We start from the raw sequence: 144,179 nt of genomic DNA, 5'->3' as shown, positions 1-144,179 counted from the left end.
GTTGGCCGTGGGTTCCTCCTAATGCAAGACCTCATCTGGCTGGAGTGTGTCAGCAGTTCCTGCAAGACGAAGGCATTGATGCTATGGACTGACCCGCCCGTTCCCCAGACCTGAATCCAATTGAGCACATCTGGGACATCATGTCTCGCTCTATCCACCAACGTCACGTTGCACCACAGACTGTCCAGGAGATGGCAGATGCTTTAGTCCAGGTCTGGGAGGAGATCCCTCAGGAGACCGTCCGCCACCTCATCAGGAGCATGCACAGGCATTGTAGGGAGGTCATACAGTCACGTGGAGGCCACACACACTACTGAGCCTCATTTTGACTTGTTTTAAGGACATTACATCAAAGTTGGATCAGCCTGTAGTGTGTTTTTCCACTTTAATTTTGAGTGTGACTCCAAATCCAGACCTCCATGGGTTGAAAAATTTGATTTGCATTTTTTTTTATTTTTGTGTGATTTTGTTGTCAGCACATTCAACTATGTAAAGAACAAAGTATTTCAGAAGAATATTTAATTAATTCAGATCTATGTATTATTTTTGTGTTTCCTTTATTTTTTTGAGCAGTGTATATTAGATATATAAAATATGACTCCAAAAAGTTCCAAAAAATGTTCCAATAAATGCAAAGTCACTCTTTAGTAGTATGTTCCAAAAGTGACCATTATGTGTTGATTAAAGTATATATGCAAATGTCCCGTTCGAATATTTGATTATTTGGATGATGATCAGGACTTATATTTAAGTAATTGTGGAATACAATGTTACTTTCATTTAGGACACAATGTTGCAAAATAGTTGATCATAAAATAATGATGTGGACTTGTATATATAGGTAGTCTCCTTCCAAGAAGTTATGGAAATAAGATTCTATTCCAAGAATGTAATGATAAAATAATAGAATTATTCAGTTCATTTGTAGGCGAGCTGTTGCTTAATGCGCTGTTTGATCTTTTAATACCAAAGTCTTAGAATATCTTATCACTGTGATATTTCCCTTGATAATGTAGCAGATTGTAATGTTGTAAATCATACTGTAACGGACCGTTTCAGCAGACAAGTATTAAAATCCGTTTAGGCGATATGCCCCTTTCTGAGAGACAGGCACAGCTACTGCAGAACACCAAACTCCCGAACTGGATACAAAATAGCACTCCAAACTGGGACCTCACGAATAGCTGCTAGCAGACGAACAGGAATCAGCTTACACTCCTGGCAATCAGTCTCTAACAGCATACAGTGGATCCCCCCAATAACGAGACAAGGCTCCGTGTTGAGGGTCAAGCAGTGGTCTGAGGTGCTGGCACACCCAGCCTGGTTTTTATTACAGTCTTTTCAAATACAGGACCGCCCACAGGGAGGTATAAAACAACCAAGCCCATCTGGTGTACACGCCCCTAGGGGACCAGAAGGAAGACTGGGACACAAGACAGATATGCAGCACTGCAGGATACACAGAGATAATACATCCCCACAATGCATCATGGTTTCTTCCTCTCTGCCCTGGAGACACCTGAGGAGTAATCCAATTATCTCTCAAGACAAAGGGAAATCACCAATACACATGTGGGGACAACAGAACAGAAATCAACATTTAAACATACAATGTCACAACCCTTTTTAATACACAGACATTTAACATCCCACAATGCCACGAATTAGACCAGGAGTCATAAGTTAGTTCAAGTCCTTTGTGAACAAATGAGGCCTGGCTGATGAGAGGGCCCATAGTCCTGGGGCAAGAGGCCAGCAGCCAGGCCCCTCCAAAACCCAGTGGCGAGGTTGGTTTCGCCACACATCTCCCCCTCCCAGGGAAGACTAACCAGGTACCTGACCTCACGGTCTGTACCTGAGTTAGTCTGGCAGTCCACCCACAACCCAATACTGGACCTGTTGGATTTGGTAGCCTGTCTCTGTCCAGTGAGTCCACCAAGGTTATGTTGGTAGCTGGTATTCCGGTCTCTGTGTTGCTCCCTGGCTTGGAGTGGAGGTTGCTTTGTGGGCAGGTATCAGCGGTACTCTGCCCTGGTGCCAGCGTTACCATGGAAGAAGCCTGGTTGGAGCCTGGTTGTTGGAGGGGGAGACCGACTGTCTCTACCCCCTGTGCTGTAAGTGCAAAGACCACGGTCCCATCTGCACTGTGGTGGGGCTTACTGTCTCCCCCTGGTGCGTTAAGCTGCCACTGGGGAGAGGGGGTAACGAGCTCCTCTCCCATACATACTTCCAGCCGCTGTGGAGGGCGACCGACCGTCTCCGCTCCCAATACAGTGTCCTGCTGCTGGGGAAAGGAGACTGGGCTCTCTATTCCCTGCTGGACACTCTGCCGCTGGGGGACAGGACCGACTGTCTCTGCCCCCTGTAACTCCGCCTGCCGCTGGGGAATGGAGACTGGGCTCCCAATTCCCAATAAATCACACGGCCACTGGGGAATGGAGACTGGGCTCCCAATTCCCTGTACATCACTCGGCCGCTGGGGAATGGAGACTGGGCTCCCAATTTCCAAAAAATCATGCTGCTGCTGGGGGGCAGGAACAACTACCTCTGCCCCCTGTAACTCAGCCTGGCCCTGGGGAGGGAGGACGCTGCTCTCCTCTCCCTGCATTTCACACTGCCTTCCCGGCTTATAACCCTGCTGCTGGGGGGCAGGAACAACTACCTCTGCCCCCTGTAACTCAGCCTGCCGCTGGGGAGGGAGGACGCTGCTCTCCTCTCCCTGTACTTCACACTGCCTTCCCGGCATATCACTCTGTTGCTGGGGGGCAGGAACAACTACCTCTGCCCCCTGTAACTCAGCCTGCCGCTGGGGAATGGAGACTGGGCTCCCAATTCCCTGCAATTGACACTGCCGCTGGGGAATGGAGACTGGGCTCCCAATTCCCTGCTGGATACTCTGCCGCTGGGGAGAGGAGACTGAGCTCTCTCTGTCCCGCAACTGTAACTTCCGATGGAGGTCCACCCAACGTGGCAGCTGACCGTCACCTTCTGCCCGGTATAGTAGGGTCTTGAACACTAGACCTCTCACGAACTTCACGGATTTCTCAGCTGGATTGGGTCCGAAGAAGTTCAGCCGCAACCACATCATACGGTCAAATTCCTCAACAGAGTATCTGTACTCCACTGCTGGTTCCATCCTGGTGCTTTTAGGGTCGCTGTACTGAGACATGCGTTGCCCTTAAGTTGTAAAATCCAAAGAAATGGTGTCTCCTGTAGCTGTCCTTCTGGCTGTAGGAACGATCCCGCTGCTTGCCACCAATGTAACGGACTGTTTCAGCAGACAAGGGGTTAAAATCCGTTTAGGCAATATGCCCCTTTCTGAGAGACAGGCACAGCTACTGCAGAACACCAAACTCCCGAACTGGATACAAAATAGCACTCCAAACTGGGACCTCACGAATAGCTGCTAGCAGACGAACAGGAATCAGCTTACACTCCTGGCAATCAGTCTCTAACAGCATACAGTGGATCCCCCCAATAACGAGACAAGGCTCCGTGTTGAGGGTCAAGCAGTGGTCTGAGGTGCTGGCACACCCAGCCTGATTTTTATTACAGTCTTTTCAAATACAGGACCGCCCACAGAGAGGTATAAAACAACCAAGCCCATCTGGTGTACACGCCCCTAGGGGACCAGAAGGAGGACTGGGACACAAGACAGATATGCAGCACTGCAGGATACACAGAGACAATACATCCCCACAATGCATCATGGTTTCCTCCTCTCTGCCCTGGAGACACCCGAGGAGTAATCCAATTATCTCTCAAGACAAAGGGAAATCACCAATACACATGTGGGGACAACAGAACAGAAATCAACATTTAAACATACAATGTCACAACCCTTTTCAATACACAGACATTTAAATCCCACAATGCCACGAATTAGACCAGGAGTTCAAGTTAGTTCAAGTCCTTTGTGAACAAATGAGGCCTGGCTGATGAGAGGGCCCATAGTCCTGGGGCAAGAGGCCAGCAGCCAGGCCCCTCCAAAACCCAGTGGCGAGGTTGGTTTCGCCACACATACGTTATCATTCCACGATATGTTTGTAATCACCAGTGATTATATGTGGGATTTTCAATCTTTATTTTTAATCCTGTACTTTTTTTTTTCTTGTAACACACGGTGTGAATAAATTTGTTTATAACTCCTCATTCTAATGTAGTCCATGCGACACCAGATATTAGTGTGCCATCCATTATTTTTACTTTTATTATTTAGATTTATATCAAGCTGGCAACTCAGGGGAGTGTCTTTCCTGTTGAAGCTCAGGAGGCGTGTCCTTTCTGCTGGAGCTCTCTCCATATCACAGGATAAAACTGAGCATGTGCGTCCATCTCAGTGAGCCGGACAAAGAAATAATAAAAAGAACAATAAGTAAGTGGCGCTATACAGATATATTTCATTTAATAACTCTGTGGATTTTTAATTTCGTACAATTACAAAAGTATTCAGATCGAGGTGCTGATTTGAAAACGGCTAAAAAAAATTTGGGACAACCTCTTTAAAGAATTGTCTGCTCATGAAACCATCAGCTTGCTTGACACCATATCTACTGGCATGGTATCCTCATGACTGCTGCTTATTCTTTGTTTTCCTGCACTTTCCCAGCACTTGGGAAGATTCTGGAGATTTGGGGCTGGAAAGTGCTAGTTTGGATTCAAGCCTGCAAGATCACTCAGTATCCTTGCAGTTATATGCCACTTCTGAAAGTGGAAGCTGTCTCCATTTAACCACTTCAGCCCCCATAGCTTAAACACCCTTAATGACCAGGCCACTTTTTACACTTCTGACCTACACTACTTTGACCGTTTATTGCTCGTTCATGCAACTTACCACCCAAATGAATTTTACCTCCTTTTCTTCTCACTAATAGAGCTTTCATTTGGTGGCATTTCATTGCTGCTGACATTTTTACTTTTTTTGTTATTAATTGAAATTTAAAGATTTTTTTTGCAAAAAAATGACATTTTTCACTTTCAGTTGTAAAATTTTGCAAAAAAAAAAACGAGATCCATATATAAATTTTTCTCTAAAATTATTGTTCTACATGTCTTTGATAAAAAAAAATGTTTGGGTAAAAAAAAATGGTTTGGGTAAAAGTTATAGCGTTTACAAACTATGGTACAAAAATGTGAATTTCCGCTTTTTGAAGCAGCTCTGACTTTCTGAGCACCTGTCATGTTTCCTGAGGTTCTACAATGCCCAGACAGTACAAACACCCCACAAATGACCCCATTTCGGAAAGTAGACACCCTAAGGTATTCGCTGATGGGCATAGTGAGTTCATAGAACTTTTTATTTTTTGTCACAAGTTAGTGGAAAATGATGATTTTTTTTCTTACAAAGTCTCATATTCCACTAACTTGTGACAAAAAATAAAAACTTCTATGAACTCACTATGCCCATCAGCGAATACCTTGGGGTGTCTTCTTTCCAAAATGGGGTCACTTGTGGGGTAGTTATACTGCCCTGGCATTCTAGGGGCCCAAATGTGTGGTAAGAAGTTTGAAATCAAAATGTGTAAAAAATGACCGGTGAAATCCGAAAGGTGCTCTTTGGAATGTGGGCCCCTTTGCCCACCTAGACTGCAAAAAAGTGTCACACATCTGGTATCTCCGTACTCAGGAGAAGTTGGGCAATGTGTTTTGGGGTGTCATTTTACATATACCCATGCTGGGTGAGATAAATATCTTGGTCAAATGCCAACTTTGTATAAAAAAATGGGAAAAGTTGTCTTTTGCCAAGATATTTCTCTCACCCAGCATGGGTATATGTAAAATGACACCCCAAAGCACATTGCCCAACTTCTCCTGAGTACGGAGATACCAGATGTGTGACACTTTTTTGCAGTCTAGGTGGGCAAAGGGGCCCACATTCCAAAGAGCACCTTTCGGATTTCACCGGTCATTTTTTACACATTTTGATTTCAAACTTCTTACCACACATTTGGGCCCCTAGAATGCCAGGGCAGTATAACTACCCCACAAGTGACCCCATTTTGGAAAGAAGACACCCCAAGGTATTCCGTGAGGCGCATGGCGAGTTCCTAGAATTTTTTATTTTTTGTCACAAGTTAGCGGAATATGATGATTTTTTTTTTTCTTACAAAGTCTCATATTCCACTAACTTGTGACAAAAAATAAAAACTTCTATGAACTCACTATGCCCATCAGCGAATACCTTGGGGTGTCTTCTTTCCAAAATGGGGTCACTTGTGGGGTAGTTATACTGCCCTGGCATTTTGGGGGCCCAAATGTGTGGTAAGTAGTTTGAAATCAAAATCTGTAAAAAATGGCCGGTGAAATCCGAAAGGTGCTCTTTGGAATATGGGCCCCTTTGCCCACCTAGGCTGCAAAAAAGTGTCACACATCTGGTATCTCCGTACTCAGGAGAAGTTGGGCAATGTGTTTTGGGGTGTCATTTTACATATAACGATCGCCGCTGGCAGGCTGGAGATCCACTCTCTTACCTTCCGTTCCTGTGAGCGCGCGCGCCTGTGTGCGCGCGTTCACAGGAAATCTCGGCTCACGCGAGATGACGCGTATATGCGTGACTCTGCGCAGGGCTGCCACCTCCGGAACGCGAATCTGCGTTAGGCGGTCCGGAGGTGGTTAATGATAACCACCAGTTCCCCCAGTAATGATCCAGACTGAAACTGCCTATATAAAATAAAGCTACTGATAACCATCTTGAAGGTGAATTAATCACTCATGAGTTTTAAGGGTAGGACCCAGTAGGCTTTTATTCTGCCAGTTTATTCCTTTAAAAAAACTAAATATGGGGTAAGAATTTGCAAGCTGTGTGGGACCACTATAGGATACACCTTTGTCTTTAGAGTCTATTAAGGGGGGAAAAAATTACATTGAATTCCTAAGATTTGTCAGTGAAATTGCAACCATTGGCAAAATAGTCTAGGACTTTAAGTGGCCTCTACTGAATACTTATTAGTTGTACACTCATTACTATGCAAGTGTTCCATTGTATAAGCAATTACATGGACTGATATGGGGGCTTTTACAACAAAATTTCAGTGACTGCAAGGACAAGTTTAGGTTGATACCTGTCCACACAAACACAAAAGCGAGAGAACATGGTGGTCCCACCTCTGATATCAAATGGACGGTCTGCATCACAGTCTACAATAAATTCATTGGAGTAAATGAGTATAAAAAGATGTTCATCCACCTGATACACATAGCAACATATAATGCCTTTGTGTTTTACAAATAATCAAATTGGCTACATTACTTTCTCCAGTTCCTAGAGAACATTATTGAAAAGCTTTAATTTCAGTCCCCTGACTCTAGACTAAGCCATGAGGCAGAAGATGTCTGAAAGTTTGTGTAACATCATTTTGTAAATACTATGCCTGCTAGTGAAAACAGAAAAATACCTCCAAAAGTATGCAAAGCAGAGGTATATACAGATCTCAGAGGACCCCATTACATAATTGAGAATTGGCCCCCTTCCCAGTGAGATTTTGAACAAATATATGATTTTTTTAATTAAGTAGAGGAAATTTTTAATAAAAAGATGGACTCGCCTTACCTCCTAGGGGAGGGGATTTTTGGGCTTGGTTGGTTCGATTTCCTCCGTAAAACTGCAGTATCAGTGAATTTTTCGCTAAAATATTTTATTTTACTGAGATAGGAAGATGAGAGGAAGGCTATCTTAGGCTGTCAACATCTCCTTAAAGTAATCTGTTAGTCTGTTCTGGTAGAACTCCTTCTATGTTATACCCTATAGTGGATAGATACACAAGACAGGACATACATATCTGCTGTATCTCCAGAAGTAGCAGAATGTAAACTGGTGACAATTCTACTGGTGTGTCATCCAGGGTTTCAAAAAGGCTTGAGAAAAATGACATAACTTCTGTATGAAAAAACACAGTTATGTTTATTTCTTGGGGGGGGGAGTTAGTTCAGTTAAATACTGTAAAAATGAGAAGGGAAAAGAAACATATTGAAAACTTACAAAAAACTTTGGGGTGTCTAGTTTTCAGAACACAATGGGGGTCATTTACTAACCTCACTCCAGTTTTAGGCATAAAAAGTCACAATTTGTAACTTTTTAATATCCATGCAACAAAGTTTATCACACTGCCCTCGACACTGAGAGAGGTGGCATGGCAGGGGCCAAGCTATGAGCCCAGGCAAATTCACAAACATTTACACCAGGAAACTGGCATAATTAATGCTTTAAATCTATGGTTAGTCATGGCTAACCTCCGGCACTCCAGCTGTGGTAAAACTACGCTTCCCAGCATGCTCCAAAAAGCCAAGCAAGTTTACATCTTGGAAGTCGTAGTTTTACCACAGCTGGAGTGCCGGAGGTTAGCCATCACAGGGCTAGAGAATATCTCACTTAACGCTTCAGGAGTGGTGGAGGACACACCTAATTTATGATGAGGCCTGTACATCCCCCGAGCAGGGGCGTAACTACCATAGCGGCAGACCATGCGACTGCTATGAAGCCCAGGGCAAGAGGGGGCTCCATAGAGTCTTAGTTGGGATTATCTCCATTTCTACTGAGGGTGAAAACTTGGTCAGGACTCTACCCTCTAAAGGAACAATTTTTAGCAAATGAAGCAGTGGAAAAATGGCCCAAGGGTCATTAAAAAGGGTTTAGGCAGAATCCCTTCTGTCCTGTGTGGGGGGCCTGGTTTGATCCTTGCTATGTGACCCTTACTTCGCTATGTACACTACTGCCCCCAAAATAGCATGGGAAATCAAAGACTAGAGGAAATTTATGTCACCTAGCACTCCAAAATTCTGGTTATAAAAATTGCAAAATAGTGTCTCCTACACAAACATGTTGCGACTTTTTACGCCACTCGCTCTAGTTTTGTAAAGTGTGTGGAAATATGGTTGTTTTTAGATATGTTGATGAGTTTCAATCTGGATTTATCACTGAGACTTTTTAAAAAGTCAAAAAGGTCGCAAACTTACTCCTGTAAAATGGTGGCATAGGAAAACTGGAGTAGCTTCAGGTGACATTTGATAAATTTGGTGCAAAGTACTCCAATACAGACTCAAGGAAAGCTGACTTCAAATATTACTCTCATAATAAATTCCCCCCTATGAGACAGATTTATAAAGCCCTTAGACGGTAAAAACTTTGATGGCTTGTCTAGACATTCACTACATTTTTGACAGAGCCTCACGATGCATAACTCATCCGGTGTGGGCGCAGGCCTCTCCATAATTTTGGCGTATCCAGCACCAGTTCTAAATGTAAGACAACTTAAATTTGCTGTTGTATGAATCGTCATGGCAAGTGCCATAAACAACAACAACAACAACAAGCATTGACCAATAGAAACGCAGGATTTGATTAAAAATAGAAAAGAAAAAAAAAGTCAGTTGGTGCCAGTCTGCGATTGCTCTTTATAGAGAAAGGACCCGTTCATTTTTTCGCTTTTGAAGAGATTTCTGGAATTTGTTTTTCGACTGCGATCCGGATCTACATCAGCGCGTTGGGAGATTCATCGCCAACTGTGAGTCAAGAGAGGTAAAATACCTAAATCTGATGGATGGAATTACTGACTTGTGTCACCCCCACCAGTGACAGCTGCTCACTCTGTATTAGTGGGAAGCTGAGATTGATCCCTGGTTTCACCAAAATAGCCAAAATATGGGAAAACCTGGGTAATTTTGTCTGTATGATATTTAAATGATGGATTTTTATAAACTTTCTCTCTATTTCTTCTCTTCTGTTTAGACTCAACATGAGCTCCAGGTAATCCATGCTTCTTACTATTCAGGGAGGGGCAGGACACGTACTGTACATATAATGCCAGGGCCCATACTGACCTGACGGGTACATCTTATCACATAGACACCTGCAATTCACTTATACTGGACAAGAAACCTAGAAAGTTTGTGTCCTAGCTGAATAATCCCTATACATATCCCCTATTTACACTACTGGGCGCAATAGAAGACTTATTAGGAGAACGTAAAAGTATAAATTAATTTATCTGTATTTAATTTTTGCCACATAAAGTCTACAATTTAGTAAAATATATATTCTGTTTAGTTTTGGGTATTCGGGATCGATCTGGGGTTCATAGTCAGTTAGCGGTAGATTTAGTATGATATATATCTTCTTCTGAAGGTACCATATCCTCACATATTAATATTTCTTTCTCTAATGTAAGATTCCCAGAAGGTGGAGGAAGTAACATCAGGAAGAGGAAGAGAGAGCCATCTTTATGAGGCAGAGATGTAAGTATAGTTAATTGAATGAAGTGGCTCACTGCTGTTAGCGGGTGGTACGGTGCTACAAACTAAAAATTGAGGACACCCCACCTCAATGTATGAAATTAGTAACAAGAGTAAGGAAGCGAGCACTCACTCTATGGCAATTACTCAGATTTAATGGTTAAAATAAATCAAAATATTACACTTCAATAAATTTATAAAATACAATGGTTATAAAATACAAAAATATGTATGACTAAATGGTCGACCATGTATAAGACACTATTCGGAAAGTCGCAAATTTAATTAATGAAGGAAATGATAGCTAAGCATAAATGGTTCTCCAATGGTATCCTGGTGAAAAAAGTGATTAAAACAATTGTGTGACAACAAAATTCCTAGTGATGGAAAACAATTGTTCTTCCTGAAATCAGGATAATAAGCTAATAATAGTGTCCATATAGTGCAAAAATATGTAAATAAAGGCGTGATTGCCTGTAAAAAATAGTTCAAACAAGGGACACCTGTTGGAGCCCTGCACAGTCGTGCACGCTAATATGCTTGTAATCCTTCCTATGATGGATAGAAACGTCCGGATCAATGTATCAGTACATGCACTCAACCGCATCAAACATTTTAGCCGTTATCTATATTCAGCTGTTCAATAATTAGTTCGTCTAGACCAGGGATGCCCAACCTGCGGCCCTCCAGCTGTTGCAAAACTACAACTCCCAGCATGCCCGGACAGCTTACAGCCATCAGCCTACAGCAGGGCATGATGGGAGTTGTAGTTTTGCAACAGCTGGAGGGCCGCAGGTTGAGCATGCCTGGTCTAGACAGTCTATGATATCGGCTCGACTCTTCCCTCTGAATAGAGGGTGGTCCTTGCTAAGGAGTAAGTGGTCTTACCTCCTATGACACTATGTTTGAAAATCTCTTCCTTGGTGCGCTGCAGGAAATGTGCTGGAGACGCCGCTCCGACTCCACAGCTGGCAAGCTCTGACAATCTAGCCCGATCTCGCGATGTTACGAGTAGGACTTCCGTCCGGTCTCTGTACTCACTCAGATGTTTGGGGCGATTCAATTGTCACAGAGTTGCATTCTTTGATTTAGTAATTTCTCTTTGTAGCATGGCCATGCAAAAGTTCTTTCAATGGAGGTTTCAGCAGAGTGTCTGATATACCAGACGCGTTTCGGGATGATTCCAATCCCTTCCTCAGTGGTCATATCCGGCGCTCCTAACCTCCTCCTTTTTAAACGTTTATCAGGTCCTCTATAAGTCCCGGTTGTGTAATCCTGGATTGGGATGTTATTGGCATTTCTTCGCCATGATGCGGTTGTGTTGCGTTTTTGTTGCGTTTTTTTTCTTGTTGATGCGTTTTTGCTTGTTTTTTATTCTATTCATTGCGATCAATCTCCGTATGACATTAAAACTCATAAAAAGTAATGCATTGTTACTAATGAAAAAATTGATGAAAACCATTAAAATCAGATTAAGCAGCATGCAATAATGTAAAAACTATTATAGGGATCCAATATAATCAATACAGGTGACTGACAGAATTGCTATGTAGACATGGAGAAGGTCAGATTAGGCGAGGGTCCCAAACCAGAGGGCGGGTCCCAGAGCCGATAAACGGCCAAGCTTGGGACCCGTCATCGGGGATGGGGCCCAGACCTTATATAAAAGACAAATGGTCAAAGATGGCTCTTTACAAAATACTCAGATTGATTTTATTTTCAAGGCTATTAAATATATTTTGCAGCATAACTATTTTTATTTTGAGGGAGACTACTATCTGCAGCAACAGGGCACCGCCATGGGTACTAGGTTCGCCCCCAGTTATGCTAATTTGTTTTTGGCTGACTGGGAGATGGGCACAGTAGACCACAAACTGGGGGGTGACCTAGTCCTATGGCGGCGCTATATTGACAATGTCATTTTCATTTGGAGAGAAGACAGGACAACATTGGAAGAATTTCTGAAGTGTTTGAATACAAACAATAATGGCTTAATCTTCACCTCAAATATTAAAAGTAAGACGGAATACTTAGATTTATTGATAGAGGTATCAGATGGGAGGTATAAGTGCAGTACCTTTCAAAAACCTACAGCGACCAATAATTTTATTCCTTTTTCTAGCTGTCACCTCCCAAGGTGGTTGATTAATGTCCCCATCGGACAGTTTAGACGTATTAGACGCAACTGCACGGAAGACACGAAATTCGAAGAGGAGGCTACAAAAATGAAATCTTATTTTGTGGATAAACATTACCCCATAGGAGCAATCAATGAAGCCTTAGACACTGTGAGACAACTAGATAGACAGGAATTATTCAAAGAAAAACAACAGCTGCAGATAGATGACTCATTTTTGGACATCAGACTTGTACTCCCTTTTAATAATAATTATAAGAGGATCCAAAAAATGATCAGGTCTCATTGGCCATATTTACTAAGTGACAAGACAATAGGTCACCTCCTACCACATGTACGGAAAATAACTTTCACCAAAGCCCCTAATTTGGGTTTAAAGGTAGCTCCATCTGTCCCAAATAAAATTCAAAAAGATGTAACTCTAGGTTCTTTTATGAAGATGAAAGGATTCTATAAATGTGGAAGGTGCATAGGGTGCAAATGTAACAATATGCCACGGAAGACCCTGGAGGTTCATTCAACCCAGAATAAATATATATGGGAAATTGACGATTGTATTTCTTGTAACACATCAGGAGTGATTTATTTAATTCAATGCCCCTGCAATCACCAATATATAGGTCGGACGAAACGACCCTTAAAAACAAGAATTAGGGAACATATCTCCAATATCAAAAAAGGGTATGATAAGCACTCATTGTCAAAACATTATAAAGACATACATAATAGCAATCCAGGTAACCTAAAATTTGTGGGACTAGAGAAGATTAACCAACATTGGAGAGGAGGTGACTATATTCAGAAAATGTCTAGAGCAGAGTCCAGGCAGATATATGAATTCGGATCCTTATTACCATTCGGATTGAATTCTGATATGGAGCTGTTTGGTTTTATATAAGGTCTGGGCCCAATCCCCGATGACGGGTCCCAAGCTTGGCCGTTTATCGGCTCTGGGACCCGCCCTCTGGTTTGGGACCCTCGCCTAATCTGACCTTCTCCATGTCTACATAGCAATTCTGCCAGTCACCTGTATTGATTATATTGGATCCCTTTAATATTTTTTACATTATTGCATGCTGCTTAATCTGATTTGAATGGTTTTCATAAATTTTTTATTAAATTAGTAACAATGCATTACTTTTTATGAGTTTTAATGTCATACGGAGATTGATCGCAATGAATAGAATAAAAAACAAGCAAAAACGCATCAACAAGAAAAAAAACGCAACAAAAACGCAACACAACCGCATCATGGTGAAGAAATGCCAATAACATCCCAATCCGGGATTACACAACCGGGATTTATAGAGGACCTGATAAACGTTTAAAAAGGAGGAGGTTAGGAGTGCCGGATATGACCACTGAGGAAGGGATTGGAATCATCCCGAAACGCGTCTGGTATATCAGACACTCTGCTGAAACCTCCATTGAAAGAACTTTTGCATGGCCATGCTACAAAGAGAAATTACTAAATCAAAGAATGCAACTCTGTGACAATTGAATCGCCCCAAACATCTGAGTGAGTACAGAGACCGGACGGAAGTCCTACTCGTAACATCGCGAGATCGGGCTAGATTGTCAGAGCCTGCCAGCTGTGGAGTCGGAGCGGCGTCTCCAGCACATTTCCTGCAGCGCACCAAGGAAGAGATTTTCAAACATAGCATCATAGGAGGTAAGACCACTTACTCCTTAGCAAGGACCACCCTCTATTCAGAGGGAAGAGTCGAGCCGATATCATAGACTGTCTAGACGAACTAATTATTGAACAGCTGAATATAGATAACGGCTAAAATGTTTGATGCGGTTGAGTGCATGTACTGATACATTGATCCGGACGTTTCTATCCATCATAGGAAGGATTACAAGCATATTAGCGTGCGCGACGGTGCAGGGCTCCAACAGGTGTCCCTTGTTTGAACTATTTTTTACAGGCAATCACGCCTTTATTTACATATTTTTGCACTATATGGACACTATTATTAGCTTATTATCCTGATTTCAGGAAGAACAATTGTTTTCCATCACTAGGAATTTTGTTGTCACACAATTGTTTTAATCACTTTTTTCACCAGGATACCATTGGAGAACCATTTATGCTTAGCTATCATTTCCTTCATTAATTAAATTTGCGACTTTCCGAATAGTGTCTTATACATGGTCGACCATTTAGTCATACATATTATTGTATTTTATAACCATTGTATTCTATAAATTTATTGAAGTGTAATATTTTGATTTATTTTAACCATTAAATCCGAGTAATTGCCATAGAGTGAGTGCTCGCTTCCTTACTCTTGTTAGAGATGTAAGTATAACAATGCATTACATGGTCTGCCATTCACTGACATGAAGCCTATCACTAGGGTGGGTTTAGATGAAGAGGACAATCCCTTTAAAGGACATATGGACATCATAGAGGGGGTGCTTGGTGCTCCCCTCTGTGCTCCAGAACTGAGGCCGCTCTGTCCATATATTACATGGTTGGCCATTCATCTGAATCACCGGCATATAATGATGTGAGGGAAATGTTTGACCAGACAAGGTTTCCCTGCCAATAACATCTGGGGTTAGAACAGATATACCTACAATGATCAGTTATTCACCATGTGAGCTTCTGTTTAGTAAGGGGCAGATTTCACAGTAATAACATTATAATGGTGTTATTAGGGTTTTATATTTGACAGTGATCACTAAGAAGAGAAGTCCAGTGGCAGTGATATGACTACCACAGAAGCAGACCACGGCTATGAGAACTGCTTTTCCCATTTCTGACATAGTTTCAGTGTATTTTCCAACAGTCACCAATATGGGGAGCTCAGAGTGCATATAAAGTCTTATGTACTGAGCCCCCCCTAGTGGTGGCTTCAGGCAGACACTTTCATAATACACTGTGTAAAGAGAAGTAGGAGATTTATCAATGTATTGAGGTCAGTTGTTTGGTATAAATATATTGAGAAATATGTTGTTCAGAATATATACCATGGGGGTCATTTGTCAAACTGGGGAAAAGTAGAATTGACTTAGTTGCCCACAGCAACCAGAGTCCACCTTTAATTTTGGAAAGCTCCTTGGGAAAATGAAAGGATGAATCAGATTGGTTGCTATGGGCAACTAAGCCGGTTCTAATTTACACTAGTTTGATATATTTATAAAGTAAAGTCATTTTTTACAATCTTTTAATGAAATTTTCTCCCACTGAATAAAATTTGTTAAGCTTTGTATTTTATATTTCTTTGGAGTGTTTGATGCACGAGTTCTGGGAAATATGGGTGGGGTCCATATTAAGTGTTACTATGGAGCTCGATGAGATTTGTGAATGCCCCTGTCCAGTAGTGAAAACCTCTTTCAACTATCAGGGGCGAAGCAAATATTAAACTTTTTGTATAACATTTTGATAGGTGTTTCTAGAATTGTTTTAACTATAAAATGTAAAACCGTACTGTATTCTAATAAATCTGAGTTTATGATACTGCACACATGCCTCTATTATACCAGGGCGGTTCTGTAATATCCCAAACTTCTCCTATAGTTCACTATCTGCCGGTCAAGAAGATACTGCAAAGAAGAGGAAGGATGACCCGACCCAGCAGCCAAAGGACATGGCTGCTTTCTTTAGTCTCCTTGGTAAGGCTCATTGTTCAAACCATTGGTTCCAGTATTAAATTGGGTGTACAGTAACTTAATCACATGGAGACGAATGCCACCATTATGTACATAATCACATGGATCTGTCCTCCTCCATCATGTATATAATCATGTGGAGCCATCTTCCATCATGTACATAATCATGTGGAGCTGTCCTCCTCTGTCATGTACATAATCACAAATGGGCCATGCTCTTCCATCAAGTTGATAATCACACTGAGCTATATTCCTCAATTTCACACATAATATTTAATCTAAAATAACACTATATAAAATCAGTTCTCTGCAGTCTCCGGCTCTGGAACAAGCACTTTGAATGACAGGGAGTAGAGCTCCGCTCAATGTGTAGTGGCCGTGTCAGGTTACTGCAGCTCATCTCCCGTTCACTTCAATGGGAGCTTAGCCTCCTAACCCAGCACGGAGATAGCACTTTGAACAGATCTTTGCTTCCTGCTCTGAGTTGATAACATTAAAATACTGATATTTCTACTGTCTTCCTAGAGGATGAAAACATCAGTCTGTTCCTGGCCAGGGACAGCTGCAGGAGGATTTCAGACAAGGTAATATACTATGATATTAGGAATGCAATAAAACGTCTTTCAGATTACAGATTATCCACTATATCTAAATTAGGGGGCTTATGCTCATGTGATCGGCTTGGAGACATGCTGCAATCTATAACTTGCAGTGTGGATACATTGTTGTCTTTGTGGTCAGCGGGAGATATTGACCACATAAATAATAAGATATTAGTTATTTATAAGGATCTAATAACTGCCTCTATCTGTCCTCATCCCACTAGTTCTCCTGGCGATGGTCTTCATCTACTTTAGGAGAGCAAGACTACATCCTGACAAATATAGAAAGAACTTCTTTCCAGCTCTGTGAGTTTTCTTTATTATAACTGATGTGTGTATATATGCAGATGAAAAAATATAAAAAATGACCACTAAAATACATAGTGTAACAGGAATGTCCAAGTGACGTGCAGATCATACCATATCATGTATTTATACCTTATTTATTTCTGCCAGGTTCTTAGCCAACCAATTTGAGGAGGAAGAAGGCAGATTTCGACGAGAGATCTACCCCTGTGCCTTAGGACGATCTTGTATCTGTTCCATCGACGCAACCTGCTGTTCCTCCGGATGGGATTCAAGGCTTGGGTAGACAAGGAATCCTGTGATCTGGTTAGTTAAAATAAAATACTCTGGTATTCGATGAATAGTGTCTGTATATTATATTAATTTAATGCATCTACTCTTTAATTCCAGATCATGGCACAAGACCCTCTGCACTGGGCATGGACAAGAGAGCGGCAGATCCATCATGGTGCGGCTGTTCGCTCATTCAGGAGAAATGATAAGGAGTTCAACATCCACGGCCCATGGAGTGTCCCTCCATCCTGCCCTATTTGTGAGACCATCCTTCTCCATTCATGTGAGGTGAAAGAGGCTGAAAACATCATGTGCCAGGCAGACACAGAGGAGGAACCTGGAACCTCACAGTCATAGTCATCTCTGGTAATAAAAAAGGCTGGTGTGGAACACGAGATTTAAATGGAGACTGTCCCCTCTGCCTAAGTTGTCACTAGTCCCTGTTTTCCTTTTGTCTACTTTGTTATACAACTGCCACATCCAAATACTGTACACTGAAGACCTTAGCGGTGCGGCATTTGCCCTGTACACACTGGGAGGCTGATGTATATACTGCAATTTTACAGAACAAGTGCGGACCTATTCGTTTCAATGGGGCCGCAAAAGATGCAGACAGCTGTAATGACCGGCGTCACACACAGGAAGGGAAAAGGGAAAGCCCTGCCCAAGGGAAAGGGTAAGGTGGTGACCCCTGACTCACCTTGCAGCTGGCACCTGACTGCCCTGACGTCCCTAAACGGGTTCCTCACCCGTGCGGCGATCACGTGCCTAAACCCTGGCTTTCCCTGAAATGAGCCCTAGATAGTGAACAGGCCGGTGGGATCGCTAGTCCGCACCACTGAACTAAGAGGGAAACACCAGGGAGAGGACAGACAATACATACAAACACATACACCCAGGTGGGCGACCACAGCAGTCCACAAAGGTCCAACAGGGATCCGGAGGGTAGCGTTCTGGACCAACTACCAGAGAACGCAGCAACACAGCTCCAGAGGGTCAGTATAGATGTCCAGGCAGGAAGCTCTATATCTGGCAACCAGAGAAGTGTGAGAGGGGAATATAAGGAGGTTTGGGAGTGCTGGACAAGAAACAGCTGAGGAGAAGGAGCTACGGATCCCGGAGTGAGCCAAAAGGGTTTGCAAAGCAAACCCAGAAAGCTACCACAAGGAAACAGCCCTATATTACATAGAACGCGCAGCCAACCGCTGTGACTTCCTGACCCCGGGTACAACGGAGTCAGGCGTGGCTCTTGACACCCTCGTGACAACAGCACACCGTCTGCTGTCTGCATCCATTGCTCCGTTCCATGGCACTGCAAAAGAGTAGAACATGTCCTATTCTTGTCCATTTTGAGGTCAAGAATAGGCATTTCTACAATTTGCAGACCGCAAGACATAGCACGGTCATCTGAATGAGCCCTAATGCACAGGTGCAGGCAGATTTATAGTCTGCACAAACATAACATTTGGATTAGGATTTGATTTTCTTATTTTACATGTAGTATCACATCTATCACCTCTCTCTTGGTTTGGTAATATTCATGTTCTGGTGCTTAGAATAAACTTTTTCATCCAATTTCTTTATCTCTCTATTTATTACCAAGCTATACTGCTGCCAAGATGGAAGACAACAACTTGACCATCGAAGAAGAGATCTCCAAGACCAGATGGATGAAGACCACCAATATATCCTTTTATTGGTCACATACATGCACATAGACGTCACACGCTCATGAAACATACTCATATAGGAACATCCACTCATCGTTACACACACAGTCCCAGCACATAATGACAGACACAATCACTGTAGGTAGACACATGCAGACACTAGAGGAAGTCACACACACCTGCACTACACACATTTGTATAGCGGTCACCTCCCTTAGTATGCCTGGAGGAAGGGCAGCACAGTGGCCATGGCTTCCCACAGGTTTCCTCCACAGGGGTTTTCCTGTCCTGAGTGTCTTCGTGAGTGATGGGAGGTAACAACAAATACACACACATATAATAGATATACATATATTGAAGGCTGCTTGCAGCCTGTAATTGTGGGAGGAGCGCACTTACCCTATTTAAACCCCCTCCTACAAGCAGGGGGGCGCCCGGTTCTTGCATGGTTCTCACCTCGGCAGATCCGTGACGTCACTTCCGGTTCCCGTGTCTTCCGTGTTTTCCTGCAGAGCGGCGCCAGCGGTAAGTACTTAGGCACATCCATGCGGCCGCGGCCTCCCACCAGCACCAGGCGCTTCTCCCCCTGCCCCGTCTGCCTTCCGCCCGACACGCCCTGCAACCGGGATGGGCCTCCAGGCATCGCTCGGGGTTCCGGTCGGCGTCCACGGACGTTGCGGCCAGACGGCTTCCCCTCCAGGTACTTTGGCACTCAGCCAGCACAGACGTCGCGGCCGGCGGGCGGGTCTGTCCGTCACGGGGGCGGAGTTCAGCAGCCGCGCCCACTATCTTAGGCTGGCTGGGCTCAGGCAGCAAACGGGACTCCATGCAGTCATGACCTGGGTCCAACGGGGTCTCTGGCACCGCCTGGGCTTCCAGTGGGGGGGGAGAGGCTTCACAGCCGGTCGATCCTGCGGCAGTCACTCTCTCCCTCTGGGGTTCGTGCGGGGGTCGTGATGGTCCAGGGATCCCGAGGGAGGCGGGGCTGGCGGCTGCAGACAGCCAATACCTCTGTTCCAGCAGGCTCATGCAGTGTGTGCCGCGTTCTCCAGCCACTGCAGGTCAGCAGCTGGTGTTGTCTGTCTGTCAGTTGCTGCCCCTTAACCCCTGCACTGCCAAAAAAAGAAAAGGAAATGGCAGTCATCTGATGGCATCCTGTTGTTCAATACCAGGCTGAGCGCCTGCCAACCACATCAATACATTGGCCAATCAACCCCTGGGGGACTGAGGGCAGTCGTTCCTTGAGGTCAGGGGTCTGTTGCCTGGCCCTCGAGGTGCGGCTGTCCTTAGGTCACCCAGGGGTCCCGCTCCCCAAATCACTCAGGGTAACGTCATTCCGTGGTACCGCCCTAGCATCACGTGTTTCCGATCCGCACGGTCGTCTTATCGTCTGCAACAACCAGGTGTCATTTGTCCCCTGAATCGCTCAGGTTCAATGTCATCCCCGATTCGCTCAGGTATACTCCCTGATTCGCTCTATGGGATGAGGCCCCCAAACCGCTCTGTTACAATATTCCCTGTACCACCCAGGTGTCATGTCTTCCCTGGATCGCTCAGGTGCAATTTCTTCCCTGAACTCGCTCAGGTGTAATGTCTCCCTGAATCGCTCAGGTATAATGTTGCCCTGAATCGCTCAGGTGTAATGTCTCCCTGAATCACTCAGGTGTAATGTCTCCCTGAATCGCTCAGGTGTAATGTCTCCCTGAATGGCTCAGGTGTAATGTCTCCCTGAATCGCTCAGGTGTAATGTCTCCCTGAATCGCTCAGGTGTAATGTCTCCCTGAATCGCTCAGGTGTAATGTCTCCCTGAATCGCTCAGGTGTAATGTCTCCCCGGATCGCTCAGGTGTAATGTCTCCCCGGATCGCTCAGGTGTAATGTCTCCCCGGATCGCTCAGGTGTAATGTCTCCCCTGATCGCTCAGGTGTAATGTCTCCCCTGAATCGCTCGGGTATAATGTCTCCCCTGAATCGCTCGGGTATAATGTCTCCCCTGAATCTCTCAAGTGTTATGTCTCCCCTGAATCTCTTAAGTGTTATGTCTCCCCTGAATCTCTCAAGTGTTATGTAAGGGTTATGTTTTCTCCAATTCACAGATGTCATGTTCCCAAAATCGCGTGTGCCATGTCTTCCCTGGGTGACTCGGGGGTCAGGTCCCCTGAATTGCTCTGGTGTTGCCTCCCCTTAGTCACTTAGGGGTGATGTTCCCTGAATCGCTCAGGTCTGGTGTGTTCCCTGAATCGCTCAGGTCTGGTGTGTTCCCTGAATCGCTCGGTCTGGTGTGTTTCCTGAGTCGCTCAGGTTTCATGTTTTCCCTGATTCGCTCAGGTGCCATGTTCTCCCTCATTCGGGTTTTGTTTTTCCTTCCTCTTCCAGGTCGGTTGTTCCCAGATTGCACATTTGTCTGAACAGTCTGGTTATGTATTCCCCTGATTCACTCAGGTCAGGTGGGCTTCTGTTTCCCTGGTCTCCCAGTGGGTAGGTAGTGGCCAGGTCCAACCAGGTTCAAGGTACTGCCCGACCCACCCAGGTGTCCGTCATCTTCAGGAAGGTGTATTTCAGTGCCCAAGTCACTCAGGTTTACGTTTTCCCCGAATCACTCAGGTCAGGTGTTTCCCTGAATCGCTCAGGTGTAGGTATTTCCCTGAATCGCTCAGGTTTTGTATTTTTTCCTGTCTCTTTCAGGTTGCCGGTATTTCCAGGTCGTATGTTTTCCTGATTTCCCCAGGTTACGTATTTCCCTGAATCACTCAGGTTCTGTATTTTCCTGTCTCTTTCAGGTTGGCGGTATTTCCAGGTCGTATGTTTTCCTGATTCACCCAGGTTACGTATTCCCTGAATCGCTCAGGTCTTTTTGCCCACAGGTTGTTCGCATTTGCATGATTCTCTCAGCTCTTTTTCCCGCAGGTTGTTCGCATTTGCCTGATTCGCTCAGGTCTTTTTCCCACAGGTTGTTCGCATTTGCCTGAATCACTCAGGTCTCTTCCCGCTGGTGGTACACATTTGCCTGAATCATTCGGGATCCGATATATTTGCCTGAAACACTCTGGGTTTTCCAGCAGTATCCAGTGGTTCCTGTTATCCGGTTCGGGTTCCGCATGTTTGAATCCCTGATTGCATTGGATCCGGGTCATCACGGGGGTTTGGACATGGTCATCCATTATCTCGACAACTGTGGTTACATCAGGTATTGTACTCTGCTCCCTCTCAAGCGGCATTCTTGTGTTCTTTGCTACATCATGGTTTTGCTCAATCTCACCTGGGCGGTCTGCACCCTGATTCCTGATCAGGGGACCTCAGGGCGTCCCCTCGGGCTGGGCTAGTTGTTCCAGCTTTTCGCCAGGCTTGAGGCATCAAAGCCCCTCAGCGTTAGCACGGCGGTCCGGGTGCGTAGGCAACCAGTGTCAGGCGAGTTTCCGCAGATTGTAGGCCTAGACGGTCTCCCCTTTGGGCACTCAGCGAGCATCATCGCCAAGCAACCATGTACCTAGGGTCTCTGGGTTCTTAGACCCGGGGAGTCCACCTGCGGCACGGTCAACCGAGCGACCCGGCTCAGGCGACATCTCGCTTGGCATTCGGTCCACTTCATACTGTCCATCCCAGCCACCAAGTCCATCAGGCTGGTCCTCCCACCGAGGTAGAGTTCTTCCCCACGGCCTACTGGTGTCCCGTCAAGGTCTTCCTTTTGGCCAATCAGCAAGCATCATTACAAGCGGCGATGTACCTCGGGTTCTATGGGTTCCTCAGACCCGAGGAGTTCACCTGCAGCGCCATCTCCTGGACAACCCTGCTCAGGCGACATCTCGCCTGGCACGCCGACCACTTCATCCTGTCCATTCCGTCCTCCAAGACCAATCAGCCGGTCCTCCCATGGAGGTGGAATTTTACCCTACGGCCAACTGTTGGTGTCCTATCAAGGTGCTCCAGGAGCTCCTGGCCTCCCTCCAATCTCCCACTTTAGACGACCCGTTGCTCCCGGTCAACGGTAAGCCCCTGTCTTCAACCCTGTTCATCTCCAACATCCGCACCCTGGCCGCAGGGTTGGGTTACAACCCTAGCGCAATATCCGGGCACTCCTTTCGTATAGGGGCCGCGTCCGCAGCTTCTAGTCACCAGGTACCGGCGCACATCATCCGCAAGATGGGCCATTGGAGGTCGTCCTGCTTCGCAAGGTACATTCCGAATCCACGGGCTGAGATATCCAGAGCCTTTTGTTCCTTGGCATTTGTAGGCCACAATGCTTCGATAAATATTCCATACCCTGCAACGTGCCGGTTCTCTTTTTGCCCACTTATTCAGGCCTTACCTCGTCACTGGCGTCGGGCACACTCCAGCCAGTTGGGTCAGGACGGTACGTAGGCATGCCTATTCTGTTCCTCACTCAGCTCCTCCCACAAATATTGAAGGCTGCTTGCAGCCTGTAATTGTGGGAGGAGCGCACTTACCCTATTTAAACCCCCTCCTACAAGCAGGGGGGGGCCCAGTTCTTGCCCCTCCCTCCCATCCCCTTCTTCATACTCTCCTCTTGGGTGGCCCACTTATTCAGGCCTTACCTCGTCACTGGCGTCGGGCACACTCCAGCCAGTTGGGTCAGGACGGTACGTAGGCATGCCTATTCTGTTCCTCGCTCAGCTCCTCCCACAAATAATAAATGTCACATTATTTTACACCTTATACTGTGTCTGACTCATTTCTTCTGTTTCTGTGTGTGAAAGCCAAAGGTCATTTAAAGGGATTCTCTGCAAATACTAATCAGTGGCATATATCTAGGATATGTCATCAATATGGTGTAGGTCTGGATACTAGGGCCACCACTGGTCAGGAGAATGCAGGGTCTGCTGCACTTAGTGGACCATTGCAGTCCTTTCTCTTGCTTTATATCTTATTATATCTCAGTTTCAGCTCAGTCCCATTCACTTGAATGAATGAAGATGTCACAGTTCAGACCCAACCTGATCATATACTAATAACATATCCTATTGATCTGTCGTCAATTTGCATTAGTCTAGCACTGATTCATTAGTCTAGCACTGATTCTGGTAAAATATGATTTTTCATGTGTGGTTTATATTTCCCCTTCAAAGGCTCCATTCACACATCCGCAATTCCATTCCGCATTTTGCGGAACGGAATTGCGGACCTATTCATTTCTATGGGGCCAAACGATGTGCTGTCCGGATCCGGAAATGCGGATCCACACTTCCGGGTCCGCAATTCCGTTCACGAAAAAAATAGAACATGTCCTATTCTTGTCCGAATTTTCTCTTATAGTGCCAGCAATGTACGGTCCGCAAAATGCGGAACGCACATTGCTGGTGTCTGTGTTTTGCTGATCCGCGGATCTGTGGATCTGCAAAACACATACGGATGTGTGAATGGACCTTTAATCTCCTAGTCCTACCAGTACATGGCACACTACTCCATGGCGAGACCTGTATGTAATACAGAAGAAGACAGGACTGTAGGAAGAAGATCTCATAATCTGTCATTCTGCCACTTATCTCCAATCACAAGGTCATCAGTCATGGGGACATTTTACTGGGGGACTGATCAGCTTTGTTCCAAGAGCTGTGACCAGGGATGTGGCTGGATATCTGAGGTCTCTTCCTTGTCTTTGTATCCGCCATATTCATCTACCACTTTGTAGGGATCGACCGATATTGATTTTTTAGAGCCGATAGTGATAACGATAATCTGCGAACTTTCAGGCCGATAGCCGATAATTTATACCGATATTCTGTGCATTTTCATTTTTGAAAAAACTAAAAATTCCTACACAAATCTGCTGAACATGTTTATTGTTAACGTGTAGCTTTTTTTTTTGTAAATCTTTCTTTTTCAATTATACTTAATATTTTGGTGTTTGTTTTTTTACTAACTATTAGCCCCCTTAGGGGCTAGAACCCTTGTCCTATTCACCCTGAAAGATCTCTATTAGGGTGAATAGGACTTCACACTCTCCTTGCTGCCCTGTGCATAGTACACACAGCAGCAGGGAGCTGACTATGACAGCCAGGGCTTCAATAGCATCCTGGCTGCCATGGTAAAGATCGGAGACCCAAGCTTACACTGCTGGGGCTCCGATCAGAAGCTTTCACTGCCACCAATGAGGAAGAGGAGACCTATGGCCACTGCCACCAATGATTAATAATGGGTGGCTTGGGTGGGGGGGCACACTGCGCCACCAATGTTTTTAATACTGGGCTTGGGGGGGGAGGGCGCACTGCGCCACCAATGAAGATAACTCGCCCATTAATTCCTATACAGGAGGCGGGTGCTGGCTGCATAATTATATAGTCGCACCCAACCTCTATGAGCAGTAGCTAGGATCTGCGGCAGTTAACCCCTCAGGTGCGGCAGGGGTTAACTGTCGGAGATGGCAGCTACTTGTCATAGAGGTCGGGTGCAGCTATATGATTCTGCAGCCAGCTCCCGCCTCCTGTTGAATTTGAATGAATGAGTGAGTTAACTTCATTGGTGGCGCTGTCACGGCTGTGTCATGGTCTGGTGTATGGACCATGACATTTTTGCCGTGCATGCTTGTTGCTGGTGGCAACATGTTGTTTTGCATGTTTTAACACTTCCCCTTTAAGTTGTGTGTCCCTTCCCATCCTGGTGTGTTCGGGGTTAAGATGTGTGCTTGGTGGAGCTGTGTGTGGCCTCTGGCTCTTCTTATACTGTGTTGTGAGCCTGAAGGTCAGTTGGTTGTTTGCCTATATATGTGTAGGAGCTCTGCTCCTTTCTGGATGTGTAATCTTTCCAGTGTGAGGGCATCCTAGTTGGACATCGTTTGTCTCCCTTTGTCTCCTTTCCCCTCCTCACCTGTTATGTTGTTTGGTGTGGTTTATGTCATGTCTGGTGTTCCATGTCAGGTCGGTTTGGTGTTGTGATCTGCATGGATGATTGATATTTTCCACAGTCTGTTGTTGAACCATTAGCCTGTATGCAGCATTGCCTGGAGCTTCCAGGCATCTGGTGTTTGCACGTCTTTCCATCTCTGCTGTGGCAGGTAAGTGTTGGTTGTTGCTAGTGTTCTGTTGTTACACTGTGTACTTACCTGCCGTCCAGTTGCTGCATATGGTCTTTTCCCTTCTGTTACTAGGCCGCTGGAGACTCCGGTTTGTCTGTTTCCTTGAGAAACCGGTTGTCTCCTATTCCTGCCCCCTATGCAAGGGACTGTTAGGGTCAGTAGGATGCAGGTTCCAGTGTATGAGCCCTCCCACCTTCAGGGGGCGCTCATACGGTCAGGAGATCAGGGTCAGGATTAGGGAGGCTATAGGAGGTGACCTGCTCCCTATCCTTGTTTTAGGGGCTTAGTAACAGCTCTAATTATACGGTGGGGGTTTCCCCCACTCCCCACCGTGACAGGCGCAGTGACCACAGCCCCTCCCCTCCTCTTCTCCTCTCTACTCTCATTGGCGGCAGTGGCAGCAGCGGCACAGAGGGAGGGAGACACTGCTTCCTTCTCCCCTGTGCTGCGGAAGAAGCACGCGATCGCGCTGACAGCAGCGCGATCCTTGTTCCCGATTCGTTATCGGCATATCGGCAAAATAGATGCCGATACCGATAACTTTGAAAATCCTGAATATCGGCCGATAATATCGGTAAAACCGATAATTGGTCGATCCCTACCACTTTATGTGTATATATGCATATATTAAGACAATTGTGGATATGTCAGCCCCTTTAAGCAGTTTACAGGTTGGGTGATGTTATAAATCTAGAGCGGCCAGGTACCATTTAACCTCAACATTATTAAATGCTCTTAGTTAAATAAAATATACATATTCCTTGTTCTTACAAGTGTGGTAGTGTCACTGAGTGTTTTCTAGTGATATTCTAATAGAAACAGTTAATATGTACTAGTATAAAACGACTGAAATATTAAACTTTTTTTTTCTATGATACCGAAAAATCTATATGAAATAAGATCACAAACCAATCAGAATCTTAAAGAAAAATAAATAAACAACAGAAAAAAGACATAATGAAAAGCCAACATAACTCATAAATGTTGACGTATAAGATTTGATCATCTTTAGTAATATATGCAGTGTCCCACTATGTGCTATATGTGGGCACTTTAAACTTTTGCTGCTAACTGTCATATGTAATGTATTTAATGTATTGCATTTCCTAATCTGAGGTTGGCATTGTCATTACAACTATTCGCCCCTAGGTTGTGCTGGCACCACATACTATATATAGCTTGGGGTTTGCTGACTCAGAGAGGAAGTTCAAGTTGAGTAATGTAGGAAGCAGAAAGGAGAAGCAAGTGTATGGAGGAGCAGAACAGGCTCAGTCCAAAATGTAGCTTATTTCTTATTTATTTTATGTACTTATATAGCGCTACTATATTCCGCAGCGCTTTACAGACATTAGCATTGAACTGTCCCCAATGGGGTTCACAATCTAAGGTCCCTATCAGTATGTCTTTGGAGTGTGGGAGGAAACCGAAGTACCCGGAGGAAACCCACGCAAACACGGGGAGAACATACAAACTCCATGCATTTCCTATCTTTCCTCTGGGCCTTGATCAAGCCTGGAAATGACAGACCAAATAGTCAAAGCAGCCCAGCACAAAAAAGTAAGTCTATGTATGAATATGGACCAAGTCTAGTGAAGATTAGAGCTGAGTCCAGCCAAGGGACTTCACAAGCACCGTGACCAGGAGGAACTTAAAGGTACCTGGACACAACTGGATGATTAAAGGCCATAAAGGCCTTCCCGGATATAGTGAACCTGAATATTTCAGGAGAGCATCCTGCATCAAATAATGTAGCAAAAAACTGATGCCTGCCACAAGGGAAAACGCCCTTATTGGATTGCTCAACATAAGTAGTAAATAATCATATTCAGTACCTGAGTGCTAGAGAGTGGACTTAGTGCAAAACTACTTAAGCAAGATTTATCATTCTGCCTGTTACAGCCAAAGTATTAAGATAACTCCTCAACTGCCAATTGCCAGGCCTGTATTAAGGAATTCCAGTCCAACCAATATCTGGATTATTAGCTTTGATGTGTAAAACTGCATAGGTGACAGGGACTTAAATTTCATCTTTAATTGGCCCTTTCATTCAATCCTTCTGCTTTAATAACTTGTCCCACATTTCCGCTCAATCACATTGCATCCATTGACCTCCCTTGGATGTGGTCTCCCTTTCTCACGCTTCCTCTCCAGCATGGAACCCTGATTCGCCGCTAACCGTGATCAACATGGTAGGCGCAGAAAAGAACATCAAAAGTTGATAGAGCAGATATCCAATTGGATCATGCACATCACGGGGACGTGCGACATGGTGGAGCAGTATGTGTGCACACGCCTACACGTACTGACTGATGGGTCTGCCACCTTCAACTTCTGGGTCTACAAATTGGGCATATGGCCTGAGCTTGCCCTTTACGCCTTGAAGGTGCTGGCCTGCCCTGCAGCCAGTGTATTGTCTGAACGTTTGTTTAGCACGGCTGGAGGGGGTTATAACAGGTTATATTTCCCAATGTTTTGGGGTGTACCCTAATGTAAACAAAATAAATAAATAAATAAAACCAAAAAGCAGTGTAGGCTACCTCATCATCCTCCAACTCCGCTTCTACCTACACCGCCACGGCCACAACCTCCTCACCCTCCTACTCCATATGGACCTCGTCCTCCAAGATCAAGATTATTATTTTTACGTATTTTGTTATTTTAAGTCATTTCCCTATCCACATTTGTTTGCAGAGCACTTGCCATGCTCTTAACCACATTTTGCTGCCATTTGCAGCCCTCTAGCCTTTTCCATGACTTTTTTACAGCCATTTTAGTGCTCAAAAGTTCGGGTCCCCATTGAGTTCAATGGGGTTCGGGGTCAAGTTCGGGTCCCGAGCTCGAACTTTTTTGTGAAGTTAGGCTGAACCCGAACATCCAGGTGTCCGCTTAACTCTAGCGAAGACCATGTTGCAGCTGGTTTTCCACAACTGCCCTCTGCTGCTCACAAAGCCTGGCCAACATGTGGAACATGGAGTTCCAGCGCGTGCTCACGTCACACAACAGCCAGTGAGCTGGCAATTTCAAGCGCTGCGGCAGAGTTGACAGACTGGCTGAAGCTGTCGGTGACTTGCGGAAATGTGCACACACGCGGCACACCTTCACCAGTAGCTCAGGCAAATTGGGGTATGTTTGTAGAAACCGCTGAACCACAAGGTTGAATACGTGAGCAAAGCATGGGATTTGTCTAAGGTTGCCCAGCTCCAAAGCCGCCACCAAGTTACGGCCATTATCAGACACAACCGTGCCTGGTTCTAGGTTGAGTGGCGAGACCCACAGTTCAGTCTGGTCTCTTATCCCCTGCCACAGCTCTGCGGCTGTGTGCTGTTTGTCACCTAGGCAGATCAGCTTCAGCACGGCCTCTTGCCGCTTCCCCACTGAAGTGCTACACTGCTTCCAGCTACTGACTGATGACTGACTGGTGCTGCAAGCAGATAATTCGGAGGTGGAAGTGGAGGAGGAGAAGTGGGGGTTGGAGCCACTAACGTAGGTGGTGGCGGAAACCCCGATGGAATTGGGGCCCGCAATCCTTGGCGTCGGTAGCACCTGTGCCATCCCAGGGTACGAGTCACTCCCGGCCTCCACAACATTCACCCAGTGTGCCGTCAGGGAAATGTAGCATCCCTGGCCGAAAGCACTTGTCCATGTGTCCGTGGTTAAGTGGACCTTCCCAGTAACTGCGTTGGTCAGGGCACGTATGATGTTAAGGGACACATGTTGGTGTAAGGCTGGCACGGCACACCTTGTAAATAGTGGTGGCTGGGGACTGCGTAACGAGGGACGGCTGAAGACATCAGGCTGTGGAAGGCCTCAGTGTCCACAAGCCTAAATGGCAACATTTCCAGGGCAGTAATTTGAAAAGCTGTGCATTTAGTGCTATGGCCTGTCGGTGGGTTGGTGGCTGGGTATTTGCGCTTGCGTTCAAATGCCTGGGGTAATGACATTTGGATGCTGCGCTGGGACAGAGAAGTGGATGTGGTCACTGATGGTGCTTGCAAAGGTCCAGGTGCAGGGCGGGAGGCATCCGGGCCTGTGTCTTGGACAGGGGATTGGCCAAACACAGGGGAAGAGGAGGCAGTGGTGTGACCTGCAGACACAGATTGTGGACCCAGGCGTTCGGCCCACCTATTAGGGTGCTTTGATGCCATGTGGCGGATCAGGCTGGTGGTGGTGAGGTTTCTAGTGTTCACGCCCCGGCTCATTTTGGTGTGGCACAGGTTGCAAACTACTATTCTTTTGTCATCCGCACTTTCCTCAAAAAAGCGCCATACTGCCGAACACTTACCCCTTGGCAAGGGAGATTTACGCAAGGGGGTACTCCATGGAACAGCTGCGGGCCTGTTCGGTGGTGCCTACCTTCTACCTTTTGCCACCCCACTGCCTCTTCCAGCCTGTTGCAGTGCTGCAGATCCCTCCCCCTCTGTACTGATCTCCTCAATCTGCTTGTTGCCACCTTCCCAGGTTGGGTCAGTGACCTCATCGTCCATCACCTCCTCTTCCACTTCCTCACTCTGATCATCCTCCTGATTTGTTGACCAACCACAACCTCAGTGATTGACAACTGTGTGTCATCCTCTTTCGCAACCTCTTGAGACAGTAATTGCGGTTGAGTCATTGGCAACTGTGTCTCATCATCATCCACCTTATTAAACACTAATTGCTGTTCCCCAGTATCATGTTCTTATGACTCTGGATGCTCAAGAATTTGGGAATTGGGGCACAAGAGCTCAGGTCCCTCTTCAAGCGTGCTTGGCGAGAGGGCCAAATCAATTAATGGCGATGAAAAGAGGTCCTCGGAATATCCGAGTGTGGGATCACTTGTTTGGTCAGACTGTAAATGGTGGGAGGAAGGAGGATCAGGGTGAGGATTGTGTGGACCAGACTCCTGGCCACTGAGACTGGACTTAGTGGAAGACAGGGTGGTGCTTAACTGACTGGAAGCACTATCTGCTGCAATCCAACTGACCACCTGCTCGCACTGGACTGACTTCAAGAAACTGGGACATGAAGCTAGGTATCTTGGATGATTTTTTTTCTTGTGCTCTGGCAGCAGGCACAGTTTCAATGCGCCCAGGGCCACGGCCTCTGCGTGCACCATCAGCATCACTGACACTTCCCCGCCCCTTAATGCTTCATTATATTAAATGTTATATGTACGCTTGACACACAAGATGTGGCACAGATGTTACAGTTCACAGCAAGCACAGTATATGGAAAAAGTACGTAAAAGTATGGAAAAAGGAAAATAGATTTCACTTATATTTTTACTATCTCTTGTCCTGACACACACACGCTATTGCAGCACAGATGTGACAAATAACTGCAGACAACGTTTATAGACAAAATGTGAATAAATTATTGAAAAAATATAATTGTTTTTACTAATATTTTTCCCAATATCTGGGCCTGACACACACACGCTATTGTAGCACAGATGAGACAATTCACTGCAGGGACCAAACTCCCTGACACAAACTTCCTACACTATCTGTCCCTTCCAAAGCGCAGCTCTTCCTGACTCGCAATGAGCCGAACCCACGTCATCGGGTGCTATATAGCACCCGATGACGCGTTCCGGCCAGCCAATCACTGTAATGCCAGTAGCCAACATGGCTACTGGCATTACAGTGATGGCAGTACTTACCTGCACGTTTATTGGCTGCTTAGCAGCCGTGAAACGTGCGGGGAGGAGACTCGAGCATGGTGCTCGAGCACGTGCGGTACTCGGCCGAGTACCGCCATGTGCTGAGCATAGCGATGCTCGAGTCGATCAGGTATTCAGCCGAGCATGCTCGTTAAACACTAATTAACAGCCCACATTTATAGCTGTTGCACTTGGGCAACCTAGCCTGCTCCTATACCTAGTGTAAGGAATCGTCTTTCTCACAGGGGCTCATCATCACAAACTTCCTTCCAGACAAAGGCTTTAAAGGAAATCTGTCACCTATTTTGAGCATATAAAACCGTTAACATAGCACAGTACAAAGTACCTTCATTCCAGTACCTTCGTTACTGGGCACTGGAGCAGAGTAATAATGCCCCTCTGGGCACCTTGAGACTTAATTTGCATATCAGAAAAATTGCTTTTTCATCTGAATGAAAAGTTGAATAAAAGAAAGAGGACACATGCTGGAATGAAGGTACTTTATTGCACATTGCTATGTTAACAGTATTATAGGCTCAAAATAGGTGACAGATTCCCTTTAATGTCCAAACGGTGCATTTATTTGGCAGTCTTCACACACAAAACGATACAAATGAACACCTGCCCGGCTAGGCACTACCTAATACATAACATATACCCTGACTCGCCTACAGAGCACAGTGCACACACTGTCTCAGGTGCGGCTTTCCCAGCCCATCGTCCATCAGCCTCCCAGGCTGTAGCTAAGTCCGTACGTCTGGGGAATTTAGGCTCAGCAGTCCCCCTGACTCTGGCCGTGCGACCCTCTCTCTCAGCAGGCGTCGCTTGGTCCCCCAAACTCCAGGCTATCTCCCAGCCTCGTGGTCCCTCAGCCTAGCCCGGCTGAGAGCACACTCACAGAGCCTCAGCAGCACTCTGTTTCAAAGTCTCCCCCCTCTCACTTTGAGGATACTTTTATTCCCAGGTGATTGTGGCACCTGGTGCTGCCTCAGACCTGACGACTGATAGGGAAGACGTGGAAAAACCTGCCTTACATCTCCCCTAACAACCATGAGGCCTGTCACTGCCTCACAATTGCTTATACTCAGCCCCATTGGACAGACAATTAGCAGATTTGGTTTCCAGTACCATCTCTATGCTTATGACACCCAACTATACACTTCATCCTATAACATTACCCTCTGCTGTACTACAGAACACCAGTGACTGTCCGCTGCCTGTAACATCATGTCCTCTCTCTATCTGTAACTGAATCTTCTACTAACCCACTTAAACTTGATATCTCCCTCTCAGTGTGAACAACTACTATAACACCTAGCAGCACGACCGCTATCTTGGTGTTATGTTTGATAGTGATCTTTCCTCTATACTCTATTTTCAATCACTTGCCCAATTATGTCACCTACACCTCAAAAACATCTCTTCAGTTTCCCCTTCCTTACTGTGAAAACAACAATACTCTTATTGTTGCGCTGATCCATTCCTGTCTCGATTACTATAACTCATTACTAATTGGTCTCCCTCTCACCAGACTCACCCCTCTCCAATCTATCCTGAACGCAGCCGCTACTGCAATGCCTCCGCCCTGTGCCAGTAACTGCACTGGTTGCCCATACAGTACAGGATTCAATTTAAAGTCCTCATTTTTATCCACAAAGCTCTCCACACTGCTGTACTCATTCCTCTTGTTTTAATTGTTGACTTGTCTGTTGCTATGTTATTTATTACTCTGTTTGTACTTGAACCTCCTGATTGTAAAGAGCTGCGGAGTATGTTGGCACTGTATAAATAAATATTATTATTATACTTTTGCCATGTTTATTCCCTTACTCCTATTTCCCGTCTACCCCTATCCCGTTTCCTGTTATTCCCTACTGTTTGATTTTTATTGTTACTAACTATATGCTACTTTGCTACTAGGCAGTGCTGCTCTCTTATGCTGATGACATTCAGCAAAGTTAATTGTTTCCCTGCATATACCTTTCTACTTCGTTAAAAAAAATATACATTATTAAATATTTGAAAAGAAGTATAGATGCTCCAGAATTACGATTACATGGGACATGCTAGTATTTGTTAGAACTAATGTTAGAGATGTTATATATCCAATATATAGTCAGTGTACCGGACTAAAACAGACAACATCAATCTAATAATTCATAAAGCAGAAAAGGGCAATATAAAAAAGTCTATATGGAGTTGTTAAGTGATACGAGCAGAGTGGCTGCAGAACCAACTAGTTCAGTCCAATATCTGGAACCTTATCAGGAGGGCAAAGTATTAAGTGGTCTTATTGATAAAATTGCTGAATATTTGTTTCTAACCCTGTGACAGTAGTTAGTGTTCAGCGAAGCATTCAAAGTGGAATTCAGTCCAAAGTTTAGGAAAACTTTGATTCACAACGCTTCCAAATTTTCACGCCTTTCGTGTTAACAAATCAGGTTTTCCTAAAATGGTGGCTGCACATGTTACAAAGCAAAACTAACTGTAGAGGAGAAAACCCCGGAAACGCAAGATCACCCATAATGCCGTGCAGACAGCCAATCTACAGATAGCCATCCCCTGTTTTGTCACAGCCTTATAAAATTCTCACCCCATGCAGTCTCCGCCATTGTCCTGTGAGCTGAGCATAGAGAGAGATATGGCAAGCACTCTGGCGCTAGGGAAAGTGTTGCTGAAAACGATTAATAGAATGACCACTTAACTGGAATAATGACCAGTCAAACAAATAATATTCTATACGGCACCCATAATTATTGAAAGTGTAATTGAAAAGTGGGATTGCCTTAAAAGATAACTTTTAATAGTCAATGGTTAAAATAATAGGCCCAATAATTTGTTAGGAGGCTACATACATACGTAGTCATACACCACCAAATGAAAGAAGGTGGAGATAAATGGCAGGTGTGAAATGTAAACATCTGCTATGAGGGTGAGTTTACGAAACATAGGGATACCAATAAAGAGGGAGACAGATGCTGGGTCTCTTCCCCTAATGTATCCCTAGGTTCTAACTCCAAGTAATCCCCTCTCTGTATGTCCCTTCGTGTCCCTTGCAGGCAATAACAGTGACTGCCCAGCTTCGTCAGAAGTGCAAAGGTATCATTCATCCCAGGACATACACATCATAGGTACTAGACATACACATAGCCCCGACGCGTGGCGTCAGCCACGTCATCAGGGGACCTATATACAAAACAAGACAAAATATACGCCTGTACACAACAGAGAAGTATCCAATCCATGGCGCTTCCAAGTTTGTTGGAGCCAGCCCAGAAAGCAACAGTATTGTGAGACAAGAACTGATACTTAGCTTGTCTTTGTGCAGCGATTCAAGGTCCACTCCTCCTGCGTATGGCAGAGATGGCAGAGTGCGCCCGTACTGGCGTTCTTTTAAACCAGCGCGGGCCTTAGATAGATCCGCCCCCAAGATCACCTGCTCCGATCACGCGGGCAGTGACGTCAGTGGTCACAAGTGCATTGCGTCACGGAGAGGAGTCACATGATTGGGACATAGTCTGAAGGTATAATAGTATAGCCCAATGTCCGTCCCCTGCATGTTAGGGGACGGTGACTCAGAGAACATTAGGGGGCGGGAATATTGGAGATAAAGGGGTGAAGGGGATGGGCTAACTCCGTCACGCCGAATCAACAAATTATAGTGGCATAAATAGCCAGGGCCGGCGCCACCAGTAAGGCGACTTAGGCAGTCGCCTAGGGCGCCATCTAGCAGGGGGCGCCCTTTTGCGGTGTAAAAAAAAGTTGGTTATATAAGTTCGGGCGGCCGGCCGGCGGCGCCCCTCATGCTGCGCCTCCTGAATTCCTAAAGAATCTCCGGCTCAGTGCTGCGCAGCCTGCTGTGTCTGCCCTGTGCTACTGCTGTTGTTAGTGTAGCGTGACCGAGCTCTGTTAGGTCCGCGGTACAGGAGCTTTTGTTTCCTGTACCCGGCCGGACTGACAGGAAGTGCTCACTTAGTGTGAACTTCCTTTCAGTCCGGCCGGGTACAAGAAACAAATGCTCCTGTACCGCGGACCTAACAGAGCTCGGCCACGCTACACTAGAGGTGATAAGGAAGGGGGGTGTAAAATGAGAGTGACAAGGGGGGGTGTAAAATGAGAGTGACAAGGGGGGGTGTAAAATGAGAGTGACAAGGGGGGGGGGTGTAAAATGAGAGTGACAAGGGGGGGGCTGTAAAATGAGAGTGACAGGGGGGGTGTAAAATGAGAGTGACAAGGGGGGGTGTAAAATGAGAGTGACAAGGGGGGGTGCAAAATGAGAGTGACAGGGGGGGGTAAAATGAGAGTGACAAGTGAGGGGGGTGTAAAATGAGAGTGACAAGTGAGGGGGGTGTAAAATGAGAGTGACAAGGGGGGGTGTAAAATGAGAGTGACAAGGGGGGGTGTAAAATGAGAGTGACAAGGGGGGTGTAAAATGAGAATGACAAGGGAGGAGGGGGGGTGTAAATAAGAGTGACAAGGGGGGTGTAAAATGAGAGTGACAAGGGAGGGGGGGTAGAATGAGAGTGACAAGGGAGGGGGGGTAGAATGAGAGTGACAGGGGGGTAGAATGAGAGTGACAAGGGAGGGGGGGGGGGTAGAATGAGAGTGACAAGGGAGGGAGGGGGGGAAGAGAGTGACAAGGAGGGGGAGGAAGAGAGTGACAAGGAGGGGGGGGGGGAGAGTGACAAGGAGGGGGGGGGAGAGAGTGACAAGGAGGGGGGGAGAAGAGAGTGACAAGGGAGGGAGGGAGGGGGGGAGAAGATAGTGACAAGGGAGGGAGGGGGGGGAGAGTGACAAGGGAGGGGGGGGGCAGAGTGACAAGGTAGGAGGGGTGAGAAGAGAGTGACAAGGGAGTCCCCAGAGCCAGACTGCAGCCAGAGACCAGATCATCTCATTGTCCTGGTGGTAAGTAGACAATGCAATATGTTTATTATTCAATTGTTTAGTTATTAATACTACATTGGAAACTAATTGACCTCACATTTAGGGTCCATTCACACATCCGTGTGTGTTTTGCGGATCCACAAAACACGGACAGCGGCAATGTGCGTTCAACATTTTGCGGACCGCACATTGCCGGCACTAAGAGAATATGGCTATTCTTGTCCGCTATTGCGGACAAGAATAGGACATGTTCTATTTTTTTCAGGATCGGAATTGCGGATCCGGGTCCGCAATTCCGTTCCGCAAAAAGGGACAGCTACAAGAAGCTAGATTAACCGTAAGGGGAACATAGCAGTTCTTTTAATTTAAAAGCTGAGAAAGGGGTGGAACATATGTGATGTCATGATATGGGCAGATCATCTGATAAGGGGGGAAGGGGGGGGGGGGCGGCAATTTTTATCTTGCCTAGGGCGGCAAAAATCCTTGCACCGGCCCTGTAAATAGCCAAGTACGGTGCGTCACTCCTATAGAGTCATAGAGAGGCGCTACCTAGGTATTTAAACAGCAGGAGGAGGCAATTGGACTGCTATCACATGTCAACGGGATGACATGGTCTCCTCAATGCAGCACCCAAAAGGAGAGATGCTCATTGAGGCCTGATGGTTGTGAGTTCTTCAATTCAAAGATCCACCAGGTCTTCCTTTGCAGTATTTTCCTGTCCCAGTTGCCTCCTCTTTTCAAGGGAGGAACGAGTTCAATAGCCATAAATGTCATGCCCTCTGTTTTACCATTGTGGCTGGTTTCTACATGTTTAGCTAATGGGGTGTCCCTACCGTTTCTAATGTCACCTAAGTATTCTCACACCCGTCTTCGAAATTCCCGGGTGGTTTTGCCTATATATTCTAGGCCACAGTGGCATGTAACCTTGTAGATGACTCCCCTTGATCTACAATTGAGGAAACCTTTGATTGAGTACACTTTGCCTGTTACATTACTGCAAAAATTCCTACCCCTCATGATGAAGGGGCAGGCAACACAATCACTGCAACGAAAACAGCCAGATAGAGGTTTAAGCCATGTGGCCGCATTGGCGCCAGTTTCGCTAAAGTGACTATGCACCAATCGATCCCGAAGGCTGCGCCCCTTACGATATGTAATTTGCGCATTTGGTGCAACGATTTGTCTAATGTCAGGATCCAAGAGAAGGATGCCCTAATGTTTTGAGATGACATTTCTCACTTCCCCTGCGGCCCCATCATAGGTATCAATCAATCGTATGGTGTTATCCGCAGCTTTAACTTTTTGGTGGTAAAGAAGTTCATTTCGACTTTTCATTTCGAGCTTTTTGATAGGCTTGCTTTAAAACCGAGTCAGGATAGCCCTTTTCCTTAAACCTGACTCATAGGTCTCCTGCTTGTTGTTTGAAATCGTTCACAGTGGAGCAGTTTCTCCTCATCCTTAGATACTGTCCGGTGGGGATACCCCTTTTCAGGGGGAGGATGTGGTGACTACCCCATATTAAGCAGGGAATTCGTGGATGTGGGTTTCCTAAAAGTTTTAGTCACCAATTCTCCCCGACTCCCTCTCATAATGACAATATCCAAGAATGGGAGAGCATCTTTTTGAGTCTCAGAAGTAAATCGCAGGCCAACCTCAATTGTAGATCAAGGGGAGTCATCTACAAGGTTACATGCCACTGTGGCCTAGAATATATAGGCAAAACCACATGGGAATTTAGAAGACGGGTGGGAGAACACTTGGGGGACATTAGAAACGGTAGGGACACCCCATTAGCAAAACATGTAGAAACCAGCCATAATGGTAAAACAGAGGGCATGACATTTATGGCCATTGAACTCGTTCCTCCCTTGAAAAGAGGAGGCAACTGGGACAGGAAAATACTGCATAGGGAGACCTGGTGGATCTTTGAATTGAAGAACTCACAACCATCAGGCCTCAATGAGCATCTCTCCTTTGGGTGCTACATTGAGGAGACCAGGTCATCCCATTGACATGTGATAGCAGTCCAATTGCCTCCTCTATGCGGGTCGAAAAACTTGAGTTCAATGGATGATTTATTTATTTTTAACTGGGGCACCCCCTTTGTGTACCAAGAGTGACCTTCATTGAATGCTCCTATATGAAGTCTGGCAGTCGACCCCCACTTTACATTTGTTGGGGCTGAGTGCCCGACATACATATGGTACATATTTGCTTGTCCAGCTCCCTGCAATGTGGGTACAGTGCAACTGATTGCCAGCACGCCTGTTCTGCCGATCAGATACCATTTGACAATGTATTTGTCTATCCTTTTCTAATCTAGCCTGTCCAGTGAACCTGCTGTTTAAATACCTAGGTAGCGCCTCTCTATGACTCTATAGGAGTGACGCACCGTACTTGGCTATTTATGCCACTATAATTTGTTGATTGGGCGTGACGGAGTTAGCCCATCCCCTTCACCCCTTTATCTCCAATATTCCCGCCCCCTAATGTTCTCTGAGTCACCGTCCCCTAACATGCAGGGGACGGACATTGGGCTATACTGATATACCTTCAGTCTATGTCCCGATCATGTGACTCCTCTCCGTGACGCGATGCACTTGTGACCACTGACGTTACTGCCCGCGTGATCGGAGCAGGTGATCTTGGGGGCGGATCTATCTAAGGCCCGCGCTGGTTTAAAAGAACGCCAGTACGGGCGCACTCTGCCATCTCTGCCATATGCAAGAGGAGTGGACCTTGAATCGCTGCACATAGGAAAGCTAAGTATCAGTTCTTGTCTCACAATACTGTTGCTTTCTGGGCTGGCTCCAACAAACTTGGAAGCACCGTGGATTGGATACTTCTCTGTTGTTTACAGGCGTATACTTTGTCTTATTTTGTATATAGGTCCCTTGTTGACCTGGCTGACTGCCAGTGAAACGCGTCGGGTCAATGTGTATGTCTAGTACCTATGATGTGTATGTCCTGGGATAAATGATACCTTTGCACTTCTGACGAAGCTGGGCAGTCACTGTTATTGCCTGCAAGGGACACGAAGGGACATACAGAGAGGGGATTACTTGGAGTTAGAACCTAGGGATACATTAGGGGAAGAGACCCAGCATGTTTATCTTTCAGCTGGCAACAAGTTATTTAACCCCTTTATTGGTATCCCTATGTTTCGTAAACTCACCCTCATAGCAGATGTTTACATTTCACACCTGCCATTTTTCTCCACCTTCTTTCATTTGGTGGTGTATGACTACTTATGTATGTAGCCTCCTAACAAATTATTGGGCCTACTATTTTAACCATTGACTATTAAAAGTTATCTTTTAGGGCAATCCCACTTTTTAATTACACTTTCGAAAATGATTAATAGAAGAACATTGGAGAGGGAGACTGCAGGGAGAGTGCAGGGAGACTTATGCTGCATCAGTTTTTTTTATTTATTACTACATTTACTTATTCCTATATCAGCTGGAAGATGGAAGCCTTTATTATTCCACAGCCAGCGTGCCAACCAATACCAGTCTGCACCCCTTAGGGGGGTTCAGGTCTTAATGATGACTATCCTCATATTTTGCTGGATTTACTTCTTTCAAATCAGTCTTCAGAGTCTCCATGTCCTAGAAAAGTCAGCAAGATGCAGAGAGAAGATGAACTGCATGTTCCTGATGACATATTATCATCGATATTATATGATGTGGAAAAGGAGGAAAAGCAGATGGCAGAAGAAGGACTCCCACCTATAGGACAGGAGAGCACTGGGGTTGGAGAAGTAGGTATGCCAGAGCTGATTAATAATCAGTGTTTACTGTCAAATAATCTGCAGGAGATTGCAGGCAAGAACAGCAATAATATGCATATTGGCCCTCCATCTAACCAGCCAAACCCCAAACAAGCAACAGCCCCATTTAACGGTGATTAAAGGTGCTGCGTGACCATTAAAAATGAAGACCAACTATACAGTGCGATCTTCATTTTTAAATGAAAGGCAGCTGTGGGCTAATTGCCCGTGCACTTCTACCCTGCAGCATGGCCGCACTGTGTGGCCATTCCCTAAAGCAAAGTGGCCTGAGTATACCTGATTTATAGCGAATTATGACAAATTAACTTCGGGGAAGTTGCTGAATCAAATATAACAGTGGTTTTCTACTCACTCCCCAAAGTCCTTAAGGATTTATTTCCTCCCCACTCCAGAATCACTGTGGCAGGTATTACTGCTGTGGCAAAGCATCTTAAAGCATAGGTGGATCTTCATCTACAGACTTTGGTAAAGGCTATACTGTGTTGTGTCCATGACACCAGGTACCATATATTTTGCTTTATGATACACTTTTCCCCCCCAAAAGTTGAGGGAAAATGTCAGTGCATATTATAAAGCAAATACTACTACTTCTATTATAGTTTTGCTCACTATTATGCAAGAGTCGCAGGGAGCGGTAAGTGATGCGCTTCAAGTGCTGCCTGTACTCACCACTCTCTGGTCTTCTCTGGGCCTGCGCTGCACTGTGCTGACTGCTTACAGCAACAGGACATAGTGCGAGCAGAGTAGTGGCGGAGCAGAAGAGTTAAGTTTAATTTATATATTTTAGCTCTGATGGGGGTCTGATGTGAAAAATAATATGGGGGTCTCGCAAGGACATCTAAAGGGGGTCTTATCTGAGGTCTCATATGTGGGGGGTCTAATATGGAGGTCTTAGGGTGGCCTGATCTGAAGTTTGATATGGGGATCTGATATGAAGGTCTGATCTGAGGATCTGATATGGGGGTCTTATCTGAGGTCTGATATGGGGGTCTGATCTGAAGATATGATATGGGCTTCTGATCTGAGGATATGATATAGAGGTCTAATCTGAGGATCTGATATGGGGGTCTTATCTGAGGTCTGATATGGGGGTCTGATCTGAAGATATGATATGGGCTTCTGATCTGAGGTCTGATATGGGGGTCTGATTTGCGTTTTGATATGGGGATCTGATATGGGGTCTGATCTGAGGATCTGTTATGGGGGTCTGATTTGATATCTGATGTAAAATATATTTTTCTTATTTTCCCCCCTAAAACCTAGGTGCGTCTTACCATCAGGTGTGTCTTATAAAGTGAAAACTATGAACATTTTGGGTGCATTTAAGGATTTTCAGTCAAGAAGTTAATTCTGATATCTAATAATATTATTTTCACACGGTGGAAAAGGGGAGATTAACCCCATAGTTTTCTAACCTCTATAGGTGTGTATAGGAAGAAATATACATTTAAACACTAAATAATGCCGATTTTTCATGAATTAAGTGGTCCTCCACATATATTGACAATCTTTATCTAAAATAGAATGGTACTGAGAGTGAATTCCATGAGGTTACTAGATACATGAATGATAACAGCATTAATTTTTCTTTTAGCACATGTTACAAAAGAAATCAAATTACTTTTTTGGGTATAATTGGAAATCTGGGTTCAAAGGTAGGTACAATGTCTTATCAGAAACAATCTGCAGGAAACTCCACCCTCCTTGCTTCTTCATGTCATCAAACATGTAATCCACAACCTTCCATTAGGGAAATTGGTTAGAACTAGTAGGAACTGTCCAGATAATGCAATTTTTTCAAAAGTAGACCGGATATTTATATGATAGACAGGATTTTAAGCTTGTTATCATGATGATCTACTATTATATCGTCATTATACAGTAATTTCAGATATGAACTGATAACAGAGAAATCTTGTGTTTGATAAAATACACTGCCTATCCCAAAAAAATGTTCCCACCTGGATTTAACTAAGCAAATAGTTATGAGCCTCCTATTGGATAATTACTGCATGGGCGATTATCTTTCAGCTGGCAACAAGTTATTTAACCCCAACCGGTGCAATGAGTTGCTTCTCATTTCTTAAACAACCATGTCGAAGGGCACATCTCATGGTCGTGGAAAAGATGTTAGTGTGTTTGAGAAGGGCCAAATCATTGGCATGCATCAAGCAGAGAAAACATCTAAGGAGATTGCAGAAACTACTAAAATTCGGTTAAGAACTGTCCAACGCATTATTAAAAACTGGAAGGATAGTGGAGACCCATCGTATTCGAGGAAGAAATGTGGCGGGAAAAAAATCCTGAATGATGGTGATCGGCGATCACCTAAACGTTTGGTGATATCAAATCAAAGATTAACAGTAGAACTCAGGGCTATGTTTAATAGTGAAAGTAATAGCATTTCCACACACACAATGCTAAGGGAACTCAAGGGATTGGGACCGAACAGCTGTGTAGCCGTAAGAAAACCACTAATCAGTGAGGCAAACCAGAAAAAAGGCTTCAATTTGCTAGGGAGCATAAAGATTAGACTCTGGAGCAATGGAAGAAGGTCATGTGGTCTAATGAGTCCAGATTTACCCTGTTCCAGAGTGATGGGCGCATCAGGGTAAGAAGAGAGGCAGATGAAGTGATGCACCCGTCATGCCTAGTGCCTACTGTACAAGCCTGTGGGGGCAGTGCTATGATCTGGGGTTGCTGCAGTTGGTCAGGTCTAGGTTCAGCAACATTATGTGCTCCAAGAATGAGGTCAGCTGACTACCTGAACATACTGAATGAACAGGTTATTCCATCAATGGATTTTTTCTTCCCTGATGGCACGGGAATATTCCAAGATGACAATGCCAGGATTCATCGGGCTCAAATTGTAAAAGAGTGGTTCAGGGAGCATGAGACATCATTTTCACACATGGATTGGCCACCACAGAGTCCAGACCTTAACCAAATTCAGAATCTATGGGATGTGCTGGAGAAGGCTTTGCTCAGCACTCAGACTCTACCATCAACAATGCAAGATCTTGGTGAAAAATATATGCAACACTTGATGGAAATAAATCTTGTGACATTGCAGAAGCTTATCGAAACAATGCCACAGCGAATGCGTGCCGTAACGAAAACTAAAGGCAGTCCAACGAAATATTAGAGTGTGTGACCTTTTTTTTGGTGGTGACTTTTTTTTTTGGACAGGCAGTGTATATAGCAAAGAATATAATTAAAGGGGTTCTCCGGGCTTTTTATAAATGATGACCTATCCTCATATAGCCTTCCCCTCATATAGCTGATTAGCAGGGGTGTCAGACCCCCCCCCCTTCCAATATGATATTGATGATCTATCTTGAGGATAGGTCACCAATATTAAAAGCCCAGAGAACCCCTTTAATATAATTATACATTATTCTTAATATAATCAAGAAGCATTTTCAAGTTCACAGAATAATGTGGTAGAACATATGACAACCAGGGTTTACCTTTTTCTTAAAAGGGGCATGCATGCGTCCTTGCCTCCTCATTGTCTCCTAGACTATACTCAGATGAGAGGCATCATACAACTACCTTGCTTTCCTATAACAGTAGAGTTTCTCTGTGGCAATATAAGCTGTATACTGTAGCTATTGTGGGAAATCGCTCTGGTAGGCAGTTAGCGGATGCAGTACAGAGGCAAAAATGATGATTACACTTACCGGTAATCGGATTTTCCTGACCCCACGACAGCACCTTAGAGAGATGGCTCCGCCCCAGGACAGGAAACCTGCAGCATAAAAAGGTGGAGCCGCTCTCCCACCTCAGTGAGTTTCCAGAGCATGAGAGGGACTCCCCTTTACGTTAGTTTAGTTATTACTTTTTTTTATTTTTTGCAACACCCGTGAACACACAGCCCTACACCAACAGGGAGGGAATAAAGAGGTGCTGTCGTGGGGTCAGGAAAATCCGATTACCGGTAAGTGTAATCATCATTTTTCCCCTCCCCACGACAGCACCTTAGAGAGAGATTTCAGAGATCATCCTCAGGGTGGGAGACAGTGCTCAAGACTTTTGTACCAAAGAGAAGGTCAGAAATAGAGTCAAGCTGAAGCCTATAGTGTTTATAGAAGGTGGACAGAGAAGACCAGGTGGCAGCCCGACAGATCTGTTCAATAGATACGCTGGCCCTCTCAGCCCAAGAAGTGGACACCGCCCTTGTGGAGTGAGCCCTCACAGAAACAGGGGGAGACGCCCCGGATACTGAATACGCCAAGGATATAGCTTCTCTGATCCAGCGGGCAATAGATGCCTTAGAGGCTGTATTACCTTTTCTAGCCCCACCGAACAGGACAAATAAGGCGGAAGATTTTCTCCAGTCTTTAGTCACATCCAGGTACTCCAAAATACACCTCCTAACATCAAGGGAATGCAGCTCCTTCTCTCTATCATCTTTTGGTTCTGAAAAGAAAGCTGGAAGAACTACCTCCTGAGCCCTATTTGTCCTAGAAGGGACCTTCGGCATAAAACCAGGATCTGGTCTGAGAACTACCCTGTCTTCTCTAATGGACATAAAAGGGGGATTAATGGAGAGGGCCTGAATCTCCCCAACCCTCCTGGCTGACGTTAAGGCCACTAGCAAAACTAGCTTAAGGGAAAGAACTTTAACCGAGCAAGAGACTAGAGGTTCAAAAGGATGTCTGGTAAGGGCATTTAACACTAGGTTAAGGTCCCAGGGAGGAAATCTAGGACCTGCTACCGGGGTAATCCTATCTACTGCCTTAAAAAACCTAACGACCCAAGGGTCCATGGCTAAACTCCTTCTCCCTAAGACCGACAAAGCTGACACCTGCACTTTTAGTGTACTTTTTGCCAACCCGAGCGACAATCCCTTTTGTAAAAAATCCAACACCTGAACTACTGAAAATTCTAACGGCCAGGAAACTCTTACTGCGCCTATAAAGGACAGGAACTTTCTCCAGACCCGAGCATAGATAATATTCGTCACCTCCTTCCTACTCTTCATTAGAGTGGAAATGACCTCCTTAGAAAATCCCTGACTAGCTAAAAATGACCTCTCAAATTCCACGCCGAAAGATGTAGAGACTCTACATCCGGGTGGAACACTGGGCCCTGTGACAATAGGTCCGGAATTCCTAGCAGGATCCATGGATCCGAAATCGACATGGCTCTCAACAGGGAAAACCACGCCCTTTTGGGCCAGAAGAGAGCTATCAGAATTACTCTTGCCCCTTCCTATCTGATCTTCCTTATCACTAGAGGAATCAACTGTAGCGGGGGAAAGGCATAACCTAGAGGAAAGTCCCATCTCTGGAGGAAGGCGTCCACCCCAGATGGGCACTCCTCTGGACTGAGGGAGAAGAATTTCCGTACCTTTCTGTTCTCCCTTGTGGCGAACATGTCTACTGAAGGCAGACCCCATAAATCTACTATCTGAGAAAAAATCTTCTGATTCAGAGACCACTCCCCCTGACGTAACCTGTGGCGACTCAGGAAGTCCGCTCGATAATTCTCGACCCCTCTGATATGAATGGCCGAGAGATGAAGCACTCTCCCCTCTATCTCTTCGAAAATCCAATTCGTCTCTTTTTGTAAGGAGTCTGACCTGGTTCCTCCCTGATGATTGAGATATGAGACCACCGTCCGATTGTCGGACATCACTCTCACATGTCTGTTCTGGATCAAAGGAAGAACTGCTCTCAAGGCCAGCAAAACCGCCCTCAGTTCCTTTCGATTTGACGAGAACAGTCTCTGACCCTGGGACCACTCTCCCTGAAAATTCTGATCTTCCACGTGAGCCCCCCATCCCCAGGGGCTGGCGTCCGTAGTCACAACTACTGGTTCTGGAAATGACCAGGGAAGTCCCTGAGTCAGATTCTCTACTTCCTTCCACCAATTTAGGGATGAAAGCGTTCTGACTGATAACTCTATACCTGACTCCAGGGACGTCCCTGCCCTGTAACTGTCGAGAGTGTCGTTGCGCCCACTGGACCGCTGGCATGCAGGATGTTAGAACTCCTAACAGGGACATAGCTTTCCTTACGGATAGGGCCTCTCCTGACTGAACCCTGTGAACTCTTCTCTGAACCCCAGCTACCTTCTCCTTTGTGAGGAAAGTTTTTTCCAGCCTGGAATTTAAAACCAGACCCAAAAAAATCTGGTTTGTTGACGGCTCCATCCTGGACTTCGGAACATTTAACAGCCACCCCAGGGACTGAAGTACCTCCATCACCCGATTCAGAGTCCTGACACACTCCACTTGAGATTGGGCCACCACCAGAAAGTCATCCAGATAAGGCAAAAACGTGATGTTCTCCCTTCTGATGAAGGAGGCCATCTCCGCCACTACCTTGGTAAAGATCCGAGGCGCCATGGAAAGGCCAAGGGAAGTGCCTGGAACTGATAGTGAAGAAGACCCGCCTCGGTTCTTACAGCTACCCGGAGAAATCTCTGGTGATCTGGGTGAATCGGAATATGATGGTAAGCATCTTTTAAATCCAGAACCGCCATGTGACAGCCTGGAGATAAAAGATATATCGCTGACCTGATAGTTTCCATCTTGAATTTTCTGGCTTTCAGGAACTTGTTCAGGTATCTGAGATTTATTATAGTCCGGTATGACCCATCTGGTTTCTTCACTAGAAACAGGGTGGAATAGAGCCCTCTTCCTAGCTCTGACTCTGGGACAGGAATTAACACCTTTTTGCTTATCAATTTTTTTATTTCTTGCAGCATAATGAGAGAAAATCTTGAAATCACAAACCTTTCTGCGGGGGATCTCAGGAATTCCAACCTTAAACCCTCCCGCAGAAGACCTATTATCACGGTCGGCGTGACTATCACATACGTGACACAGAGGGAGGGAACAAGAAAGGCCCTGACCAAGTGAGAGGGAAGGTGGTGACCCCTGACTCACCTAGCGGCTGGCACCTGGCTGCCCTGACGTCCCTAGACGGGTTCCTCACCCGTACGCCGATCACGTGCCTAAAGCTCTGGCTTTCCCTAAGCTGAGCCCTAGATAGTGAACAGGGCGGTGGGAACACTAGTCCGCACCACTAGCTCTAAAGGAAAACACCAAGGGAAGGACAGACAATACAAAATCAACATATAATCCAGGTGGGCGACAACAGGAGACAACAAGAAGCCCAACAGGGATCCGGAGGGTAGCACTCTGGAAAGACAACCAGGATTCACAACTCCAGTGGGTCAGTATAGATGTCCAGGCAGGAAGCTCTATAACTGGCAACTAGAGAAGTGTGAGGGGAGAATATAAGGAGGTTGGGAGTGGCAGACAAGAAACAGCTGAGGAGGAGAAGCTACGGATCCCTGATTGAGACAAAAAGGATAGCAAGGCAAACACAGAAAACAATCACTAAGAAACAAGGTGATCTTTAGATATAGAGCGCGCAGCCAGCCGCTGCGACCTCCTGACCCCGGGTATAACGGAGTCAGACGTGGCTCTAGATACCCTCGTGACAGTACCCCCCCTTTAACGAGGGGCCTCCGGACACTCAGGACCAGGTCTCTCCGGATGAGAGGTATGGAAAGCCTGAATTAACCTGTTGGCGTTTACCTCTGACGCTGGAACCCACATTCTTTCCTCGGGACCGTAACCCCTCCAATGCACCAGATACTGAAGAGAGCGGCGGACCCGACGAGAATCAACAATTCTGGCTATTTGAAACTCCAGATTACCATCCACAATAACAGGAGGAGGTGGCAGCGGTGATGGTTCTAGAGGTGGAACATACTTCTTGAGTAACGATTTATGGAAGACGTTATGGATCTTAAAAGTCTGAGGTAGCTCCAGGCGAAAAGCCACAGGGTTAATGACGGCTACTATTTTATAAGGACCAATGAACCTAGGGCCCAGTTTCCAAGAGGGAACCTTCAACTTAATATTTCTAGTAGACAACCACACATAGTCATTCACCCCTAGGTCCGGACCTGGCGACCGTTTCTTATCGGCCATGCATTTATATTTACCACTCATCTTTTTCAAGTTAACTTGCACCTTCTGCCATACCGAAGAAAGAGATGAAGAAAACCTTTCCTCTTCGGGAACCCCAGAAGACCCCCCCTCTTTGAAAGTACAAAATTGGGGATGAAAACCGTATGCACCAAGGAATGGTGACTTGCCAGTGGACTCCTGATAATGATTATTTATGGCAAACTCAGCTAACGGTAAATATGATGACCACAACTCTTGGTTTTCAGACACAAAACACCTTAAATATGTTTCTAGGTTTTGGTTGGTACGCTCAGTCTGTCCATTCGACTGAGGATGGAAAGCTGAGGAAAAGGACAAGTGTACCCCCAAACGGGAACAAAAAGCTTTCCAAAACTTAGAAATAAACTGGGTTCCCCGATCCGAAACCACATCGGAAGGGACCCCGTGAAGCTTCACGATTTCACTGATAAACACCTGAGCAAGAGTTTTAGCATTAGGAAGTGCGGGTAGCGCAATAAAGTGTACCATTTTGCTAAACCTGTCTACTACTACCAAAATAACTGTTTTACCCGCAGACAACGGTAAGTCAGTGATGAAATCCATTGACAGATGTGTCCATGGCCTATTGGGGATAAAAAGAGGCAATAAAGACCCTGCTGGACGTGTATGAGAGACTTTCGCGCGTGCACAAGTAGAGCAAGAAGACACGAAATCCATTACATCCTGACCCAACCTTGGCCACCAAAAACGACGAGATAATAGCTCCAAAGTTGCTTTACTACCCGGGTGCCCAGCAAGTGCCGAAATATGATGTTCTTTTAATAATTCAAGACACAGGTTTAACGGTACAAACAATTTCTCTGAGGGGCAAGAGGCCGGGGCGTCCCCCTGGGCCTCTAACACCTTTCCCTCTAGAACAGAGTGTACAGCAGAGACAACCACTCCTCTTTGTAAAATAGGTACCGGATCACTAGCATTACCCCCTCCAGGGAAACTACGAGATAACGCGTCTGCCTTGGTATTTTTTGCCCCAGGACGATAGGTGATTACAAAGTTAAATCTGGTAAAGAATAGCGACCACCTAGCTTGTCTAGGGGTGAGACGCTTAGCCGATTCTAGGTACAGAAGGTTTTTGTGATCCGTAATCACCGTGACGGGGTGGATTGCTCCCTCTAAGAAGTGACGCCACTCTTCAAGCGCCAGCTTAATCGCCAACAGTTCCCTATTTCCAACATCATAGTTCTTCTCTGCAGAAGATAATTTTTTGGAAAAGAAAGCGCAAGGGCGCCATTTGCCAGGAGACGGACCCTGAGACAATACAGCCCCCACTCCCACCTCTGACGCATCTACCTCAACAATAAAAGGCTGGGAGACATCAGGTTGAATTAGAACAGGTGCCGAGGTAAACCTCTCTTTTAGAGAGGAAAATGCATTTTTAGCGGCGTCAGACCATTTAGAAAAATCAGTCCCCTTCCTAGTCATGTCGGTAAGGGGTTTAACGATCACTGAATAATTTTTAATGAACTTTCTATAGAAATTTGCGAAACCCAAAAACCGTTGTAGGGCTTTAAGGTTCTCAGGAAGATCCCAATCTAAAATTGCCTGGACCTTCCCAGGATCCATACGGAAACCTGAAGCAGATAATAGATATCCCAGGAACTGTATTTCCTGAACGGCGAAGACACATTTTTCAATTTTCACATATAATTTATTCGTCCGTAAAACCTGCAGTACTTGCCTGACATGCACCTCATGTGTTTTCAGATCAGCCGAATAAATTAAGATATCATCTAGGTATATGACAACAAACCTGCCGATGAGATGACTAAAAATATCATTAACGAAATGTTGGAAGACAGCGGGGGCATTGGTCAGACCGAAAGGCATAACTAGATTTTCATAATGCCCCTCAGGGGTGTTAAAAGCTGTCTTCCACTCATTCCCTTCCCTGATACGAATCAGATTGTAGGCCCCCCTAAGATCAAGTTTGGAGAACCACTTAGCACCCGCAATCTGATTAAAAAGGTCAGGAATGAGAGGAAGAGGGTATGGGTCTCGGATGGTTATCTGGTTTAGCTCACGAAAATCTAGGCAAGGACGCAGGCCCCCATCTTTCTTTTTAACAAAGAAAAACCCTGCAGCCACGGGTGAAGAAGAGGGTCTGATGTGTCCCTTAGCCAGACTCTTGGAGATATAATCTTTCATGGCTTGTCTCTCGGGACCCGAAAGATTATACAACCTGGACTTGGGTAATTTTGCACCGGGAATCAGGTTAACCGGGCAATCATAAGGACGATGAGGTGGTAGCTTCTGACAACCCTTTTCAGAAAAAACGTCCTCAAAGTCCGAAATAAATGTAGGTAGGGAAGCTATGGAGGCGATTAAGCAATTGTTATTTAAGCAATTCTCTCTGCAATGCTCACTCCACTCCAATATCTCCCTGGCCTGCCAATCCACCACTGGATTGTGCGCTACCAACCAGGGAAGACCCAATACCACAGGAGAGGGAAGGCCCTCCAGAACGTAACATGAAAGACACTCATTATGGTGGTCCCCTACCCGAAGGTGTAAATTATGAACAATGTGGGTGAGGTTTCTCTGAGACAGAGGAGCCAAATCTATAGCGAATACGGGAATAGGTCTCTGCAGCGTACAGAGAGACAAACCCATAGTGCGGGCAAAATGGGCATCAATCAAATTTACCCCTGCTCCACTGTCTAGAAAAAAAGAAATAGACTCCGTCTTAACACCAAAAACAATAACCGCTGGTAACACAAATTGAGATGTTCGTATGGAGGAAACGTATACCCCCCGGCTGACATCCTCCGCACAGCCTGGGGTTAGTAGTTTTCCGACGGTCTTTTGTTTTTGAGAAAGGAGGGACAGACATTAATGAAATGACCCTTCCCCCCACAGAAAAAACAAGCCCCCCCCCCTACGGCGAACCTCAGGAGGACGGACCTGACGAGAAGTTCCGCCTAGCTGCATAGGCTCATCTAAGTCAGTACAGACTAATTGTTGCTTGGGAGAGGTAACCAATTGCTCAGGAATTTTCGATCTCTCCCTAAGACGCCTATCTATTCTGATAGAGAGGGACATAACAGCATCAAGGGAAAGGGGGGTCTCATACAGCGCCAGTGCATCCTTAACCCTTTCAGATAACCCAGAGCAGAACTGACTCCTGAGAGCCGGGTCGTTCCACTGAGTATCCGTAGCCCACCTACGGAACTCTGAGCAATATTCCTCTGCTGACCGATCTCCCTGTAGGAGTCTCCGTAACTTCGACTCAGCCAGGGCGACTCGGTCAGGGTCATCATATATGAGACCCAAAGCCCCAAAAAATCTCTCCACTGACCGGAGAGCCTGGGAACCAGGGGGTAACGAGAACGCCCAGGATTGTGGGTCCCCCTGAAGCAGGGAAATGACAATCCCAACCCGCTGTTCTTCATTACCTGAGGAGTAAGGGCGCAACTTAAAGTATAATTTGCAGGCCTCACGGAACGTTGCAAATTTGTCTCTTCCCCCAGAAAATCTGTCAGGAAGAACAACCTTGGGTTCTGTAACAACCTGGTTACCCATAGCTACGCTAGGGGTGCGGTCTGCTGCATTTGCTGCTGTTGTTGGAGGACAGACGCCTTCAATCCTGCCACCTCCAAAGACAGGCCTTGAAGCTGTTTTGCCAAGGCAGCAATAGGATCCATATTGGATTCTAAGTAGAGAAAAAAAAACAACAAAAAGAAATTTTTTTTTATTTTTTTTTTCTTTCTCAAAAAGTAAAGGCCAGTTATAATATCGCGGTCGGCGTGACTATCACATACGTGACACAGAGGGAGGGAACAAGAAAGGCCCTGACCAAGTGAGAGGGAAGGTGGTGACCCCTGACTCACCTAGCGGCTGGCACCTGGCTGCCCTGACGTCCCTAGACGGGTTCCTCACCCGTACGCCGATCACGTGCCTAAAGCCCTGGCTTTCCCTAAGCTGAGCCCTAGATAGTGAACAGGGCGGTGGAAACACTAGTCCGCACCACTAGCTCTAAAGGAAAACACCAAGGGAAGGACAGACAATACAAACTCAACATATAATCCAGGTGGGCGACAACAGGAGACAACAAGAAGCCCAACAGGGATCCGGAGGGTAGCACTCTGGAAAGACAACCAGGATTCACAACTCCAGTGGGTCAGTATAGATGTCCAGGCAGGAAGCTCTATAACTGGCAACTAGAGAAGTGTGAGGGGAGAATATAAGGAGGTTGGGAGTGGCAGACAAGAAACAGCTGAGGAGGAGAAGCTACGGATCCCTGATTGAGACAAAAAGGATAGCAAGGCAAACACAGAAAACAATCACTAAGAAACAACGTGATCTTTAGATATAGAGCGCGCAGCCAGCCGCTGCGACCTCCTGACCCCAGGTATAACGGAGTCAGACGTGACTCTAGATACCCTCGTGACACCTATCAACCATTTTCCTGCCATCTTTTCCCAAGCAGGAAGGAAGAATTTTAATCTTCCTCCTACCGGGATCATGGCGTCATTGCTTTCCTTGTTTTCCCGCACGAGCTGTGGCTGATCTAAACAAAAAGCCCTTATTTCCTGATCTAGGCCTTGCTTCCTGCTCTCTGTCCCTCATCTGCTTCTTACTTTGAAATCTTGATGGGTTTCGAAAGGGCCGTCTATACTGCCTGAACTGAGTAAAAGATTCCTGGGGAAATTTTTTCTTTCTATCCGCTGCTTTTTCGAGTAAGGAGGCAAGTTCCGACCCGAAAAGAAACTGGCCATCACAGGGGATGCTACATAATCTCAGCTTGGACGGCATATCACCCCCTTTCCAATTTTTAAGCCACAAAGCACGTCGCGCAGAATTGGAAAGGGATGCGGCTCTTGCTTCCAGCCTTTCTGAATGCACGCGGCATCCGCAATAAAGTCTGCAGCTTTTTGGAAAGTGGGTAAAGATGCTAGTAACTGCTCTCTAGGGCATTTATCCCTAATCTGCCCTTCTAGCCTATCTAACCACAGTGACATAGACCTTGCAACAACGGTGGCAGCTATACTAGGCCTAAAAGCAGCCGCAGCAGATTCCCACGAGTTCTTAAGGGAAGAGTCTATTCTTTTATCTAAGGGATCCCTTAAAAATCCCATATCCTCAAAGGGCAGTGAGGATTTTTTAGAAATCTTAGAAATGGCTACATCCAGCTTCGGGGCCTTGACCCAAGATGTAGAAGCCTCTTCCTCAAAGGGGTACTTCCGTTTAAATGTTTTAGAAATAAATGTTTTTTTATCTGGTTTTCTCCACTCTTTCTCTATCACTGCCGAAATAGATCTATGGACAGGGAAACATCTGCGCTTCCTTTCCCTAAACCCCTCAAACACGACATCCTCTACAGATCTATCCTCTTTGGAATTCTCCAACTCCAGGGTAGATCGGATAACTTTTAACAATTTGTCCGTATCCTCTGCTGGAAATAGGAACTTCCCTTCTTTAGTGTTATCTTCAGAAGAGGAGGAATCATTAGCGTCCTCATTCCCGGAAAGAGAATCACTATCCTCCGATTCTACGTCACACTCCTGCCTCACCGCACTCTTCCTCTTCCTACCGGCTTTCAGGGTATTTTTAACTTCTGACATAATAGATCTTAGATCTTTCAGAAGACTCGGGGTCTCCTCAGCCACCGTCTTCTCAATGCACTGTTGACAGAGCTTCTTAGTGTAAGAAGAAGACAGTGAACATTTGCAGATAGGGCATTCCTTGTTCTTCTTCTTGGCCACCACCTTCTTAGGCACCGTCTAAGAAAAAAGGAAGATACCCAAATCTAAGGAACAGCCTATACCCTTTAAGGACCGAGATTAGGACTCACAATACCGGCGGCAGGATCTCAATATCCGCACTTTCAGACCTTCTCTCTTCATCCATAATGAAGGAAAAACCTGCACTGATGAAACATTGTCAAGTTACCTTCTGCCACCAAGTATTGCTCTCACCTGAGAGATACACAGCTTCCTTCAGACCCACCACTCCACAGATAGCACTGGAACAGAATCTGGTCCACTTTCTAGCACTCTGAATTCAGACACCGGTGTCCAAATAACCCAAGCACACTCATACCTGAATAGCTTGTTTTTAAAAACTGCCGGACCGGAAGCGCTCGGCCGTGGAACGCATGGCACTTCCTGCCGGGACGTCACTTCCGGTGGCGTCCTGGCTGATCTGCAGCAACTTGGGGCCTTCTGGCCACACTCAATCCGCTGGTGCGGTCTTCCTCGCCTCAGGGACCGGCAACTTCTGCCTCCCGGAATCTCCGTCCCCGGCATCCTGCCCCCCGACGCCTGTGGGTGAGGAATGATCGGCAGGTACAACACACCGCCGCTAACCCTCCAGCATCTACTGGGACTTCCAGGTTAGGACGACAACTGCAGGCTCCCGTACCAGGACAGGAAACCTCACTGAGGTGGGAGAGCAGCTCCACCTTTTTATGCTGCAGGTTTCCTGTCCTGGGGCGGAGCCATCTCTCTAAGGTGCTGTCGTGGGGAGGGGAAAAAAAACTGTTTGTAAATCAAAACTTCAGTGTTTATTCACACATAAGGCCAAATCTTTGTGTTAGTTCACACAATGGAAAGTCCACAGAACAAAAAATCACCTTGTTTGCAGTTTTATCTCCAGCGGTCCAAAGCAGGTCTTAGGGGGCCTGCGGCTCTCAGCCCTCCAGCATGGCACAAAGCCTCAGATCCCAAACACAGAGACTGACAGCGCTAGCACTAGCTGCCGCTGACACCTGAAATTACCGGCTCTTACTTCACCGAGACCAGGAACCTCGGTGACACATACCTTCCATCAACGACGGACCCTTGCGCCTTCCTACACTATATACTGTGGACCTAGGCAGTACCTTCACATCCTATATACCATTAGTAACGTAAAATGTTTGTGCCTACATTAACCATAACACTGGTAATATAGTACATTTGGTAGTCTGGAAAAATTGTAAAATACAATATGTTGGACATACAGTACAGACCAAAAGTTTGGACACACCTTCTCATTCAAAGAGTTTTCTTTATTTTCATGACTATGAAGGCATCAAAACTATGAATTAACACATGTGGAATTATATACATAACAAACAATTGTGAAACAACTGAAAATATGTCATATTCTAGGTTCTTCAAAGTAGCCACCTTTTGCTTTGATTACTGCTTTGCATACTCTTGGCATTCTCTTGATGAGCTTCAAGAGGTAGTCCCCTGAAATGGTTTTCACTTCACAGGTGTGCCCTGTCAGGTTTAATAAGTGGGATTTCTTGCCTTATAAATGGGGTTGGGACCATCAGTTGCATTGAGGAGAAGTCAGGTGGATACACAGCTGATAGTCCTACTGAATAGACTGTTAGAATTGGTATTATGGCAAGAAAAAAGCAGCTAAGTAAAGAAAAACGAGTGGCCATCATTACTTTAAGAAATGAAGGTCAGTCAGTCAGCTGAAAAATTGGGAAAACTTTGAAAGTAAGGGCTATTTGACCATGAAGGAGAGTGATGGGGTGCTGCGCCAGATGACCTGGCCTCCACAGTCACCGGACCTGAACCCAATCGAGATGGTTTGGGGTGAGCTGGACCGCAGAGTGAAGGCAAAAGGGCCAACAAGTGCTAAGCATCTCTGGGAACTCCTTCAAGACTGTTGGAAGACCATTTCAGGGGACTACCTCTTGAAGCTCATCAAGAGAATGCCAAGAGTGTGCAAAGCTGTAATCAAAGCAAAAGGTGGCTACTTTGAAGAACCTAGAATAGGACATATTTTCAGTTGTTTCACACTTATTTGTTATGTATATAATTCCACATGTGTTAATTCATAGTTTTGATGCCTTCATAGTCATGAAAATAAAGAAAACTCTTTGAATGAGAAGGTGTGTCCAAACTTTTGGTCTGTACTGTATATTTTGTCCCCTTAATCTTTCTGTTTCATCATCTAATAATACCAATATATCAGTGATTTCAAAACACATTACAGATAAACATGCAGGAGATACATCTTCGGTTCCTTTAGAAATTAAATATGTTTTTAAACCTACTGTACATTTAATGGGGACCATAAAGGTAAACTTCTAAATAGGGAGACTTTTTGGATGTTCCTACTGTACCCTAGATAACCAGAAGGCCTGAATCTGTGCCAAGATCTCATGTTACATTACTTTACATTATTACATTTCCACCAGCATTTGCTAGATACTTTATATTCACTTGTTATTATTCTGAAAGATAGTTACAGTTTTCTCATAATAAAGCAATTTTTGTACGGCTTATATTAATTCATGGATATACTTATATGTAAAATTATTATTATTTTCTAACTGTACATATACTGTACATGTATCGGACCTTTCACACCTCCACAAGTTAAATCTGTGATTTGTGTAAATTTGTGTTCTCGTATAGGTTTTGAAGCGAGATACATGCTAGCAGATATTGGCCATGAGAAACAGTGCTGCACACGGATGCTTAGAGCCCACCAATAAAATACATTCTGGGGGCTCACTGTTCATTAAGATGCAATTTGCAAGACCCAAGATGCAAATTTGTGGCCACAGTAATCCCCAAAAACTTCAAAGAGAATGAGCCATTAACATATGTGAAAGTGGTGGGTGGCATCTGCTGGACTCTAGCTTAGAATACAGAGATCACCTTTATGGCATATCTTGTTAATGGTAAGATCTCATGTAGGGGCCACAGCACAGATAGAAACGGCACCAGCAAGCAGTCAAGCTTTCAAATTGTTTGGAAATGTGTAACGCCCCATAATGGCATTAGTACTTCCTCCCCCCGCTACTGTCTTTAATGGGCTAATATCATGTCATCTTGTGTATTTATTTCAGGTCCACTATAATGTGCATTCCTATTTCTAATGTAACTGTTATGTTCACGTGTAATATGCCTGGTTCACCAGCAGGTGGCAGCAAACACGGCAGAGCTGTACTTAGCTAGAATGGAACCTTCCATTTAATTCTAACACCCCCTCTGTGGAGAAGTGGGCAAGTCCCACTTCCTGCAGGAAGGGTGGGGACCAGTTTCTAGAGCAGACTAGTGTCACGGCTGAGGATGGGGAAAACCCTCAGCCGTTCAATGCCAGAAGATGTTTGGTCGCTGCTCGGCCAGGACCACAGGATCAGGGAGCAGGTCACCACCTATCGCGTCCCTAATACTGACCCTGACTCCTAGCTGTATGAGCCGACCCTGATGGTAGGAGGGCTCATACTCCAGAACCTTGGGGTCCCTACTTGTCCTCAGGGTGGCCCTGAACTAGGAGCAGGGTAAGACGACCTGTTCCTCCTAGGCACGGACGAACAGGAGTCTCACTGGCCAAGCTGCAAGGAGATGGGGAACATAAACAGACATATGGATATGACAGGTGAACCAAGCAGTTCCACACTAACCTGCCACAGCCTTGCTGACTGGAACCCGTGCTCAAATACGCTGTCCACACAAACACAAGGGAGACAGCACACACATCAAAACACACAGGTAACCAGGACATCCATAGCTGCAATAAATATCAAGAGCATAAAAACATCAACTTAACATCAGACATTCTTTTTATGACCGCAAGGGTGGCCCTTACTGGAAAGATGGTATATGAACCAGGAGGATGACTCCAGCAAAACGCATGGCTGAAGTACCCTCCAGCAGGAAGCTAAATAACCCAAGTGGCCACACCCACACACACACTAGGACTGGGGTTAACCATTGCATCAACAAACAAGGTTTGTGGTCTGGGCTAAGGTGTGCAAGAACGTGGAGTTGGGAGGGATGCCTACCAGCCCTCCATGATCTATCTGGCTGAACTGTGCCTGGAGCCAGTGCGGGGTAGGCCTGAATATGTGGGCCACCCAGGAGAGTGAAATGAAAGAAAGAAGGGTCGGGAGGGTGGGGCACGAAGCGACCGCCCCCAGGGTGAGGCTGCTCGGGATTATATAGAGGGCAGCCCCACCCACAAATCCAGGCTGTAACCAGCCTTACTATTTGTGGTCTGGGCTGAGGTGTGCAAAAACGTGGAGTTGGGAGGGATGCCTACCAGCCCTCCATGATCGATCTGGCTGAACTGTGCCCGGAACCAGTGCGGGGTAGGCCTGAATATGTGGGCAAAAAGTCTACCAACACTGCTAGGTGCGAAATATGTATTTGAAACCGAACAGGACAAGTCACAATGCCAACGAATGAAAGCCCTGGAAATCTCGATCTGCGGATTGGGAATATACCTAGATAACATGCGCGGGCACCTGGAGCTTGGAGACCGAGGAGGCGGCTCCTATGCGGAACGAGTGCCCTGAAATTGTATCTGGATTATACCCCAAACCTGCTGCTAACGTGCGGATGTGGGAAATGACCTGAGCCGCGGTGAGGGGCCTGCCCTGGAGGGGAAGAAGCGGGTCCTCTGGAGAAAGAGGAAGGAGAAACTCGGCAAGGTCTCCCAGCACCTTGACAGGACACCAACTGTTTGACATGGGGAAGAACTTGATCTCGACGGGAGGACCTACCTGACTAGTTTTGGCGACTAGAGGAACTTGAACGATTCCGGTGACAATGCCGAATGAACCTAAGTGAATCGAGTGACGTCCTGAATGATTCAAGACGAAGAACCTAACCCTGCGCGATTCAGGTGGTTGTACGTGGCCGTAACAGAAAAGATGTCCCGAGCGACACAGGAGGTAACATGAGCCTGAGCGATTCAGGCAGGTGCCGGGCTGTTAAATGTCCTGAGCGATTCAGGAAGGCACCGGATAGTTATGAGGTGGAAACTAAGATGGACCCTAATAGTGGCTGGCGTCTCTTATTTTAGGAGAGAGACAGCCAGTACGCGGACCTGAGTGATTCAGGTGGACACTGGCCAACAAGAAAACCCAAGCGAATCAGGCAGAAAAGTTAACCCTGGAGGCGCAGGTAGAAGACAGTCTGGTGAAAGTATCCGGCTAAGTGGACCTGACGTGTTCAGGAAGGCGTAGACAGCTATAAAACAGACGGAACAGGCGACGGCCACTAGCTAATAAAATGAGTCGGCGACGGACTTTGGTGGCAAAACGTGATGATAGAGGGTGACAGAGGCAGAGCGAGCCTGGGCGATCCAGGATGACAGAGGCAGAGCGAGCCTGGGCGATCCAGGATGACAGGAAACAGAGCGAGCCTGGGCGATCCAGGATGACAGAAACAAAGCGCGCCTGGGCGATCCAAGATGACAGAGCAAGCCTGGGCGATCCAGGATGACAGAGGCAGCGTGGGCCTGGGCGATCCAGGGAGACATCAGATGATGTGTGAGAGCGAGACAAGAAGCAGGGAAGACAGACAAAAGACGTATGCGTGATACCTGAAGAATTCAGGAAGCTGTTGAGCAGCTACTTGGCTAATCGGGAGGACTGGATATCAGACGGTACTGCAGCCCTGTTTGTTTTAGAAAATGTGCCCAAAATGGTACATTAGGAAACCGGAAAATAGCACCTCCACCTAACCTGGGAAGGGAAGAACCCGGTTAAGGGAAATCCTGCCCCCCATCAAGTGTGTCAGCCAAGTGGAGACTGCCGATCTCCCGATGACTGGAGAACTCCCCGTTTTTTCGCTCCCAGGAGAACAAAATCTAGTCGGTCAGAAGGAGGAATAACTGAGGAGATGACGGCCTGGGTGATCCAGGAGACAGAGGTAGGTATGAGCCTGGGCGAGCCAGGAGACAGAGGCAGAGCGAGCCTGGGCGATCCAGGATGACAGAGCGAGCCTGGGCGATCCAGGATGACAGAGGCAGCGTGGGCCTGGGCGATCCAGGGAGGCATCAGATGATGTGTGAGAGCGAGACAAGAAGCAGGGAAGACAGACAAAAGACATATGCGTGATACCTGAAGAATTCAGGAAGCTGTTGAGCAGCTACTTGGCTGATCAGGGGGATTGGATATCAGACGGTACTGCAGCCCTGTTTGTTTTAGAAAAATGTGCCCAAAATGGTACATTAGGAACCGGAAAATAGCACCTCCACCTAACCTGGGAAGGGAAGAACCCGGTTAAGGGAAATCCTGCCCCCCATCAAGTGTGTCAGCCAAGCGGAGACTGCCGATCTCCAGATGACTGGAGAACTCCCCGTTTTTTAATTCCCAGGAGAACAAAATCTAGTCGGGTCAGAAGGAGGAATAACTGAGGAGATGACGGCCTGGGCAATCCAGGAGACAGAGGTGGGTATGAGCCTGGGCGATCCAGGAGACAGAGGTAGGTATGAGCCTGGGCGATCCAGGAGACAGAGGTAGGTACGAGCCTGGGTGATCCAGGAGACAGAGGTAGGTACGAACCTGGGTGATCCAGGAGACAGAGGTAGGTACGAGCCTGGGCGATCCAGTGGGAAACAGGGAAACATATAAATAAATGAACATACACATACAGAAAGGCCCTGCTACCACTACATATCAGTACAGATGACGGCAGGCAAATGGTCAGCGTGCAGTGACCGCGCATAGAGTTTAGGCTGAAGCTGTGTATTGCCAACCCAGGTGAGTCGTATTCATGTAAAAAACAGCCCAGCATGCGCTTCAACGTGAGGATTCTGCACTGTATGACCAGCTCCTAGCAACCACAACAAGGAATAGAGGAGCTGGTTTAGCTGCAAGCCACTATCAAGAGCGATGTCAGTGTGTGTGAACCTGATCTGCAAAATGCTGCTGTAGGAAGCATAGAGGAACTGGGAAAAGCGAGCACCGGTAAGTTTGGGCAGCAATGCCACAGTACTAACCAGGACACCACCTGTGATTCAAAACACACAAGTTCGGCAGTGGTTCTCAACATGCGTTCCACACTGGAACGCACGCCGACCCCGCGACCGGAAGCAGGGAAACACATGAGCGCTGATCGGAGGAGCCCTGTGGGGGGGATGGACTGAGGGAAGGAGCTTACCCGTCCTGGAGACACGTACAAGCGGCGGACCACTCGGACTGCAGTAATGAAAGTTTTTTTTTTTTTTTTTTTTTAAAGGAGACCAGTCTGAGTGAATATGAACCAGGATCTCCCTGAGGTGAACAGAAAAGTAGGCCTATGGAATGTAACAGACCACCAAAGAAAGGAACGTAAGCCTTAAAAGAACGGAGAGAGGTACCAGAGCGGTGGGTGCAGACTGCCCCGGTGAGATTGAGTAAAACCATGACGTAGCAATGAACAGGAGAATGCAGCTTTGAGTGGAAGCAGAGTACAACACATGATGTAACAACAAATAGGGCTTTGGATGTGAGTGGTACCTAAAAAACATGGTATGGGCGCAGCTCTGAGTATGGGAATGGAGTGTAGGACAAGATGTAAAAGCAGACATGCGGACGCAGCTTTGGATGTGAACGGAATATTAACTTGATTCGACAGCAGACATGGAAAGAACCTGAAGTAGCAGCCAGTGGAGATGTCTGACCACTTTCTGCACAGACATCTCCACTGCGCCTGTTCCTCGGAGCACTATGACGTCATCGGCGCAGGCGCAGTGGAGATGTCTGAGCAGGGAAGCGGTCAGACATTCACTGCGCATGCGCCGAATACATACGCTCACAGGGAGGATCGCATTCCGGAGGAGATGGGCGGGCTGGAGGGACGCGCTGGGCGGCGGCAGTTTGTGAAGGTAGACCGAGCCTCTAGGCACTAATGACGCCCCCATAGCACCTAGAGGCTCATTAGCATATCGATATAAGTTTTTTTTTTAGCGAAACGGCTGCCCCAAAAGCTATTATATTAGGATGGTTTGTTAGAGCAGACACTAGCGGATCGCTAGTGTCTGACAGCTAAATATGTGAAACGAAGTGGTAGAAACCCTTTAAGTACATGGAGCAGTGAAATACATGAAGTCTAAAGATGGTGGTAGCGGGGGGAGGGGGGAGACACATGGCAAGGAACAGCTATAGCAAGAGGCCTAAATAATAACAGCTGTGTCCGATCTCCAAACGTGACGTCACGTGCAGCCCGGGTAACTCTTCCTTTACAGCAAACCGGCTGAAGTAACTTTTCATACGAGATGAACAAAGCGAAGTAAAACTTGTAAGATTTATAGGAACTAACTCCTATTACCAACAAACAAAGTTGAAGAGAAATAGAAGTATTTAGCCCCAACGAGCAACCTGAGGTAGCAGATTCTGAGGCGGAGCCCCCCGTTCACTAGCAAAGCCGGTTCCGACGGCCCCGGCCCAACCTACTTACATAGTATGGCGCTTGCATACCACGGTAGCAGAGAGCAAAATAAGACTGCTGGTACTAAAATGGAGATGGGGCAAGGGAAAAACGGGGGGGGGGGGGGGGGGGAGGAGACCCCACCGACCCTTTGACTTCAACCAAATAAAACTCAGACAACTTAGTTTTATGAACTAATCCTTTACTGGGTGATAATCGGCCACAGCAAATTGTTTCCTTATTAACAAAACGGTATCAAAACCCCACCTCCTCCACGAACCATTCCTCCGATGCGGTATACCACCCTGGGTCCCCAGGGCATACATACGCCAATAACTCTTTACCACGAACTTTCATTTTCAAATGCCGCCAGCTGTGACTTCACTTCCTCCTTCACCGAACCTCAAAAGAGAGACATAATGAACCGAACTGATCTTTCAACCACATACCACCATCATTATTATTATTTTTTTTTTATTATTATTATTTTTTTCTTTTAATATAAAATTGTATAAAATAAACCTGATATAAAAATAAATCTGAACCTAAGGGCGGGAGGGAGGGCAACTCGGCTTACCCTGTCAAGAGGAAGTGCTTCACACTGACCTCCTCTATATAAGCCTACCCCTACTCCTCCTCCCACCGTCTCTCCCCTCCTTCCATACTCCACCTACCCTTCTTTTAACCCTTTACTATCCTCTCTCCTACCACTAACCCGGGGCCTATTCTTTAACCCCTACCCAGGGAAACATAAGGGGAAGGGGGACCAACAGTCCCTCATCACCCTCCTTACCCTGTCGGGTGCTCTCCAGACTGCTGGTACTAAAATGGGGATGGGGCAAGGGAAAAACAGGGGGGGGGAGGTAGACCCCACCGGCCCCTTTAACTTCAACCAAATAAAATTTAGACAACTTAGTTTTATGAACCAATCCTTTACTGGGTGATGATCGGCCACAGCAAATTGTTTCCTTATTAACAAAACGGTATCAAAACCCCACCTCCTCCACGAACCATTCCTCCGATGCGGTATACCACCCTGGGTCCCCAGGACGTACGTACGCCAATAACTCTTTACCACGAACTTTCATTTTCAAATGCCGCCATGGAGGAGGACCGTATCTCAAACGGGGCTCTGACCACCACCCAGCAAACTAAAAGCCTGTTCGATGCCATCCTGCAAACCGGACAAAAAGATATCCAGACCGATATCTGTGAGATGTACCCCATCTGGCCTCATCAAAGGTCTATTATCTCCCTCTAACTGCCAATGCCGGACAACCACCCCTCCCTTCGAATGCACAAAGCGGGACATTCGGGCATTCAATGTCCTCCTGCATTTCTCCATAGCCTCCCCGTCCCTGGCGCCATGCCAAACTACTCTTGGCACTACTTCTAACCACACTATAACTAGCTCCGGGGAGAACGCAGGGAAGCGCTCCAAATCAGACCTCATCAACGCCATTAGTTCCAACATCCTCTGAGAACACAGGTCATTCCCACCCGCATGTAAGACCAGTATCACAGGCCCCACCGATCTACGTCCAATCTCAACCACCTCCGGTAACACTTGCGCCCATCTCAGCCCCCGAAGTCCTCTCCATTGCACCTCTACTTCCCTGAATCCCAGGCTGCGACCTCCAGGCCTGCATTCCGCCCTCTGCGCTGCCCAGAAAATGTAAGAGTGTCCAACCAACCAAATCACCGGGCGACCGACTTCATGCGCCTGCCACGTGGCCGGAGTCACCGAAGAGCTGACTAACGTCATCAATTGTTGAGCACTAGACGCCACAGGAAATCCGGGCACGCCAGTCCATCCATTTCCGCCTCCGGAAGAAAGTCCCGAAAAACCTGCCAACGGAATCGAGAGAGAGCATCAGCAATCCTGTTATCCACCCCCGGAACATGGCGGGCCCTAAAGTAAATATTGCGCTCCAAGCACCTTAGCACCAAATGCCGAAGCAATGCTAGGACCGGCAATGATGAAGAGGACAACCTATTAATACACTGAACCGTACCCAGGTTATCCGACCAAAAACACACATGACGATTCTCTAACCTGTCACCCCAAATCTCTACTGCCACTACAATAGGGAATAGTTCCAGCAATGTTAGGTTACTCAACAACCCCAGATCTCTCCACTCATCAGGCCAAGGAGAAGCACACCATTCCTTACCCAACACAGTACCAAAGCCACAGGAGCCAGCCGCATCCGACCACAGCTCCAGCTCACAACTAGATATTTCCTGCGAAATATAACATGTATGGCCATTGTAAGAACATAAAAATTCACGCCACACCCTCAAATCAGCCTTGAGCGACTTGGTCAACCGAATGCGATGCCGAGGGGAAACCACTCCCCGCCTTGCCAAAGATAACCGCCGCAAAAAAACACGCCCCATAGGCATAACCCGGCAAGCAAAACACAACAAACCCAGGAGCGACTGCAGCTGCCTAAGAGTCACCTTCCGTACCACCAGAAACCCTTCAATCAAAGCCATTAGCCCAGCTAACTTGTCCTGCGGTAAAAGAAAAACCACTGCCACTGAATCTATTTCGATACCTAAAAAAGACAACCGCGTCACCGGACCTTCCGTCTTAGCCGATATGGGAACCCCAAAACCCTCCATCAAGGACAAAAAGGAAGACAAAAGATCCTGACAGACTCAATTACCCCCGGGCGCTACAAACAAGAAGTCATCGAGATAGTGAATCACCGACGAACAACCGGACTCAAAATGCACCACCCACTCCAAAAACGAACTAAACAGTTCGAAATAGTGGCACGAAATGGAGCAACCCATGGGCAAACAGGTATCGTAATAGAAGAAACCCTCAAAACAACCCCCAAGCAAATGGAAACAATCCGGATGAATAGGCAAGAGCCTAAACGCTGACTCCACATCCGATTTAGCCAACAGAGCTCCCTTCCCTGCTTCCCTTACTAGCGCCACCGCCCTGTCAAACGATACATATGACACTGATGACTCCTCCTGAAGTATTGCATCGTTCACTGATGCGCCCTTCGGATGAGACAGATGATGTATCAGGCGAAATTTACCTGGTTCCTTCTTCGGTACGACACCCCACGGCGAAACCCTCAAATTGGAAAAGGGGGGTTGATCAAAGGGACCCATAATCCTGCCCGCTGCCACTTCCTTCTGCAGCTTCTCCCTGAGAGCCTCCGGATATTCCCTAGCTGATTTAAGATTATCCGAAAAAATGGGGGATCTATTGAGGATAAACGGTATGAAAAAACCTTCCGAAAAACCCTTCCGTAAAATGTCAGCCGCCCCTTTATTGGGATACCGGTCTAACCAGGGAGCCATCCTTGCCACGTTGACTGGAGTCCTTTTGTTCAAGGGAGGTAGGGGGTTTGACACCTCTTCCTTGAGATCTAAAGCCCCTACCCGCGGGATGGGGGCCCCCGCATGCCGAACATTCATGCTTGTACCTACACAAGCCAGCGTACTTACAGTGCCCTTCGTTGTACAACCAACATGCCCCCGGGCGTCTAACGGCCACTGGACCTTGGGCAGCCGAGGCCCCAATGCTAGTGGCCGTCCCTGGAAAGGAAGGAGGCCGAGGCGCCGTCATCAAGCGGAGCCAGACATCCGTTGCCTTCACACCCCATCCCATCTCTGGCTGTAGTGCAAGACGCCTCCGAAATTCCTCATCATACTTCCACCAAGCACTACCTCCATGCGCCTTATACGCGCTATAAATTGTGTCCATGTAAATAAACAACTCAGCGCACCGCTCCGGATGCCTCTGACCCATCACACATCCCAAAACCGCAAAAGCCTGCAACCAATTATTCATAGTTCTGGCTACCTTAAACCGTTTATCATAAGGCTTATCCACAAAACGCTTCTCTTTATCCACCCCATGCTGATCCACTGACACCAAGGACCATATGTCCACATATTGGTGGGATCAGATCTTCTCCCTCACCGACTCCTCTAAATGAGCCCCCAGGGGCGTGGCCTGGCTGCTGACTGAGATGGCTGCATGAAAGAGGAGCTCCTGCACCGCAGCGACATTTACACAGCAGGCCCAGCTCCAAAACTACTGGGTGGAAGATTTATTTGCCTCTTGCCTTCTCTACTGTCCCCAGCTACTATGGGGAAGTCTAAGAGATCCCTACCCAAGCTACAATACGGGCCTGTGGACTCCTTCTTCACCAGAGGCAGAGGGAAAGATGGTGCCGGCCTCATCACTGAATCCCCGCCGGCTTCTCCTCTCAGCGCTCCATCGCCTGCACCTGTGGCCCGCTCTCCGTCCCCACCGGACCATCTGGGACTCACTTACCTCCTCCATGGACCTCAGCCGTCCCTCCCTCCGACCCCTGCCGAAATAACAGATCTTGCACATGCGGATCAAGATGGCGCCCGATCTCCCACAGACAGCGCTGGTCTCCTCACATGGCCGCAACTCAGTGACTCCCACCGATTAACCCTGGATCCCTCCGGTTCCTCTGGAAAACAGGTCAGTGACTTGCCCAGCAAATCATTCACTGTTGGTCAGCCTGATGACCCTTTCCACAAGCTCCCTACCTCTGATAAAATAGTCACTGAAGACTCTCTAAAAGCAATGCTGCTGGCCCTGAAATTCTCCCTTAATACAGATATGGAGAAACTGCTTAAGGCTACTTTCACACTTGCGCTTGATCGGCTCCGTTCAGTACGGATCCGTCTGCATTAATAACTTAGAAAAATTTCTAAGTGCGAAAGTAGCCTGAGCGGATCCGTTCAGACTTTCAATGTAAAGTCAATGGGGGACGGATCCGCTTGAAGATTGAGCCATATGGTGTCATCTTCAAGCGGATCCGTTCCCATTGACTTACATTGTAAGTCTGGACGGATCCGCACGCCTCCGCACGGCCAGGCGGACACCCGAACGCTGCAAGCAGCGTTCAGCTGTCCGCCTGGCCGTGCGGAGGCGAGCGGAGCGGAGGCTGAACGCCGCCAGACTGATGCAGTCTGAGCGGATCCGCATCCATTCAGACTGCATCAGGGCTGGACGGAAGCGTTCTGCTCCGCTCGTGAGCCCCTTCAAACGGAGCTCACGAGCGGACAGCAGAACGCTAGTGTGAAAGTAGCCTAACCCTATTCTCACAAGGGTGCAGTCAGCCGAAGGCAAAATTAGCCATATTGAAACAAAAATGAGTGAATTTGCGTCATCCCAAAATGAGATCATAGACGCACACAATGACATGGCTGACCAGCTTGAGGCCATCAATTTAAAGTTGGCAGATATGGAGGATCGCTCTAGGCAAAATAACATAAAGTTTAGAGGCATTCCTGAAGAAGTGGCCCCTGAGGAACTGCAACCATACTTGAAAGGCCTCATGAAAATGCTTCTACCGCAGATCCCAGTACCTGACATGATTATTGATCGGGCCCACAGAATACCAAAACCCCCTCACTTAGGGCCACACATCCCGCGCGACACCCTTGCGCGGATCCATTTCTTTTACACCAAGGAAGCTATGATGTCAGCCGCGCGAAAGAAGCAACCGCTTCCTGCTCCTTACCAAAAGATCAAGCTCTTCACTGATCTATCAAGATTCACGCTTCGACGGCGCAGAGAGCTAATGCCTATTACTACAGCTCTCCAAGATAATGACGTCCCTTATAAGTGGGGCTACCCCCTGAAATTGCTCATCCGTAGAAACGGACAAATTCATGCGATCAAAAACATCGATGAAGGAAAGCAACTCCTCCATCTTTGGGGTATCCCTCTTTCCTCAAAGTCCACTGGGAGTGATCCCCCTGCTTTACACACGTCTCATCCATCCTCTTCAGCAACCTGAATGTAAAATCTCCCCCTGTCTACAGCATTCCTATACAGGACGGACTATCTGAGATCATTGTGCTCCACCTGATGGCAGAACTGCTAAAGGATATGATTTTCACTACTGGGCCACTTTTCTGCAGCCCTCATGAGACCGGTGCAACCTCCTGCCTGCTTCTACTTGTCCTTCTACCTCGTTGGCACTGGCGTTGGACTTTCGCCCCTAATCCATCTGGGTGACGTGATTTGTTGCCTTAAAGGGCTTCTGTCACCCCACAAAAGTCTTTTTTTTTTTTTTTTTTGGATAGTTACATTCCTTATAGCGCGATATAGGAGAATATAATCTTGTCACTTACTTTCATGCGGCCGTTTCTTTAGAAAACGAAGTTTTATAATATGTAAATCCGGTCTCTACCAGCAAGTAGGGCGTCTACTCAGAACTCCCTCAGTGCGCCTGCGCGGATGACATCTTCTCTTTCGGTGATGTCATCGGCGCAGGCGCACTGAGGGAGTTCTGAGGAGACGAGCCTCCTCATCTCAGAGCGCCTGCGAGGGGGCGGTTTTCTGCTGCGGCTACCAGCAAGTATACGCCCTACTTGCTGGTAGCTGCAGCAGAAAACCGCCCCCTCGCCGTGTTGATTGACAGGGCCAGCCGTGATCTCCTCCTCCGGCCGGCCCTGTCAGTATTTCAAAAATAGCGCGCCTCTGTTCATTCGGCGCAGGCGCTCTGAGATGAGGAGGCTCGTCTCCTCAGAACTCCCTCAGTGCGCCTGCGCCGATGACATCACCGAAAGAGAAGATGTCATCCGCGCAGGCGCACTGAGGGAGTTCTGAGGAGACGAGCCTCCTCATCTCAGAGCGCCTGCGCCGAATGAACAGAGGCGCGTGATTTTTGAAATACTGACAGGGCCGGCCGGAGGAGGAGATCACGGCTGGCCCTGTCAATCAACACGGCGAGGGGGCGGTTTTCTGCTGCGGCTACCAGCAAGTAGACGCCCTACTTGCTGGTAGAGACCGGATTTACATATTATAAAACTTCGTTTTCTAAAGAAACGGCCGCATGAAAGTAAGTGACAAGATTATATTCTCCTATATCGCGCTATAAGGAATGTAACTATCCAAAAAAAAAAAAATGACTTTTGTGGGGTGACAGAAGCCCTTTAAACATCTTGGCTTTCCCTCTCTGTCCTAGCTGTCCCTCTTTCTTCTCACTGCTTTAACCTTACCTCTCCTATTTTCCCCTGTGTATGTGATACCTGTCCAGTAATTTCAAGGTACAACCTGCCTGATATTGTATATTTGTGATATATTGATCTAACGTTGCATCTTCATTGTTCTCCTGACCTGTAGGTTATCTCTTTCATACAGTGATGGGTCTCAAGATTATGAGCCTTAATGTCAAGGGCCTCAATTGCCCACAGAAGCGAGCGTATCTCTGGTCTGAAGCTTTAACCTCTCATGCTGATATGCTGTGTGTGCAGGAATCCCACCTACTCCAGGCTGACGCTTTTCGAATCCACCACCGCCTCTTTTCGAACATATTCCATTCACACTTCTCCAGGAAAAAACAAGGTACTTTCATTGCAGTTTAAAACACAGTAGCGTTTACCCCAATTACCTCCAAATCGGCCCCTTCTGGCCGTTATGTCATATTAGTTTGCTCCATAAACAATGTAGTGTACACTCTAGTCAATGTTTACGCCCCTAATTCACATCAATTAGCATTTTTACATAAAGGAAAGCGACAAGTTAACTCACTTAAGCAAGGTAAATTGATTATTTGTGGGGACTTTAATTCTGTCCTCCAAACTGCCCTTGATTCCACCTCCTCTTCCCATAGGGCGGACACAGGAATAGCCTCTTTTTTACAGTCAGAGGGATTGACTGACATATGGAGAGCCCAACATAACATGGAGAGAGATTATACTTTCTTCTCTGCCCCACATCTCTCATATTCCCGGATAGACTTATTCCTAGTTGACCACACCTCTCTACTCCACACACTCTCCACGGATATAGGCCTAATAAAGTGGTCTGATCATGCCCCCATCACGATCACTTTGGATGAACAATTTCAATCTCATAGGGCTCCAGTGTGGAGAAATAACATTTTTCTCTTTAATAACCCTAAACACACTGCAGAACTATCCGCACACCTTCGCGAGTTCTTTCAATTTAATGTTGGCTCCGTCTCGAATAATTTTATATTATGGCAAGCCCATAAGGCTTTTATGAGGGGTTTCCTGATTAAGTTAAACATTAACTTAAAGAAGCAAAGAGAGAGGGAAATAACGTTAACCTTGAGAGAGATTGCTAATCTAGAGAGTATTAACAAAACCTCCCCTACATTACAGGGCTCCAATTCCCTCCGAACTGCGCGAAATAAACTGAGTGCTTTACTCCTTCAAAATTACAACAAGTCTCTCCTTAGAATGAAATCCAAATTCTATTCCCAAGGAAATAAAGCGGGTCGCCTCTTAGCCCAGCAGCTTAAAAAGCAACAGTCCAAATCAAAAATCCTGTATTTGCTCCATCCGGATACTAAAGCAAAATTACTAGACCCAAGAGACATCGCTAATCAATTTAAACTATATTACCAATCCCTATATAACTTAAAAGATCATACCCCACTTCCACAAAACTATTCGGCTCTAGTAGACGAATTTCTTTCCAAAGCTTCCCTGCCCGTCCTTACTGATTCACAGCTCCAGTCCCTTAATGCCCCTATCTCCTCTCAGGAACTGACTAAAGTAGTCTCGTCTTTGCCGCTGGGAAAGTCTCCAGGCCCTGACGGCCTGTCAAATGAATACTTTCGTCACTTCCTACCTGATCTCCTTCCTCACCTATTAGAACTTTTCAACCGCGTCATGGAAGGCGACCCCTTCCCTGCAGATATGCTCGAGGCACTAGTAGTCACTATACCCAAGCCTGGTAAGACACCTGATATACCCCAAAATTTTAGGCCGATCTCATTGTTAAATTCTGATATCAAACTTTTTGCCAAGCTCATTGCAAGCAGACTCTCTCCTTTGCTCCCCTCCCTGATCCACTCAGACCAGACTGGCTTTGTGGCAGGTAGACAAGATTCTGACAACACCAGGCGCATAGTAGACTTGGTCAATTTTGCATAAGTGCATACCCTTAATATGCTTGTAGTGACCCTGGATGCTGAAAAAGCGTTTGATCGCTTACACTGGGAATACGCTTTTTCTACTCTCAAATGGATGGGTGTTTCGGGACAGATAATTAGTGCTATTAACAGCTTATATTCCCATCTATCGGCGAAAGTGTGGATCAATGGAATCCTTTCAGACCCCTTCATAATAACGAATGGATCAAGGCAGGGATGTCCCTTATCCCCGCTCCTATTTATCCTTGCGCTAGAGGCATTGGCACGACATATTAGAGCCTTACCCACCATTTCTGGAGTTGTGGTTGGTAACAGATCCCATACTATTACTCTATACGCAGATGACATCATACTTACTCTGACAAATCCCTTACAATCCCTATCAGCCGCACTCAATGTAATCTCCCATTATGGATCCCTTTCATATTATAAGATTAATGGTTCAAAATCGCAGGCCCTTCCTATAAACATCTCGCCCTCTGATCAAGCCACTTTAAAAGCCTCTTTTGACCTCGACTGGCAGTCTTCGGAGATTTCTTATTTAGGAGTTAAGATCACCTCGCCCTGTTCTCTACTTTACACGCGGAATTACGTTCCTATTCTGACCACCATGTCCACGGACTTCGCAAGCTTCTCTATGCAAATGGTCTCCTGGGTGGGTAGGATAGCATCTTTCCAGATGATGACCCTACCGAAAATTATTTATATCTTTCGGGCCCTCCCGATCCCTGCTGCATTCTTTCAAAGAGCTCAAGCTTTGCTGGGCAAATATATTTGGGGAAATTCTAAACCTAGAGTGGCTCGAGAACTCCTGACCAGAAGAAAACGTGTCGGCGGGGCGGGTCTCCCTGACATTAAAGATTATTTTGTAGCGATAGGCCTTTCCTTTACTAGGGAATGGTGGGCGTCTAATAACGGAAAAGCGTGGCAGCAGATTGAATTTCACGTACTAAAACAAGTTCCTGTTAGAGATTACCTGATTCATCTGTTATGGGGCCCTGCCTCCCCTGCGCATCCTTTTCTTACAATATCACATGTTGGTACCCTTTGGACCAACATTCATAACACATCGAAAGATACGTTGACTCAATTGTTTAAAATCGCTTCCACTCGTGCGATTGAACTGTCTGTACACGACATCAGCCTAGCATCATGGCGAGATAAAGGGATTGACACTATTTCCCAAATGATAGAAGACCATTCCCTTCTTCCCTTCGCCACTCTTCAAAGCGCTTTCGCTCTACCTCATTCTGAACTCTATACATATCTGAGTCTCCGACACTTCCTTTCAAAGATCTTACAATCCCCCCCAAAGGTCAACTTGTCCATCCTGCGACTATTTCAATTTCCCTCCCTATTTAAGCAAGAAAACAAAACACGTCCCACGGCGCGAATTACCGTCTACCAGTCACCAGGGTCAAGAAGGAATCTTTTAATGCAGCAATACAACGCGTTTCGGGGAATCACTCCCCTTCATCAGGTACAAAAGAGGTGCAGCTCTTTTGTACCTGATGAAGGGGAGTGATTCCCCGAAACGCGTTGTATTGCTGCATTAAAAGATTCCTTCTTGACCCTGGTGACTGGTAGACGGTAATTCGCGCCGTGGGACGTGTTTTGTTTTCTTGCACTACTATCTTCTTGGGGGCTCCAGGCTTCTCCTTTTGAAGATCCCTCGTGGTCCCGAGGCTGCAGACCGCCATATCCAGACGTCCAGGCTTGTTTGAAAATACCTACAATAGTGTTGTGCCTATATCCGCACAAGCACACAAGGTGAGCCTTGCCAATTCTTTTTGTTCACCATTATACACCCACAGAATTACCCTATGGTGCACCCATCTGTTTCTCTACAGATTTAAAACCAGCCTGCTACATCACACTCCCTATTTAAGCGACATTCCACGAGGCACCTATATGATTTACTGGGAGATAAAGCTACCTTCATTAAATCCCCTCCCATCCATAGATGGGAAAAGGAACTAAATAAGACCTTCCCTGATGAATCCTGGACTGCTGCCATAGGATTTATCGTGTCAAACTTTAAATAACTGTAACTGTAACTCATTATGAAGCAGGTCTAAAAACCATTCTCCACTGGTACATTACCCCCCAGAGACTTCATATAATTTACCCCTCCACTTCCCCTTACTGTTGGAGGGATTGTGGCGGAGGTGAAATCCTTGCTCCATATTCTTTAGTCCTGCCCCATCCTTACTGAGTACTGGAAAAACATCTTCCAACTTGTTTCTACCCTAATAGACCACAGGGTGGACCCTTGCCCAGAGTTAGCCTTGCTGTTTCTAGGTATTAACGAGATCCCTCCTCCCCATAATATTTTTTACATTTAGTCGTGAGACTATTGGCTGCCTACTCTTGACGTGCTACACTATATATGTTCATCTACTGACTGCCGTTTAACACTGATGACTGTAGCTGACTTCAGCTGGCTGATTTGCCTCTTGGTAAGCTGAATTGGAACAATGTGTCCACTATTTTGCTACAGTTTGATTTCACCCTTGAATTTTAAACCAATTGTGTTAATATTAAAAATTTTAATAAATTCATAAAAGACTTCTTGTGCACCTTCCCACAAAATTATAACGTCGTCTATATAACGACCCCAAAAAGTGATATGTTTTGTATACTGGCTGTGTGCTTCAGTGAACACAATTTCATCTTCCCACCACCCTAAATAAAGATTTGTGAAATTTGGTGCGCATTTCGTGCCCATTGCAGTGCCGGTTATCTGTAAATAATAATCGCTGTCAAAAACGAAATAATTATGAGTGAGTAAAAAACTTAAAAGTGACAAAACAAACTCATTATGATCCTTATACTGGATGCCTTTTGTATCTAGATAATACTTGACTGCCTCTATGCCTTTAGAGTGTGGTATGCTGGTATATAGCGCCTCAACGTCCAGGCTTGCTAATGAGGTTCCTTGTTCTACATGTATGTTGTTCAATTTGATCAAAACGTCTTTAGTGTCTCTCAAATATGATGTTAGACTGGGGACACGTACACCACTGAACGATCCTAGGTGACAAGACAGATAGCAGGCAGAACCGCATCATTTGCACTATCACAAATGTTATAATATAGTGCCAACAGGTATTAATACTGAACAGCCGGCTCACTGAGCTGCACAAACTGTAGCAAAATAGTGGACACATTGTTCCAATTCAGCTTACCAAGAGGCAAATCAGCCAGCTGAAGTCAGCTACAGTCATCAGTGTTAAACGGCAGTCAGTAGATGAACATATATAGTGTAGCACTGCTCAGGCCCACTAGTGAAAGTTTTAAATATATAATTTAAGTAGGCTAATAATAAGTTTTTCACTAATTATTAATCAAATAAAATAAAAGTTAATTTTTATTATAAACAAGATCACAAAATAAAATAAAAAAGCGCACGTCAAGAGTAGGCAGCCAATAGTCTCACGACTAAATGTAAAAAATATTATAATAAGTGCCTCTACGTACGCTGGGTATATACCAATGTAATATTGCCCTCCTCCCCATAGACACATCACAGGCTATACAGGGAATGCAGAATTATTAGGCAAGTTGTATTTTTGAGGATCAATTTTATTATTGAACAACAACCATGTTCTCAATGAACCCAAAAAACTCATTAATATCAAAGCTGAATATTTTTGGAAGTAGTTTTTAGTTTGTTTTTAGTTTTAGCTATTTTAGGGGGATATCTGTGTGTGCAGGTGACTATTACTGTGCATAATTATTAGGCAACTTAACAAAAAACAAATATATACCCATTTCAATTATTTATTTTTACCAGTGAAACCAATATAACATCTCAACATTCACAAATATACATTTCTGACATTCAAAAACAAAACAAAAACAAATCAGTGACCAATATAGCCACCTTTCTTTGCAAGGACACTCAAAAGCCTGCCATCCATGGATTCTGTCAGTGTTTTGATCTGTTCACCATCAACATTGCGTGCAGCAGCAACCACAGCCTCCCAGACACTGTTCAGAGAGGTGTACTGTTTTCCCTCCTTGTAAATCTCACATTTGATGATGGACCACAGGTTCTCAATGGGGTTCAGATCAGGTGAACAAGGAGGCCATGTCATTAGATTTTCTTCTTTTATACCCTTTCTTGCCAGCCACGCTGTGGAGTACTTGGACGCGTGTGATGGAGCATTGTCCTGCATGAAAATCATGTTTTTCTTGAAGGATGCAGACTTCTTCCTGTACCACTGCTTGAAGAAGGTGTCTTCCAGAAACTGGCAGTAGGACTGGGAGTTGAGCTTGACTCCATCCTCAACCCGAAAAGGCCCCACAAGCTCATCTTTGATGATACCAGCCCAAACCAGTACTCCACCTCCACCTTGCTGGCGTCTGAGTCGGACAGGAGCTCTCTGCCCTTTACCAATCCAGCCACGGGCCCATCCATCTGGCCCATCAAGACTCACTCTCATTTCATCAGTCCATAAAACCTTAGAAAAATCAGTCTTGAGATATTTCTTGGCCCAGTCTTGACGTTTCAGCTTGTGTGTCTTGTTCAGTGGTGGTCGTCTTTCAGCCTTTCTTACCTTGGACATGTCTCTGAGTATTGCACACCTTGTGCTTTTGGGCACTCCAGTGATGTTGCAGCTCTGAAATATGGCCAAACTGGTGGCAAGTGGCATCTTGGCAGCTGCACGCTTGACTTTTCTCAGTTCATGGGCAGTTATTTTGCGCCTTGGTTTTTCCACACGCTTCTTGCGACCCTGTTGACTATTTTGAATGAAACGCTTGATTGTTCGATGATCACGCTTCAGAAGCTTTGCAATTTTAAGAGTGCTGCATCCCTCTGCAAGATATCTCACTATTTTTGACTTTTCTGAGCCTGTCAAGTCCTTCTTTTGACCCATTTTGCCAAAGGAAAGGAAGTTGCCTAATAATTATGCACACCTAATATAGGGTGTTGATGTCATTAGACCACACCCCTTCTCATTACAGAGATGCACATCACCTAATATGCTTAATTGGTAGTAGGCTTTCGAGCCTATACAGCTTGGAGTAAGACAACATGCATAAAGAGGATTATGTGGTCAAAATACTCATTTGCCTAATAATTCTGCACGCAGTGTAGATGGTTCTGCAAAAAACGGAACGGAAACGGAAGACATACGGATGCATTTCCGTATGTGTTCCGTTTTTTTGAGGACCCATTGACTTGAATGGAGCCACGGAACGTGATTTGCGGGCAATAATAGAACATGTTCTATCTTTAAACGGAACGGAAAAACGGAAACGGAATGCATACGGAGTACATTCCGTTTTTTTTGCGGAACAATTGAAATGAATGGTTCCGTATACGGAACGGAAAAAAAACGGCCAGTAAAAGGGGGAAAAAAACGGTCGTGTGCAGGAGGCCTTATGCTGAGTTGCAGACCTCTACATAACTTTGCCACTCGGTTCCTCCAGGCATGCGGCATGGTTTAAACCACACCTTACTGACCATTTTCCATGCCATAAACTGGTGTGGAAAATGGTAAATGAGACTGGTCAGCCAGCCTGCTCTCTTCACTTTTTTTTTGCCACCTTTGCAACAAAATCTGCACCTTAAATATGCCAAAAAGTGGCGTATATTTCTTTATAAATGACCCCTTAAAGGTACTTTCACACTAGCGTTATTCTTTTCCGGTATTTAAATCCGGTAAAGGGTCTCAATACCAAAAAACAACATATCAGTTTTGTCCTAATGCATTCTGAATGGAAAGCAATCCGGTCAGTATACATCAGGATGTCTTCAGTTCCATCCCTTGTACGTTATTTAACCACCTCAGCCCCCCTAGCTTAAACACCCTGAAAGACCAGGCCACTTTTTACACTTCTGACCTACACTACTTTCACCGTTTATTGCTCGGTCATGCAACTTACCACCCAAATGAATTTTACCTCCTTTTCTTCTCACTAATAGAGCTTTCATTTGGTGGTATTTCATTGCTGCTGACATTTTTAATTTTTTTGTTATTAATCGAAATTTAACGAAATTTTTGCAAAAAAATTATATTTTTCACTTTCAGTTGTAAATTTTTTTTTTAAAAACGACATCTATATATAAATTTTTCTCTAAATTTATTGTTCTACATGTCTGACAAAAAAAAAATGTTTGGGTAAAAAAAAAATGGTTTGGGTAAAAGTTATAGCGTTTACAAACTATGGTACAAAAATGTGAATTTCCGCTTTTTGAAGCAGCTCTGACTTTCTGAGCACCTGTCATGTTTCCTGAGGTTCTACAATGCCCAGACAGTAGAAAAAACCCACAAATGACCCCATTTCGGAAAGTAGACACCATAAGGTATTCGCTGATGGGCATAATGAGTTCATAGAACTTTTTATTTTTTGGCACAAGTTAGCGGAAAATTATGATTTTGTTTTTTTTCTTACAAAGTCTCATATTCCACTAACTTGTGACAAAAAATAAAAACTTCCATGAACTCACTATGCCCATCACGAAATACCTTGGGGTATCTTCTTTCCAAAATGGGGTCACTTGTGGGGTAGTTATACTGCCCTGGCATTTTAGGGGCCCTAATGTGTGGGAAGTAGTTTGAAATCAAAATGTGTAAAAAATGCCCTGTGAAATCCTAAAGGTGCTCTTTGGAATGTGGGCCCCTTTGCCCACCTAGGCTGCAAAAAAGTGTCACACATGTGGTATCGCCATACTCAGGAGAAGTTGGGCAATGTGTTTTGGGGTGTCATTTTACATATACCCATGCTGGGTGAGATAAATATCTCGGTCAAATGCCAACTTTGTATAAAAAAATGGGAAAAGTTGTCTTTTGCCAAGATATTTCTCTCACCCAGCATGGGTATATGTAAAAAGACACCACAAAACACATTGCCCTACTTCTTCTGAGTACGGCGATACCAGATGTGTGACACTTTTTTGCAGCCTAGGTGGGCAAATGGGCCCACATTCCAAAGAGCACCTTTCGGATTTCACAGGGCATTTTTTACAGATTTTGATTTCAAACTACTTCTCACACATTAGGGCCCCTAAAATGCCAGGGCAGTATAACTACCCCACAAGTGACCCCATTTTGGAAAGAAGACACCCCAAGGTATTTCGTGATGGGCATAGTGAGTTCATGCAAGTTTTTATTTTTTGTCACAAGTTAGTGGAATATGAGACTTTGTAAGAAAAAAAATCATAATTTTCCGCTAACTTGTGACAAAAAATAAAAAATTCTAGGAACTCGCCATGCCCCTCACGGAATACCTTGGGGTGTCTTCTTTCCAAAATGGGGTCACTTGTGGGGTAGTTATACTGCCCTGGCATTTTATGGGCCCTAATGTGTGAGAAGTAGTTTGAAATCCAAATGTGTAAAAAATGCCCTGTGAAATCCGAAAGGTGCTCTTTGGAATGTGGGCCCATTTGCCCACCTAGGCTGCAGAAAAGTGTCACACATCTGGTATCGCCGTACTCAGAAGATGTAGGGCAATGTGTTTTGGGGTGTCTTTTTACATATACCCATGCTGGGTGAGAGAAATATCTCGGCAAAAGACAACTTTTCCCATTTTTTTATACAAAGTTGGCATTTGACTAAAATATTTATCTCCCCCAGCATGGGTATATGTAAAATGACACCCCAAAACACATTCCCCAACTTCTCCTGAGTACGGCGATACCACATGTGTGACACTTTTTTGCAGCCTAGGTGGGCAAAGGGGCCCACATTCCAAAGAGCACCTTTAGGATTTTACAGGGCATTTTTTACACATTTGGATTCCAGACTTCTTCTCACGCATTAGGGCCCCTAAAATGCCAGGGCAGTATAACTACCCCACAAGTGACCCCATTTTGGAAAGAAGACACCCCAAAGTATTTCGTGATGGGCATAGTGAGTTCATGGAAGTTTTTATTTTTTGTCACAAGTTAGTGGAATATGAGACTTTGTAAGAAAAAAATAAATAAATAATAAAATCATCATTTTCCGCTAACTTGTGACAAAAAATAAAAAATTCTAGGTACTCTCCATGTGCCTCACGGAATACCTTGGGGTGTCTTCTTTCCAAAATGGGGTCACTTGTGGGGTAGTTATACTGCCCTAGCATTTTAGGGGCCCTAATGCGTGAGAAGTAGTTTGAAATCAAAATGTGTAAAAAATTCCCTGTGAAATACGAAAGGTGCTCTTTGGATTGTGGGCCTCTTTGCCCACCTAGGCTGCAAAAAAGTGTCACACATGTGGTATCGCCGTACTCAGAAGAAGTAGGGCAATGTGTTTTGGGGTGTCTTTTTACATATACCCATGCTGGGTGAGAGAAATATCTCGGCAAAAGACAACTTTTCCCATTTTTTTATACAAAGTTGGCATTTGACCGAGATATTTATCTCACCCAGCATGGGTATATGTAAAATGACACCCCAAAACACATTGCCCAACTTCTCCTGAGTACGGCGATACCACATGTGTGACACTTTTTTGCAGCCTAGATGCGCAAAGGGGCCCTAATTCATTTTAGGAGGGCATTTTTAGACATTTGGATCCCAGACTTCTTCTCACGCTTTAGGGCCCCTAAAATGCCAGGACAGTATAAGTACCCCACATGTGACCCCATTTTGGAAAGAAGACACCCCAAGGTATTCAATGAGGGGCATGGCGCGTTCATAGAAGATTTTTTTTTTTGGCACAAGTTAGCGGAAATAGTTTTTTTTTTTCTCACAAAGTCTCCCTTTCCGCTAACTTGGGACAAAAAGTTCAATCTTTCATGGACTCAATATGCCCCTCAGCGAATACCTTGGGGTGTCTTCTTTCCGAAATGGGGTCACATGTGGGGTATTTATACTGCCCTGGCATTTTAGGGGCCCTAAAGCGTGAGAAGAAGTCTGGAATATAAATGTCTAAAAATGTTTACGCATTTGGATTCCATGAGGGGTATGGTGAGTTCATGTGAGATTTTATTTTTTGTCACAAGTTAGTGGAATATGAGACTTTGTAAGAAAAAACAAAAAAAACCTAATCAATTTCCACTAACTTGTGCCCAAAAAATGTCTGAATGGAGCCTTACAGGGGGGTGATTAATGACAGGGGGGTCATCAATGACAGGGGGGTGATCAGGGAGTCTATATGGGGTGATCACCCCTCTGTCATTGATCGCCCCCCTGTAAGGCTCCATTCAGACGTCCGTATGTATTTTGCGGATCCGATCCATGGATCCGTAAAACACATACGGACCTCTGAATGGAGCCTTACAGGGGGGTGATCAATGACAGGGGAGTGATCAGGGAGTCTATATGGGGTGATCACCCCCCTGTCATTGATCACCTCCCTGTAAGGCTCCATTCAGAGGTCCGTATGTGTTTTGCGAAACCACGGATCGGATCCGCAAAACACAAACGGACGTCTGAATGGAGCATTACAGGGGGTGATCAATCACAAGGGGGTGATCAGGGAGTCTATATGGGGTGATCACCCCCCTGTCATTGATAACCCCCCTGTAATTGATCACCCCCCTGTAAGGCTCCATTCAGACGTCCGTATGTGTTTTGGGGATCCGATCCATGGATCCGTTAAACACATACGAACGTCTGAATGGAGCCTTACAGGGGGGTGATCAATGACATGGGGGGTGATCAATGACAGGGGGGTGATCAGGGAGTCTATATGGGGTGATCACCCCCCTGTCATTGATCACCCCCCTGTAAGGCTCCATTCAGATGTCCGTATGTGTTTTGCGAATCCGATCCATGGATCCGCAAAACACATACGGACCTCTGAATGGAGCCAGCCTTACAAGGGGGTGATCAATGACAGGGGGGTGATCAGGGAGTCTATATGGGGTGATCACCCCCCTGTCATTGATCACCCCCCTGTAAGGCTCCATTCAGACGTCCGTATGTGTTTTGCGGATCCGATCCATGGATCCGTAAAACACATACGGACATCTGAATGGAGCCTTACAGGGGGGTGATCAATGACAGGGGGGTGATCAGGGAGTCTATATGGGGTGATCAGGGGTTAATAAGTGACAGGGGAGGGGTGTAGTATAGTGTGGCGCTTGGTGCTACTTATTACAGAGCTGCCTGTGTCCTCTGGTGGTCGATCCAAGCAAAAGGGACCACCAGAGGACCGGGTAGCAGGTATATTAGACGCTGTTATCAAAACAGCGTCTAATATACCTGTTAGGGGTTAAAAAAATCGCATCTACAGCCTGCCAGCGAACGATCGCCGCTGGCAGGCTGTAGATCCACTCGCTTACCTGCAGTTCCTGTGAACGCGCGCGCCTGTGTGCGCACGTTCACAGGAAATCTTGCGTCTTGCGAGATAACGCGTAGATGCGTGACTCTGCCTGAGACTGCCGCCTCTGGAACGCGATCCTGCGTTAGGCGGTCCAGGGGCGGTTAACCGAACAAAATACCACAGCTTGCACTACTGCACTTTCCGGATCCGGCATTAATTTCCATAGAGATGTATTAATGCCGGATCAGGTACTAAGTATTCTGGAAATCGCTGCGTTGCCGGATCCGGTTTTCCGGTCTGTGCATGTGCAGGGACATAGGAGAAGCTAGTTTCGCCTTTGATCTTTGAAAAAATTTAAATACCGGATCCGTTTTCAGGATCATACCGGATCTAGTATTTCACCGGATCCGTCTAACGGTTCCGGAAAAAAACAATATCCGTTTACATACGGTTTGCCAGATCCGGCAGGCAGTTCCAGTACCCTAAGACTTTTTTTTTGTATTTCGCACTATTTCCACTGTAACTGGGGCATCCAGCCTGCTGGTCAGGGCTTTGTAGCACTACTTTAGCTCTGCTCTCCTCTGCCACGCGATCGCTGGGCTCCCTGCATACACTGACATCCCGGGACACGACCCGACCTGCCCCGTCACTACCTACATTCCTCCACAGGACACACGACTGGCCATCACCCTGAAGCATCATACACAAGAGAGCAAACAGCTGAAGTGACCCCTTTACAAGCTCCATATATGTGCCGACAACTCAGTGGACTTTAACAAGTACTTGGTCTCCGAAAAAATGGCGGCCACCGAGCAAGAATAGGGACATTTTCTATGTAAAGGTATGCCACCTTTTGCTACCCTGAAAATAGAACTGTATGTAAAACCATAACCAAATCTCCGTATACAATGTGGCCATGACAAAGAGGCGTTCAGGAAATGGTTCTCCTCCTCCAGGTGCACTGATGATGTCACAGCCGGCCAGGTGAGCAGGGTCCGGGTTGGCAGAGGGAGCAGTCACCGAGCTTCATTCCAGAGGAGGAAGAAGAACAGGCGCCTGCAGTCTGAGGAGTCAATATGGTGACCGCCCACATCGCTGGCCTCCTTCCCCTGACGGTTCTGTGGCTGGGCCTGTGTGAGGTGGTGGCGGTGCCGGAGCAGGGGATCTGGAGTTCTCCCGTTATTAATGTGAGTGCGGCTCATGTTAGGGGGTTACCCGGGGCGCGCATCATGTGAACCCTGGTCACACGGAGCTGTCATTCTTCACACCAGGAAATACAGGAACCAGATGTGACAGGCTGAGACTTGTAGTCCCACAGACTAGCCATGTAGACAACTTGCCTTTATCTTTGTCAGACTGCATCCTAAAGAGCCAGGCTGTCCCCCCCCCCCCTTCTGCGGAGCCAGGCTGTCCGTATCCCCCCCCGTCCCCCCCCCCTCTGCGGAGCCAGGCTGTCCGTATCCCCCCCCCCCCGTCCCCCCTTCTGCAGAGCCAGGCTGTCCCTCCCCCCTCTGCGGAGCCAGGCTGTCTGTATCCCCCCCCCCGTCCCCCCCCCCGTCCCCCCTTCTGCGGAGCCAGGCTGTCCCTCCCCCCTCTCCCCTCTGCGGAGCCAGGCTGTCCGTATCCCCCCCGTCCCCCCTTCTGCGGAGCCAGGCTGTCCCTCCCCCCTCTGCGGAGCCAGGCTGTCCGTTTACCCTCCCCCCCCTCTGCGGAGCCAGGCTGTCCCTCCCCCTCTGCGGAGCCAGGCTGTCCCTCCCCCCTCTGCGGAGCCAGGCTGTCCCTCCCCCCTCTGCGGAGCCAGGCTGTCCCTCCCCCTCTGCGGAGCCAGGCTGTCCCTCCCCCCTCTGCGGAGCCAGGCTGTCCCTCCCCCCTCTGCGGAGCCAGGCTGTCCCTCCCCCCTCTGCGGAGCCAGGCTGTCCCTCCCCCCTCTGCGGAGCCAGGCTGTCCCTCCCCCCTCTGCGGAGCCAGGCTGTCCCTCCCCCCTCTGCGGAGCCAGGCTGTCCCTCCCCCCTCTGCGGAGCCAGGCTGTCCCTCCCCCCTCTGCGGAGCCAGGCTGTCCCTCCCCCCTCTGCGGAGCCAGGCTGTCCCTCCCCCCTCTGCGGAGCCAGGCTGTCCCTCCCCCCTCTGCGGAGCCAGGCTGTCCCTCCCCCCTCTGCGGAGCCAGGCTGTCCCTCCCCCCTCTGCGCAGCCAGGCTGTCCCTCCCCCCTCTGCGCAGCCAGGCTGTCCCTCCCCCCTCTGCGCAGCCAGGCTGTCCCTCCCCCCTCTGCGCAGCCAGGCTGTCCCTCCCCCCTCTGCGCAGCCAGGCTGTCCCTCCCCCGTCTCCCCTCTGCGGAGCCAGGCTGTCCCTCCCCCCCCTCCCCTCTGCGGAGCCAGGCTGTCCGTTTACCCCCGTCCCCCCCCCGTCCCCCCCTCTGCGGAGCCAGGCTGTCCCTCCCCCTCTGCGGAGCCAGGCTGTCCCTCCCCCTCTGCGGAGCCAGGCTGTCCCTCCCCCTCTGCGGAGCCAGGCTGTCCCTCCCCCTCTGCGGAGCCAGGCTGTCCCTCCCCCTCTGCGGAGCCAGGCTGTCCCTCCCCCTCTGCGGAGCCAGGCTGTCCCTCCCCCTCTGCGGAGCCAGGCTGTCCCTCCCCCTCTGCGGAGCCAGGCTGTCCCTCCCCCTCTGCGGAGCCAGGCTGTCCCTCCCCCTCTGCGGAGCCAGGCTGTCCCTCCCCCTCTGCGGAGCCAGGCTGTCCCTCCCCCTCTGCGGAGCCAGGCTGTCCCTCCCCCTCTGCGGAGCCAGGCTGTCCCTCCCCCTCTGCGGAGCCAGGCTGTCCCTCCCCCTCTGCGGAGCCAGGCTGTCCCTCCCCCTCTGCGGAGCCAGGCTGTCCCTCCCCCCCTGCGGAGCCAGGCTGTCCCTCCCCCCCCCCTCCCCTCTGCGGAGCCAGGCTGTCCCTCCCCCCCCCCCTCCCCTCTGCGGAGCCAGGCTGTCCCTCCCCCCCCCCCCCCCCTCTGCGGAGCCAGGCTGTCCCTCCCCCCCCCCCCTTCCCTCTGCGGAGCCAGGCTGTCCCTCCCCCCCCCCCCTTCCCTCTGCGGAGCCAGGCTGTCCCTCCCCCCCCCCCCTTCCCTCTGCGGAGCCAGGCTGCCCCCCCCCCCCCCCCTCCCCTCTGCGGAGCCAGGCTGTCCCTCCCCCCCCTCTGCGGAGCCAGGCTGTCCCCCCCCCCCTCCCCTCTGCGGAGCCAGGCTGTCCCCCCCCCCCCCCCCTCCTATCACTATAGTGATCCTTTAAATGTTTGCTTTTCTAGCCCCTTTTTCTAGATGCAGCCTAGGTTACCCCCTTTAGTGCCAGTTCTCTTGTACAGACAGCCTTGGGGCCCACAGTAGTCACCATGCCATACACTTCTCCGGCTTTGATCAGTCATGCAGACCATGGGTGCCCGTTCTGCACTACTGCAGCAGCTATGTCAGGGGAGAGGACATATCTGAAATTCGTTGGTATTGGAGGTTTCCAATAGTGATCTGTGGTGGCTGAGCGTCATGGTTAGGGATGAGCGAATCGACTTCGGATGCTCATCCCTAGACATGGTATTTGGTGTCACCCGCGTGCTTATTGATTTTGGTGTCTGGTGGATTCCCTGATGAGTACTTACAAGAGATGGCTACGGTTCTCCTCTGGTCATTAGACAAGTGATGGGAGCACCTATCAGGGGAACATTTATCACAACTGGTGCAAACTGTAGCATCCAATCAGATTCCTCCTTTCATTATTCAGAGCGCCTTTGGAAAATGAAAGGATGAATCTGATTGGTCCCTAGGGGCAACTAAGCTAGTTTCCCTTAGCACTGGTTCTGATAAATCTCCCCAGGGTCTGATATGGTGACAAGTGGTCCCTTTAAGGTGCTGGCACTGTGCGGATTATGCGCAGAATAAATGTGATACAGTACCAGCAAAGTGTACGATATTTTATATAATAAATACATAAAATATCCCAGAAGCGCTATATCTACCTCCTCACTGCAAAGCAGCAGAACCGCAACACAACTGCCGCACTATAATGCAAAGATAATGAGAAAATCGATGATACTGCGCTCTAACTTCTATAGATCACAAGACCTAATAGCCCCACCTCCTAGTTTAAAAGCACTCCACAGACTCCGTAGACTTTGCGTTACCTGGTGGATGGGCTTCATATAACACGGGGTGCGGTGGGTAATCCTCGGATCGGCCCAGGTCGGGTGCTAAAGAACACAGAGTCGCGCCCCGGCTCTTGAAACCCTACAGTGGTTGCGAGAGTGACGTCACTACTATGACTACGGAGAGTCACGGGTACCACAAGACCTCTCTACGCGTTTCGGATAGATTAGCTATCCTTCGTCAGGAAAGATGGATGGCTGTTCCTGCATAATCCCCCTTCCTTATATGTGCCTGCTGTACCCCCGCTGATTTAACCCTACGAGTGCCACTTGTTATGTTTCCTCTTTTGACATCTGCTAAACCTGTGTTCTTTATTTTCATTCAAATGCAAAAAGTTCTATTTCCATATCTAAACCTGATGGGGCCAGGGTGTCCATATCAAAGATCCATCTCGTTTCTGATCTGGACATCTCCTTAATATAGTCCCCACCTCTACTGTTTCTCTCCCACAGAAAGTTGATCCTGCGAATTTCCCAAGGTGTTTATCCCTATAATGTCGCGATAAAGGGTGCCCCTCGTATTTTCTCTCAATATTATATATATATATGTTCTCCTATTCTTTTTTTTGAGGAGTCTCTTCATTCGGCCAATATACATTTTTTTCGCAGGGACAAGTAATCGCATAGATTATGCCTGAACTGTTACACAAAATAAAATCTCTTATGTCATGTACATATGACCCATCTATTCTGCCATCTTCTTTGTTATTTCTATCATTCCTATTTGCTGTCTTGTCTTTACTGGTTGGTGCTCTGGTGTTCCCAATATTTCTAGCTCTGTGATAGACCAATCTTGGGGCCTTTGGGACAAGGTCTCCTATTATTTTATCTCCTTTTAGGACTTCCCAATATCCATTGATTACTTTCTTGAATTTTGAGACCTGACTGTTATAGGGCATAATTATCGGTGGGATGGTCCACATTTCTTCTTTCTCAGGACACTTCTTCTTTTTTCTTTTCCCATCCTTCAAAAGTGTATGCCTATCTAGATGTCCTATGTCTCTTCTACATCTTATTAGTTTTCCCTGAATATTTTGCCTCTTCTTCATAGTGTTCGTTTTTTAGGCAGTTCCTCCCTATGCGCATAAACTGGTTCCTCGGTACGTTTTCTAGGTGGCAGCTCTCAATGGAGATGAAGCTGTTCACATCAGTGGGTTTATTATGTTTTTGTGCAAATTTTGCCGTTTTCGATAAATATTGTCAAATCTAAAAAGTTAATTTGTGTCTTACTGTATGTCGGGGTAAATTCTAGATAAAATTCTTTTTTATTAAGATCATTAAAAAATTCCCATAATGCATCTTCCACCCCCCCCACCCCCCCTTTCCCAAATAAAAATTATATAATCGATGAAGCGATGCCACAGGACAAGCGAGGTTCAACCGGAGCCCGCCGCTGCAATCATATAAAAAAGTTTTTTTCCAAAATAAACATAATACACTCCCCCAAATATTTAATTTGTTCCTTTGTCATTTCGCCTTTGGCGGTTAGGAAGAATTCCGTCGCTTCACATCCTTTCCGGTTTTCAATAATGGTGTACAGGGGTTTGAGGTCTAATGTGCCCATTTATATAGGTGTCCTTCCATGTTACATTATTCAATATTTCTAGGATATTTTTCGTATCCTTGATGTATGCAGGGAGTGCTTGTGCGTATGGCTGTAGAAATTGATCCACGTATCTGGATAGTGCACTCGTAAGGCAATCTATCCCAGGTACGATGGGCCTACCCGGTGGATTTTTGGGATCTTTATGAATTTTAGGGTTATAGTAAAACGCCGCATTTTTCGGGTGTTGTATCTGGATAAAGGTAGCTTCTTTCTTTTGCAGAATGCCTAATGTCCGCCCTTTCTGGACAAGTTCTTTAAAGGGCTTCTGTCACCCCACTAAACTTTTTAATTTTTTTTGGGCTTCTTATAATCCCTATACTGCGATATATGAATACATAATGTTATTACGGTATTCAGTCTGTGCAGGCGCACTGAGAGGAGGACGCTTGCTCGGCCGCTCCATCCTCAATGCGCCTGCGCCGATGACGTCACATCTACACCCGGCGCAGGCGCATTGAGAAAGGAGCGGCCGAGCGAGCGACAGAAGCCCTTTAAGCTGTTTCTTAAATAATTCTGTGGGATCATGCTTCAAACGTTGGTATGTCCTCTTATCATTCAATATATTCATGGCCTCATTATGATATTGTTCCTTGTCCAAAATAACAATGCCTCCTCCCTTATCGGCTGGGCAGATGATGACATTGTTATTTTGCTGCATAGAAATGATGGCCCTTTTTCTCCTCTTGCGATATCTTGCTCATGTATTGTGGATTTTTGGGTAATTTAAATGTCCTGATTTCCCTAGTTGTTTGGTTCATTAAAGTATTGAATGCAGACGAGTATTCTTGCAGGGGGTTGTATTTTGATTTAGGTTTTAGATCAGTGTGAATGAAAGCGTCTGTGTTAGCATTAGTTTCTACTATTTCCCTTACCTGGTTCTGTCTTTTTTTTAATCTATTTTCCTTTTCTTTTTTTATAAAGTACTTTTTTAAGGCCAGCTCCTGCATGAATTTTCTAATGCTCACAAAGGCTTCAAATTTATTGAAAAACGTAGTGGGGGCAAACTTGAGACCCTTTCTCAAGATGCCGGTCTCTCCTATAGTGAGTGTATGTTTGCTGATGTTATAGATTTTTTTTGGGCTGAATCCTCCTTGTGGTACCTGTGACTCTCTGTAGTCATAGTAGTGACATCACTCTCTCTCCGTGCGGTCGCGAACCACTGTAGGGTTTCAAGAGTCGCGCCACCGTCCGGGGCGCGACTCTGTGTTCTTTAGCACCCGACCTGCGCCTGCAAGATCCGAGGATTACCCACCATACCCCGTGGTACATGAAGCTCATCCACCAGGTAACGCAAAGTCTACGGAGTCTGTGGAGTGCTTTTAAACTAGGAGGTGGGGGTATTAGGTCTTGTGATCTATAGAAGTTAGAGCGCAGTATCATCAATATTTTATTTATCTTATGCATTTATATAGCGCTACTATATTCCACAGCGCTTTACAGACATTAGCATCCAACTGTCCCCAATGGGGCTCACAATCTAAGGTCCCTATCAGTATGTCTTTGGAGTGTAGGAGGAAACCGGAGTACCCGGCGGAAACCCACGCAAACATGGTGAGAACATATAAACTCCATGCAGATGTTGTCCTTGGTCGGATTCGATATTGGACATTGTTTTCTTAGGTGCAGAAATGTACAATCCGCATGTCAGTTTGTGCGATCCTGCACCTTCTGTAGAGGGGTTTCTCTATAGCAGGCATGGCCAACCTGCGGCTCTCCAGCTGTTGTAAAACTACAACTCCCACCCTGCTTTACTGTAGGCTGATAGCGGTAGGCAGTCTGGGTATGCTGGGAGTTGTAGTTTTGGAACAGCTGGAGAGCCTCAGGTTGGCCATCCCTGGCCTACAGACTTCAGTGGGGGTTGTAAACATAAACAGAAAAACTGCATGAAAATCCTCACCAAAAACCACATAAAATGCACCAAACCCACAATAAATAGTGCAGATTTATGTGTGGATTTTATGCAGATTTGTCTGCACACAAATGTGCGCCGTATGCAGGCACCCTTAAAGGGGTAGTCTCCTTTTGGCAAATAGCTTTTGTTATGTAGAGATACTTAATACAAGCCACTTACTAATGTATTGTGATTGTCCATATTGCCTCCTTTAATTAATTTTTCCATCACATTATATATACACTGCGTTTCCAGGGGTTACAACCACCCTGCAATCAGTGGCGACTGTGCTTGTACAATATAGGAAAAAGTGGCGGCCTCTCTGGTGGCTGGGACAGTGGGAGCTCACGTAGGCTGGAGCTTTTTCCTATAGTGTGCAAGCATGGCGATCGCTGATGGATTACGCAAAGCAATATGGACAATCGCAATACATTAGTAAGTGCCCTGTATTAACGTTCTCTACATGATAAATGCCCCTTTCTGGTGAGACAACCCCTTTAAGGGTATGTATTAGGGCTGCACCTATCGATTATTTTAGTTACCAAGTATTCTATCGATTAATCAAAAAAAAAACTAATATAAAAACTCATCAGCCCCCTCCATGCCGTCCAGTGCCATCAGCCCCCTCCATGCCCTCCAGTGCCATCAGCCCCCTCCGTGCCATCAGCCTCCTCCATGCCCCCCTCCCCCTGTTATACTTACCTTTCCTGGCAGGGTGCGCGGCTGGTCGATATGGAGTCTGCAGGAGAAGGACCGCAGCGTCTTCTTCCCAACATGCACTGGGACCTAACGTTGCACAGTGTCAGGCAGCGCACGCTGACGATGTGTGCCTGCCAGGCCCAGGACAGTGCAGCGTGGTGCCGACGGGAGACCATAGAGTGGTGAGTGATGGGCTTCCCTTCACTCGCGCTACGTGGTCACATGATCAAAACAATCCTGCATCGAGAATTTTTTGGTGTCGATTACATTGAGTAACCGCTGCAGCCCTAGTATGTATGCATCATCTAACACGGGTCAGCAACCTTCGGAGTTCTAGCTGTGGGGAAACGAAGACTCCCAGCATGCACACTTTCTTGGCTGTTCGCTGAACTCCCAAAGAAGCGAATAAAGTATGCTGGGGGTTGTAGTTTCACAACAGCTGGAGTGCTGGTCCCTGTTCATTGGGGAAGGCCTATCAGATGAGGCCTCCATCAATTCTTGTAAGTGCCAAACCCAGTTGGATTCCCATTGATTTCATAAAGCCGAAGAGCTAGAGAGCTGCAGCCCCTCTGTTTGGGATCAGTAGGCGTCTCGGACCATGCGCCTTACCAATTATATCTACAGATGTGTTCCATACTGCTCATACCCGTTAATGCTAATTTGCATATGTGAGCGCAAGACAGATCAAAAATTAAAAACCGTGAATCAGTGGAATTCATTTTTTAGGCAGCCTGTATACTTGTCCTTACTGTGTGGTCTGTGCCGGGACGTGTGATGTACAGTCGCGGCCAAAAGTTTTGAGAATGACACAAATATTAGTTTTCACAAAGTTTGCTGCTAAACTGCTTTTAGATCTTTGTTTCAGTTGTTTCTGTGATGTAGTGAAATATAATTACACGCACTTCATACGTTTCAAAGGCTTTCATCGACAATTACATGACATTTATGCAAAGAGTCAGTATTTGCAGTGTTGGCCCTTCTTTTTCAGGACCTCTGCAATTCGACTGGGCATGCTCTCAATCAACTTCTGGGCCAATTCCTGACTGATAGCAACCCATTCTTTCATAATCACTTCTTGGAGTTTGTCAGAATTAGTGGGTTTTTGTTTGTCCACCCGCCTCTTGAGGATTGACCACAAGTTCTCAATGGGATTAAGATCTGGGGAGTTTCCAGGCCATGGACCCAAAATGTCAACGTTTTGGTCCCCGAGCCACTTAGTTATCACTTTTGCCTTATGGCACGGTGCTCCATCGTGCTGGAAAATGCATTGTTCTTCACCAAACTGTTGTTGGATTGTTGGAAGAAGTTGCTGTTGGAGGGTGTTTTGGTACCATTCTTTATTCATGGCTGTGTTTTTGGGCAAAATTGGGAGTGAGCCCACTCCCTTGGATGAGAAGTAACCCCACACATGAATGGTCTCAGGATGCTTTACTGTTGGCATGACACAGGACTGATGGTAGCGCTCACCTTTTCTTCTCCGGACAAGCCTTTTTCCAGATGCCCCAAACAATCGGAAAGAGGCTTCATCGGAGAATATGACTTTGCCCCAGTCCTCAGCAGTCCGTTCACCATACTTTCTGGAGAAGATCAATCTGTCCCTGATGTTTTTTTTGGAGAGAAGTGGCTTCTTTGCTGCCCTTCTTGACACCAGGCCATCTTCCAAAAGTCTTCGCCTCACTGTGCGTGCAGATGCGCTCACACCTGCCTGCTGCCATTCCTGAGCAAGCTCTGCACTGGTGGCACTCCAATCCAACAGCTGAATCCTCTTTAGGAGACTATCCTGGCGCTTGCTGGACTTTCTTGGACGCCCTGAAGCCTTCTTAACAAGAATTGAACCTCTTTCCTTGAAGTTCTTGATGATCCTATAAATTGTTGATTGAGGTGCAATCTTAGTAGCCACAATATCCTTGCCTGTGAAGCCATTTTTATGCAACGCAATGATGGCTGCATGAGTTTCTTTGCAGGTCACCATGGTTAACAATGGAAGAACAATGATTTCAAGCATCACCCTCCTTTTAACATGTAAAGTCTGCCATTTTAACCCAATCAGCCTGACATAATGATCTCCAGCCTTGTGCTCGTCAACAGTCTCACCTGAGTTAACAAGACGATTACTGAAATGATCTCAGTAGGTCCTTTAATGACGGCAATGAAATGCAGTTTTTTTTGGGATTAAGTTAATTTTCATGGCAAAGAAGGACTATGCAATTCATCTGATCACTCTTCATAACATTCTGGAGTATATGCAAATTGCTATTATAAAAACTTAAGCAGCAACTTTTCCAATTTCCAATATTTATGTAATTCTCAAAACTTTTGGCCACGACTGTATAAATGTACAATCAGTGGAAGAGTGAGTTCTACGGCAAAACCACATTAAATCTGCACCAAAAAACGCTGTTAGAAATTGCAGCTTTTGGTGCAGATATAGTGCAGATCTTACATGCGTTTACCCGCACGGGTGTGCAGGCGTTCTTAGGGTACTTGCACATGGTGCAGAAAATTGGCAAGAAATCTGCGCCAAATCGTGCACAAAAAAGCACATAAATCAGCACTATTGCGTATTTTGTGCATTTTTTTAAAATGCAGATTTGATACAGTTTTGCCACAGATCTCGCCCTTCATTTTAAAAGGGGCTGAATCTGCACAAAAAACGCAAACATAATTGATAAGCTGTGGATTTGGAAATCCGCTAAGGGTACATGAGATTTGGTTACTCTCATACACTTTGCTGGTAGTGAACTCCACTCCGGTTATTGCGTATTCCGCAGTGTGTGCCAGTGGCCAAAGCCTGCTATGGGCAGTTTTTCCGGCTCAGCATATATCCAAAAATTTACAAGAAAATCTACAATAAAAAAATCTATACTACGTACATTGGAGAAATGAAACAGGAAAAATACCGTCCCTTTCTTCTTTTCCAGATACCTATGGGTGTATGCACACGAAGAGTATTACCTCTGTTTTTTCCATTCATATATTTGTGTGCAAAGTCCACAGCATAACACAACACCCGCTACCTAGATGAGGTTTTCTCATGTACACAGTGTTTTTTTTTTTTATGTTACATGTGGAAAGTGACCTGATTTTTGGAATTTGTAGCATGTGGATTTTTAGTGCAATTCAAAGGATGAGATCTGGGCAAATCTACATCAAAACCCGAAATAAACAGATGCAGATTTTAGTGCGGAAACAGTGAAATCTACATAAAAATCTGCATAAACTACACTGTCGTGTGCATGCAGCCTAGTGGCGGGTTTAGACTGCCTGATTGTTGGGCAGATTATCTGAGATGAATGTCCTAGTAATGTGCTCATCTAAAGGTGCAGCCGATCACTGGATGAACGAGTTAAACAGTCATTCATGCGGACACCTAAATGATTGTTTCTGGCCAGCAAATCGTCTAACCGGCACTATGTATGAGGATGGGGATAGCAGCAGCCTAAGGCCTCTTTCACACGACCGTTTTTTTTCCGTTTACGGGCCGTTTTTTGCGTTCCGTATACGGAACCATTCATTTCAATGGTTCCGCAAAAAAAAAAAACTGAATGTACTCCGTATGCATTCCGTTTCCGTATTTCAGTTTTTCCGTTCCGTTGAAAGATAGAACATGTCCTATTATTACCCGCAAATCGCATTCCGTGGCTCCATTCAAGTCAATGGGTCCACAAAAAAACCAGAACACATACGGAAATGCATCCGTATGTCTTCCGTATCCGTTCCGTTTTTTGCGGAACCATCTATTGAAAATGTTATACCCAGCCCAATTTTTTTCTATGTAATTACTGTATACTGTATATGCCATACGGAAAAACGGAATAGAAAAACAGAAACGGAAACATAACTGAAACCAAAAAACGGAACAACGGATCCGTGAAAAACAGACTTCAAAACACTGAAAAAGCCATACGGTCGTGTGCAGGAGGCCTAAAGTGGAGGGGATTGCTCCATGTAAATTCAGCTCTTCACCTCCGCTCTCTATAATTAGCTGCTCGCAGCAGTGTGGACATCCAGCCTAAGGCCCCTTTCACACGGGTGAGTTGAACGCATTGCACCCGCACTGAATCCTGACCCATTCATTTCTATGGGGCTGTGCACACGAGCGGTGATTTTCACGCATCACTTGTGCGTTGCGTGAAAATTGCAGCATGCTCCTCTTTGTGCGTTTTTCACGTAACGCAGGCCCCATAGAAATGAATGGGGTTGCGTGAAAATCGCAAGCATCCGCAAGCAAGTGCGGATGCGGTGCGATTTTCACGCACGGTTGCTAGGTGACCCGATCATTATTATTTCCCCTTATAACATGGTTATAAGGGAAAATAATAGCATTCTGAATACAGAATGCATAGTAAATTAGCGCTGGAGGGGTTAAAATACATATTTTTTAACTCGCCTTAATCCACTTGTTCGCGCAGACGGCATCTCTTCTGTCTTCATCTGTGAGCAATAGGACCTTTGATGACGTCACTACGCTCATCACATGATCTTTTACCATGGTGATGGATCATGTGATGGACCATGTGATGAACGCAGTGACGTCAACAGAGGTCCTATTGCTCACAGATGAAGACAGAAGAGAAGCCGGCTGTGCGAACAAGTGGATTAAGGGGAGTTAAATTATTATTATTATTATTATTATTTTTTTTTTTTTTTTAACCCCTCCAGCCCTAGTTTACTAAGCATTCTGTATTCAGAATGCTATTATTTTCCCTTTATAACCGTGTTACATCTACACTACTACTAACCCAAACCTGAACTTCTGTGAAGAAGTTCGGGTCTGGGTACAACAGTCGGTTTTTTATCACGCGTGTGCAAAACACATTGCACCCACGCGATAAAAACTGAACATCGGAACGCAATCGCAGTCAAAACTGACTGCAATTGCGTTCCTACTCGCGCGGGTTTGCCGCAATGCATCGGGACGCATCCGGACCTAATCCGGATATGCCCGTGTGAAAGAGGCCTAAGTGTCTCTTTCATTCCTCAAAACGATGAGTGCACAATATGAAGTACTTGTGGCTATCTTATTCAGAGGGTAGTGCTCTGAAGTCCTGTGACAGCGCTTCTTTCTCTCATTACACATGTGCCATTCCACTGGTTCTTTTAGGGTACTTTCACACTTGCGTTGTTTAATTCCGCCAGGCAGTTCCGTTGCTTGAACTGCCTGCCTGATCACGAAAACTCTATGCAAACGCATGTCATTTTTCAGACTTGGGGTACTTTCACACTAGCGGCAGGATGGATCTGACAGGGTGTTCATCCCCATTGACTATAATGGGGCCGGGGGCGGAGCTCCAGCGCAGCACGGCAGTTCGCGGTGAGAGGCCGCCGGACTAAAAAGTCGGACATGCAGTACTTTTAGTCCGGCACCCTTTCACCGTGCACTGCCGTGCTGCTCTGGAGCTCCGCCCCCGGCTCAATTATAGTCAATGGGGATGGAGCGGCGGTCTGGCGGCACGGCAAAATAGTGGCAGGACGGATCCAACAGGGTGAACAGCCTGTCGGATCCAGCATTCAGGCAAGTCTTCAGTTATTTTGGCTGGAAATAAAACCGTAGCATGCTGCGGTATTATCTCTGTACTGAAAAGGCAAAAAGACTGAACTGAAGACATCCTGATGCATCCTGAACGGATTGCTCTCCATTCAGAATGCATTAGGATAAAATTTGATCAGTTCTTTTCCGGTATAGAGCTTCTAGGACGGAACTTAGTGCCGGAAAAGAAAAACGCTGGTGTGAAAGGACCCTAAGTTCCACCGCGATGAACCACCAAAGAAAACTTCTGCAGATTGCTTCCTTTTGAATAATATAAAGTTCTAGAGCAATCGCACAAAGGCCTCATGCACACGACCGTTTTTGTGTTCCGTGTCCGTTGTTCCGTTTTCCGTGACTTTCTGCGGACACATTGACTTTCAATAGGTCCGTTAAAAACTCTGATAATGCACCGTTTGTCATCCGCGTCCATGATCCATGTTTCCAGTCCGTCAAAAAAATATGACCTGGTTTTCAGCCTCTGCTTCTTCTGGGCCATGCTGGGCATAGTCATCATTCTGTAATATATAGCCGCATATCTCCTGCTCAAATAACCATAAAATCCACTGAGAAAAGTCACTATGCTGTCACATACATGCTGCCAATTATTCCACATTTATTATTATTAATATTCCTGATAATGTCCCACCATCGTTCAGATTCAAATATATCCTTAAGGGCTCATTCAGACGGCCGTATGCTGTCCGCAAAAATACTGAATGCTATCCGTTTTTTTGCGGATCCGCAAAAAAATGAAACATGTCCTATACTTGTCCGTGAAAATCAGGACATGGCCCCATTGAAGTCTATGGGTCCGCAAAAATACTGAATGCTATTCGTTTTTTTGCAGATCCGTTTTTTTGCGGATCCGCAAAAAAACGGATAGCATTCAGTATTTTTGCGGACAGCATACGGCCGTCTGAATGAGCCCTAAATACCACGTATCTCTCTAAGCCTATTATTTTTGCTGTATATTTTTGAATTACCGTACATTTCCTGTCCATTTCCTGATGGAAGGACTTTGGCCCTAAGTGTGCTATGCCGGTTTTGATGGGCCCTGTGCTGCCGAAGTAGTCATTTGACATGCCTCCTCTGGCAGTCCGCGCGCCTGACTGAAATCTATGTCAGCTCATAGCGGGTGTAGATTTCAGTTATCATTTACCCCAGTTTCTGGCATACATTACGACAAGTGTGTTGAGACCAATGGCTTCACTCTGTCCCCAACCCCTGTAAAAATGCCAGTCGCAAACAAATCTGTTCACAGTGGCATTTAAAAATTTTCAAAACAAAGTTTTGCAGCTTTTTAACACCAAATCCGTGGTGTACGTGGTGAATGATAAATTTCCTCTGTATAATACTTCCTTAGTCAATCACATGACGTCTAACACGACTCATACTATACATTCCCATTCATTCTTTTCTCTTGAGTAGTCCTGTGATTGCTCTGAACAAATCAGAAATAAAATTTCCGCTAGCTTTCCGTTTCCGCGCAACTCCGTGGATGCCTCATGAAATCCTATCCATATAATATCCAGAGGATAGGTCATCAGTATAAAAATCTCGGAAAACCCCTATAATACATGCAGTTATGCTGAGCTCCCCTGTGTGGATTGGTGAAGAGCAGCATAGATTTATGACCCCATTGTTTTAGGTTGTGTGTCATTGGTCTTCTGGTGCCTGTCTTGTAAATTCACATGTGCAGCTGCTACCAGTGACTGGCCCCAGTGTCTGGTCACATATGCCACTTGGGGTCATATCACCCCTTAGGGCAGTCATTGGCTGCGGTGGCACATGACCCCTTTCTTCTGGAGGTCCACAGGATGGATGCTGAGAGTCGCCAGGGAGCTGAATAGAGCAGCTGAGCGTGATATATATTTTTTTCCTTAACCGGTTAAGTTCCACAAAGCTGGGCAACACCTTTTAAAATGATCTTCTGATATCAGTGATACATGTGAGGTCACTTTGGTGAAATTTGGTTCTCATGGACTGTTCCCGAGAAGAGACTTCGAGAAATAGGGTTGTTCTACAGTATATGGCAGCCGCTTTCACTGGCCATAGACATTAGATAAAAAAAATATAGAACCGCCGGACAGCCGCCTCCTCCATAATGTAGGCCAGACCATCATGAAGATCACAGATAAATGTCAGTAGCTCTATGTGCCAGATGATCAGCATCTGGTAATGACCGATCAATGACCAAAACATCCCAGCCAGGCAGATACAATTTCAGCAGATTATCTGATGTTAGTTGGTCATTTTTGCATCACGACCAGATATGTCTATGGCCGGCTTGTAAGCCGAGCTTGAGCACCATATTTATGAAGCCCCTGCACCACTTTCTTCCCACACATGTGCATTCGTATATACACATCCTGTCCTCCTGATATCTTCCTGGTGTAGAAAGCGTTCTGGGACCAGTTTTGATCAGATTTGCAGTCATTCACCGATTTCTTCACAATTCCTCAGACTCTCATTTTTGTCTCCAAGCCTGATGTGGCATGACCCTGCACAGAAGTGTCATACTGGTGTTAGAAACGCTTGATAGCTCCAGTATTTTATAGGAGTCCTTTTTGATAAATCCGTTCAACATAAGCCACTATCGGGTATCCCTAGCCTTATTCTGCCTCCTAAGGGCTCATGCACACGAACGTATTTTCTTCCCGCTTCCGTTCCGTGTTTTTTTATTTATTTTTTTCAAATTTCTTTATTGAAATTTTTAAATGCCAAATAAAGAACAGCATAACAAGAGTCATTGTTGTTTACATTGATATACAAAACAGCATATATGCATAACTTTTAATCCCCCCCCTACCATTCCCTAGATTCACATCACCCCAACTATCAGTCTATCTTTCCCCCCTATCTCGCAGTATATTTCTTCTAATATAGTGCTACTAATGGCTATCTCTTCCTTCACATACTTTTAGTTTCCCCAACCTGTCTTTAAGGTCCTCAATTATGTACCATGTTGTTAGTTTAAATGGGGTCATTATCCTTAGATATTCTGACTCAGGGACTTACTCCAAAATGAAATTCCTCCACACTTGATATAACTTCTTACCCAAAACTTCTGTCTTAATAAGTGCATCTGGCCACTCTAGGTGGAATGTATGGCGTAGTTGGGTGAGTAGCATGTCGTTAGTAGGGACCTCAGGTTTAAGCCACATTTTGAGCAGACAGCTTTTGGCTACCATCAATAGCCTATGTCCCGCTTGTGATAAAACTTTTTTGGGTTCCCCTTCCACGTCTGTACTCCCTGATTCTATAGCAACATTACCATGTTTGGCGTAACATGTCCCTGAAACTTGCTTATCCGTCTAAGGATCTGGCCCACTTTTTTCCAGAACCCTTCCAGCTTGGGGCAACTCCACAGACCATAAAACAGATCAGTCCAAGGTGTCTTGCATCGGGGACATGCTATCAAGTGTTCTGAATCCCCAGCTCTGCCTGGGAAGTTGAAACCGTAAATTGCATGATGCAATATTTTGATATGGGTTTCTCGCCACTTCTCATGAACTATTGTCCTGAATAGAGATGTTATACCAGAATAGGCACATTTGGAAATCTCTTTTATCTCCAGTATCTGTCCCCATTTGTTGAATATTTTCGTACGATCTTTGGATCTCCATCTGTCCCTCAGCAGTTGATATAACAGCGTAATTGTAGGTCTGGTTTTAAGACTCAGTATTGTGTCGAAGTCATTTGTCTTCCACTCCCGTGAAATATGGTAAGTAATTTGGTCCCTGCAAATCCCATTTTTTTTTCTCCATTTCCTGTAGTGTGGCCCAACGGTTTTCCACTTCCTTGAAGAGACCTCCCATTTTCCTAATCCCTTTTAAGACCCAGGGCTGGAATAGCTTGCTATTTGTTCCCGGTTCAAACCTGGGATTATGCGAAAGTGGGAGGTGTTTGGAGAATTGATATGATAATTGGAATTGTTTCTTCATGATTTTCCATGTCAATATTGTGTCCCTCAATATTAAGGATCTTTTTATTGAGGGCGGGAGTTTGGGTTAGGGCTCTTTCACACCTGCGTTGTTGTCTTCCGGCATAGAGTTCCGTCGTCGGGGCTCTATGCCGGAAGAATCCTGATCAGGATTATCCTAATGCATTCTGAATGGAGAGAAATCCGTTCAGGATGCATCAGGATGTCTTCAGTTCCGGAACGGAACGTTTTTTGGCCGGAGAAAATACCGCAGCATGCTGCGCTTTTTGCTCCGGCCAAAAATCCGGAACACTTGCCGCAAGGCCGGATCCGGAATTAATGCCCATTGAAAGGCATTGATCCGGATCCGGCCTTAAGCTAAACGTCGTTTCGGCGCATTGCCGCATCCGACATTTAGCTTTTTCAGAGTGGTTACCATGGCTGCCGGGACGCTAAAGTCCTTGCAGCCATGGTAAAGTGTAGTGGGGAGCGGGGAGCAGTGTACTTACCGTCCGTGCGGCTCCCCGGGCGCTCCAGAGTGACGTCAGGGCGCCCCAAGCGCATGGATCATGTGATCACATGGATCACGTCATCCATGCGCATGGGGCGCTCTGACGTCATTCTGGAGCGCCCGGGGAGCCGCACGGACTGTAAGTATACCGCTCCCCCGCTCCCCACTACTACTATGGCAACCAGGACTTTAATAGCGTCCTGGGTGCCATAGTAACACTGAAAGCATTTGGAAGACGGTTCCGTCTTCAAATGCTTTCAGTACACTTGCGTTTTTCCGGATCCGGAGTGTAATTCCGGCAAGTGGAGTACACGCCGGATCCGGACAACGCAAGTGTGAAAGAGGCCTAAGCTAGTATGTAGCAGTGCTACCAGATCCCAAGGTGCAGCCATTTGCCCTTCCAAGTGCAAATTCGAGTGATATGACGTCTTATTTATCCAATTAAGGATATGTCTGCTTATGCATGTCAGGTTGTATCCTCGGATATCTGGGAAATTTAACCCCCCGTGTTCTTTTCACAGTTTTAGTTTCTCTAGCGCTATTCTCTGCCTCTTCCCCTTCCAAATGAATCCTGTGAACCCCCTTTCTAGTAGTGTAATGTCTGCATATCGGATGAGTACTGGTATTGTCTGAAGCGGGTATAAGAGCCTGGACATCTCCATCATTTTGATTAGATGGCATCACCCTGTTAAGGAGAGTGGTAGGTTTTTCCATCTGGATAGATCAGATAGTATTTTGGTTATCAGAGGATGGTAATTAAGTTAATATAGGGACTGTGGATGTTTACCGATCTTAATACCCAAGTATGTTATGTGGGATTTCACTTGCGTTACCGAAAGATGAGGTGGTAAATGCATGGCCTTCCGTTTGTCTGGGAATAGAGTCAGAAGTTCACACTTGGAGGTATTTACTTTGTACCCTGAGTATGACCATAAATCCTCTAACATTTCAAAGATCTTCCCAATGTGCCTCTGTGGATCAGCTAGGAAGGGGACTATGTCATCCGCGAATAATGCAGTTTTAACCTGTCTATTTCCTATCCTAATCCCCTCAAATATCTCCAATTGGTTCAGACTCCTCGCCAAGGGTTCCAGTGCCAGATTGAAAAGAAGGGGTGACAGCGGGCACTCCTATCGAGTGCCTTTCTGGAGTGGAAAATGTCTGGAGAGAAAGCCCAAGGTATACACCCTCGCCCTAGGATTACTATACAACTGGGACAGAAAAACCCGGAAGGGTCCACAGAATCCCATCTTATCTAGGACCGAGTCCAACCATGCCCACCTGACATTGTCGAATGCCTTCTCGGCATCCAGTGTGAGCATGGCTGGAGTCTCTCCTTCCCTCGGTTCATTATGGACCCTGTCCAGTACAGCTAGAACGGTTCTAATGTTTGTCACAGCCGACCGTCCCTGCACAAACCCTACTTGTTCTGGGGCTATCAGGGTGGGCATCAGGACTGCTAGACGGTCCGCCATCAATTTAGACAGGATCTTATTGTCTACATTGATAAGCGATATGGGTCTGTATGACCCTGGTAACTGCGGGTCTTTCCCCGGTTTGGGTAACAGTTTAATGTAGGAAACATTTTCCTTGTCAGGTCTGGCCTTCCCCTTTGACACCTCATTATATAGTCGCACTAGTGTAGGAGATATGTGTCCGCAATATTTTATAATACTCCCCTGTTAGACCATCTGGCCCCGGGGCTTTTGAGTTTCCCAATCGCTTGATCACTGATTGAAGTTCCTCATCCGTAAAATCCGCGTTCAAGCGTGATACCTGTTCTTGAGTAAGCTGCGGTAAGCGTACTTTGTCAAGAAGGGTGTCAGTTAAATTGGCTTGTGCCTCGTCTTTGTAGAGAGCCTCATAGTATTCCCCCACAATGTTATTTATATCAGCTGGATCATGGACCACATCATGATTCTTGTTTTTAAGACTGGAGATGAACTGAGGTCGCCTCCTTCCCCTGGCCAAGTTAGCCAGCAGTCACCCGGCTTTATTCCCTGTTTTGTATAAGGTCGCCTCATAAGATGTGAATATCAGAGACTCCTTTTCTCTTGTAAACTGGTCAAATTCCTGGCGTGCCTCACTCCACCTCCGCCTATTTTCCCCTGTGGGGTCCTCTGAGAAGGCCATGTATGCCCGTCTAACTTTGTTACTTGCCTGCTCCAACCGTGCTGAAACCTTTTTTTTAATTCCAAATACATAGTTCATTATCCTCCCTCTCATTACGGCTTTGGAAGCTGTCCAGAACAGTTCCGGCTCACCCATATGTTCTTTATTGGTATCCTGATATTCCTCCCACCAGCTCACTACTTTATTCACAAAGTCCTCGTTTGAGATCATATGTGATGGAAACCGCCACAGATAGTCTGAGCCCTTGAGGTAGGTGTCCCGCAGAATCTGCTCCACCGGCGCATGGTCAGATATGACCATGTCTCCTATGGTCGCCGACTCCACTCTTCCCTGCAAGGAGTGATGTATTAATATGTAGTCTATACGTGACCAGGAATCCCTTGCATGGGAGTAGAATGTGTAACTCCTCTCATCTGGGTGTAGTCTGCGCCACGGGTCAATCAAACCCGCCCCATCCATTAGTGGTTCCATGGTCCTATCCTGAGCTCTATTTCTCCCCAATCCACTCCCTTCCCTTTTCCTATCCTCTGAGGCTCTTACCACTGAGTTGAAATCTCCCCCTATGATTTTGTTAGGGCAATCATCTTGTAGGAGGGTTTGTTCTAACTCCGCAAAAAATTGGGTATTGCTGGAATTCGGGCTGTAAATGCTATAAACACTATATTGGCTCTCTTGTACCTGAAGTAGGACGCTGACCCATCTCCCTTGTTTATCAGCTGTATGACGCAACACCTGACAATTTAACTGTTTGTTGAGCAGGATCAGGACTCCCGCCTTCTTCTGGATTGCTGGGGATCCTACAGCCTTTCCCACCCACAATTTTTCCATACGCTCAAAATCCCCTGCTTCCATGTGCGTTTCCTGCAATAGTGCTATATCAGGGCTCAGCTTTTTGAGGTGTCTGAGCACCATCCATCGTTTCTGCAGTGATCGCAATCCTTTGACATTCCATGACACCACTTTCATTATGACACCCTATTCACAATGCCCCTTAAGGTACTGGTGGAATCTGTCCGCGAGACTATATGTTAAGATAGACTGTGATACCCCTCCGTCAAATTATAACTCCCCCCCCCCCCCCTCTCTTTCGTCCCCTTATAAACAGTAGTATTTAAACCGTCCTCCTCCCCTGAATTCACACTCTTTACCGACTTCCTTTTTTCTGAGATGCAAAACTTCACCCACCACTTGTTTGCTTTGGCTCTATCAGGTTAGTGAGACATTGCCTCCACAATGTGGTATCTGATATACCAGCAACCTCCCCTTGAACATAACACATTGACCCATACAATGGCCTGCTGTAAGCATTAACAGTATTGGAGCATAACTATCCAAGCTGTCATTGCTTAAACTGGGGTGGCATAATATAAAATAAAACATACAATGGCATGTAGTTAGCACATACAGTTCTGGTGCACAACTATCTGAACTGTTTTTTTTACTTTAACTGGGGTGGCATACTATAAAATAAAGGATACTAAAGACTCAATAATGTATTGAGTTGTTGCAAACAGTCATCTGTTCTTGAAGTGTGCTCTCCTATGGCGAGCATTGGTCTCCTGTATGAGAGTCTCTTTCCCGAACCCTCGGATCTTGACTCACCAGCGGTTCCTCCTCCAGGTTCACTTGTGAGTGCTGACGGTCTGCCAGGTTAGGTGATCTGAATTTCTTGCTCTCGCCTCGGCTCTTAGTCCCCAGTTGTTGACACCATCCTTTAGCCTCTAGTGGATCTCTGAAGAAACGTGTAGTGCCATCTTGTAAGGTCACCCGCAGGCTGGCTGGGTATTGCAGTTGAAATCTGATCTGCCTTTTATACAGAGCTGAACATACTTTGCTAAAGTCTCTCCTCATCCGTGCAACTAGCGCTGAGTAATCAGCGAATAATAGGACTGAGTGTTCACTAATCTTCAGTGGTTCTTTTCTGGAGCTAAAGGCCCGCAAGATTGCCTCCTTGTCGGAGTAATCCAGGTATTTCATGATAACCTGGCGAGGTTTTGGGGGTGCCTCTTTAAGTCGTTGCTCACGTGGGCCACAGATTTCTGGGTTTCAGCCGATTCTGTGAGCTCTCTCCACCTTGCACCTGCCTTCTAGTCCCAGAGCTGTTGGTAACTCCTGCTCGCATACATCCATGAGGGCCTGCGGTTTGATACTTTCTGGCAGTCCCAGCAGTCTCAGATTGTTCCGTCTGGATCTGTTCTCCAGATCTTCCAGACGATCCCTCAGTATGCCATTTTGTTTAAACAACTCCTGGGCATCACTCTCTGACTTGGCTGCTAAGTCCTCCATCGAGGACACCCTGCGCTCGAGTTGGTCCAAGCGGGAGTCATGCTGTGCTACTGCTTCATGTAGCTTGTGCAGCGATTGCGTCAGAGTTTTAGAAAGTGTCTCTCTAATGTTGGGTGCCAAGTGTCTGGCGACCTCGATAGCTAGAGTCTTATAATCAATTGCCGGTGCTACATTAGAGTCACCTTGTTGTGTGGGAAACTGTGTCAATGCGACTGAGGCTATCTCCAGTGATCAAGGGCGGGAAATCGCCATCTTGCTGAGCATTGCCCCTTCACACACACCTGTAAGTCGTGTACTCTTTCGGCTCCCGCTCCTCAGAAGGTATTGGTCCATAAACCGAATGCGTTTGATATGCAGGGGACCTTCCTCCCCACTCCCGGTCTCCCTTCTGGCGCTGTTCTTTGAGCGGGTGCTCAGTTAGGGTGAGCGGTTATCGGAGCTCCTTCACTCCGTGTCCTGCATCTCAGGAAGTCCCCCCGGTTTTTTTGCAGACCGTATGCGGAACCATTCACTTCAATGGGTCCGCAAAAACAATGGAAGGTTTCCGTATTTCCGTTCCGCAAAAAACTAGTGCATGTCCTATTATTCTCCGCAAATCACGGTCCGAGGCCCCATTCCAGTCAATGGGTCCGCAAAAAATACGGAACGCACACGGAACACATCTGTATTTTGCGGATCTATACTGTAGAAATGCTATGCCCAGCCCATATTGCTCATTTGTTTGGTGATTAATAAGTTACTGTTTCCGATCCACAAAAAACGGATCTCATACAGAAACCATACAGATATGTGTTGTGGAATAACGGAACAGAAGAGGACTTAAATCGGAGAAAAAAAAAAACCTCAGATACGGAACAACAGATCTGTGAAAAACGGACCGCAAAACAACAGTCGTGTGCATGAGCCCCAACTCTGATTTCTGGCCTTGTGGGGTTGCTGGTGGGGACCGTCATTGCACATTTTGTCAGGAATTGCTTTCCAGTGTACAGTTGGACCGTAGTTTAATATATACACCAAGCAAGCTTCCCGCGTGTATGCTAAACCTACCCGTAGGCCCCATTCTCCTGTGCAGCGGGTATGTGTTGGTAAACCTTTTTTTTCCACTGTACAGACAGCATAAATGGCGCATGTTTTTTCTTTTTTCCAACATGACCTATGCCTCATGTGGCATATCTTGGAGACATCTGTTGGATGCATATGCCAGGAATTCCTCCTCACATGTACCACTGATGTGCAGTGTGAATACACCCCTGTGGAATATATGGTTTACAGGATCTGCAAATGGCAGACGGATGGAGGATCCTGAAGGGCTTTATACACCCTCTTCTGATTGCTATAGGATGCTATTTTTTTATGTGCTGTCAGGATCTGCGTCTCAAAATTCTGTCTTTTTCTTTTTTAGGGTGACAAGCCTCTCTTTTTCAGAAAGATATTGTTCAACCATACAAACATACATCTTAAACGTAAGTACCATGCTTTGTGTTGTGATCATTATTTTATGTCCTGTCGAGTAACTGCAATGGTTTCATGTGGACTGAAAGCTCCCTTTTGGGGTACGTAGGATGAATGGCAGTAGAGCATATCATTGATACTGGCCGTGTGTCTACCGCATTTTGTGGAACGGAACGTCCTGCCATCTTTAGATAAGTCCTATCCTTGTTTGTAAAACGGACAAGAATAGGACATATTCTATTTTTTTATTTTTGCGGGCGCCATGGAGTGGACATACAGATGCATCTGTCTGCATCTTTTGTGGCCCCATTGAAGTGAATGGGTCCGACCCGCAAAAAAATGCAGATCAGATGCGGACAAAAAACACAGTCGTGCATGAGGCCTTAGCTTACATGCAACATTACAGCCCTCACCTTTTTATGCCTCTTTCACATGTCCATGTTTTCCTCACGGACAGCACACAGATCCTTTGGCTTTAATGTGTTTATTCACACATCAGTGATTTTCCACAAGTTGTTGGGTCTGTGATAAAACAACGGAGATGTGCACTACTTTGGTCCTTGATGGCATCCTTTTTTGGCCTCATGCACATGACCGTTCTGTTTTTTTGCGGTCTGCAAATTGCGGATCCGCAAAACAGGGAAGCCGCCCATGTGCCTTCCGCAATTTGCGGAACGGAACAGGCGGCCCATTGTAGAAATGCCTATTCTTGTCCGCAAAACGGACATGTTATATTTTTTTTTGCAGGGCCATGGAACGGAGCAACGGATGCGGACAGTACACGGAGTGCTGTCCTCATCTTTTGCGGGCCCATTGAAGTGAATGGGTCCGCACCCGAGCCACAAATACTGTGGCTCGGATGCGGACCAGAACAACGGTCGTGTGCATGAGGCCTTTGTCAATAGTTTTCACTGATCATTAGTAGGAGATTCTCTTAAACCAATTTTCAGAGAGGGCAAAAAACGGAACCACGGACACCTTCACAGATTAAACACTGACAGTCATAGACACCAGTGTTGTAAAAGAGGCTTTACAAGCTACAAAACACCCCAAAGAGAGGCCTGGAACATTACATATAGGCTGACCCCACCAATATTAAATGGGGTTGTTAATTGGCCACAGCGATGACCTGTCCCCCTTGTGTTGCATGACCAATTGATGTGACACAAGGGGTGCAGGTTACCACTGCGGGGGTGCCAAACATGATGTTGACAGTGGACTACCTGATTGCTGCAGGGGAGCAAAGGAGCAATCGACCCAACATCAGGGAGCAGGTAAGTATGCTTCACTAATCACTTCACAGGTCCGGCCACAGGGTTGGTCTTCCAAAAGATCCCAGAGGATGAACAACCCCTTTAACTTTTGCTATTACCTTAAAATTTTTTCTTAAGGGTCAGAATTAGTGATGAGCAAACTTGTGTTTTCAAGTTCGGTGTACAGGTGCGGTTATCTAAGAATCCCGTTATGGATTCCGCTACCACGGACCATAACGGAATTCTATAACTGCATGCACCATGGAAGCCTATAAGAGGCATTCTGTCATAATAGAAGTCTATGGCCAGCATGCAATACAGAATACCTCTTATAGACTTCCATGGTGCATCCCGTCATAGAATTCCGTTATAGTCCATGGTAGCGGAATCCATAACGGGATTCTTAGATAACCCGAACCTGTATGCTGAACTTATAAACACAAGTTCACTCATCACTAGTCAGAATGGCTTAAAAAAAAAAAAATCTTCCCTTGCAACCTCCATTCCAACGCCTCCTAGGTCGCCTGCCAGTCTGTGTTTCCTGATCCCACACAACACAGGAAATATGACCATTCAGCCAGTCACTGAGGTGGGCCATCATTGTCCTGTGTCGAGAGGGACCAGGAAGGAGAGACTGATGGCAGACCTGGAAAGCTTCAAAACAGTAGTGGTGGGGAATCGGTGTGATTTATTTAATTGCTTGCTAGACAACCCCCCCCATTTAAGCTATCTTCACTTTTCTGCTAGCGGCTGTATTCAGATTTACAGGGAGGGATTATGCCGCACGTGGCGATATTTTTCTTATCAAAACAATGGATGCCGCAATTCAGCCCTGACAGATACCATTATAAATCAGAAGGCTCTGCAGGTGTGAACATGACCTTAACTAGTGGTAGGATTAATCTGTAGTTTTAATAAGAGTTTTCTAAAATAATCTCTTAACTTTCCTTTAACAGTTGACAAATTTGAGTGTGCAAGTCCTACAGATATTACCGTGGAATGGTATCTGAAATTTCACAAGTGTTACAGCGAGTTTGCCACCATTGAGGTAAGTGTTAAAGTGAATGTGTCAGAAAATGATCTATTGTTCAAATTGCGTTCTTATGTTTAAAGGGCTTCTGTCACCCCCAAAACACTTTTTTTTTTTTTTTTGGGCTTGTTAAAATCCTTATTTAACGATTATGCCCTATATAGGGCTCTTACTTTTGGCTGTGGCTTCTTTTCCTTAAAAATCGATCTTTTAAAATATGCAAATCACTTCACTACCAGCAAGTAGGGCGTCTACTTGCTGGTAGCCGCCGCAAAAAAACGCCCCCTCCTCCTGTTGATTGACAGGGCCAGTGAGCGCTCTCCTCCTCCGGCTGGCCCTGTCAGCATTTCAAATCCCGCGCCTGTCTTCATTCGGCGCAGGCGCTCTGAAAGAAGGAGGCTCTTTCGGTGACGTCTTCGGCGCAGGTGCACTCAGGGTGTGCTGAGGAGGCGAGCCTCCTTCTCTCAGAGCGCCTGCGCCGAATGAAGACAGGCGCGGGATTTGAAATGCTGACAGGGCCAGCCGGAGGAGGAGAGCGCTCGCTGGCCCTGTCAATCAACAGGAGGAGGGGGCGTTTTTTTGCGGCGGCTACCAGCAAGTAGACGCCCTACTTGCTGGTAGTGAAGTGATTTGCATATTTTAAAAGATCTGCTTATGGATACTCAGAGGTGATATCATTACAGGCAGGATTAGGGAGCGTTCACATCACGCTTATGTTTCCCTCCCTCTGATCTTGTAAAAAAAAAAAGATCCTGTGCATCAGTTATGCACTTTTGGCATCCGTTTGAGCCATTTCTGTCTGAGATCTGTTTTACTAGACATACAAAAAAAAAAAAAAAAAAAATATACTGCATCCTTTCTTCTGTTCTTCTGATGTACGGGATCCACTGTTCACAGTAAGGCTGGGTTCAGACCTGAGCATTTTACAGCGCGTTTGAACGCGCTGTAAAACGCTCAACACATGCTTCCCTATGGCCCTGGTTCTCACTTGAGCGTTTGAACGCGCTGAAAAACGCCCTACGCTCAAACAAGTTCTTGAGCTTCTTTGGGGCGTTTTGACGCGCGTTTGTGGCCATAGGACACTGCAGTCAATCACACAAACGCGCGTCTACTATTGCAAAAAACGCACATAAAAACGCGCGACAAAAACGCGCGTTAAACGCGCATATACAATGCGCTCAGGTCTGAACCCAGCCTAAGTGATTGTCAAAGCTTATCTAGTCTTTCCTTGTACAAGGACTTCTGAACAGGTCACAGAGCATGCCTACAAAACTCTCTCATGTAAGTAAAAGGGTCGCCTCCTGTCCATTGTGTCTCTGGACCATGTGACTGCCAGAAAAGCAATTTTCTTAGTGCTTTCTAAATGGCGTTAAGAATAGTTCAAGCAAGATAGCCGCCCCCCATAATCCTGTTCAGGAAATAAAATAAAAAAATCTGAAAATAAAAAGAGATTAGAAATAAAAGATGTGTGTTACTATCGTATTTTAAGGGCCCATTCAGACGGCCTTAGTGCTTTGCAAATCTGCAGTTTGTGGATCCGCAGAACACGGATACCGGTGATGTGCGTTTTGCAATTTGCAGACCGCACATGGCTGCAACTATAATAGACAATGCCTATTCTTGTTCGTGATTGCGGACAAGAATAGGACATGTTCTATCTTTTCTGCGAAGCGGTACGGAATAACGGATGCAGGCAGCACACTGTGTGCTGTCCGCATCTTTTGAGGGCCCATAGAAATTAATGGATCTACAGACCTTCCGCAGAATTGCGGAACGGGTGCGGATCCGTTCATACGGCCGTGTGAACGAGTCCTAACTGGCAGATAAAATTTTTGTGACACATTTCCTTTAGGAATTTAGTGGATAGAGGGGCACACCTACATCCGAATTACACAGAATACTGGCCAAGGATGGTACTAAATATTTATTAATACATATAGATCAATTGTGGTACCTACTGTATGTAAAATACTACTAAAATGATATACTATTAAAATGACATAAAATAATACTGTATGCATACATGAAAATTGATTAAAATAAATGCAACCAAATGGGGTATTCAATATGCACGTTGTGGTAGCCTACAGTCTACTAAATTCTTAATAGACTAGGCCAGTGGTGGGCAAACTTTTTTGTCAACTGAGCCAAATATCGCCAAAACTACGATTGAAATTTCTTTCAAGAGCCACATTTTTAAAACCTAAAATATTGCGTCAACAGTACCAGTGAGGACTATTAGGGCTCATGCACACGACCGTGTGCCCGCCGTTGCCATATTGCAGGCCGCATCGGGCGGGTCAGCAATACACGGGCACAGAGTGCTTCCGTGGTGCTTCTGGCTTTGCCTCTGCACCGCAAAAAGGTAGCGCATGCACTACTTTTTTGCGGTGCGGAGGCACAGCCAGAAGCACCACGGAAGCACACTGTGGCACTCATATCCCGGATACTGGACCTATTGAAGTGAATGGGTCCATGATGCGGGCTGCACACGGCCGTGTGCAGCCCGCATCATGGACCCATTCACTTCAGCATGCGCTACTTTTTTGCGGTGCGGGCAGTCGGATGTGGATCGCGAACCCCATTCAAGTGAATGGGTCCGCAGCACAGGCACGGCGCCCTTACATTCGTCGGCATGAGCCCAGAGTGTGTTTTTACATACTTTTATATAGGGATGTCCCAATACCATTTTTTTAAGACTGAGTACGAGTACCGATACTTTTATTTAAGTACTCACCGATACCAATTACCGATACTAATTTTAACAATAAAATACACACACATGTATTTTCTGACCACTGACCAACCAAAAGGCCCAAAAACAGAACTATAACATTCCAAGGAGACGTTATACTGTATGGGGGCCACAAAGAGACGTTACACTGTATGGGGCAGCCACAAGGAGACGTTATACTGTATGGGGGCAGCCACAAGGAGACGTTATACTGTATGGGGGCCACAAAGAGACGTTACACTGTATGGGGCAGCCACAAGGAGACGTTATACTGTATGGGGGCAGCCACAAGGAGACGTTATACTGTATGGGGGCCACAAAGAGACGTTACACTGTATGGGGCAGCCACAAGGAGACGTTATACTGTATGGGGGCAGCCACAAGGAGACGTTATACTGTATGGGGGCCACAAAGAGACGTTATACTGTATGGGGGGCAGCCACAAGGAGACGTTATACTGTATGGGGGCAGCCACAAGGAGACGTTATACTGTATGGGGGCCACAAGGAGACGTTATACTGTATGGCAGCTACAAGGAGACGTTATACTGTATGGGGGGCAGCTACAAGGAGACGTTATACTGTATGGGGGCATCCACAAGGAGACGTTATACTGTATGGGGGCAGCCACAAGGAGACGTTATACTGTATGGGGGCAGCCACAAGGAGACGTTACACTGTATGGGGGCAGCCACAAGGAGACGTTATACTGTATGGGGGCAGCCACAAGGAGACGTTATACTGTATGGGGGCAGCCACAAGGAGACGTTATACTGTATGGGGGCAGCCACAAGGAGACGTTATACTGTATGGGGGCAGCCACAAGGAGACGTTATACTGTATGGGGGGCAGCCACAAGGAGATGTTATACTGTATGGGGGGCAGCCACAAGGAGACGTTATACTGTATGGGGCAGCCACAAGGAGACGTTATACTGTATGGGGCAGCCACAAGGAGACGTTATACTGTATGGGGGGCAGCTACAAGGAGACGTTTTACTGTATGGGGGCAGCCACAAGGAGACGTTACACTGTATGGGGGCAGCCACAAGGAGACGTTATACTGTATGGGGGCAGCCACAAGGAGACGTTACACTGTATGGGGGCAGCCACAAGGAGACGTTATACTGTATGGGGGCAGCCACAAGGAGACGTTATACTGTATGGGGGCAGCCACAAGGAGACGTTATACTGTATGGGGGCAGCCACAAGGAGACGTTATACTGTATGGGGGCAGCCACAAGGAGATGTTATACTGTATGGGGGCAACCACAAGGAGATGTTATACTGTATGGGGGCAGCCACAAGGAGACGTTATACTGTATGGGGGGCAGCCACAAGGAGATGTTATACTGTATGGGGGGCAGCCACAAGGAGACGCTATACTGTATGGGGGGCAGCCACAAGGAGACGTTATACTGTATGGGGGGCAGCCACAAGGAGACGTTACACTGTATGGGGGCGGCCACAAGGAGACGCTATACTGTAAGGAGTCAGGAAAACAATTTTTGAAGCCCCTCCCTCCTCAGTATAATAGTCTTGTGGCCATCATACAGTAATGTATATTTCTTCTTGCCCTAATGCCTGCTTTTAGAGATCCATGTGCAGCTTGCAGGCAGGAAGGGAAGGACCAGGGCCATAGAAGACAGACACTATCACTTTTAGAGGGACTCGCTCCTGGCAAACACAGCTCTGCTGCAGTGAATGCGGTGGAGCAGACTGTGATGTAATTATAGTTATTGCAGGGACTCAGAGAATCGTCTGAGAGTTTATTAGTTAAAACGAATCGAATGAGTCAGAGACTGTGTCACCCCAGACTTCCTGCTCTGCTACATGCACCCTGTACACACACAGCCCCACTACATGCTATGCTAATAATGCCCCCCCTTCCCCCGGACGGACTTACAGGGAGCCGCAGAGCAGGAAGCCTGGCAGGGACTCGGTGACACAGTCTGTGACTCATTGGATTCTTTTAACTAATAAACTGTCAGGCGATTCTCTGAGTCCCTGCACTACGCTCCCTGTGCTGTGAGTCAGTGCTGGCTGCCTCTGATTGGTTGGAGGGGGGAGGGGCGGGGCTAGCTTCCACTCTAGGCTCCTATTACACTGCCTGCTGCTGCCTGTGAAGCTGTTAGCTGTGGGAGATGCAGGGGCCGGGGACGGACACATAGAAGCGGCGCACAGGTATCGGCAGTGGTATCGGGGACATTTGCACGAGTACATGTACTCGTGCAAATGCCCGGTATCGATACCGATATCGGTATCGGGACATCCCTACTTTTATATGTACTTTCTTTTATTTGGATCTTGATTATTATTTCATTTTATCTTTATCATTTTTTACTTTTATTAAACTTGTCTGCAGATGTGGATGTAATGTGGATGACGCACTTATGGGGGATATCTGTGCATGACGGACTTATGGGGGATATCTGTGGATGATGCATTTATGGGGGATATCTGTGGATGACGCTGTTATGTGGGGGATCTGTGGATGACGCTGTTATGTGGGGGATCTGTGGATGACGCTGTTATGTGGGGGATCTGTGGATGACGCTGTTATGTGGGGGATCTGTGGATGACGCTGTTATGTGAAGGATTTGTGGAGGACGCTGTTATGTGGGGGTTCTGTGGAGGACACTTATGGGGGACCAGTGGATGACGCTGTTATGGGGTGGATCTGTGGATGGCACTGTTATGGGGTGGCTCTGTGGATGGCACTGTTATAGGCAGGGCCAGGGATGTGTGCTATGACACATAGGGCCATGAGGGGGGCCAGCATAAGACACATATATAGCATCTTATGCTGGTCCCCCTCATGGCCCTATGTGTCCCCTCATGTGTCCTAAACTGCGCACATAACTGGCTTTGTGTGTAAAGTTTTTTTTACTAGTGTCTGAACTCTGAAACAAGCTCTCTCCTATTGATAAAATCACCAGCCTCTGTACTCACTTTCACTATGAATGCACTGCAGCAAGCGGGCCGGTGTTCTGCCACTTTTCTATACCCAGAAGTGATGTAGCTGCACCGGAAGCCGCTCGCTGCAGTGCATTCATAGTGACAGTGAGTACAGAGGCTGGCCATATTATCAATAGGAGAGAGCTTGTTTCAGAGTTCAGACAGTAGTAAAAAAACTTCACACACAAAGCCAGTTATGTGCCTCTTCATATATAATTTTCGGGTTCGCAAAATCGCATTTATCGATTATTCGCTATTCGATTTATTCGCGATTCGATTATTGCTATGCAGCCGCATAGAAGTGTCTAAAGAGCCGCTTGTGGCTCGCGAGCCGCACTTTGCCGACCACTGGACTAGGCGAATGTGTTATTGTCAGGTCTCGGATTTAAGTGCACCTGTGGAGTGAGTGGTTCCTCTGTGTCGGCAGTTTTTTACAACGACTTTTCAATGAAAGAAGTTACAATATGGTTAATACCTTTGCAAATGAGGATATTTTCCTCTCGATTTATCAGCTGTATTGTCGCAGCTTTAGTACATTCATCTACTAGTACACTGCGATTTTGATCCAGCAGGTATTACTCACAGTTTGTAGTGATGAAGTTTCGAATTATCGTGCCTGGCGTGGCGTCCCACGTGGTGCGGCACCGAAGGTCTTAACTTCAATTATATCTTGAGGTGAGTACTCACCTCAAGATATCATTGAAGATATCATTGAAGTTAAGACCTTCGGTGCCGCACCACGTGGGACGCCACGCCAGGCACGATAATTCGAAACTCTTGATTGCATTTATTTTTAATCAATTTTCATGTATGCATACAATATTATTTTATGTCATTTTATGTCATTTTGATAGTATGTCATTTTAGTAGTATTTTACATAGGTACCACAATTGATCTATATGTATTAATAAATATTTAGTACCATCCTTGGCCAGTATTGTCGGATGTAGGTGTGCCCCTCTATCCACAAAATTTACGGTTCAATCATTATTTTATTGAAGCATATAAATGAATGATATAGTAAGTATATCCAATACACATACAAAGGAAATGTAATGGCCAACAACTGGCCTCACAAGTGATTCAGAGGTAGTACAATCTAGAAATAACCATATAAAACATGGCTGGCAAATAACAAACCAATGAGGACCTCCGGAACTATCCATTAAATTTAAATTGTTCTCTTTAAAGATTGGGGCGTATCTTTTTAGAGGGAGCACCCATTCACTGCCAGTCGGAGGGTGAGCCATCCCAAACACATTTTAATATTACATTTAGGACTGGTTGGACAGATTACAGATTCTGTAACTTGGCATATGTCAAGTCAATAAAGTGAGCTCTTGTCTTTAGTGGAAGCATTGGGTTTATATAGTGATCACATTGGGGGTCATTCATTAAGACCAGTGTTTTAGATGCCTGCCATAGGTGACTGCCTGTGGCAGGGCTTAATGGGAACCTGTAAAAATCCCACAGTATATACACTATACTAGTATAAATTATAATAAAAAAAAGTTTGAAAAATATGACATTCAAATCACCCCCCCCACACACACACACAGCTCTGATGGAAAGATAAAATAGTTTGGAATGTCAAATATGGCGATGCAAAGATAATTTACTTTCACAGCTTTTTATTTTTAAATGTCGGCACATTAAAAAGTATATAAATTTGGTATTTCTGTAATCATACTGTCGCACAGAATAAGGTTGTCATGTCTTTTTTTTTCACACACAGAGAATGCTATTAAAACAAAACTCTAAAAATTATTATTATTATTTATTTTTTCACCCCACAAATATTTTTCCTCCATATTTCAATGCAAGATATGTTATTAACCACTTCCCGACCGCCCATTGACTATAAATGTCCTTGGTCGGTCAGGTTTATCTCTGATCGGACGTTTTGAAACATCCTTTCAGAGATGGCAGCTGCACACTAATCATGCAGCTGCCGAGCGAGGGGCCCGCTGTCAGTGACAGCAGGGTACCCCCATAGAGAAGGCAGGGACCGTGCCTAGGTGTCCCTGCCTTCTAGATCGCTGTATACACTATGCCGCTTCCTGTCCCGGCCTGCTGATCATGTGGCGGCCGGGAGAGTGCAGGAGCGGTTTGGTCTTCCATAGACCTCGATCGGCCCTGCACTGAGGCTGTACAGTATAGTATTATGCTGTACAGCCTCTGTAGGGGGTGTCTGCCCCAGTTATAGGAGAAATCAATGGTGAAAAAAATAAAAAGTGAAGTTAAATATTCCCAGAGGTCTTGTATGGTATCGTGTATATATATTTGGTATCGTTGCGTCCGTAATGACCTGATCTATAAAAATATCACATGATCTACCCCATCAAGTAAATGGTATAAAAAAAATAATAGAAAAATGACACCAAACAGCTTTTCTTGTGACTTCACCTCCCATGAAATGAGATTAAAAAGCAACCAGAAAGCCAAATGTAACCCAAAATGGTGCCAATAAAAACTACAGCTTGTCCCGCACAAAATAAGCCCTCACGCAACTCAATAAAAAAAAGTTATCGCTCTTAAAAACCATGACACAAAATTCCATGTTAGAAAATCCAGATGCTGCTCCTTCCCTTCTGAGCCCTGGCGTATCCTCAAATAATAGTTTACGACCACAGTGTCTTACTGTATTCAGAGAAAGTGGGTAGCAAATTGTGGGGAGATATTCTCCTGGTGCCCAAAGACCATTCCAGCAAAATCTGCCGCCCAAAAACCATATGGCGCTCCTTGCCTTCTGTGCCCTGTCGTGTGCCCAAACAGTGGTATACGACCTCATATGAGACGTTTCTGCAAACTGCAGAATCAGGGTAATCAATATTGAGTTTTTTTTTTTTTTTTTTGTTAACCCTTGATGTGTTCCAGGAAAGTGACATTTTGGAACTTCACCTCTATTTTATAAATAAGGGTACTTTCACACTTGCGTTGTTTGGTTCCGGCAGACAGTTCCGTTGCCTGAACTGCCTGCCTGATCAGGCAAACTGTATGCAAACGCATGTCATTTTTTTGCTGACTGATCAGGCATTTTTCAGACTTTAGGATCCTGATCAGTCTGAAAAATACATTGCAATACCGGATCCGTTTTTTCGGTGTCATCCGGCAAAACGGATCCAGTATTTATTTTTTTCACATTTTTAAAGGTCTGCGCATGCGCTGACCGGAATACCGGATCCGTCAATGCGGCAATTTGAATGCCGGATCCGTCACTAATACATTCCTTGTAATTACACTTGCGCACAACACGACGGACTGTGTAATGGCCCTGTACCTCACGTGGATCCAGAGATCTCCCTATTCATTGCTCTACTAGATTGATATCAACCTGACAGCTCAAGGGGAGACGGGGGTGTCTTTTCTGCTGCAGCTCAGGGTGTGTGTCCATGTTCTCCCTATCACAGCTCAGCAGATAGTTTAAAGATGAAACTGAGCATGTGCGGCCATTTCATTGAGCAGGACAAAGAAATAAGAAAAGAAAAAAACAGCAGGTGGCGCTATACAGAGACATTTTATTGAATAACTCAGTGGCTATGCAAAATTTTTAATTACATGCAGTTCCAAAAGTATTCAGATCCAGGTGCTGCTTTAGAATATTTTTACTGCAAGAACCCCTAAATTAGCAAGCGAGAGCCGAGAGATATGGCTTCAGAAAAGCTAGTCTTTCCATATATTTGTGTCTCAGTGCAGATGGTATTTACAAGGTTAGAGGGGTTAAACCGGGTTGCCCTCTGGATCAACCTGCAATAAACAGGTAAGTACTTAGCTAAAATATCCCACACAGTCACTCTAGTTGGTGTGACTGCTGCAGCCAGCCAATGACCTCTTTGGGTGCATCACTAAGGCCAATGATTGCCTGCAGCAGTCAAGTGTTTTCGCCATGATGTCACCACTGCAGCTGAGTAAATAGAACCCAGCCAGGAGAACAGGATCGGTGGTGCTGGATCTGTTAGGTAAGACCTTACCTGTTCATTTTTGCAGGTTGATCTGGTGGAGTGTCTGTTTTTTTCCTGAAACTGGACAACCGCTTTAATAGACATAGTTGCCATCTCCCTGGAAAGTAGATATATATTTTTTGTTATCTTTTTTATTTCCTTAGAGCATCCATTAGATATGCTAAGAGGGTCTACCAGGCTGCTGTCAGCAGGATCAATTCTGAATTCAGTAAACCAAGGAAAGGGCTGGAGCCTAGCTCCTCTGTATATCTCAGCGTTTCAGCACTGACCACACACCTTTTGTGCCTTGAAACCCCATTTTGCATAAAGAATAGAAAAGAAAAAAATGTTTTTCTTCCGAAATGCCGCAACCGGTATACGGGTATCATTTTAATTACCAGGATCAACCGTATCCAGCGGTATGCCTGATTTTAATAGGGTTGATTCTATAGACAAGAGCATCAGGTGAGATTCCAGCTCCATGAAGGCACTTTACCGATTGGATTCAGTCCTACTACCCCAGTGCAGCAGAGAAAACCAGTGAGCCAAATACTCAAGTACTTTTTACCACAGTACCACTTAGTATCATTTAGCCACATATTCAAGTACTTTTCCCTCCAGAATGACGCAATGGATCGCTAAGTGAAAGGTACATTCAGCTGAGCTAGCGCTACAAGGCACTGTGCCTGGTTTAGGCCTATGACAGCATGTATTTTGCGGTTCGCAAAATGTGGCTACCGTCCTTGTCGCATCGACATTGTTTTGCCGACCCATTGACTTGAATGGGTCCGTGGTCCACATTTTGCGCCCAAGTATAGGTCGTGTTTTATCTTTATTTTTGTAAATTGGACATACGGATGGGGAACACACGCACATCATCCGCATCCGTATGTCCGTTCTGCAAAAAGATTGAAGTTAATGGGTTGGCAAAAAAATTGCAGATGGCACACGGACTGCATCTGGATTTTGTGGGATTTGCTGGCCACATAAAGGATACATGAGGCCTTAACTGAATTTCCTGGTGACAGATTCCCTTTAAGCTGTAAATTGATGAAGGCCTTAGATATAATCTGTTCACCACTTACCACAAAGCCAAAAAATTATTGGGGCAGAAATGAAAGGATGCATATTTTATAGCTATCAATGCCATGTTCAGTACAATTTTAGAAAATTGTAGTTGGCATGAAGAAGGCATGCCTCGGTGCTGAATGTCCAGCCTCTTTAGCGTTCCAATGTAATGCGAAAGCATGGGCAGATAACTAGAGAATACAGAATACTTGAGCAGAAACCCTAAGTCAACCTATCACATCAGACATAAGCCAACAACTAGCTGAAGAAATCCGATGTGACCAGTAGAAGACATCAGTCATCAGCTATCATTCATGAGACGTTTTCATAGATTGATCCTCCATTTCTGCCGTACGTTCTGTATATGCACTTACGCAGCTTTAGATCTCGTAATTCATGAGCACGGTGTGTGTTGGATCTGTATGTCTGTTTCCTCCTGTAGCCCTAAAGTGTCCTTTATGATCTGTTTTATAGGATCTTCAACAAAATGACCCCAAAGCTTTTTCAGATAACAATGAAGAAAACTGGGAAACTTTTACTTGCGATTCACAAAGCCATTCCGTCTCTCTGCATAATGTAAGTGTTGTGTACTGCACATCTGGGCCTCCAGTGGACAGCCATTCATTCTGTACATTTCTCTTTCTTATGAATATTGATACTATATATGTACATTAATGAGGATGAGAGGATAGATCATTGAGCTACAGAAAATTATTTATATCAGCTTGTGATATCACGCTTCAGAAATGATTTATTTCTTAGCTCATGACATCACGCTTCAATTCTTTCTACTCACCTTACAATCCTGATTCTCCCCCTAAATTGTACCCTCTAGGGTACCTGCACACGGACAGATCTTTCCACTGCAGACTCTGCATGTATAAAATGCACCTTTTGCTTCGTGTTTCACCCCTCTACCTTGGAATTGCTGAAATCTGCGCTGAGAATCCGCAGAAAGAATTGACATGCTTTGGATCTAAGATTGACGTCATGGCTCAGTTTTTACATGGAGAATCTCCATGGGAGGAGATCAGGTAAAATCTCCTCCACTTTGCTGGCACTGTTTGCAGTAGGCCTGAGAATATAATTTGTTCATACAGTGGTATTTCCATGTGGATAGTCTGCTGTCTGAATCTGTGCTGCCAATCATATGGCCATTTATTTGAAATCCGCATCAAAAAGTGATTTGATTGCCACATGGACACCGCAGCGTTGAATGGAGCTAGTCCACGTGTGGACCCGTGTCAGTTATTAATACGAATCAATGGCAGAAATACCGTTCGCTGTAAATCTACTGCAGAAATCCAGAAGAAATCTTCAACCGAAAGGACACACCACATGTAAACATGGCCTTCGGCAGCAGAAATCCCCTTATGTCAGTGTAGTCTTAGGATAGGCAATGAATGTTTGATTAGTGGGTGTCCAAGATCTCTTCCAATCAGCACAATGAAGGGGCTGCGGTGCTTCTTCGAGGTCTGCCTCACCTTCATTGTTTCCATTGTCCGTCTGCTCACCTGATGCTACTGCTGGTCACATTCAAGTGAATGCAATAAAGATGCAATGGCAGACATCCGCCCGCAGCGTACGTGATCAGAGCCCACAGATGCCGTGGTCAAGTGCGTCCATGACATCCTGTGCCCAGGTGGCATCCCATGCCCAAACCCTTCCCCCTACATGATAAAATCAAAGGAGAAGTTAGCTTGCTATGGCAGCCTCCGATCATGTGAAGGCTGCCATATTGAAGTTCCTATGAAACCCTAATAGTATATTATTGCAGTCCATGGTGTATTCAAGCATGCTCAAGTCCCATAAAATAAAGTTAAAAGTAAAAGTTTTAAATATAGAACTTCAAATCACCCCCTTTGCCATTTTGCAAGTAGCAGTAAACAAAAGATAACCATGATTTGTATCACTGTGTCCGAAAATGTAAAATATATGTGTTTCTTCTGTATGGCGAATGAGTGAACGTAAAGAAGAAACTGCCAAAATCAATGTTTTTAGGTCACTTCATCTTCCAAAAAAGATTGAATAACTACAGCTTGTTTGCAAAAAAAGGCGTTGTTCACATGTCCGTTTTTCACAGATGTGTGCTGTCCGCATTTTTCACGCATAGTACACGTAACAATTGATTTTAATGTGTCTGTTCACACATCAGCGGTTTACTGACTGTGGGTCAGTGGAAAAATCAGGGAGACATGCACTACTTTGGTCCGTGATGTGGACCAAATCCGCCCAAGTCTATGGGTCCGTGATGAACCACGGACACAACATGGATGGCATTCATGTTCTGTCAGCGTTTCACGGACCATTGGTAGGAGATTCTCTGGAAATTAATTTTCATTGTCTGTGGAGGGCAAAAAACAGACCAAACAGGGATTCTTCACGGATGAAATACGGATGGATTTTCCATGAATCTCAGACAGAAACGTAAACAAGGCTTTACACAGCTCCGTAGACTGAAAAAGTAAGATCCAAGAAAGACATGTGCGCATAGCTAACGCGTTTTGGGCCAACAGCCTATCCCTTAAAGGTATTCTGTCAGCCAGATTATGCCTATAAAGCCATTTATAGGTGATGGTAGTTCTTCTATACTTATCAGAACTATTCCATTGTCAAATTTTTGATTGCTTTAGTTTAGCCTTAAAATCGTACATACCTGTCATGCGCAGTCCTTTGGAAGAACATGCAGTCGCATACGTGAGGATGCGGAGTCCTCTGAATGACATCAGGGGAGCTAGGAGTGGACTGGGCTGCAGGGCAGCGCTGGGCTCCATCGGAATGGGCACAGCCAGGCTGCACAGACGTTTGGCACTGCCCCTTGGGCCCTCTTCAAAGGTGATTGACAGGTATATAAAAATGATTTTAGGGCAAAAAACTAAAGCAACCATAAATTGGACAATGGTATAGGAGAACTACAATAGGCATAATCTGGCTGACAGAATCCCTTTAATGTTATCTTTAAGGGCTAACCTGTTGGCACGTATTGTCTTACTTTACTGGTCTGAAGAAAAAGTAAATATTTTAAGGAAGTTTTTCCTGCAATAAACTTCATAAAAACCAAACACAAAAAACAATGACACAAATGCATTTTTTGCCATTTTTTTATATATATTTTTTTTGTCCCAGCTCATCTCCATTAATATTTTTTTTTCCATCTTCACAATGCATTGTTTGGAATATTAAATGACAATTAGAAAGTACAACTTGTCCTGAAAAAGCAAACTCTCATGCCGTTGTATAATAATGGCAGGGAGTAAAAAACTAGAAATATGGCTGCGTTGGAAGGGGGAGTTTAAAAACTTTTAACACTTGCCCTGCAAAAAGGCAGAGTAACGTAGTAATGTAGGGCATTCAAAGTTCTTGTCGTCTCTATTGCATATACACAGCACTAGTAAAGTGTACCTATCATTTCAATCTACATTTCTTAATTGAGTACCTGTTATCTTAACCTTCAAATGTGTAATATATTGTCTTGTTAAAAGTAGCTGAAAAATCCACCTTTTTCCTCCCCCCTTTTGCGGTTGTTAAGGCCTGTTTACACCCAAACATTCAGGACGTCTTCCGTTGTCAAGCATAATCTGTAGACTGAATCACTGTGTACGTTTACGGATTGCTTCCTATTCGCAATGCACTGCCGCACTGTCCGAAAATCGCCCCTTGCGTGCATTCTGTCACCGAGGGTGTGAAGATGTACATTGTGGGGGGACCCTGGGTGACAGCTTGGGAACAGAGTGCTCCCAAAGGGTGAAAATCGCGCAAAGGCTGCGCGATTATATATGCCAAAAAGATGCAATATAAATGGTAGGTTTAAAATAAATAAATGCCACATCAGTTTGCTTTTACAGGACATGTACATACCATGATAAAAATTTAGCGGGAAGTTCACTATGATCCTGATGATAGGCGCGCTCCCGATGCGTTGCAGCAGAGAATTATTGGAAGTGAGGGCAACGTCAGAAGAGCGCTGCGTATGGGCAACGGCTGCGCTACAGTTCGGCCCCCTTAGATCAGAAACGTAGATGTTTTATAGACGGCGTAACGGAAACTAAGAAATGAGACATGTCCAAAAAAAAGGTGTTTGCAATGCATGCGTTGGAAACGAATAGGAAAAAAGGCTAAGCGTCGAGAAAAAAGGTGTAGAGGTAAATTTGTGGAATGATAGGTACACTTCAAAGTGACTGGGTTAAAAAAAAATTATATATATAATAGTATCATTAAAGGGCTTCTGTCACCCCACTAAAGTCTTTTTTTCTTCTTATAATCCCTATACTGTGATATATCAATACATAATGTTGTTAATCTTTTTGGTTCAGTAGATAATTAAAAAAACTGACTTTTATCATATGCAAATTACCTGTCTACCAGCAAGTAGGGCGGCTACTTGCTGGTAGCAGCCGCATCCTCCTCTCATAAAGACGCCCCCTCCGCATGTTGATTGACAGGGCCAGCGAACGCGCTCGTTCTCTGCTGGCCCTGTCTGCATTCAAATTCTGGCGCCTGCGCCGTACCTGTCTTCAGTCAGCACAAGCACACTGAGGGGAGGACGCTTGCTTGGCCGCTCCTTCCTCAGTGCGCCTAGTGTAGATGTGACGTCATCGGCGCAGGCGCATTGAGGATGGAGCGGCCGAGCGAGCGTCCTCCCCTCAGTGCGCCTGCGCCGACTGAAGACAGGTACGACGCAGGCGCCAGAATTTGAATGCAGACAGGGCCAGCAGAGAACGAGCGCGTTCGCTGGCCATGTCAATCAACATGAGGAGGGGGCGTCTTTATGAGAGGAGGATGCGGCTGCTACCAGCAAGTAGCCGCCCTACTTGCTGGTAGACAGGTAATTTGCATATTATAAAAGTACATTTTTTGAATTATCTACTGAACCAAAATGATTAATAACACTATGTATTGATAAATCGCAGTATAGGGATTATAAGTAGGCAAAAAAAGAAAAAAAGACTTTTTAGTGGGGTGACAGAAGCCCTTTAATGATACTATGATATATATAATATAATTTTTTTTTATCCCAGTCACTTTGAAGTATTTTGTTATAAACATTAAAACCGCACCACTGAACCTGGACCCCCCTCCCTTCCCCAGGCCACTAAAGTTGTCCTTTATATCTGGTTATTTCTGCAGCGAAGGCTGTGGATGGCGCGGCTTTCCTGCTGCTTGACAGGCGATACACTTCAGTATCACATATTTATGAGGTAGCAGGTCTCTGACGGTCAGTCTCAGATTACTCAGGTCTACAGCTCAGTTGCCATTGAACATAGAGAAAAGACATGGCAGAACTTAACCCCCTAATGACCAGGTCTGAAAAGGCCTTAAAGAGAGGACCTGCCCCTGACATGTCTGTTTTAGTAGCTACTTGCAGTCCCCATGTAATAACAATTCTGGAGCATCTTTTCATACAACTCTGTTAGGCTAAGTCCACACGACGACATTTGTCGCGCGACATTTTTGTTGCACCAATGTCGCGCGACAATTTTTATAATGGCAGTCTATGGTGTCGCACTGCAACATGCAACATGCTGCGACAGTCGCAGAAAATTCATTCGAGATGGCTTTTTCTGCGACTGTCGCGTCGCAGTCGCATGTTGGAGTGCGACACCATAGACTGCCATTATAAAAATTGTCGCGCGACAAATGTCGTCGTGTAGACCTAGCCTTATTGCATGGGGAATGCAATTAGCTCCTAAGTCAGATGTGTCAGGAGAGGTGACCAGTTCTCTTTAATGACCAGACCCTTTATTTTTGTCAATTTAGTGCACGTGGTGCTTTAACAGCCCTAACTTTATTTGTTGGGCTACCAAAATAATAATATTTTTTTTTATATGAGACATATATATTGGTTTATAGTCTTCTATATTTTTTTCTATTTTCATTTACAAAAATATTTTTAAAAATGTTAAAATTATACAGTAGGTGTTTATTCTTTAAATTTGAAAAACGGACACCCATTAAATTATTAAAATGGGTTCCCTAATTTTGTGTAGGTAATTTTGATACCTAATATTTATGGTCTCACATGAGATATTTGTATTTTAATTTACTTATGGGTGTGACAGGCACCTGACTTTTCCACTGAATCTGGGACAGCCATAGGAGCTCCAGTAACGAGGGGGAACCAGACCTCTGTGGTAGAACTTCTGACTGGCAGGACTGATTTGGGTCTGAGACCTAAGGGCTCTGCTATGCCAGGAGCAGCATAACCCCTTCCTCTCTTCACTACATACCACTCACTGAGACTGGAGAAAAGAAGGAAAGGCTCCTGTCTTCTTCTCTGGGTTCCTTGCTGTTTCTAACAGCTTGGCACCCGACCTTCTCTCGCTAGGTTACAGGAGTAGGAGCTTTACTGCAGCAACGCCAAAAAATGTCACTGCAGACTAGGTATTCTGCTGCCAGATGGTGGGCGGCTGTTAACATATGCCTTTCTCCATGGCTTTATTAACAATATTTTCATGAAATTAAAAGTAGATGTAGACCAGGGGGGTCACTAGAGCAAGCCCTTCTATACCAGGTCATCTGGGACTTATAGTTTCTGGAGAGCATTGATCGAAAAGCAGCCCTCTAACCTGCCAGTCCAATGCCCACCCCCCTCAATAGACAGGAAAGAGTGATCCCATTCTTACAGGTCACTTAAAATATATATATATTTTTTTGGTCTTTACAGAAAAAGTTGCCACACGCTGAGAACGTTGCGAATCAGGTATGAGTATATCTTTGCTTGTGTGTTGTATTGTTACTCCCAGTACGTGTTCTAACAAAGACCAAATATACATATTGTTAATATTATTTATAGTTTAAAGGGTAGTCCCGCCATTAAATATCATGTTCCTTGTATAGACAATAAAGAAGAACAATCTTTGCAATTTACGTGCCATTACAGACATGATCCAAGAGTTGTGACATTTACTTAGTATGGTGCCACCTGCTGTTCAGGTTGTATAGCAGTGTGCACGTACGTCTGATGAGCTGAGTGCCGGCGGACTTGCATGCTCAGCAGCCTCTAAAGTAGCAGGGCTGTCTAGCTGAGAATACTCCTTCTTTTAAGCTTGTCAGGGGACTTTTCCACTGCCCGATGTTTAGACAATAAATGCGCTAGTTTGCATTGGCTTATTACACAGGCTGATACAAAGTATATTGAAGAGGAAGGATTGACTATCGCACTTTCAACAAGTTTTCTTGTTTATTGACTGATCAGTGCCATAGTCATACAGAGCCAATTATCAAGAACAAGCATTATGAATGATTTTTCCCAGTAATTGGCCCAAAAATTGCTCAGTATAATAAGGCCTTAAGAACAGACTATATATTCAGCTGCCAGAGGGGGAAGAGGACTGATTATGTCCAGGACCCACCTCAGTAGCACAGATTAGCAGCAGCACCAAGAGGGGCTGATGGAAGCAAACAATGATAACACAGGTATTTAATATATGCTAGAAATACAAAAAATTACTTTAGCCCCTTTGCAACATCTGACATACAAATATGGTGGATGTCGGGTCTTTAAAGATGGCATCTGCTCAGGAGCTCAGCAGGTGCCATAGCTGGCAGGTGCTTGGCAGTGTCCATAATCAGAGGCAACTCTGATAACAGACATATACACCGCTTCTAAGGAGTAATTTGCTGGGTGCAGGCAAGGTTGTGGGAGCTCTTCCAGGCCTGCCATAGCAAAATTCCTATGGAGCCCTGTAAACCATTGCAGTCTATGGTAAAAGTGATCTGAAATGTTTGGGGGAAAAAAAAAAAAGTACTCATCCCTCACAGAGAATACTGTTGCTTTACCTCTCAAACAAAGAGTACCAAAGCATTTTAAAAACTGTATACATTTGGTATCCCTGTAATCCTTCGAGACATGCATGAGATATATTCTGTGAGTTGGTAGCATTTAGCAGTAAAGGCTTTTTCCCCTTGTTTTTCAGAACCCTGGCTTTTCCAATTCAAAGGTGAGATGATTTCCATAACTCTCATGCACTTCTGTATATGCATAATATGAACATCGGGGGAGATTTATTAAGCAGAATCCCCCAGAATTATGGTGAAACTGCAGCATTAAAGTGGAGCACATGCTGTGCGCAAAATGTCTTGTGTTTTAGGCACACAATGTTTGTGTACGACGTTTAATGAATGCTCCGGGGATATGTTAGAGGACCTGTGACTTGTCACTTTTAGTAATGTGACATTCCTTCATTATTCCTGCTAGTAGTCATTAATAAATGACTACCTGTTTGTAGTGAAGGTTCAGCTGGGTGTTACCAGTTGGTGGGATGTCCCTGCACAGTCTAGTCCTATCCAACCAGTGCCTCAAGCATCAGACTGTGCAGGGACACACCTACAACTGGTAACACCCATCTAGACCTTCGTTTCAAAGGACAATGCATTCATAAATAGTGATACAACATAGTCACAAGATGTAAGTAGTTACTAAAACTGACATGTCGGCGGGTGGGGGGTGTTACAGGTCGTCTTTAATGTATCGATTCACCATACTTTTTGCCTCCGTCGAACTAGTATGTGTCGTCATACCCTTTTTTCTTTTTAGCTATATAGGGAAGGGTATCTGCGCTTTCCTATACAGAGGACCACCACAAAAATGCATACCGCGCCCTATACTGTATTTACATGGGACACTTGGGGTGACAGATGCCACTGTATGGCATTCATCACAGGCCTCCATTGTACCTCCCACAGAAGCCACGTATGCGGTATAGTCAGGGCCTTAGATGCTTTTTTAAGCTCCCTGTACAGTTGTAAGTTCTAAGAGGAAAATCACGGCAGATTTTTTATTAGTGCTTGCCATACTTTTGCTGCAAAATACTTGTTTTAAGTACAACCATGAGGTTTTGTGTGAAAATAATTTTATATCCTGTTTAGGAACTTGCACCAGTTTTTGTCTTAATATAAAATAGGGGATTTTATACATTTCGGTTAATATTTTTCTTTCTCTATTATGTTTAAGTTTGCCTTTGTTGAAGCTGCAGTCAGGGTAGGGAAGAAGTGGCTGGTCGCTGGGGTCCCAAACACTTGGAGCCACAGTGATGACAAGAATCGGGGATCCCTATGTCTGCAGTAGTCTGACTACCTGTCTGCCTCTCTATTCACTTCTGTGGGATTGTCAGAGAGACACCATTCTAATGGAGCGGTCACCCATGTGGAGTCCGGCACCATTCACTTGGGGACGTGTAGACCCCCGTTCTTGTCATGAGACCTCTTATATAAAGTGTTCTTTGCTGGGACGCCCTTTCACTTTACCCCTTCCCATACACTGCTGTAAATGTGCAGTCATCAGTTTTAGATTGGCAAGGATCAGACTCCTGGCACACCCGCTGATCAGCTGTTCATGTGAGGGCTGCATCCTCTTACCCCATGCCGTCTAGATTGTAGCGCCTCCGCAGTGTAATCACACCCTCCTGTACCATTCAAAAGTGGGCTGGTCAGCAGCAGCATGGCACTACACAGCCCCTTTTGGCACGTTTTGACAGTCATCGTCCAGCATCAACAGCCGAGATCATAGACAGCAGTGGACAGTTCCTGGCCATTTAACGCTTATAGCACCACGAGCGTGGGCGGCTCCCGCTTCCCCTTGCCAATTTTTAGAGGGTAACTGCCATTTACTGTTTTTATTTTAAATAACTGTGTAGGGCAGGGGAATTTATAATTTTTTTTCCAATATACTCTATTAGAAATTTCAGCCTCTTTTTTTTTTTTTTTTTTGGGGGGGGGGGGGGGGTAAAATTCCTCCTGAACCTCCTGTGATTGACAGTATCTGACCGCTTGCAGTTTAATGTTGGGGATCCCTGATGCTTTATTAACCCTTTCATACCTTTGTGTTCAGCTACTGGATGTTGTGGCACAAACCCAGCAAGCTGGACCCTATGCCTTTGCAGTCCGTTTGTCTTCAGTTCCAAAGGACTCGAAATGGAGTTTAACAGGTGAAACTGGATATCTTATGTTCTATCAGTGCTCCATGGGATGTGGGGATACCAATTTAAAGGGTCTTTTTTTTTTCAGTATATATTTGTATGTGACAGTACTGAAGAAATTTCTTCAGGGGTCCCTCTGTTCATTAGACCAATCAATAAAAGCAACCCATTTGATGCTTGTCATATCTGCACACCAGACACTGCTGCAATATTCTTAGTTTTGTGTTAGTGGATGGAATATTCTATTTATGCAGTTTAGTGTTCTTTTAGGTATTTGTGGGGTTATCCAAGACACCAGATATTCATAACCTATCCTGAGGGTAGGTCATCACTATCCTATCGCCAGGGGTCTGACACCCAACACTCCCACAATCACCTTGGTCTCTTCATAAAGCTGCTTGTGCGATGTTTAGCTGCACGCCATCTGGCTTTTGTAGTGGTGTTGCAGTGTAATTACAGTTTCTTCTTCGATTTAGGCTACATGCACACGACTGTTGTGTGTTTTGCGGATCCGCAAAACACGGATGGCGTCCGTGTGCGTTCTGCAATTTGCGGAACGGCACGGACAGCCTTTTAATATAACTGCCTACTCTTGTCCGCAAAGCGTTGTACAAGAATAGGACAGGTTATATTTTTTTGGCGGACCACGGAACGGATGCGGACAGTACACGGAGTGCTGTCCGCATCTTTTACCGCTATATTGAAGTGAATGGGTCCACATCCGAGCCGCCAAAACTGCGGCTCGGATGCGGACCAAAACAACGGCCGTGTGCATGAGCCCTTACTTGAATGGAGAGGAAGGTGTAACTATACTGCACCACCACTACAAGCTAGACTGTGTGCAGGTAAATATCGAAGAGGGTGCAGTTGCAGACAGCTGATCAACAGGGGTGCTGGGAGTTGGACCCTGCTGAGCTGATATTGATGACCTATCCATGGGGGTCTGACTTCAAGCAGTCCCACTGATCAGCTGCTGGAAGAGCCATGGCACTCGGGTTAGCAATGCAGCCTTGTCCTCTGCCTAAGACGTCACACCCTTTGGTCACGTGTAGTGTTGAGCGAACTTGTGTTTTAAGTTCGGCGTCTAAAGTTCGGGTTATCGAAGAATCGTGTTATGGATTCCACTACCACGGACCATAACGGAATTTAGAATCCATAATGCGATTCTTCGATAACCCGAACTTTAGACGCCGAACTTAAAACACAAGTTCGCTCAACACTAGTCACGTGGCCTTTGTATATCTCAGCCTCATTTAAGTGAATGGGATTGAGCTGCAATGCCAACCACAGCTGCTATACAATGTATGACACTGTGCTTGGTATAGTATGATGTCAAACGAGTGTTGTGGCCCATTTAAACAGCTGATGGGCTGGCCTGGAGTCGGACCACACTGATCAGATATTGATGACCCATCCTCCTTTAAACTCTATATCTGCAATGATAACAGAGGGACAGACTTATCACATGCATTGTGAACTGAAAATCACAAGTTGTGGGACAACCACACATTAAAATGTGATTATGCAACGTCTTCTATTTCCTTCCGGACAGTGTCTACCTCCATGGAAAGCCCTTATGGGTATATCTCTGCTTCAGAATGGCCATTGATGATAGTAAGTGAATAATCGTTTTATACGTTAATTAAAAAATAAATAAAAAAAAGCACCAGACCAGTTCTACACAACTTCCTGAAGGATATAATATCATTCACTCTATTGTAGATATATATTTGTCAGTCTCATGGGCAGGGCACAAGCCTGACTACCACCCTATTCAAAGTCCTCTGAAATGGGGTTTGGGACCCCCGTTGAGTGATTAGTGGGGATCCTCATACATTTTTCATCTATCCTATGGCCACTTTCTGTGGTCAGCCGTGTTCATGTCAGAATGTAATGACATAAACGCTTTTTGTCTTTGCAGTTCTACATGGTGATGTGCATTATGTACATCGTCTTTGGACTGATGTGGTTCATCTGGTCTGCCTGCTATTGGAAGGATTTGTTAAGGATCCAGTTTTGGATCGCAGCAGTTATTTTCTTAGGAATGCTGGAAAAAGCAGTGTTTTATGCTGAATATCAAAATATGAACAGCACCGGAGTGTCTTGTAAGTAATGTTTTTTTAAGCCTTGTCATTGTGCATTTTAATATATGACTTCATTCTGGCTTCTCTCCTTTTCTCTCTTGTAGCTCCTGGTCTGCTGGTATTTGCAGAGTTGGTTTCTGCTATTAAAAGAACCCTGGCTCGGTTATTAGTGACCATTGTCAGCTTGGGATATGGTATCATAAAGTAAGTGACTTTTATTTCTTTTAATTTATTGAGGCTTCTTACAGCTATAACTTTGAAGGCCTGTGAAGAGAACTATACTCACCTGCTTCCCATTGCTCCGTGGCTCCTGGTCCGGCTTCACCGGACCGGGGTGCAGGATTGGACTGAGCATTGACATGTCTCCAAGCAGCACAACATTGCTGGGCTTTGGGAACTTGCAAATGTTTCCTCTGAGTGCAAAGCAGCATGTGGGCACTATTGCCTCCGAAGCAAGTGCAAAATTGTGTGGGTGCCGCTGCCTTCTTAAACAGCTAATTGGGGGGGGGGGGGGTCCCGGGTGTCTGACCTCCACCAATCGGCTACTGATACAGATAGGTCATCAGTTATAAAGTCTTGGAAAGCCCCTTTAATCGTCACAGATTGATGTTAGAGGTGTTTTTTCCCCGAGGTAAAGCTTCTTCATGTGGATTCAGGATGCCTGCACCTATGGTAGAATCTAGAATTCAGCGCTGCAGACCAGCGGCAACCAGACAATTATTTTGAGTCTCACAATTCCCCAATTTCAGTGGAGCAACAAACTGTTGGTGGCAAATAATAACCGTGTTCTGCGGCCGTGAGCGGTCCGTGGTATGCCGGCCTGGATTCCTGCTGACAGCAGGAGCGCACGGCGTCATTGGTTGCTATGACGCTGTGCGCTTCATGCCGCCGCTGCACTACAGTAATACACTGGTATGATCTATACCGGTACTGTAGTGCCGCGGAACACGGCCATGTGCATTCGGCCTAAGACAGCTGCTTCTCCTGTTCACTTGGATAAGAGAGGAAGCTGAAACTACACAGCACTGCCACCGTGAGCAAGATGGTGTGCAGCCAAACACTGAAGAAGACTCGGCACGAGCGCTGCAGCCTCTTCAAACAGCTGATCAGGGGGAGTGCCGGGAGTCGGACCCTCATTAATCTCATATTGTTAACCTATCCTGAGGACAGGTCTTCAGTATTATGATACTGCACAACCCAAGAGTGACAATACTGTAACCTTAGGGTGAAATGGAAGAGCATGGTTACGTGTTAAATACGAGAGGGAACATAACGGCTATGGACACCTCTGAGAGTATTTTTTATTTTATTTTATTATTGCATTCTACTCATTTTGGGCTAAAAATCAAAACCAGTTTCCAGCAGTTCAGCAGTGGTTATCTGCAGACTTTCAGTTTCTGTTTATCTTGAGTCATATCATCCAATTCATAATTGCTCATCACAGCTCAATTCCCGTCACACTGATGAGAATATGGCTTAAATAAGTGTTTATGACCTTAAGGGATTTATTTATTTATTATACACACTTATACAGCGCTTTACAGACATTAGCATCCAACTGTCCCCAATGGGGCTCACAATCTAAGGTTCCTATCAGTATGTCTTTGGGGTGTGGGAGGAAACCGGAGAACCCGGAGGAAACTCATACAAACTCCATGCAAATGTTGTCCTTGGTCGGATTCACATGAGCTATCAGATAACGGGATTCGATGTAAATACAGAACCTTGCTGCTTTGCAGATACACAGATTACACCGTTATACTGGGAGAGTGGGTGAAAATTTGTAATAAAATATGATTTTTAGTCCAAAGTAAGTATAATGCAATAAAAATAAAATGCCCCCGAAGGTGTCCATAGCTTTTAACACTACAAATGCCATTTTTGTAAATGGTTTTAAAGTAAATACTACTTTTTCATTGTAATTTGGTCTTGTTTTCCTGGTCAGGCCACGATTAGGAGCAGTGATGCATCGTGTGGTTGGATTGGGAGCTCTCTATCTGATATTTGCCACTGTTGAAGGAGTAATGAGAGTCATTAGGGTAATTTTTCTTTCTTTTTATTGTGTTTCATGCATTAGTAGGTTTTGAGCGTGTCAATTTCACTAGTAGCAAACTGTCATACGTTTGTGTTATTTTTACAGCATACAAGCCTTTTTATTGTCATACCACTAATAACATCATCGTAACCAGTGATGGCCAGTTCGCCGTGTTAGCCACCGAACACATGCGGGCTGCCATCTTAACTCACAAGTCCGGCGATGCACAGGTAAGCCCTTACCTGTGCCTGTGTGCAAGCCGGTCTGAAACGAATGCGGTCTACAGGAGCAGGCAGTTCCGAGAACAGCCCGATGAAGACCCCCTGTGGCTGTTCTCGGAACTGCCTGCTCCCGGTGACCGCATTTGATTTCAGACCGGCTCTTGATATAGGCACAGGTTAGGGCTTACCTGTGCATCGCCGGACTTGTGAGTTAAGATGGCAGCCCGCATGTGTTCGCTGGCCATCACTGATTGTAACCAACTCCTCCGGGTCACAAGAATGATGCAGCTGAAGTTTACGTTTTTCTTTGATAGACATTTACCTTTGTATGTGAAAAGTGATTAGTACAAAGATGTCAGGACGTATCTCCTGTCTGGTTTTTGTACCTGTAATTTTTTCTAACATGTTTTTTTTTTTAATTCAAAAAGTATTGCAAACACTAAACTAAGGCATATCGGACCATCCCCAAGAAACATTTGAATGGAAGTTGGAGAGCAGATATATGTAGTATGATAGAGATAAGCGAATTTCATATTTTGAAATTTGTTCGCGCTTCGCTTGGTGGTAAAAGCAGAATTGCGTTATGGATTCCATTACCACGGACCATAACGCAATTCTATGACTGAATGCCTTTAGAAATCTATGGGCTGCAAAACTGATCCATCCCGTTTTCGTTATGCAGCCCATAGACTACTATTATGACGGAACGAATAACGGAGTGCCTCTAAAGGCATTCCGTTATGCATTCCGTCATAGAATTGCATTATGGTCTGTGGTAACGAAATCCGTAACGCAATTCTTCTCATCTCTAATGATAATGTATTAGCCAGGTCCATTTGAATCAAATGAAATCATCATAAGAAATCTAGATTGAAACGCATAGGTGTTAATCCTGTGCATAGGATATATCTCTGGGGATAGAGGGGGGATTACTGGGGGAATGGGAAGGGAAGACTGGTTTGGGGAACAAAATTCTGTGCCATATGGATCAGGTCCTAAACAATGAAGCGTTAAGGGTGTTGTCTGCTTTTTTATATTAATGACCTATCCTATACTTTAACGTTGTAAAGTATAATTTTTTTATATTTCATTCCAGACAAAAGAATCCGATTTGGTGTTGCTGGCAAGTATCCCACTTGCTCTGTTGGACTCTGCATTGTGCTGGTGGATATCCTTTACGGTGAAACTCAGACCACTGTAGCAATAAATAACACATGGGGGTGAGATCTATGCCAATTTTATGGGCGCACGTCCTGGTTTGCAGAAACGTTTGTGACTTTTTTTTCCCCTCTTCAACACTCTCGCCACTGTTGTAACCAGTGGGTGAGGCATGGGCAAGAGTAGGAGGCCCAAAACATTTAACAACATGTGCCAAAAAAGTGGTGCACATTACAGCTGAAATCTACTGCAGCTCTGCGCACTGGTGTTCCAAAATGAGCCACGTTTACAAGGAGGTGGGCATCTCTTAATAATTGTGGTGCATCTCAGGCCAGCTTTAGCATCATTAATGATGATTGCTGTATACATAAATAAATCAAACCTTTAGCACAATCGTTTTTTTCCCACATTTTTGCCAAAATAATATACAGTAAATTAAACTATATTGTTTATGTACCAAAATATTGTTTATAGACCTACATAAAATAAGTTATCCAACAATAATCAAACCTTTATACAGGTATGTCAAGCAAAACATAAAAAGTTTTGGCCGCCATAGTGCAGAGGAGAAATTTCAGCGTTACGTGGTGTAAAAAAGTCGCAAAATCTGGCGCATATCACAGGTGTGATATATATAATTTGTGACTGTTTAATCTACTCAGCACTCTACTGAAGTGCCAAGAAAAGGGTGGGGCTTGGCACCACTCATCGGATTGACTATAACTTTTGGCAGAACGTGGCAGACGCTATAGCTGAAGTCTACGCCAGACTTAAGTTTCTGGTGCACAGCAGGGCAGAGAGGCGCCTAATTTATTAAGAGGCATCTGCCTTTTAATAAATTGGGCACATCTCACGCCAGTGCATAGAGGTGAAGACTGGCGTGTGGGTACACCAGTTTTGATAAATGTCCCTCATTGTTCTTGTCCTGATGGTCCAGTACTGAAGAGGCTAATAGTATAAATGATATTCTTAACTGATGGCTTGGTCTCCACTTCTTGTCTCTAGTCTCCTGAGCTTATTAGCTGATTTATTACCAAATGAAGATTAAACTTTGAAATGGCCATAAGTCATCTTGAAAGATCGTTCAGGAGTATGTCTTTATGCATGTTTCTATTCTCTGATAAGCCTGAGATGTCATACAGTAGTTCCATTTTCCTTAGCCATGTATACATATTTGTAAGTCTGGCACAAACGATGAAGATACTAAAGTTAAGAAAGAATGTAGTAAAATATTCGCTATATAGACACTTTACCAACACTTTGATCTTTGCTATATTAGGTAAGTTTTGCTCAAGCTCCAGGGATTTCTGGTTTAAAATGGTGACCCTGTTGTAATTTGTGTTTGTCTTTTTTACCTATAGCTTCTGTGGTATTTATGGCTTGGATAACAAAAAAATTCAGATTGGCAGATTGTCCATCTGTAAGTATGATACAGATGCCTTAGTATGAATGTACTAAATTTGTGTGAATACTTGAATGTTATATAGTGTATGTAAATTACAGCCGTCTGGCTGATGGAAAAGAGCGAAAATTCAGATCCTTCTATTATTGTACAGAAAAAGGGTTCCATATTTGTAACAAAGACCAATTTAAAAAGTATTTTTTAGCTCAAAATGAGTACAATGCGATAATAAAAAAATATATATAATTATCCCCAAAGGTAAGTGTTTTTTACTGTTCACAACAAAGATATTACTTTTGTTGGCCCCCTTGGCTAATTTTTTGCCTCAGTTTCCTATGTTTATGACCAGTTGGCTTCTGGCCTTTCGTGGTTGACCATGTGTATTACCTTTTCTGATCAGAGGGAAAGGACTCTGAGAGACCCGACAGGGGTGAGCACATAAATGCGCTTTCTCGTTCAGATACTTCTGAGACTAAGTAGCGCGCATGACGCTATAACTGTTTATAGCCTCGGTCAGTGGACCTGTGGGCCTCACGAAGCTCTGCTGGCACCAAATGAGGGAGCAGAGATTCTCGTGAACATGCACACAGGCAGTGCAGTACATCAGGGCATTGTGGGAACTGTCTTTTTTGGCGATGGATTTCATGGTGCAAATCATAAGGTTAGGGAATATTATGTATAAGCAGCAGTTACTGTCTTTTTACAAAAAGGTTTGGTAACCAATATACAATTTTAATGCTTTATAACATTTCATAGTGGCCTAGTGTAGAAGAATCTGGCTGTATAGCTAGTAATGGCCGTTTTAATTGTATTACCTTCCCATCTGTTTCATTTGGCAGTCTAAAGTTGTTTGAGGAGCACACTTTTTTATATGATCAAATAGCCCTTTTTATGTGGTCTGGTTACTGCTCTGTGTACACACGTATTGCAATATACAATTCATGCCGTTGACATGTAATAGTACTTTTTTTCTGCACACTGATAATAGCAGAACACAAAAGTGCTCAGACAAAGTGACTGCTGACATAGTCTACATATACGTCTGTAGTTAACTCTAGGATCAAGGCATTAAATGATCATAGTAAAACCATTTTTTGCATTAGGTGGCACGTCACAATTTGCCATTATCTTCTCTATATGATCATTACCTATTTGGTTAGACACTTAGTAGACGTAATACAACTAGGTTTCAGTAGCCTTTACATATCTCAGTAGAACTAATAAGAGGATGTTGTTTGGGACTCTCTTCCTTCCACACCCTTTCTACTGTAGCATGCTGCACTGTGACTGCCTAGCTGGTGTGCTGCTGATTACCTTTAGTAAAGTATCCTGTCTGAAAGCTGAACACAATTTGAATTGTATCCAGCTTTCCTTCTTCCCTTCAGTGACCATAGAGGTCCTTTCTGGTAGGGAGAGAGAGAACTGTGCAACTATGATTTAACTGCAGAGTTCTCTCTATGGTGGAAAGTTAAAGATGATGATATTTAGACATAAAGAAATATTACTTCCAGTTGTCTTGCTTTTTGTATTAGACATTTTCCACTTCATATCTTTTACAGGACTGGATGGAGCTCTGGGTAGATGATGCTTTCTGGAGATTCCTATTCTCCATTGTATTATTGGTTATCATGTTTTTGTGGAGACCATCTGCAAACAACCAAAGGTACACAACAATTTTCATATTGTCCTTAAATCTCAGTTTCCATTTTACACTCGCATAGATTAATATAAAGGAAAGTAAAAAAAAAAGTACAGTTGTTAAACTAGAAATGCAGACAGCACTGTATATCTATTCTCATCTATCATGTGCAGGTATGCATTCACCCCTCTCATGGATGATTCAGATGATGAAGTAGAAGAATTCCTTGTAACAGATCACTTCGGTAGGGTACATTATTCTAATTCTATTACTCACTGCTGCCCCCTATCATCACAATTATTGACTGCCCTACTTTGTTCTTCGCTACAGATGGCATGAAGCTTAGAGGAACAAAGACCGAGCCCAATGGAACAGCGAGGTCTAATGCCGCTAGCAATGTGAGTAACAGCTTGAAATATCAGCTTACTTTTAGATTGCTTGACCTTGATGATACTGACACCACAATGGAATAAAGTGGATTGTGCAGCTAGAAAAAATTATCCCAAAAAATCCTCTAATATAAGATAGCAATATACTAATGTACTTGAATTAATAAAGGTCCCCTGATCTCCCGCTATCAACCTGTTCCCAGCACCTCCACTCCAATATATGTGTAGTCACATGACCAGTTTTAATCACATTCAATGGTCATTTTCTAGCTGAACAACCCCTTTAAGGGGTGGTCCACATCTTATTGGTAATGTTTGTTTAGCATATACACTGTACCATGCAAACGTTTAGACACAACAATTTTATTCCATGTTTTGTTTTTCTCTGCATTACAGATTCCTATTAATCCCCGATTCTAGCCTAGAATATATTTTATATTTCTTAAAAGTAACTCCCTTTTGCTTTGACAGCTTTGCACACTCTTGACATTCTTTGTCCGCTTCAATGCGGTAGTTGCCTGGAATGGTTTTCCTGTCTTGAAGGAGCTCCCATAGTTGCTGAGCACTTGTTGGCTGCTTTTCCTTCACTCTATGTTCCAGCTTATTCCAATGATCTCAATTGGGTTAAGGTTGGGTGATTGTGGAGGCCATGTTATCTGACACAGCACTCCATCACCCACCTTCTTAGGCTACATTCACACGACCGTAGTGTTTTGCGGAGACCTACCCGTGTGCGTTCCGCAATTTGAGCACCGCACACGGCCGCCGCTACCATAGAAAATGACTATTCTTGTCTGCAATTGCGGACAAGAATAAGACATGCTCAATCTTTTTTTTTTTTGCGGGGCCGCGGAGCATTCTGCTGTCCGCATCTTTTGCGGCTTCGTTGAAATAAATGGGTCCGCATCCGTTTCTGCAGAATTGCGGAACGGATGTGGACTCGTTAATACGGTCGTGTGAATGTAGCCTTTAGTCAAATAGCTCTTACATAGCCTGGAGCTGTGTTAGGGGTCATTGTTCAGTTGAAATACAAATGATGGTCCCCCTAAATGCAAACCAGATGGGGTGGCATGTCACTACAGGATGATGTGATAGCCATGCTGGTTAAGTGTGCCTTGAATTTTGAATAAATCACCAACAGTGTAACCTGCAAAGCACCCTACACCATCACACCTCCTCCTTCATTCGTCACGGTAGGAGCCACACATTTAGAAACCATCTGCTCATCTTTTCTGCATCTCAGAGACGTGGCTTTTGGAAGTAATAATCTCAAATTTTGACTCATCAGACCAAAGTACTAATATCCACTGTTGTAATGTCCCCTCCTTGTGTCTCCTCTTCTGGTTGTTGTTCATCAGTAGTGGCTTCTTTGCAGCAATTTAACCCATAAAGGCCTGATTCTTGTGGTCGCCCCTGAGCAGTTGATATTGAGATGTTTTGGGTACTTGATGTCTGTAAAGCATTTATGTAGACTCTAATTTGAGGTGCTGTTAATTTCCAGTTTCTGAGGCTGGTAACACTAATCAATGTATCCTCTGCAGGAGAGGTACCTTATCTTTCAGACTATAAGATGCACCAGATAATAGGATGCACCTAGAATACAGAGGATGGAAAAAAATAAATATATACATTCTTCCTTAGACCCCCAAGCTCTATTAAACCGCCATTCCTCATCATACCCCCAAAGCTCCATCAGACCTCATATCAGACCCCCATTACGTCTTAGACTTCAGATCAGACCCCCAAGCTCCATTATATAATAAATAAATTGCCTCTCCTGCTCCGGGACGGAGCACTCTTCCTGCACTTACAAAACCCTGGACTCTGCACTGCAATGTGATGTCACGTCGCACAGTGTCAGGTGATGGTGCATGACTGTGTCCTAAGGGGTTATGCAGTCAGGACACAGTGCAGAGCAGGGCCCAGAAGAAGACCAGGGAGTAGTGAACGCGGTCTGCACAGCCCATCACTCATCACTCCCTGCGCCTCCTGCATATTAATGAACGCTTCCATATTGGAATCAATATGAATCTGCAAAGTAAAAGAAAAAACCATGAAATGAAAATGAGTTTCCAATTTTTGGACTGGTACTATAAATATATACGAACGTATGCAATACCAGGGTTTCGTCTACAAGTTTTCATTGTATATTTGAATGACTGGGCATATGTTGTGTCTGTTTTTTTATGCACAAAATGTATCCATAAAAAAAAAGTCTAATTAAAAAAAAATATAAAATTCCCAAGGCATTAAATGTAGAGTCGTGGTCATTAGCCACGGGTCTCTGATGTTTGAAACAGGGGAGACCCGCCGGTCATGACACCCGCTGCACGTGCGAGTGGGCGTCCTGTTTGCTCATCGCTCCAGGGAACAAGCATTATTTTGAATATCACTACTTTATTTTCCTTTTATCTTCCTGTTTAGGATGAAGACTTAAAGTGGGTGGAAGAAAATATCCCCTCGTCTTTTGCGGACATGTAAGCATCCCTTTTTTGTGACGCCTTATTGGCATATTAAATTTGACTTCTCTTATTCATGTCATAATATTCTTTTGAAAGTATTTTCTTAAATGCAGCCCTGTCACATTGTGTTATATAAAATGCACACAGCACATTATAGAGTAGAAGGAGCTGAGCAGATTGATATACAGTTTAATGGGAAAAGATTCAGCAAAACTTGTGAATTTGATCTAAATCCCTGCTCCTTCTAGGCTTAGGAGTCCAGCGGGTGGTCCTGCTTAGTGACTGAGCATGCAGGCTGATAAGGCCAACCACATGGCTGCTGTGCTCAGAGCAGAAATGCAAATGAATAACACTTAAGTTATACTAACAGTCTTACCCAAAATATATTTCAATCTGCTCAGCTCCTCCTGCTCTATAATATGCTGCCTGCAGATAGGACGGCATGTTCAACTTGACAGGTTCCCTTTTAATAGAAGCTGCCAATGTAGAAAATGTGCTTGTGAATTTAAAGGAATTCACAGTTAAACCAAGCACAAAGCCTTGTAGGGCTAGCTCAGATGAATGTACTGATACCTTTCACTCATAGAAATAGTTTTAGTCCATATACAGATGAGCAGTTAAGTGGCCATTCTGTGTCTGATTGCTCCTCCTGCAAAGGAGGGGCTGGCAAAGGAAGCAAGGGGGCACAGAGTGGCTTGGGCATGCAATTAACGTGCAAGGCATCACTACATTCCGCTGAGCTAGCCCTGAAGACCTTGACTTAACAGTTTCCTGGTGAAAGACTCCCTTGAAGCAAATAAAAAGCAGGTTAACCGCTTTATGACCAGCAGAGCAAGTTTGCTCTTTCTTAAACGAGTATTACAGTTGAGTGAATAAAGATTATGCAATTTCCCCAATGTTCTAATAAACCTGAATGGGATCCTCATTCTCAGAAACCCTGCACCTGTGGGTTCATTACATGACCCTGGAAGAAAACCATGAAGGTTAAATGACTGCATGAAAATCACAAAGCACTAAAATAGAAATTATTTAACAAAATTGTGTCAATGTATTTCTTCTGAAATTGCATTTCCCTTTATTTCTTGTCCAAGTTACCGTACTTTATTTTGAGGGGAATGTCGGGTTCATTTCTGCTATAATAGCTGATAGACCTGGGTACAATAAAGGGCATTTCATATGGTTGTCAGCAACTGCCACCTACTGTGGTTGTCACTTCACTTTCTCGTATAGATCTAACTCCTTGTCAAGACAAAGGTGAAGTTTTTTCAGCCCATTGCTCTGTGCTGCGTTAAAAAATATAAATGAAATTGCCATACTGTAGTGCTACCATTTTAACTTCTTTAGCTTGAAACTCCCTTTAAATGCTTCAAGGGAGTGTCCATGATTATTAAACAATGTGCACAAAGCTGGGAAATCAATACAATAATATAACTATTAAATGTCTCGCCACTCAAGTTCTGCCGCTGGTGTTTGTTAGATGTTCTGCAGTGATGACATAGGCACGTCACCCCTGCAGACAATCGATGGTTTGACCATTGAGGCCAGTGATTGGCTGCAGTCGTTATGTGTGCGTAGTCTGCACATCATCATTCCAGGACAGGACTAGACGTTGCAGCGGTGCCTGAGTAAATCCCGGACTACCACTGTAATCTTCTGTAATACATATTTTTTTCTTTGTTTTTTCAGAGCCCTTCCAGTATTACTCGACTCTGACGAGGTAAGGCAGGCTCATCCGGTACGTCAAATCCGTGCTGTATCCTATTCTGCAAATAACTTGACCGTACTTCTTCTGTTCCTTTGGACTTGCAGGAGATCATGATGACCAAATATGAAATGTCTAAAACAGAGTGACATCCCGAGAGATTACTTCTCATCTAGGAACTGTGAACCGCTCCGCCACAGCGTCAGCATTGGTAGAGACTACTTCAGCGTTGAAGACTATGAAGAGTAAACTAATGTATGCTGTGTTAACACTATTTAATTATCAGAGACGTTTCTTATTTTTACACTTTACTAAAAAAAAAAAAATTCTGTTCTACGAGAGGATTATTTTATAGTAAAGCAAAGGTGAAGAGCCCTCGTCGCAATTTTTCCCCCCCCCTCATTCCGGTAAACGTTGTGCTTTGTTTTTTGGGCTGGATTACAAATGCTCAGCCTTGACACGTTAACTATACGAATGGTACACGCTATTTCTTATGTTTAGGATGGTGATCATTAAGGAACATGATCTACCATTTTACTCCTGTAATCCAACGACACAGGATGTGTATGGTCAGTACTGGTGATGTAGATGATCACGGTTAAGACCCTTTTTTTTTTTCTTCTGCAGTACCCTTATGCAAATGTGCTATTTATTTTAGATTTGTTCGCTTCCATCTTAATTTTATGATTTCTTCATATTCTTTGCCTTAAAAAAAAAAAAAGCACATTCTGGGCACGTGGCAAGAGAGAACCGAGGGAGAGATCTTCTCTTCTAATATGCATACGTTTTTGTGATGCACATTTCATATACGCAGAATTACGTGTATATATTTTGCAAGAACAGCTATCATCCCATGCTAATAAAGCTTTTCAGCACCTTTCTATTCAAGGAAAATGAAGTTTGTACAATTTTGAAGCATTCGGACAGAGGTCTGTACCCTCCTCCGCGTTGCTTTCATTCTTTACAAAAGCAATAACTACATTATTTTTTGCTTGCACAGGTTTGCATGCATCTCAGTGCACCTGCACAATATTATGTTGTCAATGTGAATATTAGCAAAAAAAAAAAAGAATTTTTCTGTGCCGAGGTTTCTATTAAGTATTTTTGCATTTTACTCACAAATAATATATTGTCCATTGTATTATGGAGTTTAAATTCAAGTGGCCATCTACATTGCTGCTATTATTTCGGGGTTTTAAGGGAGGTTAATATTTGATGTCGTATCTTCAGGATAGGTCATCAATATCAGATTGGCGGTGGTCTAAGGCTAACACACGGCACCCCCGCCTATCAGCTGTAAGAGGAGACGGCGCACGCAGTGTGCACATGCCGTCTCCCGCCTCTCGTCCTGTACACTGATGCTATGTCTGTGGCAAGCAGGAAGAAAGAAGGGAGACGCCACCTGCACACTGTGAGGATAGGTCATCAATATTATAAAGCCTGGCCAACTCAGGTAAGGTGTCCAGATAAGAAGGGGAAGAAAACCAAGTTATGTATTTCTGTTCCCAAAAAAGTTTCTCTTTGATGGTGGTCATAATGCCTGAGCCTGGACCATTTTGTAGATTTTTATGGCAATGTTTGGTTGGGGTGTGTACTTATTAATGTGCAGCTATTCGGCAGTAGTTTCTGAATATTGGAATAAGTGCAAAGACCACAATGTAAGGGGCTTCAGGCGTTACCTTGACAGGAGGGACATTTTAAACCAAATACTGCATTTCTTTTTAAATTCAGTGCAAAGAATTACTTACGGTGAGCACTTAGAGTCCAAAAGACAGCAAATGTTTGGGTTCCATCCAATCCATATAATTTTTATTCCCCTCTTACTAGTTTTGATACATGACCCATTTTACTACAGGTTGACTTCTGTTGTATATGCTTGTGTGCTGTTGCCTGCCAACCATATTGGCTGCCCCTAACACGAGAAAAAAATTCGCAGAATTTTGTCATTTTGGCCGACCAACATTTAAAAATTTTATGCAATGGCAAAAAAGGCAGACAGGAAAATCTGCCAGGCTGGAAAATGTTGGCTGTGGTCTGCTGACACACGGCACTTTGCACTAGCCCTGTTTTGTTTTTTGTTTTTTCCAGTTTTGTCTGTCAAGTTGCTGATGGGATTGTATGAACATCCTGGATGATGCTTATCTCATGTGTATGGCGGGCTTTATGGCATGTTCAGATGTGTTAGTAGCACAGTGTAAAACCACATCTACAGGGTGTATTGGCATGTGACGTATGTGCGGATCTCTACTACAAAGCCATTGACAAGCCGTGTACTGTGTTTATGGGGCTTCTGTAATGGCACTGCATATTGTCCCTATGAGGCAATGCTTCTAGGGAAGAATAAGTTAGCAGTATGGCATCCAAACATCTTTTTTTTTATTTTTATTTTTTTCTGTAGCATCCGTACAGAATCAGAATAAAAAAATAAAAAAAAATGTCTCAATATACATCAGAGACACATGGAAATACAGTGGGTCACCATGAACATCTACGGGGCCACATTAAAGTTTCATACTACACTGAGGTCTGTATTAGGCTTAACACCACACCGCAACACAACATTAATGATCTGCAGTCATGGTTACTTATACAGATGCAGCT

General features: G+C 45.4%; 1 protein-coding gene across 1 annotated transcript; it reads left to right on the top strand.

Moving 5' to 3' along the window:
• The first annotated feature begins 82,282 nt into the window (after nucleotides 1-82,282).
• On the top strand, nucleotides 82,283-142,454 carry TMEM87B (transmembrane protein 87B). The gene is made up of 20 exons (XM_040429458.1): nucleotides 82,283-82,578; nucleotides 105,537-105,597; nucleotides 107,796-107,887; nucleotides 119,044-119,145; nucleotides 125,234-125,269; nucleotides 126,486-126,509; nucleotides 128,399-128,495; nucleotides 130,039-130,100; nucleotides 130,408-130,591; nucleotides 130,675-130,774; nucleotides 132,516-132,609; nucleotides 133,923-133,994; nucleotides 135,155-135,263; nucleotides 135,346-135,404; nucleotides 136,946-137,049; nucleotides 137,199-137,269; nucleotides 137,356-137,423; nucleotides 139,839-139,891; nucleotides 141,563-141,593; nucleotides 141,686-142,454. Exons 1-20 carry the CDS (start codon nucleotides 82,468-82,470, stop codon nucleotides 141,725-141,727), a joined length of 1,572 nt encoding a protein of 523 aa, XP_040285392.1. The 5' UTR covers nucleotides 82,283-82,467; the 3' UTR covers nucleotides 141,728-142,454.
• The last annotated feature ends 1,725 nt before the right edge of the window (nucleotides 142,455-144,179 follow it).

The sequence above is a fragment of the Bufo bufo genome, chromosome 4 (assembly GCF_905171765.1).
Source record: "Bufo bufo chromosome 4, aBufBuf1.1, whole genome shotgun sequence".
NCBI lineage: Eukaryota > Metazoa > Chordata > Amphibia > Anura > Bufonidae > Bufo > Bufo bufo.
Note: the sequence above shows the minus strand (reverse complement) of the source record. Positions and strands in the feature narration are given on the sequence as shown.

Bases quoted from the DNA above. Each gene is read 5' to 3' on its own strand.
- TMEM87B (XM_040429458.1), top strand. From the start codon at position 82,468: ATGGTGACCGCCCACATCGCTGGCCTCCTTCCCCTGACGGTTCTGTGG. The intron at 105,598-107,795 runs GTAAGTACCATG...TTCCTTTAACAG, and splicing joins TACAAACATACATCTTAAAC to TTGACAAATTTGAGTGTGCA. The intron at 141,594-141,685 runs GTAAGGCAGGCT...TTGGACTTGCAG, and splicing joins TATTACTCGACTCTGACGAG to GAGATCATGATGACCAAATA.